Source organism: Nerophis lumbriciformis, linkage group LG23 (assembly GCF_033978685.3).
Source record: "Nerophis lumbriciformis linkage group LG23, RoL_Nlum_v2.1, whole genome shotgun sequence".
Classification (NCBI taxonomy): Eukaryota; Metazoa; Chordata; class Actinopteri; order Syngnathiformes; family Syngnathidae; genus Nerophis; species Nerophis lumbriciformis.
The window spans coordinates 31,800,052-31,944,160 of NC_084570.2; the positions used below are offsets into that span (position 1 = coordinate 31,800,052).

The 144,109-nt window shown below is 41.4% G+C and overlaps 3 protein-coding genes across 4 annotated transcripts; all 3 read right to left on the minus strand.

The window, feature by feature from the left end:
• Positions 1-29,812: 29,812 nt before the first annotated feature.
• On the minus strand, positions 29,813-91,328 carry mettl1 (methyltransferase 1, tRNA methylguanosine). 2 transcript variants are annotated; one of them, XM_061985407.2, is made up of 6 exons: positions 91,125-91,328; positions 90,539-90,663; positions 89,095-89,279; positions 56,468-56,581; positions 40,748-40,849; positions 29,816-30,141 (listed from the first exon to the last, which is right to left on the minus strand). In XM_061985407.2, exons 1-6 carry the CDS (start codon positions 91,214-91,216, stop codon positions 30,019-30,021), a joined length of 741 nt encoding a protein of 246 aa, XP_061841391.1. In that variant the 5' UTR covers positions 91,217-91,328; the 3' UTR covers positions 29,816-30,018. The 2 variants fall into 2 exon arrangements, with proteins under 2 accessions (XP_061841392.1, XP_061841391.1); XM_061985408.2 differs by lacking the exon at positions 56,468-56,581 and having other exon boundaries at positions 29,813-30,141.
• A 4,487-nt stretch (positions 91,329-95,815) lies between these two features.
• Positions 95,816-120,771, minus strand: LOC133622573 (keratin, type II cytoskeletal 8). Its single transcript, XM_061985406.1, has 10 exons — positions 120,475-120,771; positions 110,429-110,637; positions 109,294-109,354; positions 108,838-108,933; positions 108,549-108,713; positions 97,025-97,150; positions 96,820-96,963; positions 96,676-96,752; positions 96,563-96,609; positions 95,816-96,397 (listed from the first exon to the last, which is right to left on the minus strand). The coding sequence occupies exons 1-10, from the start codon at positions 120,769-120,771 to the stop codon at positions 96,294-96,296; spliced, it is 1,326 nt and encodes a 441-aa protein (XP_061841390.1). The 3' UTR covers positions 95,816-96,293.
• Positions 120,772-125,079: 4,308 nt separating this feature from the next.
• sec13 (SEC13 homolog, nuclear pore and COPII coat complex component) lies at positions 125,080-144,107 on the minus strand. The gene is made up of 9 exons (XM_061985405.1): positions 143,947-144,107; positions 141,880-141,924; positions 138,902-139,017; positions 132,214-132,365; positions 132,021-132,154; positions 131,811-131,944; positions 127,501-127,621; positions 125,448-125,594; positions 125,080-125,378 (listed from the first exon to the last, which is right to left on the minus strand). Exons 1-9 carry the CDS (start codon positions 143,947-143,949, stop codon positions 125,268-125,270), a joined length of 963 nt encoding a protein of 320 aa, XP_061841389.1. The 5' UTR covers positions 143,950-144,107; the 3' UTR covers positions 125,080-125,267.
• Positions 144,108-144,109: the final 2 nt, after the last annotated feature.

Genomic DNA, 144,109 nt, shown 5'->3' on the forward strand with positions numbered 1-144,109 from the left:
TCCTGTACACTAAAGTAATGTCCGATCATTACCTTATAAAATTTGAAGTTCTGACTCATTGTCAACAAGCTACTAATAATCACTGTTTTAGCAGCCGTAACATTAACTATGACTCTTGCTGACCTACTGCCTTCGGTAATGGCGCCATTCCCAAATTATGTGGGCTCTATTGATAACCTCACTAACAATAAAAATTTAACGATGCCCTGCGCGACATCATTGATAGTATAGCACTGCTAAAGCTAAAAATGGCCCCTAAAAGGCGTACCCCACTCGGCAGATAACTTTATGAATTTCTTTAATAATAAAATTGAACTCATTAGAAAGGAGATTAAAGACAACGCATCCCAGCTTCAACTGGGTTCTATTAACACAGATACGAATGTATGTACAGCGGATACTGCTCTCCAAAATACTCTCTCTCTTTTTGATGAAATAACATTAGAGGAACTCCTGCGACGTGTAAATGGGACAAAACAAACATGTTTACTTTATCAACTTCCTGGGAAACTTGTCAAGGAGCCATTTGTAATATTAGGCCCATCAGTGCTAAATATTATAAACTTATCACTTTCCTCTGGCACTGTTCCCCTAGCATTCAAAAAAGCGGTTATTCATCCTCTGCTCAAAAGACCTAACCTCGATCCTGACCTCATGGTAAACTACCGACCGGTGTCCCACCTTCCCTTTATCTCGAAAATCCTCGGAGAAATTGTTGCACAGCAGCTAAATGAACACTTAGCGTCTAACAATCTCTGTGACATGTCTTCATGCAAGAGGATCCCCTGCTGGCCCCACTATCCAATAGACTCCCCCATTATTAACCGTATCCACTCAGCATCCATTACTCTGGTCACCCGGGGAGCGGGTGGAGGGGCCCTTCCAAGGTTTCTCGTTGTGCCCATTGGGTTGAGTTTTTCTTGCCTTGATGTGGGATCTGAGCCGAGGATGTCGTTGTGGCTTGTGCAGCCCTTTGAGACGTTTGTGATTAAGCACTACATTAATAAACTTTGATTGGTTGATTGATAGAGAAGGGACCGAGGCCCCTCCTCCACCGTACATCAGAAAAAACAGCAGTGGAAGTGGTCTCCAACTTCAGGTACCTTGGTGTGCACATGAGCAAGGACCTCCCTGTCTGATCAGGAAGGCCCACCAGAGACTCTGCCTCCTCAGGAAGCTTACGGCGAGCTGGACTTGGGAGGGCAGTCCTGGTGGAGCTTCTTCAACCGTGTAGCACACCAGCTGTACGGTGGCGGAGAAGAAGGCTCTGCAGAGGCTGCACAGAAGACCGTGGGAAGCAGCCTTCCCAACACCTCAGAACTGTACAAGCAAAGATGCAGGGGGAGGGCCCCCAGCATCATGAAGGACTCCACTCAGCCTGCACACCAGCTCTTTCAAGGCCTCCCCTCAGGCAAGCAGCTGCAGAGCATAAGGAGTAAAACCACCAGGCTCAGAGACCGCTTCCTCCCTGAATCTGTTGGACTGCTCAACGCTAGCCGGGCTCCATAGTCCCCCTCTGCTCTTTAGTCCCCCTCCTTCCTTTATTTCTGACAAATGTGTTGACACACACCCGTAGGAGGGAGGATTCTCTGTCAACTGTCCGGAGTGACTAAAGTAGTGAAGCTGTGTTTTTATTTTATTGACATTTATATTAGTTATTAATAATTTAGTTAATTTTGCAGCTATTACAGCTTCAGCTCTTCTGGGAAGGCTGTCCACGAGGTTGCGGAGTGTGTTTATAGGAATTTTCCACCATTCTTCCAAAAGCGCATTGGTGAGGTCACACACTGATGTTGGTGAAGAAGGCCTGGCGCTCAGTCCCCATTCTAATTCATCCCAAAGGTGTTCTATTGGGTTCAGGTCAGGACTCTGTGCAGGCCAGTCAAGTTCATCCACACCAGACTCTGTCATCCATGTCTTTATGGACCTTGCTTTGTGCACTGGTGCACAGTCATGTTGGAAGAGGAAGGGGCCCGCTCCAAACTGTTCCCACAAGGTTGGGAGCATGGAATTGTCCAAAATGTTTTGGTATCCTGGAGCTTTCAAAGTTCCTTTCACTGGAACTAATGGGCCAAGCCCAACTCCTGAAAAACATGGATGGCCAAATACTTTTGGCAATATAGTGTATTTGCATTTTCTGCTCGCAGTATTGTGCGCATTTTGATGATCAACTCACTTAACAGACGCAATCCTCTGCTCACATGTTCAGTAGATCATCTTTGTTTGCACGTGCTTTAGTACATACAAACCTTCAGTAGATCGGACCCCAAGTCTTTCCTGCAACAATGTCGTAGGTGCTAATCGCTAACCAGGTTATTTTGCTCGTTAGGCCGCCAGGAGAAGCCAGCAGATAGAACTCTGAGGCCAAGATGATAAATATGTCATAAACGTAAATATTTCATGATCAAAGTCATCAATCACCACGTTGCTATTGATGAGAAGGGACATCATCAGGAGTGAAAAGGCTCTTTGTGTGCTGCTGTGGTGGGAACTGATGCGGTCCGGTTGTAGATCACGTCCTGAGGACAGCGTCAGAGGTTTTCCCTCATTGTGTTGGCCACCTGCCAGAGGAGACGGCTCGGGAGTCCGAACCCCCGCTCTGTAGTCCCAACCCCCGCTCGGGAGTCCCAGACGAGTGTGTTAAAGTTCACGTCTGCCATCTTGCCGAACACGTCCGTGTGCGAGTGAACTGGGTGTCTAGTCTGCCGTGTCGTGTTCGCCCCCACCCTGCACAGACAGGGATGACTTTGTATTTATTATGGGGGTTGGGAGGGTCCAGCGACCCCCACTCGTCCTTTCTTTACACTCTTCTCCTGTGGAACTAAATATGTCATCATTGCAAGGCAGTATCTGTTGCGTTTAAGGACTGTTGATGCTTCCTCTTCACAATCACAACTTTATTCTGGAACACAATTGTTCACATTTTGACTGATCCTGGGTCAGTTTTTGTTGGCTGACCCGCTTGTTCATGTAAAATGCGTGTTATTGATCTCATCATTTTTTGGGCAATTTCTAGTGAGTGTGGTGTCTTCAAAGGAACGACCCCCTAAGGCAGGGGTGCTCATTACGTCGATCGCGAGCTACCGGTTGATCTCGGAGGGTGTGTCAGTCGATCACCAGCCAGGCATTAAAAAAATAGTCCTAAAAATGAGCGATCATAAATCTTCACTATGACGTCACTTTCGTCACTTGATTGACATTCACGGCACCCGAGGGTCTTCTGAGATGACGCTGGCTGCTGCCAGCTCATTAAAATTACCGACTGGAAGGCGAGAAACACTTTATTTCAACAGACTCTGGCGCCGTACCTGTCGTCAAAACTCCAAAGACCAACTGCACAGTTGCACAGTTGCGCTAACAAAACGAGTCTCAGAAAGCTGGCGTGCACAAGCTAGCAAGCTACGGAGTTTGCCGACAATGTATTTCTTGTAAAGTGTATACAAAGGAGTACGGAAGCTGGACAAATAAGATGCCAAAAACCAACCACTTTCATGTGGTATTGGACAGAAAGGAGGACTTTTTTCTCCTCCATTCGAAAATGCGGACGTTTTTAGCACCACTGTCTGATTCCAATCAATGCAAGTCATCAGAATCAGGTAATACACCAACTTATATTCTTGTCTTCATGAAAGAAAGGAATCTATATGTGTTAAACATGCCTGCATTATCTTTAAACACCTTTAACTTATTAACAATATTAACTATATGTGTTAAACATGCTTGTATTATCATTAAACACCTTAACTTGTTAACAATATTAACTATATGTGTTAAACATGCTTGTATTATCTTTAAACACCTTTAACTTATTAATAATATTAACTATATGTATTAAACATGCTTGTATTATCATTAAACACCTTTAACTTGTTAACAATATCAATTATATGTATCAAACATGCTTGCATTATCTTTAAACACCTTTAACTTGTAAACAATATTAACTATATGTATTAAACATACTTGTATTATCATTAAACACCTTTAATTTATTAACAATATTAACTATATGTATTAAACATTCTTGTATTATCATTAAACACCTTTAATTTATTAACAATATTAACTATGTGTTAAACATGCTTGCATTATCATTAAACACCTTTAACTTATTAACAAAAACATATATTTCATAAATAAGTAAATATAAATTATATATATGAATGAGGTAGATCCCCACGACTTGATCAATTGAAAAGTAGCTCGCCTGCAGACAAAGTGTGAGCACCCCTGCCCTAAGGAAACGTACAGACAACCAGCGTTTGACATAATTTTCTCCTAACGACTCTTTACAGAATGGCCTTAAATCATTTTCCACCCTAAAGTTCAAGACCTCACTCGCCTGCAAATGATTTCTCACTTAAAGCTTGTTATTTGTCAAGGAAATCTATCAAAATCATAATTAAATACAATTTAATGAAATCATTTGAACAAGTCATGTCACCAAGTGATTGACTGGTGGTGTCCCAATGAGAACCTGGAGATCATTTTTATTGACCCTTGGCACCTTCCACAAGTTAAAGTTAAAGTACCACTGATAGTCACACGCACACACTAGGTGTGGTGAAATTACCCTCTGCATTTGACCCATCCCCTTGTTCCACCCCCTGGGAGGTGAGGGGAGTAGTGAGCAGCAGCGGTGGCCGCGCTCAGGAATCATTTTGGTGATTTAACCCCCAATTCCAACCCTTGATGCTGAGTGCCAAGCAGGGAGGTAATGGGTCCCATTTTTATAGTCTTTGGTATGACTCGGCCAGGGGGACCATTTAGTGTTGCCAATCAACCTATCCCCAGGTGCATGTCTTTGGAAGTGGGAGGAAGCCGGAGTACCCGGAGGGAACCCACGCAGTCACGGGGAGAACATGCAAACTCCACACAGAAAGATCCCGAGCCTGGGATTGAACCCAAGACTACTCAGGACCTTCGTATTGTGAGGCAGATGCACTAACCCCTCTGCCACCATGAAGCCCCGATGTTCAAACTGATAAACATTTTTTTTTTTGCGAATAATCATTAACTTTAGAATTTGATGCCAGCAACATGTGACAAAGAAGTTGGGAAAGGTGGCAATAAATACTGACAAAGTTGAGGAATGCTCATCAAACACTTATTTGGAACATCCCACAGGTGAACGAGCAAATTGGGAACAGGTGGGTGCCATGATTGGGTATAAAAGTAGATTCCATGAAATGCTCAGTCATTCACAAACAAGGATGGGGTGAGGGTCACCACTTTGTCAACAAATGTGTGAGCAAATTGTTGAACAGTTTAAGAAAAGCCTTTGTCAACCAGCTATTGCAAGGAATTTAGGGATTTCACCATCTACGGTCCGTAATATCATCAAAGGGTTCAGAGAATCTGGAGAAATCACTGCACGTAAGCAGCTAAGCCTGTGACCTTCGATCCCTCAGGCTGTACTGCATCAACAAGCGACATCAGTGTGTAAAGGATATCACCACATGGGCTCAGGAACACTTCAGAAACCCACTGTCAGTAACTACAGTTGGTCGCTACATCTGTAAGTGCAAGTTAAAACTCTCCTATGCAAGGCGAAAACCGTTTATCAACAACACCCAGAAACGGCGTTGGCTTCGCTGGGCCTGAAATCATCTAAGATGGACTGATACAAAGTGGAAAAGTGTTCTGTGGTCTGACGAGTCCACATTTCAAATTGTTTTTGGAAACTGTGGACGTCGTGTCCTCCGGACCAAAGAGGAAAAGAACCATCCGGATTGTTATAGGCGCAAAGTTGAAAAGCCAGCATCTGTGATGGTATGGGGGTGTATTAGTGCCCAAAACATGGGTAACTTACACATCTGTGAAGGCGCCACTAATGCTGAAAGGTACATACAGGTTTTGGAGCAACATATGTTGCCATCCAAGCAACGTTACCATGGACGCCCCTGCTTATTTCAGCAAGACAATGCCAAGCCACGTGTTACATCAACGTGGCTTCATAGTAAAAGAGTGCGGGTACTAGACTGGCCTGCCTGTAGTCCAGACCTGTCTCCCATTGAAAATGTGTGGCGCATTATGAAGCCTAAAATACCACAACGAAGACCCCCGGACTGTTGAACAACTTAAGCTGTACATCAAGCAAGAATGGGAAAGAATTCCACCTGAGAAGCTTAAAAAATGTGCCTCCTTGGTTCCCAAACGTTTACTGAGTGTTGTTAAAAGGAAAGGCCATGTAACACAGTGGTGAACATGCCCTTTCCCAACTACTTTGGCACGTGTTGCAGCCATGAAATTCTAAGTTAATTATTATTTGCAAAAAAATAAATAAAGTTTATGAGTTTGAACATCAAATATGTTGTCTTTGTAGTGCATTCAATTGAATATGGGTTGAAAAGGTTTTGCAAATCATTGTATTCTGTTTATATTTACATTTAACACAATTTCCCAACTCATATGGAAACGGGGTTTGTACTTGAGTGACAGACCGAAAAGGTCAAAGTTGGCAACGATTGATGAATTGTGTGTACCAAAAATGTTTCCAGTTTGTTCAGTCAAGAATAGACACGTCAAACAGCTTCTGTAATCAAACAATCCTCTATTTATAATTTTTATTCCATGTATTCTATTCCACTCCAAACAATCATCTATTTATTATTTTTATTCTATTCCACTCCAAACAATCATCTATTTATCATTTTTATTCCGTTTATTCTATTCCACTCCAATCATCTATTTATTATTTGTATTCCGTTTATTCGATTCCACTCCAAACAATCATGTATTTATTATTTTTATTCTGTTTATTATATTCCACTCAAAACAATAATCTATTGATTATTTGTATTCTGTTTATTCTATTCCACTCCAAACAACCATCTATTTATTATTTTTATTCCATTTATTCTATTCCACTTCAAACAATCATCTATTTATGATTTGTATTCCGTTTATTCTATTCCACTTCAAACGATAATCTATTTATTATTTTTATTCTATTCCACTGCAAACAATCATCTATTTATTATTTTTATTCTATTCCACTCCAATCATCTATTGATTATTTTTATTATATTCCACACCAATCATCTATACATTATTTTTATTCCATTTATTATATTCCACTCCAAACGATCATCTATTATTTTTTATTTTATTCCACTCCAAACACTCATCTATAATTTTTTATTGTATTCCACACCAAACAATCATCTATTTATTATTTTTATTCTAATCCACACCAAACAATCATCTATTTATTATTTTTATTCCATTTATTTTATTCCACTCCAATCATCTATTTATTATTTTTATTCTATTCCACTTCAAACAATCTATTTATTATTTTTATTCCGTTTACTCTATTCCATTCCAAACAATTATGTATTTGTTATTTTTATTCTATTCTACTCCAAACAAATATCTATTTATTATTCTTATTCTATTCCACTCCAAACAATCATCTATGTATTATTTTTATTCTATTCCACTCCAAACAATCATCTATTTATTATTTTTATTCTATTCCACTCCAAACAATCATCTTTTTATTATTTTTATTCTATTCCGCTCCAAACAATCATCTATTTATTATATGTATTCTATTCCACTCCAAACAATCATCTATTTAATACTTTTTTTCCGTTTATTCTATTCCACTCCAAACAATTATTTATTTATTATTTTATTCCGTTTATTCTATTCCACTCCAAACACTCATCTATGTATTTTTATTCTATTCCACTCCAAACAATCATCTATGTATTATTTTTATTCTATTCCACTCCAAACAATCATCTTTTTATTATTTTTATTCTATTCCGCTCCAAACAATCATCTATTTATTATTTGTATTCTATTCCACTCCAAACAATCATCTATTTAATACTTTTATTCCGTTTATTCTATTCCACTCCAAACAATTATTTATTTATTATTTTTTATTCTATTCCACTCCAAACAATCATCTATCTATTTTTATTCTATTCCACTCCAAACAATGATCTATGTATTATTTTTATTCTATTCTACTCCAAACAATCATCTATTTATCGCTCTCCAGCCGCATGCAGTCTCTTCAAAGTGTCCATCCATCCATCTTCTTCCGCTTATCCGAGGTCGGGTCGCGGGGGCAACAGCCTAAGCAGGGAAGCCCAGACTTCCCTCTCCCCAGCCACTTCGTCCAGCTCTTCCTGGGGGATCCCGAGGCGTTCCCAGGCCAGCCGGGAGACATGGTCTTCCCAACGTGTCCTGGGTCTTCCCTGTGGCCTCCTACCGGTCGGATATGTCCTAAACAACTCCCAAGGGAGGCGTTCGGGTGGCTTCCTGACCAGATGCCCGAACCACCTCATCTGGCTCCTCTCGATGTGGAGGAGCAGCGGCTTTACTTTGAGCTCCCTCCGGATGGCAGAGCTTCTCACCCTATCTCTAAGGGAGAGCCCCACCATCCGGCGGAGGAAACTCATTTCGGCCGCTTGTACCCGTGATCTTGTCCTTTCGGTCATAACCCAAAGCTCATGACCATAGGTGAGGATGGGAACGTAGATCGACCGGTAAATTGAGAACTTTGTCTTCCGGCTCAGCTCCTTCTTCACCAAAACGGATCGATACAGCGTCCGCATTACTGAAGACGCCGCACTGATCCGCCTGTCGATCTCACGATCCACTCTTCCCTCACTCGTGAACGAAACTCCCAGGTACTTGAACTCCTTCACTTGGGGCAAGATCTCCTCCCCAACCCGGAGATGGCACTCCACCCTTTTCCGGGCGAGAACCATGGACTCGGACTTGGAGGTGCTGATTCTCATCCCAGTCGCTTCACACTTGGCTGTGAACCAATCCAGTGAGAGCTGAAGATCCTGGCCAGATGAAGCCATCAGGACCACATCATCTGCAAAAAGCAGAGACCTAATCCTGCAGCCACCAAACCGGATCCCCTCAACGCCTTGACTGCGCCTAGAAATTCTGTCCATAAAAGTTATGAACAGAATTGGTGACAAAGGGCAGCCTTGGCGGAGTCCAACCCTCACTGGAAACGTGTCTGACTTACTGCTGGCAATGCGGACCAAGCTCTGACACTGATCATACAGGGAGCGGACTGCCACAATCAGACAGTCTGATACCCCATACTCTCTGAGCACTCCCCACAGGACTTCCCGAGGGACACGGTCAAATGCCTTCTCCAAGTCCACAAAGCACATGTAGACTGGTTGGGCAAACTCCCATGCACCCTCAAGGACCCTGCCGAGAGTATAGAGCTGGTCCACAGTTCCACGACCAGGACGAAAACCACACTTTTCCTCTTGAATCCGAGGTTCGACTATCTGGCGTAGCCTCCTCTCCAGTACACCTGAATAGACCTTACCGGGAAGGCTGAGGAATTCACAGTGTTGCAAATAAATAGATGGATTATTGATCAGAATGTGTCTGGGATTCCTTCTTTCACAAGTACTTTGACTAATGTCATTTGTGAAAAGGACAAACGGGGCAGGAGTGGAGTCCAGGTCCAAGACGTGGACAAAATGACGGACATAGAGCTTTCTGGGCTGGAAGGGAAAAGGACCACCCAGTTGGGGGCGTGGCCAATGTGTAGCCCAGAAAAGACAACATTACGACCATACCAGATGACTTATTCCTGCTTATTCCTACTCAAACACACATTGTGTCGTCTTCTTGTGCAAGAAAATAATGTGCAAATGATGACCTTCTAAATTTACTCTCACTGCACTCAACTCTTGGAACTCCTTTCTTGGAGGCAACCTTCTTTAGAGAGTGGCCACCAAACATATTTTTGCACCAACAGCCTGGGCAACATCCAAGTCTGGCCTCCTGGAGTGGGACTGATGAAGAAGGAGAAGAAGGAGAGAAGGAGAAGACGGAGAAGAAAAAGAAGAGTAAGAGAAGGAGAAGAAGAAGGAGAACAAAAAGAAGAGGAGAAGACGGACAAGAAAGAGAAGAAGAAGAAGACGAAGACGAAGAAGAAGAAGAGTAAGAGAAGAAGGAGAAGAAGGAGAAGGAGAAGAAGAAGAAGAAAAAGAAGAAGAAAAAGAGAAGAAGTATAAGAGAAGGAGAAGAATAGAAAAAGTAGAAGAAGGAGAAGGAGAAGAAAAAGAAGAAGAGAAAAGGGAGAAGGAGAATAGGAAAAAAGAAGAAAAGAAGGTGAAGAAGACAAATAAGAAGAAGAAGAAGGAAAACAAGAAGAAGAACAAAATGAGGAGGAAAAAGAAGAAGTAGAAGAAGTAGGAGAACAAGAAAGAGAACAATGACGAGAAAAAGAAGAAAGAGGAGAAGAAGAAGGAGAAGAAGACAAAAAAAGAGAAAAGAAGAAGAACAAGAAAGAGGAGAAAAAAAGAAGAAGAAAGAGGAAAATAACAAGAAGATGAAGAAGGAGTAAAGAAGAAGAAATAGGAGAAGAAGAAGAAGAAAGAGGGGAAGGAGAAGAATAAAGAGGAAAAGAAGAAGGAGGAGAAGAAGAAGAAGATGAAGAAGGAGAAGAAGAAAGAGGTGAAAAAGAAGCAGAAGGAGAAGAAGGAGTTTACACAATAAGCTTAACCTACATGTACCATAACAATGTAAAAGGTTTGTATGAACGTTCTTTTATAATGCAGGTCATCATCATCTCAGGGCACACAACTGGACTGTTTGGTTGGTCTGAGAAGACCGCTCCCCTTAGAAGAATACGGCTGAAAGGGACAGCAGCTCTTTCTAAAGGCAAGACCCGCCCCCAAACCTCTCCTTGGAGGAGAGGAAGGCAAGGATGAGAACATCAGGATCCTGCCAGCTGACAAAGGGAGATGCACAGTCATTCTCAACACAACTGACCACCAAAACTACTCCTCAAAGACTCCAACATGAAATACTTCAAAGGGACCCCACAAGTGGGTAAAAGAGAAGAATCACAGAGTTCGTACAAACTCTACAGATGTCAGAAGCCATCAACCAAACATTGTATTACCGCTTATACCCGCAAGAAACCATCCCTGATCACACCTTACAGGATAGATCCACACTAATCCAACAACGTCTACCAGGTGATCACACCTTACAGGACAGATCCATACTAAACTAACAACATCTACCAGGTGATCACACCTTACAGAATAGATCCACACTAAAACAACAACGTCTACCAGGTGATCACACCTTACAGGATAGATCCACACTAACCCAACAACGTCCACTTAGTGATCACACCTTACAGGATAGATCCACACTAAACAAACAACATCTACCAGGTAATCACACCTTACAGGATAGATCCACATTAAACACACAACAGATTAGCCTTTTGCTGGAACTTTGACTTAAGACTACATACTTTCAATTCATGGCAACCTTTTACCCACAAAACATGGTTGTGCCATGGGATCACCTGTATCCCCAATAGTAGCAAACCTTTACTTGGAGGACATGGAACAGAGAGCTCTGAGCTCTTTTAAGGGAACAGCACAAGTCCTTGGTATAGGTACAGATATGTGGATGACACATGGGTGAACATCAGAAAACAAGAAGTGCAAGCTTTCACCGAGCACATGACCTCAGTGAACAACAACATCAAGTTCACACGTAAGGATGTCAAAAACAGGAAGTTTCTTTTTTTTGGACTGTCATGTCCACATCGGAGAAAACAATGTCGGGGTTTACCGAAAACCCCCACGTACCGATCAATACCTACTTTTTGACTCACACCACCCACTGGAACACCAACCTGGCGTTATCAGAACCCTACAACACAGAGCTGATCATGTTCCTGCCAGCCCACAGGCCAAAGACAAAGAGCATAGGCATCGAAGTGAAGCCCTCAAAACCTGTGGTTACCCCAGCTGGTCCTTTGTGAAAAGTGCATCCAGTTCCAGAAATTACAAGAACGGCGCGGATGAGGAGGACAATATTGGCATTCCATATGCATCAGGTCTATGTGAGAAACTCTGAAGAATGTTGAACCAACACAACATCCTAGGACACTTCAAAGCAGGCAACACCCTGGGACAGAGACTGTGCATCCTAAAGACCAGACACCCCACACCCACAAAAACAATTTGGTGTATACTATCCAGTGGAATGATGAACACTGATTCATATATTGGGGAAACAAAACAACCACTAAGACGACACATGGCACAGCATTGACGGGCAAAATCTTCAGGTCTAGACTCAGCTGTCCACTTGCACCTTAGGGAGAAACAGCACTCCTTTGAGGACAAAGTCTTTAGGTCTAGACTCAGCTATCTACCTGCACCTCAGGGAGAAACAGCACTCATTTGAGGACAAACATGTACAGATTCTAGACAGGGAGGATGGATGGTACAAAATGAGGAGTGTCCTTTCAACCATTCCTAAAAGACTCTGCAATTTAGCTTCCAATGAATACCAGGAGTTAGAAACATTCTGCTCACAGAAGGTGACCAGAATGCCATTTGTGACATTTGTTTACAACCGAATGGAATGTTTACGCGGGGGATTCTGACTATTTTGGACTGGTAGTAGTGGATCCACAGTGATGGTTCTGCCACACAATACCTCAATGTGGGGATACTATACTTCAATGACTGTCCTTGGCTTTGACAGTTAGGATTGGTTGTTTGCATCTCAACAGTTGTTTTTCTCACTAACATAGGGCGAAACCATCCTTGCCCTATTTTTTTGGAGTATAAATATTTGGGGTTTTGGCACAAGCCGCTAGACCAGATGTGACCAATCTAAGTCTAAGACTAGATATGACCAATCTAAGTCTGACTACATGTGGCCAATCGAAGTCTAAGACTAGATGTGACCAATCTCAGTCTAAGACTAGATGTGACCAATCTAAGTCTAAGACTAGATGTGACCAATCTAAGTCTAAGACTAGATGTGACTAATCTAAGTCTAAGACTAGATGTGACCAATCTAAGTCTAAGACTAGTTGTGACCAATCTAAGTCTAAGACTACATGTGACCAATCTAACTCTAAGACTAGATGTGACCAATCTAAGTCTAAGACTAGATGTGACCAATCTAAGTCTAAGACTAGTTGTGACCAATCTAAGTCTAAGACTACATGTGACCAATCCAACTCTAAGACTATATGTGACCAATCTAAGGCTGAGACTAGTTGTGACCAATCTAAGTCCAAGACTAGTTGTGACCAATCTAAGTCCAAGACTAGTTGTGACCAATCTAAGTCTAAGACTTGATGTGACCAATCTCAGTCTAAGACTAGATGTGACCGATCTAAGTCTAAGACTAGATGTGACCAATCTCAGTCTAAGACTAGATGTGACCGATCTAAGTCTAAGACTAGATGTGACCGATCTAAGTCTAAGACTAGATGTGACCGATCTAAGTCTAAGACTAGATGTGACCGATCTAAGTCTAAGACTAGATGTGACCAATCTAAGTCTAAGACTAGATGTGACCAATCTAAGTCCAAGACTAGATGTGACTAGTCTAAGTCTAAGACTAGATGTGACCAATCTAAGTCTAAGACTAGATGTGACCAATCTAAATCTAAGACTACATGTGGCCAATCTAAGTCTAAGACTAGATATTACCAAGCTAAGTCTGACTACATGTGGCCAATCAAAGTCTAAGACTAGATGTGACCAATCTCAGTCTAAGACTAGATGTGACCAATCTAAGTCTAAGACTAGTTGTGACCAATCTAAGTCTAAGACTAGATGTGGCCAATCTAAGTCTAAGACTAGATGTGGCCAATCTAAGTCTATGACTACATGTGACCAATCTAAGTCTAAAGCTAGATGTGGCTAATCCAACTCTAAGACTAGATGTGACCAATCTCAGTCTAAGACTAGATGTGACCAATCTAAATCTAAGACTAGATATGACTAATCTAAGTCTAAGACTAGATGTGACTAAATTAAGTCTAATACTAGATGTGACCAATCTAAGTCTAAGACTAGTTGTGACCAATCTAAGTCTAAGACTAGAAGTGACAATCTAAGTCTAAGACTAGATGTGGCCAATCTAAGTCTAAGACTAGATGTGGCCAATCTAAGTCTATGACTAGTTGTGACCAATCTAAGTCTAAGACTAGATGTGACCGATCTAACTCTAAGACTAGATGTGACCAATCTCAGTCTAAGACTAGATGTGACCTATCTAAGTCTAAGACTAGATGTGACCGATCTCAGTCTAAGACTAGATGTGACCTATCTAAGTCTCAGACTAGATGTGACCGATCTAAGTGTAAGACTAGATGTGACCGATCTAAGTCAAAGGCTAGATGTGACCGATCTAAGTCTAAGACTAGATGTGACCAATCTAAGTCTATGACTACATGTGACCAATCTAAGTCTAAAACCAGATGTGGCTAATCCAACTCTAAGACTAGATGTGACCAATCTAAGGCTAAGACTAGTTGTGACCAATCTAATTCTAAGACTAGATGTGACCAATCTCAGTCTAAGACTAGATGTGACCTATCTAAGTCTGAGACTAGATGTGAACGATCTCAGTCTAAGACTAGATGTGACCTATCTAAGTCTAAGACTAGATGTGACCGATCTAAGTCTAAGGCTAGATGTGACCGATCAAAGTCTAAGACTAGATGTGACCTATCTAAGTCTGAGACTAGATGTGACTAATCTAAGTCTAAGACTAGATGTGACCAATCTAAGTATAAGACTAGATGTGACAAATCTAAGTCTAAGACTAGATGTGACCAGTCTAAGTCTAAGACTAGTTGTGACCAATCTAAGTCTAAGACTACATGTGACCAATCTAACTCTAAGACTAGATGTGACCAATTTAAGTCTAAGACTAGATGTGACCAATCTAAGTCTAAGACTAGTTGTGACCAATCTAAGTCTAAGACTACATGTGACCAATCCAACTCTAAGACTATATGTGACCAATCTAAGGCTGAGACTAGTTGTGACCAATCTAAGTCCAAGACTAGTTGTGACCAATCTAAGTCCAAGACTAGTTGTGACCAATCTAAGTCTAAGACTTGATGTGACCAATCTCAGTCTAAGACTAGATGTGACCGATCTAAGTCTAAGACTAGATGTGACCAATCTCAGTCTAAGACTAGATGTGACCGATCTAAGTCTAAGACTAGATGTGACCGATCTAAGTCTAAGACTAGATGTGACCGATCTAAGTCTAAGACTAGATGTGACCGATCTAAGTCTAAGACTAGATGTGACCAATCTAAGTCTAAGACTAGATGTGACCAATCTAAGTCCAAGACTAGATGTGACTAGTCTAAGTCTAAGACTAGATGTGACCGATCTAAGTCTAAGACTAGATGTGACCGATCTAAGTCTAAGACTAGATGTGACCGATCTAAGTCTAAGGCTAGATGTGACCGATCAAAGTCTAAGACTAGATGTGACCTATCTAAGTCTGAGACTAGATGTGAACGATCTCAGTCTAAGACTAGATGTGACCTATCTAAGTCTAAGACTAGATGTGACCGATCTAAGTCTAAGGCTGGATGTGACCGATCAAAGTCTAAGACTCGATGTGACCAATCTAAGTCTAAGACTAGATGTGACCAATCTAAGTCTAAGAATAGATTTGACTAGTCTAAGTCCAAGACTATATGTGACCAATCTAAGTGTAAGACTAGATGTGACCAATCTAAGTCTAAGACTAGATGTGACAAATGTAAGACCCTGTTTACACTGCACACCAGATCTGTGACACAGACCTGATTTTTGTTGCGAGTCTATATACTCTTAAGTGATCAAATCTGATCTTTTGCTATCAGATTCAGGAAGTAGTCCTGAATCTGATTAGATCAGATCTTTTCAAATGTGACTCAGGCTAAACGCAATGCGACCTGAATGTGACTTTATTGTCATGTTCGGGTGAGCTACGTCACTCATTCATGTGCATCTTAAAGACACAGTCACCACAGAAAGTGGATATTTCATCACAACATCCAGTTTCAGTTTTTATTTAAGACGAGCGAATGTTAGGTGCGTCACTTGTCAATAGTGCACACAAAATAGTCTATATGGAATATATTTTTACATTCTGAAGAAAAAGTGATCCACACTGATGTCCATGTCTCCTCAACTTAATAGTCATAAATACATTACAACCCTCCCAAATATATCACACTATATACATCCATTAATACTTTATATTACTTTACTTTCACCTACAAACACTCATTGTTAAGATGTTGTGACTATTACTGGGATTATGGTGGTACTTGATGAATACTTAGGTCTACTACAATACTGTACTTTAATCTTGTCATTAGGTGGTACTTGATGAATACTTAGGTCTACTAGACGAATGTACTTTAGTGTCATTATGGTGGTACTTGACGAATACTTAGGTCTACTACACTACTGTACTTTAATGTTGTCATTATGGTGGTACTTGATGAATACGTTATTATTGTTTAATCAATAAACATATGAATATTAATGTTTTCAATCGTTAATCATATACGAATATTACTGTTTAATCATTAAACATATATGAATATTAATGTTTAATAAACATATGAATATTAATATTAACCAATAAACATATATGAATATTAATGTTTAATCGGTCAACATATATGAATATTAATGTTTAATCATTAAACATATATGAATAATGTTTACTCATTAACATGTTTGATAAATAAACATGAATATTCTTGTTTAATCAATAACCATGAATATTAATGTTTAATCAATGACCATGTATAAATATTAATACTTATACAATTAACAATTCATGTTTAATAAACATAAGAATGTTAGTGGTTAAACAATTAACATATATGAATATTCATGTTTAAAATATAAATATTAATGCTTAATCAATAAACACATATATTAGTATTTAATCAGTAAAAATATATGAATATTTACATTTAATCAATAAAGGCATATGAATATTAATGTTTAATAATTAAACATATACATATTTATGTTTACTCAATAAACATATATGCATATTAATATTGAATCAGTAAACATATATTAATATTTATGTTTAATTGCCTGCACATTTAAAGGATTGAAAATAATGGTCAATTAATATTATAAGTCAGGGTGACAAACAGATGATTAAATATATTCATTGGAATAAATGAATATATAATAATAATGATAGCATCTTCACTTGGTCTGTTAGGTGCACGCCCAACACAATAAATAATAATAATAATAATAATAATAGTGTCTTCACATGGTCTGTTCAATGCACGCCCAACACAACGAATAATAATAATAATAGTAATAATAATAATGTCTTCACTTGGTCTGTTCAATGCACGCCCAACACAATAAATAATAATAATAATAATAATAATAATAATAATAATAATAATAATAGTGTCTTCACTTGGTCTGTTCAATGCACGCCCAACACAATAAATAATAATTACGTCTTTACTTGGTCACAGTGCTGAACTTACATTCTTTCAGGTCCATTAGTTCCCACATGCAGCGTAGAAACTTTATGAGGCTTTTTATTTCCTTTATTTGTCGTCCATGTGCAAGACTTTTAGGATGTAGAACATCTGGACGCCATGTGGACTTTTTTCATCTGCATGCTGTACATTGCCGACATGTGACGCTCACCTGTGCTCTCCTGGTCTTTGTCTGCGGGGAATTAGCCATTAGTGCACGGTTACAAAAGAAGTGAGCCAGGACGGCTGCTTTTTAGTCCACATTCACACTAAATGCACACCATCAGTAGTCCACCATGTGGATCTTTCCTTGGCACTTAACCATACTGTATTGGACAAAACAAAACATAACACTTGGAATTAAAGAGCTAACAGCTGAGATGTCACCAGAAAAAGTTGCAATATTGACACTAATAATATTACTTTAAAAGTGTCATTGCTGAAAAAAACAATACAAAACTTATAATCGGCAGATAGATAGAAGCCGATCTATACATTTAAAGTAGCGGTAAAGTCGAGAAACAAGTTGCCTCTATATTGGAGCTATTATCATATATATATATATATATATATATATATATATGATTTATGACATCTAAAGACTTACAAAGTTTGCAGATAAATAGATATGATCAAAATAGCATCAATCTCACGGAGATTCCTGAGACCAGAGGGGGAACCACAGATCCCTTCCCCATCGACAACAATGCTAATCAAGCAGACTTGATAAGAGACAACGATTACTTTGGGAAAAATGATGATCCAGGACCTAATATTTTTGAGCCTGAACACAAAGAGGATGAGCAATAAGTTTTAAAAGCCAAGTGCTAAACGGATGTAGCTTTATTGTGACACTATAGCATTAGCAGCAGTGCTAGATAAATAGATAGATAGATAGTACTTTGATTACTTCAGGAGAGTTCCCTCAGGAAAATTAAAAGGTGCTAAACATACAAACTAACCATAATAAAACAAAATAGTTCCTCTCTCGCTGGGATGATGACTGACGGGACGCTCGCATAATTCTGTTTCGACAAAGATTCAAAAAAAGTTCCTGCAACAATCGTCTTTTTGGCCATCTCGGGGATGTGAAAGTGGACCAGCCATGTCCATGTCCAAGGCCACATTTGTCTACTAGCAGGTGAGAGATGCATGAATAATAATCAACAATTTACTTTCAGCAAATTTGAGACCAAGCAGAAGCGGCCGTCGTCTTATTGTGTCAACAACAGCAGCGTAAGATAGCATTAGCTCACTGTGATCAATAGTCTGTCTGTGTTAGCACTTATAATAACAATATCACTCATATTATAGGCAGGGGCGCCGCTAGGGATTTTGGGCCCCATGAAAAGAATCTTTACAGGGCCCCCAACACAGTGTCATTATTTTTTCTGTATTATAATTTCATCATCATTCGGGGCCTCTCTGGGCCCCCCTCCATCATGGGCCCCTAGAATCCGTCTCCTTTACCCCCCCCCCCTTTTCGGCGCCCCTGATTATAGGTCACGACATGTAAATGGAGTATTGTTGGCGCTTTCTGGATGTTTTTACAGAGTATTGAGTGTTTTGGTGTTGCCTGCTTACGGGTACTTACCAGCGTCGTTTATTGAACAGGCCTCAACCTGCAGTCCACACTTATATATAATGTGTGACTGCCATCTACTGGTCTCACTTATCATCACACCATGTAAAAATGGTTGGAGGGCAGCGCAACAAGATTTTGAGCAATTGGAAAGGATTTGACGTGCGCCTTATGCTGGTAAAAATAAGGTAAGAGTTGACACGTGGTCCGTGGTGGAGCACAGGGAGGAGGATTTGGTGTCTCAAAAGTCAGGAGTATTGTTGGTGTTTTCTGGATGTTTTCACAGAGTATAACGAGAGGACCCTCCATCTTGTTACTCGATTGTTAGTTATTTTTTTACTATTTACAATGCATAAACAAAAACATATGTGTTATTGTCGTACATAAGGATTGTGAGTGATAAACAGCACATCTCTTTACAATGTTTACATGTTTCCAGTATGACTGACCTAATAATGTGGTCGGAGTGCAGAAGTGTTACTACTGTGACGCCACTCTCCGATAATAGTTGAAGGTATTCGGAGCAGACTATTCAAAATGGCCGACTGATTTTGTGGCATTTTGTGACGTTTGGATGGTATTTTCACATACTTAGCAGATTGTAAATATAATTGGATGTTTAATGGATACAATTAAAAGACAAATACGTTTGTAAAGTCAACTTGTTTTTTTCCACTCTACTGCTACTTTAAGTATTGAAAGTAAAACAATTTTTTGAGTGGGTTTTGTTTGGATCCACAAAACCTTGAGTCAGACTTTTCCCTCCTACAAAATAATGAATCAAAATCAATATTGTTATAAATTATTAACTTACAAATATTTTCCAGACTATAAGGCACACTTAAAATCATTTTTTCCCCTCAAAACTCAACAGTGCACCTTATAACCCGGTGCGCCTAATGTACGGAATCATTTTGGTTGTGCTTACCGACCTCGAAGCTATTTTATTTTGTACATGGGGAAATTATGAGTGTGACCAGATGATGGCAGTCACACATAAGAGACACGTGTAGACTGCAATATGACTCAAGTAAACAACACCAACATTTTTTATATTCCATTGAAAATATACAACATTACACACAGCGCTCAAAAATCTATCAAAATGTTTTAGTACGACTTTTGGTAAGCTATGAAACCGCACCGCTTGATGGATTGTACTATGCTTCAACGTAGGAGTATTATTATGGTGTGTGTATAAGGTAAGACATATTATCTGGTGTTTTGTTTCGTAAAATTATGCAAAAGCAACTTTTCTTACCTTCTGGTACCTGCTGATCTGTATTTGGGATCTGCATAAGCCCTGAAAAATTGCGCGAGTGCGCCTTTGTAGTCCGTGCCGACTCCGTAGTCGATAAGCTTCTTCTTTTTCTCTATCTTCTTGTTATGGGACATTCATCCTCCACTGTTGCCATTTCTAATATGAGGTAGCGTAAAGTTCTTAATTATATCTGGCAGTAAACTCGCCATGAAAGAAGTAAAACATACCGGTGTAGTGAGTTTACATTATTCACCCAAGGAAATTTAGTTATTAGAGAGTTAAAGTTAAAGTACCACTGATAGTCACACACACACACACACACATACACACACTAGGTGTGGTGAAATTACCCTCTGCATTTGACCCATCCCATTGTTCCACCTCCTGGGAAGTGAGGGGAGCAGTGAGCAGCAGCGGTGGCCGCGCTCGGGAATCATTTGGGTGTGTCTTACATTTAGAAAAAAATCATAATAATATGACTCCTTTAATGCGCCCTATAATCCGGTGCGCCTTATACTGTATATGAAAAAAAAGATCGAAAAATATACCGTTCATTCTATGGCCTGGAAAATACGGTACTTAAAGCTCCAATGACTTCACTTTAATAAATCCATTTGAAAAAGTGTTTTGGGGAAAATATTGCATAGTTTGTGTTTTTTGTCATAAAAACAGGATTTTCTTTGGGGGAAAAGGCATAAAAGAACACAAAACTACAACAGAGATAAATAGATCAACATCTGATCTAATATAAGACTTATTTTTACACTTTAATGACTGATTTTTTAAACTGTCATTCTTCAAAAAATAATAATGAATCAAAATCAATGTTATGAATTATTGACTTATTAAAAGCTTCAATTACTTCAAATATTATTCCATTATGAAAAATGTTTGAGGAAATATTGCAATTTTTTATTTTTTTTTTGCCATAGAAAGACAATTTTCTTTGGGGAAACAAACAACATAAAAGATCTGAAGGTAATCTATAAATATTCAATATTCATTTATTACTTATTTTTAACACTTTAATGACGGAGACCCTTTTGGACTTTTAACTCTCAGCTAGGGTTGTACGGTATACCGGTATTAGTATAGTACCATGGTACTAATGAATTATTTTCTGTACTATATCACCTCTGAAACATACTGGTCCCGCACCCCCCCGCGCCCGCGGCGTCACATTGCTCGTTTACGAGCAGAGGAGCATGTTGGGCGGCACACACACGGAGTACTTACAAGCAGACACAGTGTGTAGACAGAAAAGGGAGAATGGACGCATTTTGGTGTAAAAAGTAAATATAAAGGTGAAGTTATAACACTGAAACACCCTCAGGAAGAGGTGCTTAAAAGTCAGGAAATACGTCCCTGGACACATGAGGATTTTGAATATGACCAATGTATGATCCTGTAACTACTTGGTATCGGATCGATACCTAAATGTGTGGTATCATCCAAAACTAATGTAAAGTATCAAACAAGCGAAGAATAAGTGATTATTACATTTGAACAGAAGTGTAGATAGAACATGTTAAAACAGAAAATAAGCAGATATAAACAGTAAATGAACAAGTAGATTAATAATCCATTTTTACAGTTTGTCCCTCATAATGTTGACAAGATAATAGAATATAAATGACACAATATGTTACTGCATACGTCAGCAGACTAATTAGGAGTCTTTGTTTGTTTACTTACTACTAAAAGACAAGTTGTCTAGTATGTTCACTATTTTATCTAAGGACTAAATTACAATAAGAAAAATGTTTAATGTACCCTAACAAATTTTTTTCAATAATGAAATTTTTTGTTGTCCCCTTTATTTAGAAAAGTACCGAAATAATTTTAGTACCGGTACTGGTAAAAAAATATTGGTATCGTTACAACACTACTCTCAGCAATATTGAGGGGAAAATATCAAAATGTTTTGATTTTCCAGTGAAAAAATTGCTGTAAAATGTGACCTTGAACACACAACAGTTACAGTAGATCTGCTGGCACATGATGCCATCAGCCACACGTGCTTGTAGGGGCCCCATGCAACCCTGAGGGGCCATTTGTTGCACGATAAAAGCAGAGATGAAGGAGGCGACCATGATGCCAGGACCTGCAGTTGTCAGGACTTAAGAGGACTTCCTGGCGTCCATCAGAAGTATGAATAACTTTCATGTGTTTCATCTGGGACTCAAACCGCGGGTCAAGATTGGGTCAGCACTTCTGAGCTGACATGTGAGATTAAACTCAGCCAGGGTAAATCCTCTAAGCCCCGCCCACAAACGGTCATCTGAGGTGAAGGACTGGCCTGACGCTGGAGGTGATGAACACCAGCCATGGAGATGTATCAACAACAGGCTTCACTACACATCCTAAAATGAACACCAGCCATGGTGATGTACCGACAACAGGCTTCACTACACATCCTAAAATGAACATCAGCCATGGAGATGTATCGACAACAGGCTTCACTACACATCCTAAAATGAACACCAGCCATGGAGATGTACCGACAACAGGGTTCACTACACATCCTAAAATGAACACCAGCCATGGAGATGTACCGACAACATGCTTCACTACACATCCTAAAATGAACACTAGCCATGGAGATGTACCAACAACAGGGTTCACAACATATCCTAAAAATGAACACCAGCCATGGAGATGTTCCAAGAACAAGCTTCACTACGCATCCTAAATTGAACAACAGCCATGGAGATGTATCAACAACAGGCTTCACTACACATCCTAAAATGAACACCAGCCATGGAGATGTACCAACAAGAGGCTTCACTACACATCCTAAAATGCACACAAGCCATGGAGATGTAACAACAACAAGCTTCACTACACATCCTAAAATGAACACCAGCCATGGAGATGTACCGACAACAGGCTTCACTACACATCCTAAAATGAACACCAGCCATGGAGATGTATCGACAACAGGCTTCACTACACATCCTAAAATGAACACCAGCCATGGAGATGTACCGACAACAGACTTCACTACACATCCTAAAATGAACACCAGCCATGGAGATGTACCGACAACAGGCTTCACTACACATCCTAAAATGAACACCAGCCATGGAGATGTATCAACAACAGGCTTCACTACACATCCTAAAATGAACACCAGCCATGGAGATGTATCGACAACAGGCTTCACTACACATCCTAAAATTAACACCAGCCATGGAGATGTACCGACAACAGACTTCACTACACATCCTAAAATGAACACCAGCCATGGAGATGTACCGACAACAGGCTTCACTACACATACTAAAATGAACACCAGCCATGGAGATGTATCGACAACAGGCTTCACTACACATCCTAAAATGAACACCAGCCATGGAGATGTTCCAACAACAGGCTTCACTACACATCCTAAAATGCACACCAGCCATGGAGATGTACCAAAAACAAGCTTCACTACACATCCTAAAATGAACACCAGCCATGGAGATGTACCAACAACAGGCTTCACTACACATCCTAAAATGAACACCAGCCATGGAGATGTACCAACAACAGGCTTCACTACACATCCTAAAATGAACACCAGCCATGGAGATGTACCAACAACAGGGTTCACAACATATCCTAAAAATGAACACCAGCCATGGAGATGTTCCAACAACAGGCTTCACTACACATCCTAAATTGAACACCAGCCATGGAGATGTTCCAACAACAGGCTTCACTACACATCTTAAAATGAACACCAGCCCTGGAGATGTACCAACAACAGGGTTCACTACACATCCTAAAACGAACACTAGCCATGGAGATGTACCGACAACAGGCTTCACTACACATCCTAAAATGAACACCAGCCATGGAGATATACCAACAACAGGGTTCACAACATATCCTAAAAATGAACACCAGCCATGGAGATGTTCCAAGAACAAGCTTCACTACGCATCCTAAAATGAACAACAGCCATGGACATGTTCCAACAACAGGCTTCACTACACATCCTACAATGAACACCAGCCATGGAGATGTACTGACAACAGGCTTCACTACACATCCTAAAATTAACAACTACACCAAGTATTTTTGAACACGATTCCACAAGCATGGCACACCTATCTTTGGGCACTTTCTCTCATTCCTCTTTGCAGCACCTCTCCAGCTCCATGAGGTTGGATGGGAAGGTTTTCATCCAGAATGTCTCTGTACATTGCTGCATTCATCTTTCCCTCTATCCTGACGAGTCTCCCAGTTCCTGCCGCTGAAACGCACCCCCACACCATGATGCTGCACCAGCATGCTTCACAGTAGAGATGGTATTGGCCTGGTGATGAGCGGTGCCTGGTTTTCTCCAAACATTCACGCCAAAACTTCATTCTTCGTCTCGTCAGACCAGAGAATTTAGTTTCTCGTGGTCTGAGCGTCTTTCAGGTGCATTTTGGCAAACTTTTACTAATGAATGGCTTCCATCTGGCCACTCTACCATACAGGCATTCTGGAAGGTTCTCATCTCTCCACAGAAGAATGCTGTAGCTCTGACAGAGTGACCATGGTCTTGGGTCACCTCCCTGACGAGGGTCCTTATCCCCCGATCGCTCAGTTCTAGGAAGTGTCCTGGTGGTTTCAAACTTCTTCCATTTACGGATGATGGAGGCCATTGTGCTCATTGGCACCTTCAAGGCAGCAGATGTTTATCCCCAGATGTGTGCCTGGAGACAATCCTGTCTCGAAGGTCTATAGACAATTCCTTGGACTTCCTTCTTGGTTTGTGCTCTGCAAGCACGGTCAAGTGTGGACCTTGTATACAGACAGATGTGTGCCTTTCCTAATCATGCCCAACCAACTGAATTCACCACAGGTGGACTCCAACGAAGCTGTAGGAACATCTCAAGGATGATCAGGTAAAACAGGAAGCACCTGAGCTCACTTTTCAGCTCCATGACAAAGGTTGTCAATATTTATATTTGTCATTTTTTACTTCTAATAAATTAGCAAAAAATGTAAAATATTTTTTTTTATTGTCACTGTAGGGTATTGTGTGTAGAATTTTGAGGACAACAATAGTTTATTCCACTGTGGAATAAGGCGGTAACATAATGTGGGAAAGTGAAGCAATGTAGGACATCTGCTACGGTGCAGAGTTAAATGTAAAAGGTGATTTAAGTACATGACATGTTATTGATTACATCGATTATAAGTAGATAAGATGTTATTGATTACATATCCAATTAATTAATGGCTCATTAGCATTAAAGCTACAAACGGCACCACACTGTGGGACATCTTAAACAGAAAAGTCAAAGATTGGTACCTTCAAACTAACCCGGTGCTTCCTGTGCAGAAGATGAAGAACCTCTCAAAGAAGCTGGCTTCACAAACATCTCCTGAGATGAAGTGAGGACCACAGAAACAGTCTGAGGTCCAGATGTGACACATTCTCTGCAACATCTGCACTGAGTCACCGCTTTGGTCCTACACCTTGTAAACCTTCTTGAACTTCAGCTTGGTGCATCATTCCATTTCTATGATCAGCTGCTGGGGACATGAAGGTGGTACTCTAAACAGCTGTAGACCGTAGAACACATCATGGCTTCATAACACCAACATGAAGGTGGTGCTCCAAACAGCTGTAGACCATAGAACACATCATGACTTCATAACACTCAGCTTGCAAGGTTGAAACCAAACCCTCACGCTCTTTTCCTAGTTCTCATCACCAAATCATCTAGCACAGTGGTCCCCAACCACCGGGCCGCGGCCTGGTACCGGTCCGTGGATCGATTGGTACCGGGCCGCACAAGAAATAAAAAAAATAAAAAATAAATTATAAACAATTTTTTTTTTGTATTAAATCAACATAAAAAACACAAGATACACTTACAATTAGTGCACCAACCCAAAAAAAACTCCCTCCCCCATTTACACTCATTCACACTCATTCGCACAAAAGGGTTGTTTCTTTCTGTTATTAATATTTCTGGTTCCTACATTATAGATCAATACAGTCTGCAGGGATACAGTCCGTAAGCACGCATGATTGTATTTTTTAATGACAAAAAATAAATAAATAAATAAATAAAATAAAAAAACTTTTTTTTTTTTAAACACCCCCCTGGTCCGTGGGATAAATAAAAAACAAAAACAAAACAAAACAAAAACAAAACTATATATATATTTTTTGTCATTAAAAAATACAATCATGCGTGCTTACGGACTGTATCCCTGCAGACTGTATTGATATATATTGTAGGAACCAGAAATATTAATAACAGAAAGAAACAACCCTTTTGTGCGAATGAGTGTGAATGAGTGTAACTGGGAGAGGGAGGTTTTTTGGGTTGGTGCATTAATTGTAAGTGTATCTTGTGTTTTTTATGCTGATTTAATAAAAAAAATATATATATATACACACACAGGTAAAAGCCAGTAAATTAGAATATTTTGAAAAACTTGATTTATTTCAGTAATTGCATTCAAAAGGTGTAACTTGTACATTATATTTATTCATTGCACACAGACTGATGCATTCAAATGTTTATTTCATTTAATTTTGATGATTTGAAGTGGCAACAAATGAAAATCCAAAATTCCGTGTGTCACAAAATTAGAATATTACTTAAGGCTAATACAAAAAAGGGATTTTTAGAAATGTTGGCCAACTGAAAAGTATGAAAATGAAAAATATGAGCATGTCCAATACTCAATACTTGGTTGGAGCTCCTTTTGCCTCAATTACTGCGTTAATGCGGCGTGGCATGGAGTCGATGAGTTTCTGGCACTGCTCAGGTGTTATGAGAGCCCAGGTTGCTCTGATAGTGGCCTTCAACTCTTCTGCGTTTTTGGGTCTGGCATTCTGCATCTTCCTTTTCACAATACCCCACAGATTTTCTATGGGGCTAAGGTCAGGGGAGTTGGCGGGCCAATTTAGAACAGAAATACCATGGTCCGTAAACAAGGCACGGGTAGATTTTGCGCTGTGTGCAGGCGCCAAGTCCTGTTGGAACTTGAAATCTCCATCTCCATAGAGCAGGTCAGCAGCAGGAAGCATGAAGTGCTCTAAAACTTGCTGGTAGACGGCTGCGTTGACCCTGGATCTCAGGAAACAGAGTGGACCGACACCAGCAGATGACATGGCACCCCAAACCATCACCCAACCATGCAAATTTTGCATTTCCTTTGGAAATCGAGGTCCCAGAGTCTGGAGGAAGACAGGAGAGGCACAGGATCCACGTTGCCTGAAGTCTAGTGTAAAGTTTCCACCATCAGTGATGGTTTGGGGTGCCATGTCATCTGCTGGTGTCGGTCCACTCTGTTTCCTGAGATACAGGGTCAACGCAGCCGTCTACCAGCAAGTTTTAGAGCACTTCATGCTTCCTGCTGCTGACCTGCTCTATGGAGATGGAGATTTCAAGTTCCAACATGACTTGGCGCCTGCACACAGCGCAAAATCTACCCGTGCCTGGTTTACGGACCATGGTATTTCTGTTCTAAATTGGCCCGCCAACTCCCCTGACCTTAGCCCCATAGAAAATCTGTGGGGTGTTGTGAAAAGGAAGATGCAGAATGCCAGACCCAAAAACGCAGAGGAGTTGAAGGCCACTATCAGAGCAACCTGGGCTCTCATAACACCTGAGCAGTGCCAGAAACTCATCGACTCCATGCCACGCCGCATTAACGCAGTAATTGAGGCAAAAGGAGCTCCAACCAAGTATTGAGTATTATACATGCTCATATTTTTCATTTTCATACTTTTCAGTTGGCCAACATTTCTAAAAATCCCTTTTTTGTATTAGCCTTAAGTAATATTCTAATTTTGTGACACACGGAATTTTGGATTTTCATTTGTTGCCACTTCAAATCATCAAAATTAAATGAAATAAACATTTGAATGCATCAGTCTGTGTGCAATGAATAAATATAATGTACAAGTTACACCTTTTGAATGCAATTACTGAAATAAATCAAGTTTTTCAAAATATTCTAATTTACTGGCTTTTACCTGTATATATATTTTTTTATTTTAATTTTTTTATTTTTTATTTCTTGTGCGGCCCGGTACCAATCGATCCACAGACCGGTACCGGGCCGTGGCCCGGTGGTTGGGTACCACTGGTTTACATGACAAGAACATGTGACGTCTAATGTGAACGCAGTCTGAGCGTCACAGGTTTTCATTCTAGTAGGTCTCAGTTCTGGAGCATTTGTGGCAACTTCACACATTCAGAGTGATCAAAGCCAACATCTTCCACATCAATGATTGCATCGAGAAGATCAAGAAGGTAGAAGATCAAGAAGGTAGAAGATCGAGAATGTAGAAGATCAAGAATGTAGAAGATCAAGAATGTAGAAGATCAGGAATGTAGAAGATCAAGAAGGTAAAAGATCAAGAATGTAGAAGATCAAGAAGGTAAAAGATGAATAAGGTACAAGATCAAGAATGTAGAAGATCAAGAATGTAGAAGATCAGGAATGTAGAAGATCAAGAAGGTAAAATATCAAGAATGTAGAAGATCAAGAATGTAAAAGATCAAGAAGGACAACGATCAAGGAGGCAAAGGATCAATAATGTAGAAGATCAAGAATGTAAAAGATCAAGAAGGACAACGATCAAGAAGGTAAAGGATCAATAATGTAGAAGATCAAGAAGGTAGAAGATCAATTATGTAGAAGATCAAGAATGTAGAAGATCAAGCAGGTAGAAGATGAATAAGGTAAAAGATCAAGAAGGTAGAAGACCAAGAATGTAGAAGATCAAGAAGGTAAAAGATGAATAAGATAAAAGATCAAGAAGGTAGAAAATTAAGAATGTAGAAGATCAAGAATGTAGAAGACCAAGCAGGTAGAAGATCAAGAATGTAGAAGATCAAGGTAAAATATCAAGAATGTAGAAGATCAAGAATGTAAAAGATCAAGAAGGACAACGATCAAGGAGGCAAAGGATCAATAATGTAGAAGATCAAGAATGTAAAAGATCAAGAAGGACAACGATCAAGAAGGTAAAGGATCAATAATGTAGAAGATCAAGAAGGTAGAAGATCAATTATGTAGAAGATCAAGAATGTAGAAGATCAAGCAGGTAGAAGATGAATAAGGTAAAAGATCAAGAAGGTAGAAGACCAAGAATGTAGAAGATCAAGAAGGTAAAAGATGAATAAGATAAAAGATCAAGAAGGTAGAAAATTAAGAATGTAGAAGATCAAGAATGTAGAAGACCAAGCAGGTAGAAGATCAAGAATGTAGAAGATCAAGGACAACAATGGATGTTTAGGATGTACTGTGAATACTGAGTGAAAGTACTGTGAATACTTAGTGGATGTACTGTAAATACTTTAGGGTGTACTGTGAATACTTAGTGGATGTACTGTGAATACTTAGTGGATGTACTGTGAATACTTTAGGATGTACTGTGAATACTTAGTGTATGTACTGTGAATACTTTAGAATGTAGTGAAGTACTAAATGAGGTATTGTTCTTCATCACACTCCTGACATCACAATGACCACCAAGACATTGAAGGTGGACAGAGAGCAGGTCAAAGATCATCTATTCCCGAGGTGCTGTGTGCTCCACTAGATCATTACAGTCAGAATGACAAACCTGCCTGCAGCTTGGATCCAATAAAAAAATGCAAGGTACAAGAAAAGAGGAAGAATGGACAAGTTTTACTATAAAAAATTTTCCTTTTCCACATGCTTCTGACTCAAGAACACTTTTTGAATAAGCTGCTCTTTTTATTGTTCAATCAACTGAAGTATTTGAATCCAAAGTAAAAAAAATATATAAAAAAGGTGACAAAAAGCGGCCATGATGGATTAAGTGTGTGAAGATAGTCACCTTTCTGTGCAGTTTAACACTTCAAAGTATTTTCAATGTTTTCAGTCTGATATTGGATCTTCAATCCGCCGGAAAACTGCCAGAAAATTCTGTCCTCCGTTTCTCTGCACTTTTTTCCCTTCCTCTGTGCAGCTGCCCAGACGTGATGTGATGATATCATCAGCCTGCACAAACACAAAGACACATTTCAGTGCTTCTCATGCATTCATTCATCTATTTGTTGCCACCCACCACACATACATTTGGATCGCCACACAGACATTTGGACCGCCACACAGACATTTGGACTGCCACACATACATTTGGATCGCCACAAAGCCATTTGAACCGCCACACATACATTTGGACCGCTACAAAGACATTTGGACAGCCACACATACGTTTGGACCGCCACAGAGACATTTGGACCACCGCAACGACATTTGGACCACCGCAACGACATTTGGACCGCCACACATAAATTTGGACCGCCACAAAGACATTTGGACCGCCACACAGACGTTTGGACCGCCACACAGACGTTTGGACCGCCACACAGACGTTTGGACCGCCACACAGACGTTTGGACCGCCACACAGACGTTTGGACCGCCACACAGACATTAGGACCGCCACACAAACGTTTGGACCGCCACACAGACGTTTGGACCGCCACACAGACATTAGGACCGCCACACAGACGTTTGGACCGCCACACAGACGTTTGGACCGCCACACAGACATTTGGACCGCCACACAGACTTTTGGACCGCCACACAGACATTTGGACCGCAACACAGACATTTGGACCGCAACACAGACGTTTGGACCGCCACAGACGCTTGGACCGCCACACAGACGTTTGGACCGCCACACAGACGTTTGGACCGCCACAGACGCTTGGACCGCCACACAGACATTTGGACTGCCACACATACATTTGAACAGCCACACGTGCATTTGGATCGCCACAAAGACATTTGGACCGCCATACATACATTTGGACAGACACACACACATTTGGACCCGCCACAAAGACATTTGGACCGCCGCAAAGACATTTGGATCGCCACACAGACATTTGGACTGCAACAACGACATTTGGGCCGCCACACAAACATTTGGACCGCCACACATACATTTGGACCGCCACAAAGACATTTGGACCGCCGCAACGACATTTGGACCGCCACACATAAATTTGGACCGCCACAAAGACATTTGGACCGCCACACAGACGTTTGGACCGCCACACAGACGTTTGGACCGCCACACAGACGTTTGGACCGCCACACAGACGTTTGGACCGCCACACAGACGTTTGGACCGCCACAGACGCTTGGACCGCCACACAGACATTTGGACTGCCACACATACATTTGAACAGCCACACGTGCATTTGGATCGCCACAAAGACATTTGGACCGCCATACATACATTTGGACAGACACACACACATTTGGACCCGCCACAAAGACATTTGGACCGCCGCAAAGACATTTGGATCGCCACACAGACATTTGGACTGCAACAACGACATTTGGACCGCCACACAAACATTTGGACCGCCACACATACATTTGGACCGCTACAAAGACATTTGGACCGCCACAAAGACATTTGGATCGCCACCAAGACATTTGAAACGCCACGCATACATTTGAAATGCCACACATACATTTGGACCGCCACAACAACATTTAGACCGCCACAGCGTTGTGGGGACCGCCACAGCAACGTGGGGACTGCCACAACGACATTGGGACCGCCACAACGACATTCGGTCCGCCACAAAGACATTTGGACCACCCCATAGACATTTGGACCGCCACAAAGACATTTGGACTGCCACAAAGACATTTGCCTTTTATAAATGCAACAGTGTGTGAATGCAGCTTGTTGTTCCTACTTCCGACAGCAGATGGCATCCTAACTTTGCTTCTTAACACACCTTATACGCACCTGCTCTACCAGGTTCGCTTCTTCTTCTACGTAAGCAACCGCCAAGGTAAGCACCCGCCCCCATAGAACAGGAAGCGCTTCTTGTACTGTAAGCAACCACCCGCCCCCGGAAGAAGAAGAAGCGCGCGGTGCATGCTGGGATATGTGACGTTTCATTTCCATTTGTGTGTTTATGTAAAGACCCCAAAATGGCTCCTATTAAGTGTGTTGTCTGTCTAATTATAAATAATGCAGACGAGGCGTGTTAACTGAGTTCTCAACGTTTACTCACAGCGTGCTCATAACCACATTCTAACTCCCAGCATACAACAACGCTTCTCAGGGCTACCGCGCATGCTCGTAACTATCGTTGCATGCTGGGTAGTGTAGTTGTTATATTTGCTAGCTCATAACATCACATTAAGAGACACGCTTACGCGCTTAATTCAATACTCGCCGTCATTCCGGGTGGATTGACAAAAGACCTCCAGCCGCTAGATATTGGTGTCAACAGGGCATTCGAAGCTAGACTGCTAACTGCGTGGGAACAGTGGATGACGAAGAAGCGCGCGGTGCATGCTGGGATATGTGACGTTTCATTTCCATTTGTGTGTTTATGTAAAGACCCCAAAATGGCTCCTATTAAGTGTGTTGTCTGTCTAATTATAAATAATGCAGACGAGGCGTGTTAACTGAGTTCTCAACGTTTACTCACAGCGTGCTCATAACCACATTCTAACTGCCAGCATACAACGCTTCTCAGGGCTACCGCGCATGCTCGTAACTATCGTTGCATGCTGGGTAGTGTAGTTGTTATATTTGCTAGCTCATAACATCACATTAAGAGACACGCTTACGCGCTTAATTCAATACTCGCCGTCATTCCGGGTGGATTGACAAAAGACCTCCAGCCGCTAGATATTGGTGTCAACAGGGCATTCGAAGCTAGACTGCTAACTGCGTGGGAACAATGGATGACAGAAGGCGAACACACATTCACTAAGACAGGGAGGCAGCGCCAGACGACGCCAACATCTGCCAGTGGATCGTAAATGCCTGGGCAGATATTTCGGTCACAACTGTGGTCCGAGCTTTCCGGAAGGCAGGATTCACAGAACTGCTGGATAACAGTGACACTGACTCCGATGACTTCGACGAGACGGAACCGGCCATTTTGGATCTCACATTTGCCCAACTTTTCACTTCGGACACCGAAGACGAAGGATTTACGAATGAAGAATAACTTCAGAAAGTGAGCGCTATGTTTATTTTGTGTGTTGTGACATTAACGTTCGAGCAACATTATGTTGCTATTGCTCTGCACTATTTTGAATTTTACTATGTTTGTGATTGCACATTTGCGTACATTTTGGGAGTGAACAGAGTTGTTAGAACGCTGGTTTTTAATATATTATTAAAGTTTGACTGACCTATCTGACTGTTTTTTTGACATTCCCTTTAGTGCAGCGTAGGCGCGGCTTATAGTCCGGGGCGGCTTATAGGTGGACAAAGTTTTGAAATATGCCATTCATTGAAGGTGCGGCTAATAACCCGGGGCGGCTTATAGTGCGGAAAATACGGTATATCTTTTGGAGCATTTCTGTAATCTAGTAACATAACTTCATGATTGATATCCATAAATGAACATTCTTACTAAATGATTGCAGAGTGTGGGTGAACAGTACTTGTTTGTTTCACCACAAGCGTTACAAGTGGAACCTCCATTTACGGTTAACAAACCTTTGCATTAGGGCTGCACGATTAATCGACATCCAAACAGTATCGAGGTTTAATTAGTGTGATTAAAAGAAAACGGATGAAAATGCACCGGCATTAGAGTGATAGACATGTTGCCCAATCAGAATTGTTGAATTCACATCCTGTTTACATCCTGTTTACGCGGCCGCAGCCATTTCCAAGAGCCCCGACAGTCACTTCTGACTTGCTTATTTTCACAATTATTGGAGCAGATCTGTGTCGCTCAGAGATCACTTTGCGTGATCAGAAACACTTTAAATGTGTCCAAAGTCTCACAGTAACGCTGTGGCTTCATTTGCTAGGCCAGTGTTTTTCAGCGTTTCTGAGCTAAGGCACATTTTTTTAATTGAAAAAAATCCAGAGGCACACCACCAGCAGAAAACATAAAAGAATTAAACTCAGTAGCCGATATTGACAATAAAAAGTTGTTCTCGTAATTGTTGGATATAAATCAAACCATAACCAAACATGCATCACTACAGTTCTTGTCTCAAAGTAGGTGTACTGTCACCACCTGTCACATCACGCCCTGACTTATTTTGAGTTTGTTGCTGTTTTCCTGTGTGTAGTGTTTTAGTTCTTGTCTTGCGCTCCTATTTTGGTGGCTTTTCCTTATTTGTTGGTATTTTCCTGTAGCAGTTTAATGTCTCCCTTTGAGCGCTATTCCCCGCACCTGCTTTGTTTTCGCAGTCAAGACTATTTAAGTTGTGCGGACGCTATCCTTCTTAGTGGGGACATTGTTGATTGTCATGTCATGTACGGATGTACTTTGTGGACACTGTCTGCTCCACACGCTGTAAGTCTTTGCTGTCGTCCAGCATTCTGTTTTTGTTTACTTTGCAGCCAGTTCAGTTTTAGTTTTGTTCTGCGTAGCTTTCCTTAAGCTTCAATGCCTTTTCTTAGCGGCACTCACCTTTTGTTTAGTTTTGGTTTAAGTGTTCGATACCTTTTTACTTACACGCTGCCTCCCGCATATTGTGATCACGACAAACCACGTTCCCGACATCTACAAAGCAATTATCTACCTGCTGCCACCTACTGATATGGAAGGGTATTACACGGTTACTCTGCCAAGCTCTAGACAGCACCGACACAACAACGGCACATTTGCGGATTATAATTACTGGTTTGCAAAAATTATTTTTAACCCATCTATCCATCCATCCATCTTCTACCGCTTATTCCCTTTGGGGTTGCGGGGGGCGCTGGAGCCTATCTCAGCTACAATCGGGCCGAATAAAGTTAAATTACATAATCTCCCACGGCACACCAGACTGTATCTCACGGCACACTAGTGAGCCGCGGCACAGTGGTTGAAAAACACTGTGCTAGGCAACTGCTCTGACTTAGCGTTTAGGCCAGTTAGCTTCAACTTGGGGCACCTTCACTTCGCTTCAAGAAACACGTCCACAATTGCACCCATTATCCAAAAGGAAGTTTATATGGTTGCTGACTTTGTCTAAGGGGTTAAATATCTGCGCAAGGACAAAGAAAAAGTGCAAGAGCAGGTTGAAAAGCTGTAGCACATGTGGATAAGAAGCAGCAAGCGGGTCATGGCATTTTCAATCCTATCGTTTGCGAAAAAGCTCGCCATTTGTATGGCACGAAAGAACAATTTAAGGTGAGCCGTGGGTGGTTGGAAAACTTTACAAAGAGGACACAGCTTAGTCACAGCATGGAGCAGCGTGGCGAGGCTGCTAACTCCGACAAATCTAGCGCAGAGGAGTTATCAAGCACATATTTCATGAATGCTATCCACCAAGGGGGCTTTGTTCTGCAGCAAGTCTTTAGTTGTGATGAGACCGAGAAGATGTCACGGCAGACCTTCTTTTACAGCGAAGGTGAAGGCACTACCGGGACATAAGCCGGTGAAGGATGGCCTCACACTGCTCGTTTATGCTAACGCTAGTGGTGACTACATGACGCCACTGCTCATTTATCACTCAGAAACGCCTAGAGTATTCAACGATGCCAGGAATATTCATGGACACAAGGGAACATTATTTTCCATTTTTTGTTTTTTATTGAAGCAACATGGTGGTTAACATTTTAAAGTGCGCCAAAGAGACGTGTGTGTGTGTGTGTATGTTGACATTTAAGCTTGCTGTATTGTTTATAAAAACAATTAAAAAAGATTGTTGAGCCATTACTTCCTTATGTTTTATATGTATATAAATCCCATATATATATATATATATATATATATATATATATATATGGGCAAGTATATATATATATATATATATATATATATATATATATATATATATATATATATACACACACACATACATACATACATACACACACACACAGATATGGGATTGTGCTGAAAATTTTAATTTCCCCTCGGGGATTAATAAAGTATTTTTGATTCTGATATATACAGTCGTGGTCAAAAGTTTACATACACTTGTAAAGAACATAATGTCATGGCTGTCTTGAGTTTCCAATCATTTCTACAACTCTTATTTTTTTGTGATAGAGTGATTGGAGCACATACTTGTTGGTCAAAAAAACATTCATGAAGTTTGGTTCTTTTATGAATTTATTATGGGTCTACTGAAAATTTGACCAAATCTGCTGAATCAAAAGTATACATACAGCAATGTTAATATTTGCTTACGTACATGTCCCTTGGCAAGTTTCACTGCAATAAGGCACTTTTGGTAGCCATCCACAAGCTTCTGGCAAGATTCTGCTTGAATTTTTGACCACTCCTCTTGACAAAATTGGTGCAGTTCAGCTAAATTGGTTGGTTTTCTGACATAGACTTGTTTCTTCAGCATTGTCCACACATTTAAGTCAGGACTTTGGGAAGGCCATTGTAAAACCTTTATTTTAGCCTGATTTAGCCATTCCTTTACCACTTTTGACGTGTGTTTAGGGTCATTGTCCTGTTGGAACACCCAACTGCGCCCAAGACCCAACCTCTGGGCTGATAATTTTAGGTTGTCCTGAAGAATTTAGAGGTAATCCTCCTTTTTCATTGTCCCATTTGAAGCACCAGTTCCATTGGCAGCAAAACAGCCCCAGAGCAGAATACTACCACCACCATGATTGACGGTAGGCATGGTGTTCCTGGGATTAAAGGCCTCACCTTTTCTCCTCCAAACATATTGCTGGGTATTGTGGCCAAACAGCTCAATTTGTGTTCCATCTGACCACAGAATTTTCCTCCAGTAGGTCTTATCTTTGTCAATGTGATGTCATTAAACATATGTGTATTATTGCAAGTTTGTCCTTAAATAAAATAGTGAACATACTAGACAACATACCAGTACTTTTCAGAGGCGGTATAGTACCGAATATGATTCATTTGTATCGCGGTACTATACTAATACCGGTATACCTTACAACCCTAATACATACATATATATATATATATATATCTACAGTATATATATATATATATATATATATATATATATATATATATATATATATATATATATATATACATACACACATTATGGTGGTTTTTGTGAGCAGTTTTTGACTAAAATAGGGACTTTAGTCGAGGCTAGAACCAATTATTCAAGTTTCCATTGATTCTTACGGGAAACACTGCTTCACTATACGAGATTTTCGGTTTAGGAACCATGTTCAAGAAGCAATTAAGGTCATAAATAGAGTTTCCACTGTATATGTATTTACATATTTACTCTGCGGCACTGTTAGCGATAAGCTAACGAGCAAAACAGCGACATGCACACATGACACACGCTGTTGATGACATTTACAGTCCATGTGTGGCCGTCAACGCTTCCTTGGCTGAGTCTCACATCTGTTGGCGCCAGACAGAGAGAGACAGAGGCTGCTGTTGGTATGACAAATGTCAGAGAGCTGCTTTGTGTGGCAGAAAATGACAAGTTTTATTAGAAAATCGTTTTTTGCTAATGTTTTGTTTTTTTTGGTGTGGTTACGGCCGGCAGTAAGCAGTTTTGCTCAAAACAAGCGATCGATGGACCTCGTTACAATATTTGACCAAGATTGTTATATCTGTGGTGGCCACTTATTGTCCCCTGTCACTCACACAGTTGTATTTCAACATTGTACAACAGAAGGGATTATGTTTATTTTTATTTTACAGCAGTGGTTCTCAAACTTCTTTCACCAAGTACCAACATAATGACCAACATTAAAGTAGAGTAGTGTAGTAGACCTAAGTATTCATCAAGTAACATCATAATGACCAACATTAAAGTACAGTAGTGTAGTAGACCTAAGTATTCATCAAGTACCACCATAATAACATTAAAATAGAGTAGTGTAGTAGACCTAAGTATTCATCAAGTACCACCATAATGACATTAAAGTACAGTAGCGTAGTAGACCTAAGTATTCACCAAGTACCACCATAATGACCAACATTAAAGTACATTAGTGTAGTAGACCTAAGTGTTCATCAAGTACCACCATAATGACCAACGTTAAAGTACAGTAGTGTAGTAGACCTAAGTATTCATCAAGTACCACCATAATGACATTAAAGTACAGTAGCGTAGTAGACCTAAGTATTCATCAAGTACCACCATAATGACCAACATTAAAGTACATTAGTGTAGTAGACCTAAGTATTCATCAAGTACCATCATAATGATATTAAAGTACATTAGTGTAGTAGACCTAAGTATTCATCAAGTACCATCATAATGATATTAAAGTACAGTAGTGTAGTAGACCTAAGTATTCATCAAGTACCACCATAATGACCAACATTAAAGTACATTAGTGTAGTAGACCTAAGTATTCATCAAGTACCACCATAATGACCAACATTAAAGTACATTAGTGTAGTAGACCTAAGTATTCATCAAGTACCATCATAATGACATTAAAGTACAGTAGCGTAGTAGACCTAAGTATTCATCAAGTACAACCATAATGACATTAAAATACAGTAGTGTAGTAGACCTAAGTATTCATCAAGTACCGCCATAATGACCAACATTAAAGTAACGTAGTGTAGTAGACCTAAGTATTCATCAAGTACCACCATAATCCATCCATCCATCCATTTTCTACCGCGTGTCCCTTTCATAATGACAACATTAAAGTACATTAGTGTAGTAGGCCTAAGTATTCATCAAGTACCACCATAATGACAACATTAAAATACAGTAGTGTAGTAGACCTAAGTATTCATCAAGTACCACCATAATGACCAACATTAAAGTGCATTAGTGTAGTAGACCTAAGTATTCATCAAGTACCACCATAATGACATTAAAATACAGTAGTGTAGTAGACCTAAGTATTCATCAAGTACCACCATAATAACATTAAAATAGAGTAGTGTAGTAGACCTAAGTATTCATCAAGTACCCCCATAATGACATTAAAGTACAGTAGCGTAGTAGACCTAAGTATTCACCAAGTACCACCATAATGACCAACATTAAAGTACATTAGTGTAGTACACCTAAGTATTCATCAAGTACCATCATAATGATATTAAAGTACATTAGTGTAGTAGACCTAAGTATTCATCAAGTACCATCATAATGATATTAAAGTACAGTAGTGTAGTAGACCTAAGTATTCATCAAGTACCACCATAATGACCAACATTAAAGTACATTAGTGTAGTAGACCTAAGTATTCATCAAGTACCACCATAATGACCAACATTAAAGTACATTAGTGTAGTAGACCTAAGTATTCATCAAGTACCATCATAATGACATTAAAGTACAGTAGCGTAGTAGACCTAAGTATTCATCAAGTACAACCATAATGACCAACATTAAAGTACATTAGTGTAGTAGACCTAAGTATTCATCAAGTACCACCATAATGACATTAAAATACAGTAGTGTAGTAGACCTAAGTATTCATCAAGTACCGCCATAATGACCAACATTAAAGTAACGTAGTGTAGTAGACCTAAGTATTCATCAAGTACCACCATAATCCATCCATCCATCCATTTGCTACCGCGTGTCCCTTTCATAATGACAACATGAAAGTACATTAGTGTAGTAGGCCTAAGAATTCATCAAGTACCACCATAATGACAACATTAAAATACAGTAGTGTAGTAGACCTAAGTATTCATCAAGTACCACCATAATGACCAACATTAAAGTACATTAGTGTAGTAGACCTAAGTATTCATCAAGTACCACCATAATGACATTAAAATACAGTAGTGTAGTAGACCTAAGTATTCATCAAGTACCGCCATAATGACCAACATTAAAGTAACGTAGTGTAGTAGACCTAAGTATTCATCAAGTACCACCATAATCCATCCATTTTCTACCGCGTGTCCCTTTCATAATGACAACATTAAAGTACATTAGTGTAGTAGGCCTAAGTATTCATCAAGTACCACCATAATAACATTAAAATACAGTAGTGTAGTAGACCTAAGTATTCATCAAGTACCACCATAATGACAACATTAAAGTACAGTAGTGTAGTAGACCTAAGTATTCATCAAGTACCACCATAATGACATTAAAATACAGTAGTGTAGTCGACCTAAGTATTCATCAAGTACCACCATAATGACAACATTAAAGTACAGTAGTGTAGTAGACCTAAGTATTCATCAAGTACCACCATAATGACATTAAAATACAGTAGTGTGGTAGACCTAAGTATTCATTAAGTACCACCATAATGACCAACATTAAAGTACAGTAGTGTAGTAGACCTAAGTATTCATCAAGTACCACCATAATGACATCAAAGTACAGTAGTGTAGTAGACCTAAGTATTCACCAAGTACCACCATAATGACAACATTAAAGTACCGTAGTGTAGTAGACCTAAGTATTCATCAAGTACCACCATAATGACAACATTAAAGTGCAGTAGGCCTAAGTATTCATCAAGTACCACTATAATGACAAGATTAAAGTACAGTAGCGTAGTAGACCTAAGTATTCATTAAAAACGAGAATATTTACGGCCAGTGTAACATCACCACTGTGTTGAAATATATGAGTGATTCTTTGGTATACCACTAGATGAAGCCTGCGTACCACAGTTTGAGAATCCCCGCTTTAGAGTTTTTGTTGGATGTTGTTTCTAATTGTATGTTACACACCCAATGGTTCAAGAGAGAGGATTAAGAAGTTACCAGCTCTTCGTGGGGGACCCGCGCAAATAATGGATGTTCACTGAAGTGCTTCACCATCCAGAGGTGGACCTCCTCCACATCTGTGATGGTGTAGACCAGACCCTGTGCAAGACAAACACACAAAAGTCAAAGTGGGAACCAATTGATCCAAAAACCTAGACCGAAAGGACAACTTCACTTCTTCCCCATCAGTCGCAACTCTTATGTAAGAGTCCGTCACTTTTCTGTGCATTCTAAATCGTGAAAAAAAGCTAGTACGTGGCGGCTCACAATGTAGGAAATGGGGGTATGATCCATTTTGCATATTCAGTGCTGTAAAAAAAACATAATACCGCCAACAACACTGTGACCTTCTTTCTTTCTTTAGTTTATTTCGAACATGAACACACTTACATCATAATACATCACACAATTTCATATCATTTCATTTTACATCATGCCCGAAAAGGAGTAGGAAGAAGCAAAGCTTATTTAATCCTACCCCTTTCCCACTTCAAGCGTTTACAAATATATAGAATCATTTACTGACCTTTTTATATAATAAAATAACATCTATGAATTAGTATACAACAGTTTTGTAATATGTAATTAATTAATTAATACAGTCATTATTAACATACTGAGATGAAGAATATCTTATTTTCAATAAGGTTGAAAGTATTTCTCATAATTCTTCTTTTTTGTACTCTGTAAGCACTATTATTTTGAACAACCTCTTAAACTGGATCATATCAGTACAATTTTTAACTTCTTTACTTAATCCATTCCATAATTTAATTCCACATACTGATATGCTAAAAGTTCTAAGTGTTGTACGTGCATATAAATGTTTTAAATTATTTTTTCCTCTAAGGTTATATTTCTCCTCTTTAGTTGAGAAGAATTGTTGTACATTCTTTGGTAGCAGGTTATAATTTGCTTTGTACATCATTTTAGCTGTTTGCAATTTTACCAAATCACCAAACTTTAATATTTCTGACTTAATAAATAAAGGGTTTGTGTGTTCTCTATATCCAACATTATGTATTATTCTAACTGATCTTTTTTGTAACACGGTTAGTGAATGTAGCGCACATTTGTAGTTATTTCCCCATATTTCTGCACAATAACTCAGATATGGTAACACTAGCGAGGGGTAGTGATTTTTGGCCCAGGACATATTTTGCTTTATTCATTATTGAAATGTTTTTTGCCACCTTATGTTGTATGTTTTGTATATGAGATTTCCAGTTCATTTGATCATCTATTAATACTCCCAAAAATCTAGTTTCTTTTACCCTTTCTATGTCTACTTCGTCTATTTGTATTTGTGTATGATGCTCTTTTCTACTATTACCAAATAGCATTATTTTAATTTTACTGAGATTCAAAGATAGTCTGTTTTTGTCAAACCATCTTTTTAATTTGTTCATTTCTTCTGTTATTATTTGTATTATCTTCTGTGTGCTCTCTCCTGAACAGAAAGCAGTTGTGTCGTCTGCAAATAAAACCAACTTTAAGTCCTTCGTAACCTTACAAATGTCGTTTATATAAAGATTGAACAATCTTGGTCCCAGTATTGACCCCTGGGGTACACCACAGGATATATCTAGCCGTGTTGACATATTTTCACCCATCTTTACATATTGCTTCCTGTTGGTTAAATAACTTCTTACCCAATTCAATACCAAACCTCTGATGCCATATCGTTCTAATTTTCGTATTAAAATATCATGATTAATTGTGTCAAATGCTTTTGTTAAGTCCATGAATACTGCGGCCGCACATTCTTTACCATCTATTGCATTGGTAATTTCCTCTGTTATTTTTGTTAGTGCTATTGATGTTGAGATATTTGCTCGGAATCCATATTGGTTCTCCACAAGCGTCCCACTTTTGTTAATAAATAAATCTAATCGACTATTGAATAATTTTTCCAAGATTTTGGAGAATTGTGGAAGTAATGAAACTGGTCTGTAGTTAGTAAACTGGTGTACGTCTCCATTCTTATAAATTGGTACGACTTTTGCAATTTTCATTATATCAGGGAATTTACCGGTTAAAAATGATACATTGGTGATATATGTCAGAGGTTCTGAAATGTCTTGTATAACCTTTTTTATCGTTACCATATCTATTCCATGACAGTCGGTTGAGGTCTTGGATTTACAATTGTTTACAATTTTGATTATTTCTTCTTTTGTTACACTTTTAAGAAACATGGAATTGGGATTTCTGTCTATGAGCTCACTCAAGGCCTCAACTGACCCATCATCTGTATTTGGAATTCTTTACCAAGATGCCCATATAGCTTAACCAAGCTATATGGACAGAGTTAACACCAAGGAACTACTTTTCTGCCGTCGCGACACGAGTAGGCAGCTACTAGCTAGCTCGAGCTGCCAATAGCGGTGGTTGCGACCCGCCATAAGATAAAGAAGGAGGAGTTTGAGCTGCGTACATTGATTGTATGTTTTACTCTGTTGCACACGTAACATTAGACTGTTAGCACTAGCCAAACCAACAATAAATAGTGTTTTGGAAAAAACGTGTGTGTTTTCTTTTAGTCATTGGTAAGCACAACAATGAATTAATATTATTTTTGGAGCAGTTATTTTTTGGTGAAAGCTGCTGGTGAAAGGAGGTGGGGCACCCCCACTCCAAATGAAAGTGGTGGACTACACACAGTTTGAGCGCAGGACAAAGAGCCTTAACAGATTTTGCATTCTGACATTCTTCACTGGCACAACAAGTGACTTTGTTGATGAGATGTACAAACCCACAAACCAGTGAAGTTGTCACGTTGTGTAAATGGTAAATAAAAAACAAAATACAATGACTTGCAAATCTTTTTCAACTTACACTACATTGCCAAAAGCATTTGGCCACCCATCCAAATTATGAGAATCAGGTGCCCTAATCACTTGGTCAGGTGTATAAAATCAATCACTTAGGCATGGAGACTGTTTCTACCAACATTTGTGAAAGACTGGGCCGCTTTCAGTCATAGGATGCTACCTGTACAAAAAATCCAGTCGGGAAATGTCCTCGCTCCTAAATATTCCAAAATCAACTTTATTATAAGAAAAGTGAAAAGTTTGAGATCAACAGCAAGTCAGCCAGGAAGTGGTAGGCCACGTAAACTGCCAGAGAGGGTTGAGCAGATGCTGAAGCGCATAGTGCAAAGACTTTCTGCACAGTCGGTTGCTACAGAGCTCCAAACTTCATGTGACCTTCCTATTAGCCCACGTACAGTACGCAGAGAGCTTCATGGAATGGGTTTCCATGGCTTAGCTGCTGCATCTAGCCATACATCACCAAGTCCAATGCAAAGCGTGGGATGCAGTGGTGTAAAGCACCACTGCATCCCACCTAACACTTCTCAGGACTGATGAATCACGCGCTTCCATCTGGCAATCTGATAGACCAGTCTGGGTTTGGAGGTTGCCAGGAGAACGCTACATTTCGGACTGCATTGTGCCGAGTGTGAAATTTGGTGGAGGAGGAATTATGGTGTGGGGTTGTTTTTCAGAAGTTGGGCTTGGCCCCTTAGTTCCAGTGAAATGAACTGTGAATGCTCCAGGATACCAAAACATGTTGGACAATTCCATGGGATGGCACTTCTAGTTCATATGTGAGTAAAGGCAGGTGGCAAAATACTTTTGGTAATATAGTGTATATTCAATTGAATAGACTGCAAAGACAAGATATTTAACGTTAAAACTGGTAGACTGTGTTATTTTTTGCAAATATTAGCTCATTTGGAATTTGATGCCTGCAACATGTTTCAAAAAAGCTGGCACAAGTGGCAAAAAAGACTGAGAAAGTTGAGGAATGATCATCGAACACTTATTTGAAACATCCCACAGGTGAACAGGCTAATTGGGAACAGGTGGGTGCCATGATTGGGTAAAAAGCAGCTTCCATGAAATGCACAGTCATTCACAAACAAGGATGGGGCGAGGGTCACCACTTTGTCAACAAATGTGTGAGGAAATTCTTGAAGAACAACATTTATCAACCTAACTATTGCATTACATTTTGGGATTTGACCATCTACAGTCCGTATTCAGAGAATCTGGAGAAATCACTGCACGTAAGGGGCAAGGCAGAAAACCAACATTGAATGCCTGTGACCCTCGATCCCTCAGGCGATATACTGCATCAAAAAGCGACATCAGTGTGTACACTTCAGAAAACCGCTGTCAGTAACTACAGTTGGTCGCTACATCTGTAAGTGCAAGTTAAAACTCAACTATGCAAAGCCAAACCCATTTATCAACAAAACCCAGAAACGCATTGCTGGGCCCGAGTTCATCTAAGATGAACTGATGCAAAGTGGAAAAGTCTTGTGTGGTCTGACGAGTCCACGTTTCACATTGTTTTTGGGAACTGTGGACGTTGTGTTCTCCGGACCAAAGAGGAAAAGAACCATCCGGTTTGTTAAAGGCGAAAAGTTGAAAAGCCAGTATCTGTAATGGTATGGGGGTGTATTAGTACCCAAGGCATGGGTAACTTACACATCTGTGAAGGCACCATTAATGCTGAAAGGTACATACAGGTTTTGGAGCAACATATGTTGCCATCCAAGCCCCGTCTTTTTCATGGACGCCCCTGCTTATTTCAGCGAGACAATGCCAAGCCACGTGTCACAACAGCGTGGCTTCATAGTAAAAGAGTGCGGGTACTAGACTGGCCTGCCTGTAGTCCAGACCTGTCTCCCATTGAAAATGTGAGACCCCCGGACTGTTGAACAACTTAAGCTGTACATCAAGTAAGAATGGGAAATAATTCCACTTCAAAAATGTGTCTCCTCAGCTCCCAAACCTTTACTGAGTGTTGTTAAAAGGAAAAGCCATGTAACACAGTGGTAAAAATGCCCCTGTGACAACTTTTTTGCAATGTGTTGCTGCAATTAAATTCTAAGTTCATGATTATTTGCAAAAAAAAAATACGTTTCTCAGTGTGAACATGAAATATCTTGTCTTTGCAGTCTACTCAATTGAATATAAGTTGAAAAGGGTTTGCAAATCATTGTATTCTGTTTTTATTTACAATTTACACAAAATGCCAACTTCACTGGTTTTGGGTTTTGTATGTTACAAAAGGGAATACATCAACTTTTGTCCTCAAAATTCTGCACACAACAAAAAATAAATAAATTTTGGAACTGTATTCTAAATTAAAAAAACAAAAAATGACATAAGTATAGCGAGTAAGGAGGACTGAAAGCCAGGGTGTAGCAGAGCATTTGCGATGAATTAAAGTGACCTTTTTAATCACGGCTTCTAGTAAAACTGCTTGTGATCCAAATGATGCAACCTTGGCATAGGTCTGTGGTCTTATTCCACTTATTAGGGTTTCATGTTGGTTTGGTCACATGCGCAGAGCAATGATTGTTGACAGAAGGATGGAACTAACCCAGAGGTTAATCCTCCATGTCACTGGCGTTTACTTTGGAGGCTGCACAGATAGCTTCAGCAGAACCAGCACGTCTTAGCACACTCTGCCATGGCACACATTTACACAACTTTTACACTTTTGTCCAGAGGTGGAAAAAAAGACTTTTGCACACATGTTATCTGCTAAGTTGTGTAATCACTTATTACGTATAATGCACCTTCATTTTAGGGATAAACGGTTGTTGGAGCCTATCTATATTATTTATTTATTAATTGTTTTGACAATAAAATCAAATAATGCCAATAATGATGTTGATGAATTATTGGATGTTTTAGATGAATTGTGATTGACTGATTGTTTTCAGCTGCTCACGCTTTTCCTGGTGAGCCACTTCCTACTCCTATAATTAAGAAGACAGAACAGCTGGGTGCCCTTTGTCTGTCTATCATGTTGAAGGAGTGAGGAGTGAAACAGTTTGCTTACTGCTAAATAAGTGTTATTTTGATTATGTTGAAGTCAACCAAGGAGAATATGTTTTGCTTGTGAAAATAAATTATGATCATTTGGAATCTCGACATATCTCCGCGAGTGCTTATTAAGGAATTTAGTGAGTCAAATACCTCCTCTGCATTACTTTATTTTTTCGAACTTTTTGAACGCAAGAGTAGCCGTAACAAGTAAACAAACTTCACTGAAGACCCGAAGGATCAACCACAATCGCTCTGCACCGAGGACAGAAAGCAGCCGGCGGGCCGGGAATAAAATCAGCTGATGACGTCATGAATGAATGCATGAACGCGCCGCTGCGCTGAATGGAATCATTCGAACGCTATGGAAAGAAAGTTGCAGATTGTGGATGTGAAATGCAATAAAACAGGATGTTGGAAGGACATTTAAGAATTAAATAAGTGGAGATTAAATTGAGCTGTGTGATTATCTGGAATGATGTCTGGCACACCTGAGACGACAGCTGAGGCCGACGACATGCTGAGAACGCGCATTGCTTCGCGCAGAGGCAGACTGAGCGCGTGCACGAGGAGGCTAAATGAAATAAAGACTTTGATGACTGATGTTAGAAATGCTGATAAAGTCAATGATGCATTTGAAGTATTTAAAGGAGCTGTGGATGAATTTAAAAATGCTCACAATTCTGTGCAGGAATTCTTATTAGAAGAGGAAAAGGAAAAGGATTATTATGACTGGTATGAACCCAGAATAATACATTTGAATTATTTCATGAAAGATGTTGAAACATGAAATAGAGAAATTGCACAATCAAAAGTTGGACCACTGGACAGCATATCAAATGTATCTCACGAATCAAAGTCTGCCACTGGATCAAAAGCCTCTAGATCTTCCTCAGTATCCTCAGAATTAAAAAGGGCCAAAGCGGAAAAGGCTGCTACAATGGCTCGAGCTGCTGCACTGAAGGAAAAACACACCTTGCAACTGGAGGAAACAAAGCTTAAAGCAAATATGGAGCAAATGGAGTTGGAAGCAGACCTCGCAGCATCAACTGCTAAAATACAAATCCTTCAAAGTGATTTAATTCATGAAAGTAATGAGGTGGCTCAGGAAACCATGACTGAGTATTATGATTCTCACCATGAAAGAGAAACTATGGAGAGCAATGTGGACTTTATAGAGTTCGGTGCAATACCCAAAACCCCACTTCACCAAACCATCTTAAGTCTCCACAGACCTCCACTTAAAAGGAACACCAACACATCAGAAGATCTAAATAAACCTCAAAACAAAAACACAACTGAAAAACACAAGACCCAGAGTGTAAATCAGACTCAAATAATAAATCACTCTGCACAAGATAATGTGATTATTAATGCTGCTCATGATAACTTGGATATGGTTATTCAAAGACAAAGTGATATCGCAAAACTCATTGTCTCACAGCAAAAACTGTCTCTACTACCAGCAAGAGAGATGTATGTGTTTGATGGTAATCCACTGGCATATTAGTCTTTTATCCATGCATTTGAACACTTGATTGAAGACAAGACTGAGAATAATCAAAACCAACTCTACTACCTTGAGCAGTTTACCTCTGGTTTGCCAAGAGACTTGGTTCGCAGCTATTTGGACATGGAAGCCAGTAGGGCTATAATGAAGCAAGGCGCCTCTTAAAAGAACACTTTGGAAATGAGATGAAGATTTCGGGAGCTTACTTGGAAAAAGCCTTGGACAGCGATTAAAGCTGAGGATGGGAAAATGCTGCATGCATATGCACTGTATTTGAGAGGATGCTGTAATGTAATGCAAGATTTACAGTATTTGGAGGAACTTGATATCCCATCGAACCTAAGGCTAATTACATCCAAACTACCCTACAAACTCAGAGAAAGGTGGCAAAGCACAGCTTATGAGACAACAGAGAACTGGCAGGAGAATCAGATTTAACAACTTTGTGGATTTTGTGGAAAAGCATGCCTCGATGCTTTTGGATCCGTTGTTTGGAGACATTCAGGACCAAATAACAACAATGAAAAGGCCTCTTCCAAAAGCACAAGTGGACTAAAACCAATCAGAGGCAGAAACAGCAGCTTTGCTACTTCAGTAGCTGTGAATACAGAGCCAGCAGGATGCACTGTAAAACAATCCTCTGTTCAACAACTACCTGCTCCAACCACACCCAGTGTCATCTGTTTATGTGGATATTGCCATGGCAAACATGCTCTGATTGACTGCTCACAATTCAAAACACAGTCACATGACAAAAAGGTTGAATTTTTAAGAAGGCAAGAATATAGTTTTGGTTGCCTACTAAAAGGTAATTTAAGCAAAAATTGTAAAAGAAGATTAATGTGTCATGTTTGCAAAATGAAACATCCTACTGTACTTCATATTTCAAGTGAAAAAGGCCCAAGGCAGGAAAATCAAGCAAAGCCTACTGCTGAGACAGAAGAAAACCCTATAAGCATTGCTCTTGTTTCAGCCAGTGATGCAACTGGGGCGGGGAAAGACTGTGCACTTGCAATCATGCCAGTCAGAGTTAAGGCGGGAAAGGGGAACAGATATGTTCAGACCTATGCCTTCCTCGATCCAGGCAGCACGGCAACATTTTGTACGGAAAATCTAATGGACCAACTGAATGTGAAAGGACGCAAATCAGAAATTATTTTGCGAACAATGGGACAGGAAAAGCCTGTGAAGACCTATGAGGTAAGAGGACTGGAGGTTGGAGACTTGGAAGGGTTCACATATCTGGACCTGCCGAAAGTGTATACACAGAGCAAGATACCTGTCTCAAAGGAAAACATCATCACAAAGGCTGACTTGAAGAGGTGACCATATCTAGGTGGCATTGACTTAAAGGAAATTGAGGCCAACATTGAACTTCTTATTGGGACTGATGTTCCTCGGGCAATGGAGCCATGGAATATAATAAACAGTCAAAAAAATGGACCATATGCAGTCCAAACCATACTGGGATGGGTGGTAACTGGACCACTCAGTTGCAGTGCTACAGAACATGCTGGGCCCATTGCAGTTTCAACTAACAGAATCTCAGTAATTGAGCTGAAGGACCTCCTCATCAGACAATATAACCAGGATTTCTCTGAAAACATATATGAGGAGAAAAATGAGATGTCAGTTGAGGATAAATGTTCTATGGAGATCGCCTCAAGTTCAGTCTTTCTTAAATATGGTCACGATCCTCTGCCACTGCCTTTCCGGGATAAAGACAAAGTCACACCTCAGGATAAGTTCAGAGAGAAAGAAAGACATCGGCATTCCTCCTCTTCTTCTTCCAAAAAAAGCCATGACAAAGATAAAGAAAAGGTCAAGAAGGACAAAGGAGACAAACGTGACAAAACGGAGGAAATCAGAGACCTGCACGGTCGGAGGGGAAGCTTACCTTTTGACAAAGAGCCAACGCCCTTAGAGGCTGATCCTTACACATTCCCATACGGCGGCAAAGACGTGCACAGAACAGTCGAAAAGGAGAAAAATAAGAAAATCAAGGACTCCACCAAGGACAAGACCATGGACCATGGAACAAGGAAACATATAACACGACCATGGACCTAAGACCATGGAACAAGTAAAGACATTTCCAGATGCCAAAGGCTTTGTGAGAAGTGTTTTGGTTAAAACCAAGACCAACACGATTCAACGACCAATAGATGAACTCTGCCTGCTAATGGAAGGAGCTTGATGGACTGAGGGGGGCTTCGGTTCTCCAGCCTCGATGACTCGATGACCGCTTCAGATATGACTATGGACTTTGATGAGACTTAACTAGTAACTCAAGTAACTCAATTAATTTTGAATTTGAAGAACATAATTGTTTGGATTGTATTGTTCTATTATGGCTCCTTTAAATATTATTATTTATGTAATTGTTTTGCTAAAGCACACAATTAGGGGCTGGGATGTTGGAGCCTATCTATATTATTTATTTATTAATTGTTTTGACAATGAAATAAAATAATGCCAATAATGATGTTGATGAATTATTGGATGTTTTAGATGAATTGTGATTGACTGACTGTTTTCAGCTGCTCACACTTCTCCTGGTGAGCCACTTCCTCCTCCTATAATTAAGAAGACAGAACAGCTGGGTGCCCTTTGCCTGTCTATCATGTTGAAGGAGTGAGGAGTGAAACAGTTTGTTTACCGCTAAATAAGTGTTATTTTGATTATGTTAAAGTCAACCAAGGAGAATATGTTTTGCTTGTGAAAATAAGAGTCGGGACCAGGGGTGGACCGCTCGCCTGTGCATCGGTTGGGAACATCTCTGCGCTGCTGACCCGTCTCCGCTCGGGATGGTTTCTTGCTGGCCCCACTATGGACTGGACTCTTACTATTATGTTGGATCCACTATGGACTGGACTCTCACAATATTATGTCAGAACCACTCGACGTCCATTGCATTCGGTCTCCCCTAGAGGGGGGGGTTACCCACAAAAGCGGTCCTCTCCAAGGTTTCTCATAGTCATTCACATCGACGTCCCACTGGGGTGAGTTTTTCCTTGCCCTTATGTGGGCTCTGTACCGAGGATGTCGTTGTGGCTTGTGCAGCCCTTTGAGACACTTGTGATTTAGGGCTATATAAATAAACATTGATTGATTGATTGATTGAAAATAAATTATGATCATTTGGAATCTCGACATATCTCCGCGAGTGCTTATTAAGGAATTTAGTGAGTCAAATACCTCCTCCTCAGGACTACTCTGCATTACTTTATTTTTTTGAACTTTTTGAACGCAAGAGTAGCCGTAACAACGATATTTGTAGTACCTTTTGACGTTCCCCCCACTGACGCAGTTATGGCTGGGGGCCAGCAGGGAAGGCCCCTATGGGCCTGGTGCGAGTGCACACACGCCAAAAGAAACACAATAAAACCCGGAGGGAACCCACGCACTCACAGGGAGGACATGCAAACTCCACACAGAAAGATCCCGAGCGCAAGATCGAACCCAGGACCTTCGTATTGTGAGGCAGATGCACTAACCCCTCTTCCACCGTGCTGCCCCGGTTGCAACATGTTCTGTTAAAATGTAATAATCACTTATTCCTCTGTTGTTTGATACTTTACATTAGTTTTGGATGATACCACAAATTTGGGTATCGATCTGATACCAAGTAGTTACAGGATCATACATTGGTCATATTCAAAGTCTTCATGTGTCCAGGGACATATTTCCTGAGTTTATAAACATAAAAAACGAAAGAAGATGTTGTGATGCCAAAAAATATCAACGTAATCATAGTAGTATCGACTAGATATGTGCCTGTACTTGATATCATTACAGTGGATGTTAGGTGTAGATCCACCCATGACGTTTGTTTACATTGTGACGCTGGTGAGCTACGGCGTGTCGTGAAGCATGTTTAGCTATTCCTCGTCCTCCAGTGATAACGTCACTTGTAAGAAACTCACTTTATTTGTCACCATGGAGGCCAGGATTAGTGATTTAGAAGTAGCTAAAACACTGCCGACTGCGGATGGACGTTAGCTGCTAGCCATGTCTTAAAGCACATCTTCCTGAGGGCGTTTCAGTGTTAACTTCACATTTATAGTCAGTTTTTAGGCCGTTCTCCCTATTCTGTCTGCACACTGTGTCTGCTCGTAAGTACTCTGTGTGTGCGCTGCTGAACATGCTCCTTTGCCCGTAAAACCGGCAAAGTCACGACGTAACGACACGCCTTCATGCCCGTTAAAAAAAGAAGGGCGGGGGTGGCCCGGTACTTTTTAGAGGCGGGAGAATACCGAATATGATTCATTAGTATCGCGGTACTATACTAGTACCGGTGTATCATACAACCCTAGCGCGCCTTGTCACGCAATCTGTGATCGTGATGAAACGCAACCAATTTTGCTTCAAAATGAAACTTTCAACTTTTAACATTAAAACTGAGGTAACTTGTGGTTATTGCAGCGACAAACATTTTTATCATGGGCGCACATCAACAAGCAGAGGAGAACGCTACACTGGCGGTTTACTGATTCAATGTTGTCAACAAAAGTTGGAATTGGGGGTTAAAAAATCACCAAAAAATGATTCCCGGGCGCGGCCACCGCTGCTGCCCACTGTTCCTCTTACATTCCAGGGGGTGAACAAGGGGATGGGTAAAATGCAGTGGACACATTTCACCACACCTTGTGTGTGTGTGACAATCATTGATACTTTAACTTTTTTTTAACAAAAGTAGCACAGTTAAATTCAACTAAACAGAGACCCAAAGTATGTAGGACATCTAAGACCTGTAAAGACCAAGTCCTCCAAGAAGATGTCGTTCATATCACCACAGATGATCGGTCCTACGACACCTCGGAGAGGCACAAATACACCGTTCAAGCATAGGGCATACTTGCTTTGTTGGCAACTCAAATTACAACATTGCCCAGAATCAGTTTGACTGAGTCCGCTTTGACTGTCTTTGAGTGATTGTTTCCCCGCCAAGTGTTTGAGCCGGTGTTTAGTCTGTACATTCTAGCATAGTTCACAGGAACACATTTGAAAAAGATCCGTGCATTTCACTCATGTTGAGCTCAGCCTGAACCCACTCATCGCAGCACGCTCCATCATGGGTGGCACCCCAAAAAGAGCTTGTGAAATTGCAATAAAGAAGAAGAAGAATGGAGTGTCCTGGAATAGCAACATGCGGCTGACACAACAATGCGTCCAACCAGGAGGTTTGTTCAAGAAAACAATCATTTGTTGTTGACTGAACTTTGTGGTGGAGGAGGTCATGGAACAAAGTGAAACCATTAAATGTTGCTGCGGGGCCACAATTATCTTCCTTGATGATTAAGGCCTTCAACCAGGAGCTAAAAAAAAGTGCTGCAGCTGGTCTGGAAATACCATTTCAGCTTAAAGGGGAACTGCCCTTTTTTGGGGGAATGTTGCCTATCGTTCACAATCATGATGAGAGGACAAAAGGGTTTGAGTTTTTTTGCATTCCATCTAATGTTAGCAATCAATTCTACCCCTAAATCACTTTAAAAATACATTCAAAAAAACATCAACAATACTTCATGTACAAAACTCAAAACCAGTGAAGTTGTCACGTTGTGTAAATGGTAAATAAAAACAGAATACAATGATTTGCAAATCCTTTTCAACTTGTATTCAATTGAATGGACTGCAAAGACAAGATATTTAATGTTCACACTGAGAAATCTTTTAGATTTTAATGGCAGCAACACATTGCAAAAAAGTTGTCACAGGGGCATTTTTACCATCGTGTTACATGGCCTTTCTTTTTAACAACACTCAGTACAGGTTTGGGAACTGAGGAGACACATTTTTGAAGTGGAATTCTTTCCCATTCTTGCTTGATGTACAGCTTAAGTTGTTCAACAGCCCGGGGTCTCTGTTGTGGTATTTTAGGCTTCATAATGCACCACACATGTTCAATGGAAGACAGGTCTGGACTACAGGCAGGCCAGTCTAGTACCGCACTCTTTTACTATGAAGCCACGCTGTTGTAACACGTAACATTTTCTTGCTTAAATAAGCAGGGGCGTCCATGATAACATTGCTTGGATGGCAACATATGTTGCTTGAAAACCTTTATGTACCTTTCAGTATTAATGGTGCCTTCACAGATGTGTAAGTCACCCATGCCTTGGGCACTCACACACCCTCATAGCATCACAGATGCTGGCTTTTGAACTTTGCACCTAGAACAATCCGGATGGTTCTTTTCCTCTTTGGTCCGAAGGACACCACGTCCACAGTTTCCAAAAACAATTTGAAATGTGGACTCGTCAGACCACAGAACACTTTTCCACTTTGCATCAGTTCATCTTGATAAGCTCGGGCCCAGCGAAGCGTTTCTGGGTGTTGTTGATAAATGGCTTTGGCTTTGCATAGTAGAGTTTTAACTTGCACTTACAGATGTAGCAACCAACTGTAGTTACTGACAGTGGTTTTCTGAAGTGTTCCTGAGTCCATGTGGTGATATCATTTACAAACTGATGTCGGTTTTTGATGCCTAAGGAATCGAAGGTCACGGGCATTCAATGTTGGTTTTCGGCCTTGCCACATACGTGCAGTGATTTCTCCAGATTCTATGAACCTTTTGATTATATTACAGACCGTAGATGGTGAAATCCCTAAATTCCTTGCAATAGCTGGTTGAGAAATATTGTTCTTAAACAATTTGTTCACGCATTTGTTGACAAAGTGGTGACTCTCGCCCCATCCTTGTTTGTGAATGACTGAGCATTTCATGGAAGCTGCTTTTATACCCAATCATGGCACCCACCTGTTCCCAATTAGCCTGTTCACCTGTGGGACGTTCCAAATAAGTGTTTGATGAGCTTTCCTCAACTTTCTCAGTCTTTTTTGCCACTTGTGCCAGCTTTTTTGAAACATGTTGCAGGCATCAATTTCCAAATGAGCTAATATTTGCAAAAAATAAAATTTCCAGTTTGAACATTAAATATCTTGTCTTTGCAGTCTATTCAATTGAATATACTGTAAGTTGAAAAGGATTTGCAAATCATTGTATTCTGTTTTTATTTACCATTTACAAAATGTGACAACTTCACTGCTTTTGGGTTTTGTACGTTCTGTAACCTGTATGATAACCAAGCTGTAGCAACATTGTAATTGTAAGAGTTATTGTAGCGTACTAACACATCGACATGCTATGGTATTAGCCGTAAGGGCTAACTACGGCAAGAAATAAGCTAGCTTCTACATCAACACGTTTGAGCTTGTAATGCACAACACAATGTGATAGGACACCAATCTGTACTGAGTGACAAACATGAACAATCATATTACAGTATCTGTAAAGTAGTATTTCATGTTTTGTTTGTACACAGCTAGCCAGACAGTGTATGTACTGTAGTTGTAATAACACGCATGACGTGCTGCGTGCATCATCATCAATATTAAAGTGACTCACTTGATGAACAGTTGTCTGTTTGGTGCAGCTGGGCAGGGACGTTTTTTTACCAGTTTATTTAGGTAAGCGTTCTGTTTATGTCAAAATAGCTTGTCATCAAATTCTACATTTAACGGCTTTGTGTCACTTTCACATGACTCTATCGGCTTCCATCTGATCCAACTCTTCCTTTGTGTTCGCTTCTAGAAGCATTAGTTAATCCTCTGTATATTCAACTTCAAAAAGTATAAGGTTGTAAATCCTCATTTTGTGCAAAAATGGCGGTCTTTGTTGTTTGTTACCAAGTCTGTCATGATTAGAACACACACCAGTGTTTTGTATCCGGAAGTAGGAACACACATTTGTTGCCAGAAGTTGCACATGCACTGCTATTGAAACGTAAACCAATGCTCAAAAGAAGTCAGTTCCAGCAATGATTACAATTATCAAAACTCGGTAAATATTGAACATATTACATATTGTTATGAAGGTGTCTGTTACTACATTATACATATACTTGCAGTGTGTATATTGTACATATTACATATTGTTATGAAGGTGTCTGTTACTACATTATATATATATATATACACACACACATACATACATACATACATACATACATACATATATATATATATATACTTGCAGTGTGTATATTGTACATATTACATATTGTTATGAAGGTGTCTGTTACCACATTATATATATACTTGCAGTGTGTATATTGTACATATTACATATTGTTATGAAGGTGTCTGTTACTACATTATATATATACTTGCAGTGTGTATATTGTACATATTACATATTGTTATGAAGGTGTCTGTTACTACATTATATATACTTGCAGTGTGTACATTGCACATATTACATATTGTTATGAAGGTGTCTGTTACTACATTATATATATAATTGCAGTGTGTATATTGTATACATTAAAGATGCATCCATGTATCAGATGCTGTACATACCCCGACTCTCAGTGTGTAGGCATACTCTGCCAACAATGTGGGACTAATGATCCTCCACTTGTGCTTGGTCTTCTTAAAATGGGGGTCCGGGAACAAGAAGAACATCTTACTGAGCTGAAAGGGAAAATAAATGGCTCAGAAAAGCTTTGGCCAGCCCTGAGACAGAACACATTTGAATTGCATATAATTTCTACTTTTACAATTTCTACTTTGATACTGTATAATGTCAGTTTTTAAGCGTAGCGGCAGTAACAATTTGTGGTTTGTTGTAAAGTTCTGTGGCTTGAAAAACTGTAATTCCCCCCATTTTCTCCCATAAAGGTTCCCTCGAGTTGCTCACGTCAAGTGCAGGAGCACAGGCTGTATTGTTATTAGATGCATTTCATGAGCCAACATGATTATGGACACACAAGTCAGGGTCTCTGTGCTGCAGCAACAAAGTCCTATTTGCAAAGTTAGCAGACAAAGCAAGAAGAATAAGTGAAGAGTTGGAGGTCTGCATGAGGGAGAAGTCTCACCACCTTATGTGTGAGGAGGGGTTTGATTTCACTCAAAGTAGAACTTCTTGGCTCAAACTCGTGAAGTGGCACCTCCAAAGTCGTGAAATTTGGAGTTCAACTAAAACAATAAAGATGCACACTATGAAATATGATGCACAAATCTTGCAAGACTTCAGCTCAGTGAGTATCAACTCCAACTTTTGCCGTTTTTTTCCCCCCAACGTTTACAGATGGGCACTAACAAACAGGAAGTTGAACGCCTAATGATACTCAATAAGTTTAATTTTTATTTATTTAACAATATGTTTAATTGTTTTGTTCATTTAACAATATGTTTAATTTGTATTCATTTAAAGGAGCCATATGTAATAATTCCATTTAAAGCCCCGAAATCTTGTTATTGTTTTCATTTCGATGTCCCACCCGCCATCGTTTGACCAATTAGAAAATCCGTGAGTGTCATGAAGTGGTGGTGACGAACCCCAAGATGCAGAGATGACAGGCTTGGTACAAGAAAACATGGTTTTAATGTTAAAAAAAGCAAGGAAAACACAAACCAGAAACCAGGAAACAGCAAACAGGGACAGGAGTCAGGATCCAAGGAATAGCTCACAGCATTCAAGAAACAGGCAGTCCACAGCATACAGCAAACAATACTCCAGCACTGACTGGAGGGCAAGGCAGGTATAAATAGCAGCCGACTGATTGACACCAGGTGTGGCCAGGTGCCAATCAGTCGCAGCTGAGGGGAACAGCGCTAAGGGGGGCAAGCAGGAAACTGAACAAAAATAAGAGCGCTGACAAGAAATAAAACACAAACAGAGGGAAAACTAAAACATAACCAAAACTGTCAGTGACAAGCCTGACAGTAAGTGTGTCACATCCAGATTGCCAGTAAGTTGGTAAAGTTACTAAACAGGTCAGACCTTCGTAAATCTAAAAGGCCTTGTTACCATTATCAACTTATTCATGACAAAGCCGGGAACAAAACCAGGATTTGTATCGGGGATGCCTTTGAAAGATGGAGGAGATTGAAGGCGGGGGAGACGCCAAACTTGCTAATTTCCTCCTTGATAGGTACCGGTAAGTCAGACATTTACGTTTTCTTATTACTTGTAATAAATGGAAATGGACATTTGGTATGTAAAAGTGGCCTAGTGGTTAGAGTGTCTGCCCTGAGATTGGTAGGTTTTGAGTTCAAACCCCAGCCGAGTCATACCAAAGACTATAAAAATGGGACCCATTACCTCCCCGATTGGCACTCAGCATCAAGGGTTGGAATTGGGGGTTAAATCACCAAAAATGATTCCGGCCGCGGTACCGCTGCTGCACACTGCTCCCCTCAACTCCCAGGGGGTGATCAAGGGTGATGGGTCAAATGCAGAGAATAATTTTGCCACATCTAGTGTGTGTGTGACAATCATTGGTACTTTAACTTTAACTTTAAACTATATTGTCCAATACAGTCTATGATCTTGTCTAACAAAGCTAGTATATTCCTGCAACCAATGCTTAGTGTGATGGTGTGTAACTCCGAGTGTAATGCATTGCATGCTAGCCCGGTCAATGACACATGGACATACAGGCTAACAGGGGATATACTGTATATGCCAGTTAGCCTGTATGTCCATGTGTCATCCAACTGATAGGCATATATTTTGGACAAATAAAAGCTATGTGGATATGGGTAGTGTCACTGCCTATTTCCTTCTCAATATGCTGATACGCTGAGGAAATGGGTTCCAACATTAGCACGGCTGTCATCATGGCAATGTGAAAGGTATGGAGACAGCCAAATCACATGATGAAATAATTCCTCATTGGTGTTTGCATATTGTGGACTACATGTACCAAGTTATATGGCGATCTAAAAGGTTTGAAACAGTAGTCTATAGGCATACCTTGGTAAAATGTCTCTTTAGTTATGGGGGTACATTAAGCTGCTCAGCAATGTTCTCTACTTATTTTCACCAGTATAACCATAGCTAGCGTTGGTTGTAGTTGGTTTTAGTCTTTGTTTTCTGATAGTACTGACAATAACCATATGATTGCCATTTGTTGTGAAAACATACACAGGCATGACCTACTTCTTCCTGAAAAAAGCCTAATTTTTGTGTCAAATGCATTGGTTAGAGATTTGTTATTGACAAAACGCTTGTCTATTCAGCTATTATGGTCCCAGCACCTCAACCCCTAGTAAGAGGCAGTGGAAGTTTGAAGTTTCTTGGAGTAGCCCAGTCCATCCAGCGGGATTCGGCTGCGTATCTGGCAACCTCAGTCAGGGAGAGGGGGCTACAGAATTTAGACCATGATTGCAGTACCATTTCTGGCTACATTATTACATATGGCTTCTTTAACAATGTGTTTAATTTGTATTCATTTAACAATATGTTTAATTGTGGGGTTGTAATTTGAAAATGTATACAAACTTTTTGTTTAGGGTGACTGAAGCCATTTGAGGTGAAGATTTAATCCGAGTGAGGAATATGAGCATGACACAATAAATCCACTGTGTCATCTATGGTCTCCAACAAGTCATGGATTACTGCCACTAATGAGGGATAAAAAGTGCTCCATACTCAGCTGATGCCCCCCCCCCCCCCCCCCCACTCCTCAATCCCTCCATTGTTGTGAAATCCTGGATTTCCCCCCCTCCCTCTGCAATCCCTAATTCAGTCCATATGCTAAACATAAGGATGGTTCTGTTCAAAGGTTGTACTCCTATTACCTTGGCAGTGCCAGCACAGACTGTCAGCATTCATTTAAGCTTATTAGAGAAATTGCAGGCTTTGGAAAAGAAACTCTTACTTAGGGCGAAGGGCTGGGGGGGCTAAGTAGTTGTTATAGACCGCCTGCTCCAGAAGTGACACTAAATAATACTTCATGAACACATGTTGGATCACATGTGGCCTCACTAGTCAACATTGTTTATGGGCCATACATACATGTGTCTACTGGCCCCTAGAGTGTCTACTTGCCCCTAGAGTGTTTACTGTCCCCCTAGAGTGTCTACTGGCCCCCAGAGTGTCTACTGTTCCCCTAGAGTGTCTACTGGTCCCCAGAGTGTCTACTGTGTCCCTAGAGCATGGGTGTCAAACTCTGGCCCGCGGGCCAGATTTGGCCCGCCGTGTAATCTCATTTGGCCCTTGAGGCCATATCAAATTAACATTAGAGCTGGCCCGCCGGGATTATACGGCGGCTGTAACACCGCATTCACCGCTAATACTCATACTTGCCAACCCTCCCGATTTCCCGGGAGACTCCTGAATTTCAGTGAAATCCGGACATCTATAGTGGCGGCGTGCCTTAAAGGCATTGCCCTTAGCGTCTCCTTTACAACCTGTCGTCTCGTCCACTTATCCCCCATTCAAACAATGTGCCGGCCCAGTCACATAATATATGCGGCTTTTACACACACACACACACACACACACACACACACACACACACACACACACACACACAAGTGGATGCAAGACATACTTGGTCGACAGCCATACAGATGACACTGACGGTGGTCGTATAAAAAACTTTAACACTGTTCCAAATATACGCCACACTGTGAACCCACACCAAACAAGAAAGACAAACACATTTCGGGAGAACATCCGCACCGTAACACAACATAAACAATCTACTGTCTCCGCTCGGGATGGTTTCCTGCTGACCCCACTATGGACTGGACTCTTACTATTATGTTGGATCCACTATGGACTGGACTCTCACAATATTATGTCAGACCCACTCGACATCCATTGCATTCGGTCTCCCCTAGAGGGAGGGGGGGGGGGGGGGGGGTTACCCACATATGCGGTCCTCTCCAAGGTTTCTCATAGTCATTCACATCGACGTCCCACTGGGGTGAGTTTTTCCTTGCCCTTATGTGGGCTCTGTACCGAGGATGTCGTTGTGGCTTGTGCAGCCCTTTGAGACACTTGTGATTTAGGGCTATATAAATAAACATTGATTGATTGATTGATTGAAACACAACACAACAAATACCCAGAACGCTTTGCAGCACTAACTCTTCCGGGACGCTACAAATACACCCCCCGCTACCACCGTTTGTTTTTTGAAAGTTGATTTTATGTTATATAAGCGTTGCTTGTTCCATATTCAGCATTAAAGCAAATCAGTGTGGAGGTATAGAATAGGCAAATATAAGCTTTGGCTTCAGCCTTTTCCTTTTTCGGTCATTCTTTTTCTTTTCTTTTATTTTTGTGTGTAAATGTGTATGATTGTTAAATATGTCTAATCTGTACTGTTAAACTGGTCACACAAAATGTGTCATGAGATATAAATGGAATTAAGAGGACTTAAAGGAAATTAAATGACATCAAATATAGCTACAAATGAGGCATAATGATGCAATATGTACAGTACATATAGCTAGCCTAAATAGCATGTTAGCATCAAATAGCTTGCAGTCATACAGTGACCAAATATGTCTGATTAACACTCCACACAAGTCAATAACATCAACAAAACTCACTTCTGTGCATTCATGCACAACATTAAAATTCCAATCCGGCTTCAGAACTAACCACTCAACTGACACATGCCTTCTCTATCTGACCGACCACATCAAACATGAGGTGGACGCGGGCGAATACTGCGGCATGGTCATGTTGGACCTTCAGAAGGCCTTTGACACCGTTAACCACGCTATACTGTTGGATAAGCTCAGAGCAATCGGATTTAACAAAACCTCATCGAGCTGGATGCAATCTTACTTGGAGGGGAGGGAGCATTGATTGATTGATTGATTGATTGAGACTTTTATTAGTAGGTTGCACAGTTAAGTACATATTCCGTACACTTGACCACTAAATGGTATCACCCGAATAAGTTTTTCAACTTGTTTAAGTCGGGGTCCAGGTGGTAGAGGTGAACGGCACCGTGCCCCCCCCCCCCCCTGTCTACTGTTCCCCTAGAGCATGGGTGTCAAACTCTGGCCCGCGGGCCAAATTTGGCCCGCCGAGTAATTTCATTTGGACCTTGAGGCAATATCAAATTAACATTAGAGCTGGCCCGCCGGTATTATACAGCGGCAGTGCCGCTGTAACACCGCATTCACCACTAACATACTTGCCAACCCTCCCAATTTCCCTGGAGACTTATCTATATTGAAGATGTGCCTTATAGGCATTGCCTTTAGTGTCCTCTACAACCTGTCGTCTCGTTTGCTTTTCCCCCATACAAATAGCGTGCCGGCCCAGTCACATAATATATGCGGCTTTTACACACACACACACACACACACATACGGATGCAAGACATACTTAGTCAACAGCCATACAGATCATACTGACGGTGGCCATACAAAAATGTTTGATACTGTTACAAATATGCGCCACACTGTGAACCCACACCAAACAAGAATGACAAACACATTTCAGGAGAACATCCGCACCTTAACACAACATAAACACAACAGAACAAATACCCAGAACCCTTTGCAGTACTAACTCTTCCGGGACGCTACAATATACACCCCCGCTACCACCAAGCCCCCCCCTCAACCCCACCCACCTCAACCCCGCCGCGTGCGCCCCCCCATCTCCCGAATTCGGAGGTCTCAAGGTTGGCAAGTGTGCTAATACTACATATCCCATAATGCTGTGCAGTTGTTTTGGCGCGCCAGCCATGCTCTCTCCTCTGGGTCAGTAGCGATCCGCGTTCTTGCGCCACGCTTCGGCTGAAAGCTAGCCGGCTCACCCCGCCTCCCCGTGCCTCTCTCCCAGACGTGCTGCGGCCTCATTCTACAACTGTCAGTGTCACTGTGTTACCCCTACCAAAAATGGCGAAAAGGAAGAGCGAAAACAGAACTTTTCTGGACAGGTGGGAGACAGAATATCTGTTTATATATGTAAAAGACAGACCTGTTTGTCTCGTTTGTGGAGCCAACGTGTCGGTAACTAAGGAGTACAACATTAGGCGACACTATGAAACGAAACACCAGGACAAGTACAAGGACCTGGACACGACTCAAAGGAGCCAGAAAATAGAGGAGATGAAAAGAGGTTTGCTTTCACAACAGTATATGTTCAAAAAAGCCACAGCACAAAATGAGGCTGCTGTAAAGGCAAGTTATATCGTGGCAGAAGAAATCGCCAAATCAAAAAGTGCATGCTGAAAGTTTGTGACCAAGTGTGCCCAGAGAAAAAGCAGGCATTTTCAAACGTAAGCCTGAGCAGGAACACAATAGCTGAGCGCACATGTGATCTTGCCACCAATCTGCATGACCAGCTGATGGAAAAGGGAAAAGATTTTGTTTCTTTTTCCCTTGCTGTTGACGAGAGCACTGACGCGTCTGGTACTGCGCAGCTGTCAGTCTTCATCCGCGGTGTCGACTCAAATATGTGTGTTATGGAGGAGCTTTTGGGATTTAAATCTATGCATAGCACAACCACAGGGAAGGAAATATTTGAGAAGGTTTGCAAATGTGTAACTGAAATAAACCTGCCGTGGGATAAACTCGTGGGATTAACCACTGATGGTGCGCCAGCGATGAGTGGTAAAAAGAATGGACTGGTGGGCAGGATTTGTGAAAAGATGCGGGAAGAGAACTGTGCAGGTGAGCTATGTGTTTATCACTGCATCATACATCAAGAGTCACTGTGTGCTAAAGCCCTAAAGATGGAACATGTTATGACCACAGTAACAAAAGTTGTTAACTTTATAAGAGCCAAAGGTCTGAATCACCGCCAGTTTAAGTCTTTTCTGGACGAGTTTGGTTCGGAACAGACAGAAGTGAGATGGTTAAGCCGCGGAAAAGTACTAAAAAGATTTTTCGAGCTGCGTGAAGAAATATGTCAGTTTCTGCAAAGCAAAGGGAAGGACACAGCAGACCTCCGGGAGCAAAAGTTTCTGTGTGAGCTGGCCTTTCTGTGTGACATCTCAAGCCATCTTGATGCACTGAACCTGCAGCTACAGGGGCGGGGCCGCATCATCACAGATATGTACTCGTCAGTGAGAGCTTTTAAAACTAAACTCTGCCTGTGGGAGAATCAGCTGCTGCAAGGAAACCATGGCCATTTCCCCTGCTGCCAAACCATAAAAACGCAGATCTCTACCGCTGTGTGCGCACATTTTGGTGAAAAACTCCGTGTACTCGGCGCTGAGTTTAGCCGGCGATTGTAATGTAAATTTGAACTGCTTAGTAATCCCTTTGCAGTTGACGTGGAAAAAGCACCAATTAACCTCCAAATGGAGCTGATTGAACTCCAGTGTGATGACACGCTGAAGACAAAGTATGATGCTGTTGGCGCTGCACACTTTCCACAATTCATCCCTGACACAATGCCTCAGCTCCGCACCCAAGCTGCTCAATTGCTCTCCATGTTCGGCAGCACGTATCTATGTGAGCAACTTTTCTCCTCAATGAAGATGACGAAAACGTCTCACAGGATACGTCTGACTGATGAACACCTTCTGTCAATAATGAAGGTGGCCTCAGCTCAAAGCCTGAGCCCCGACATTAATAAACTAGCATCGAAGAAAAGATGGCAGGTATCTGGCTTGGGCACATCAGATTAGATCAGTGTGTTGCAAACTGAGCAGTAAAAAGGTCTGAATGGTTGATTTATTCATTATTTTATTTTCAAATTTATTATTCAGAAGGCTGCAAATCAAAAAGAGGCATTACATGTTTTATTTAAATTGTATTTAATATGCCATTGATGTTTTTTTGTTTGTTTTTTGAAAGTTGATTTTGCACTATTAAGTTATATAAGCGTTGCTTGTTCCATATTCAGTGTTAAAGCAAATCAGTGTGGAGGTTTAGGATAGGCAAATATAAACTTTGGCCTATTCCTTTTTTGGTCATTCTTTTTTTTTTTTTGTGTGTGTGTGTAAATGTGTATCTGTACTGTTAAACTGGTCACACAAAATGGTTAATGGTTGATGGTTGATTATATGACCGAAATAAACTTATTTCATTCATTTATTCATTCATTGCTTGTACCATATTCAGTGTTAAAGCAAATCAGTGTAGCAAACAGAGCAATAATTAACGTTTTATTCATGCACTTTCTCTTGCTACTTCAAGGCTTGAATGTTTGATTCAATCATTATTTTATTTTCAAATGTATTATTAGCCTGTGGAAAAAGTTTATTTTGATATTTACCTCAGAAGGCCGCACATGGAAAAGAGGCATTCCATTTTTATTTAAATTTTATTTGATATGCCATTGATATTTTTTTAATTATTATAATTATTATTTGAAACTCGATTTTGCTTGTCACTATAAAGTTATATAAGCCTTGCTTGTTCAATATTCAATGCAAAACTTGTTTGGGTCCCTATTAAAAGGTTATTTTTTTCAACCTTGGCCCGCGGCTTTGTTCAGTTTTAAATTTTGGCCCACTCTGTATTTGAGTTGGACACCCCTGCCCTAGAGTGTCTACTGCTCCCCTAGAGTGTCTACTGGCCCCTAGAATGTCTACTGTTCCCCTAGAGTGTCTATTGCTCCCCTAGAGTGTCTGCTGGCCCTCGGAATGTCTACTGGCCCCCAGAGAGTCTACTGGCCACCAGAGTGTCTATTGGCCACCAGAGTGTCTACTGGGCCCCAGAGTGTCTACTGGCCCCCAGGGTGTCTAATGGCCCCTAGAGTGTCTACTTTCCCCCAGAGTGTCTACTGGCCCCCACTGTGTCTACTGGAATAGAAACTAATGATGTGATTACATCTGGGGGCATGGTTATAATAAAAACATATTCAGGGTTTCCCATAAACGGGCGTGGTCATGGGCGTGGTCACAATTACATCAGAGTAATTTGCATAATTTGCGATGATGATACGATTTTTTTTTAAAAGGCTCAAAAATTATTTTTATTAAAAAGGAGCCATATGTAATAAGTTCATGTCAAGTCATTAAATGGCCCTGATATGTCAAAAGGCATTAATAAATCATGTTCTTTTCCAATACCTCTATAACTGATAACAGTAGTTCAGGATAATTCCTAATTGGTGTTGGCATATTGTGGACTACATGTACCAAGTTCTATGCCAATCTGAAAGGTTTGAAACAGTAACCTATAAGCATACCTTGGTAAAATGTCTCCTCTTTAGGTTTGGGCGTACATTCCGTTTGCTAAAATGCTCTACTTATTTTTACGTTTGCCATATTTTTAATTGTTGCTGCTTTTTGTACAAGGTACTTTGTTGAGATTTTTTCAAGTGTTTAATGACTTTTTAAAATTAAAAACAACCAGCAACAAATTAAGCATCTTCTTCTCGTGTTATCATAGAATGTAGTCGTTTTTAGAGACTACTTATGTCCCTCCATGTCCCTGACTAAAGAGGCTGCAGCGAGCATGACGTCACATTCTGGTTTCACTTTCTCTTTTTAAACGCCACCACTGTCCTCTTAATATTTGCACATTTTGTATATGGCTGTCCGTGGGTATATCTGCAAGATATATAAAAAATCATGCCCACATCACAGACATGCTGACAACGCTCCAGACAATAGCGTGCATTCTGCAGCACTGTTTTCGGTGATCAAGTTTTCGGTACATTACTTGTCAATAGTGCGCAAATAATAGGCTATATATATATATCAATTCATACTGTTACAACCTGCTAATGTTAATGTTTTATGTTCGTGTAGTTTGGATGTGATGTCAGGTTTTCCCATGTTTGTAAACACACCATCCGTGCCTGAAAGGTGATTGGCGGAGAATGAAGAAGTGTTGTGTGTGACTCACGAGACGAAAGTGTTTGCACGGAAGGTAAAACCTGTTGGAATTGTGCCTTTTATTATCATAAGATTGGTAATCAAAGTTAAAAATAACATTGGATTTTGTGTGATTTCTTCTGGGGGTTACAATATAATTCCTTTTCAAGTAAAAAAAAAAGCCCTTATTTTCAAGGTGTGGCGGTAATAAAAATGCGGTGGCGGCGCGCCACATTCAATGACTGGGAAAGTCTGACATTATGAAAAGACTGTTCAGTGTTTCCCACAGATTGCCACTTTATTCATGGCGGTGGGGACGTGGCCAGGGCGGTGTCAATATGACGTCATCCTATAATTTGCTGAAATGTTATTGTACAAACCCTGTTTCCATATGAGTTGGGAAATTGTGTTAGATGTAAATATAAACGGAATACAATGATTTGCAAATAATTTTCAACCCATATTCAGTTGAATATGCTACAAAGACAACATATTTGATGTTCAAACTGATAAACTTTTTTTTTGTTGCAAATAATCACTAACTTTAGAATTTGATGCCAGCAACACGTGACAAAGAAGTTGGGAAAGGTGGCAATAAATACTGATAAAGTTGAGGAATGCTCATCAAACACTTATTTGGAACATCCCACAGGTGAACAGGCAAATTGGGAATAGGTGGGTGCCATGATTGGGTATAAAAACAGCTTCCCAAAAAATGCTCAGTCTTTCACAAGAAAGGATGGGGCGAGGTACACTCCTTTGTCCACAACTGCGTGAGCAAATAGTCAAACAGTTTAAGAACAACGTTTCTCAAAGTTCAATTTCAAGAAATTTAGGGATTTCAACATCTACGGTCCATAATGACATCAAAAGGTTCAAAGAATTTGGAGAAATCACTCCACGTAAGCGGCATGGCCGGAAATCAACATTGGATGACCGTGTCCTTCGATTCCTCATACGGCACTGTATCAAAAAACGACATCAATCTCTAAAGGATATCACCACGTGGGCTCTGGAACACTTCAGAAAACCACTGTCACTAAATACAGTTTGTCGCTACATCTGTAAGTGCAAGTTAAAGCTCTACTTTGCAAAGCGAAAGCCATTTATCAACAACATCCAGAAACGCCGCCGGCTTCTCTGGGCCCGCGATCATCTAAGATGGACTCATGCAAAGGGGAAAAGTGTTCTGTGGTCTGACGAGTCCACATTTCCAAATTGTTTTTGGAAATATTCGACATCGTGTCATCCGGACCAAAGGGGAAGCGAACCATCCAGACTGTAATCAGCGCTAAGTTCAAAAGCCAGCATCTGTGATGGTATGGGGGTGCATTAGTGCCCAAGGCATGGGTAACTTATACATCTGTGAAGGCGCCATTAATGCTGAAAGGTACATGCAGGTTTTGGAACAACATATGCTGCCATCTAAGCGCCGTCTTTTTCATGGACGCCCCTGCTTATTTCAGCAAGACAATGCCAAGCCACGTGTTACAACAGCGTGGCTTTGTAAAAAAAAAGTGCGGGTACTTTCTTGGCCCACCTGCAGTCCAGACCTGTCTCCCATCAAAAATGTGTGGCGCATTATGAAGCGTAAAATACGACAGCGGAGACCCCGGACCGTTGAACGACTGAAGCTCTACATAAAACAAGAATGGGAAAGAATTCCACTTTCAACGCTTCAACAATTAGTTTCCTCAGTTCACAATCGTTTATTGAGTGTTGTTAAAAGAAAAGGTGATGTAACACAGTGGTGAACATGCCCTTTCCCAACTACTTTGGCACATGTTGCAGCCATGAAATTCTAAGTTAATTATTATTTGCAAAAAAAATAAAATAAAGTTTATGAGTTTGAACATCAAATATCTTGTCTTTGTAGTGCATTCAATTGAATACGGGTTGAAAAGGATTTGCAAATCATTGTATTCCGTTTATATTTACATCTAACACAATTTCACAACTCATATGGAAACTGGGTTTGTACATCAATTCAAAGGCAAACTTGTGTTATTAGCAGGGCTGGGCGATATGGCTGTATCACCATGTAAGTGTCAAGTCAGTCAATGTCGATTTTTTTATAACCTCTCAAAAGTAAGGACCAGGAGGAAAATAAAGTAAAAGTTAACATTTTTATTTCAAATGTAGTCTTCCTCGATTATAATCCCTCAGCTGTCAAGGCAGAAAGGAAAGGAAATGTCAACACAATTATGGACTGTAGAGGTGACTTTTCCTGTTTGGCTTCTCTCTGCAGCACTCATTTTTAATTTCTCTTTTCACTCCATGCAGAGAATCAACAGCGAGACAACAACATGGCGCAACCAAACTTGATAGTTGATACTGTTACTTGATTGGCTGTTAGCGTGTCACTCCCACTGATCGCTTCCTGCATTGCTCGGTTACCAGAGAGCGAGTGACTTTGTTCATGCAACCAACCTTGCCTCACAACTTCCTGCTTCTTCCGACGGACAAAAGATATATATTGAACTTTGTATCGAACACATTTTTCATTGATATCGATTACGTGTCAGTCCCGATATATATTGATATCGTTTTATCACCAAGTCCTATTTATTATTATCAACATACAAAACCCAAAAGCAGTGAAGTTGTCATGTTGTGTAAATGGTAAATAAAAGCAGAATACAATGATTTGCAAATCCTTTTCAACTTATATTTAATTGAATAGACTGCAAAGACAAGATATTTAATGCTCACACTGAGAAACACTTTTTTTTTGTGTGCAAAAAATCATAAACTTAGAATTTAATATCAACACATTTGTTGTCACAGGGGCATTTTTACCACTGTGTTACATGACCTTTCCTTTTAACAACACTCAGTAAACGATTGGAAACTGAGGAGACACATTTTTTAAGCTTTTCAGGTGGAATTCTTTCCCATTCTTGCTGATGTACAGCTTAAGTTGTTCAACAGTCCGGGGTCTCCGTTGTGGTATTTTAGGCTTCATATTGCGCCACACATTTTCAATGGGAGACAGGCCTGGACTACAGGCAGGCCAGTCTAGTACCCGCACTCTTTTACTACAAAGCCACACTGTTGTAACACATTGCTTGGCATTGTCTTGCTGAAATAATCAACCATGATAACATTGCTTGGATGGCAACATATGTTGCTCCAAAACCTGTATGTACCTTTCAGCATTAATGGTGCCTTCACAGATGTGTAAGTTACCCATGCCTTGGGCACTAATACACCCCCATACCATCACGGATGCTAGCTTTTCAACTTTGCGCCTATAACAATCCGGATGGTTCATTTCCTCTTTGGTCCGTAGGACACGACGTTCACAGTTTCCAAAAACAATTTGAAATTTTGACTCTTCAGACCGCAGAACACTTTTCCACTTTGCATCAGTCCATCTTAGATGAGCTCGGGCCCAGCGAAGCCGGCGGCGTTTCTGGGTGTTGTTGATAAATGGCTTTGGCTTTGCATAGTAGAGTTTTAACTTGCACTTACAGATGTAGTGACCAACTGTAGTTACTGACAGTGGTTTTCTGAAGTCTTCCTGAGCCCATGTGGTGATATCCTTTACACACTGATATCACTTTTTGATGCAGTACCGCCTGAGGTAACCAAGGTCACGGGCATTGCTGCTTACGTGCAGTGATTTCTCCAGATTCTCTGAACCTTTTGATGATATTACAGACCGTAGATAGTGAGAATAGCTGGTTGAGAAATGTTGTTCTTAAACTGTTGGACAATTTGCTCATGCATTTGTTCAAAGTGGTGACCCTCGCCCCATCCTTGTTTGTGAATGACTGAGCATTTCACGGAAGCTGCTTTTATACCCAATCATGGCACCCACCTGTTCCCAATCAGCCTGTTCACCTGTGGGATGTTCCAAATAAGTGTTTGATGAGAATTCCTCTACTTTCTCAGTCTTTTTTGCCAAGTGTGCCAGCTTTTATGAAAACATGTTGCAGGCATCAAATTCCAAATTAGCTAATATTTGCAAAAAATAAAGTTTACCAGTTCGAACGTTATATATCTTGTCTTTGCAGTCTATTCAATTGATAAGTTCAATTCATAAGTTGAAAAGGATTTGCAAATCATTGTATTCTGTTTTTATTTACCATTTACACAACGTGCCAACTTCACTGCTTTTGGGTTTTGTATATTTTTCTTGTTACATTATATCACATTTGCTGTACTTTTCAATTTTTGCTGCTTGTGAAGTTACTGTAAAACTAAGCACACAAAGGAAAGTACATCTATATATGCATGAAGTGCACATATGGGAACGCCTCGGGATCTCGGATAAGCGGAAGAAGATGGATGGATGGATGCACATACATGTATGGATCATGTCAAATCAACAATACAACTGAAAAAAGCAATATAACCATAAGGTAAAGAAGTGCTCTTATGCAGCTAGCTTAATGCTAACATACAATGGACAAACTTTTGCAGGCTAACGAAAATTAGCATTGAGATAGTTTTAAACTTATTCAAACGTGTAACAAATACCTTTTTAACGCAGCAAAACATACATAAATATCACCAAACTCTGTAGAAACGGAAATTTACGGCTAACTTTGTACTACCAGGCCAGTCTGCAGTTCTCAACACTGTGTGTGTGTGTGTGTGTGTGTGTGTGTGTGTGTGTGTGTGTGTGTGTGTGTGTGTGTGTGTGCGCGTGCGTGCGTGCGTGCGTGCGTGCGTGCGTGCGTGTTCTGGCAATGCTTACTTATCACTTTAGGGGACTTTTGATGTTATGGGGACAAAAAAACAGGTCCCCTAAAAGGGAAACCTTTTGAAATAATAGTCAGATCCATTCTGAAGATGCCTAAGTGATTTTTAAGCTTTTTCTTTTCTTTCATAAAACATGTTTACTGGTTAGTTTGAGTGTAATACATGTGCACAGCAGCCCCTTAATCAGGCTGCAGCTGGTACTGCACTGGCTGGTCCATCGATTACTTTAACAATTAACACCTGGCGCGCCACACAGAGGCAGCGTGAGCGCAGTACAGGAAGGAGTTCTACATTTCGGACGTTGAGACAAGTCGTTTAAACTAAAAGGTAAGAACATATTTCTTATAAATGGAGGTTATTGACAATCATTTGTAGAAGATGAATGTGTGTATGACCAAGTTAAGCCAAAAAATTAGCAGCGAAGCGAACCTTTTCCAACGGGTGCATTTAATTAAGAACATGAGCCTTGCTCAAAAAAAAGCTTGTGAATCACTTTGTGTTTTTGTTTTTTTGGCATTTGGACTGGTTTATAGTCAAAGTAGCTCTAATTTAATGCTAATTTGTTGTCTATAAGGACTTTTAAGAAGTTATATGTATAGTTATGATGGACATTGGAGATTAAGGACATTTTAGAAACATCACATTGATTTTGTTTCACACATTTTAGATGAAAGACATATGTACAGTAGACCACAAGGACTTCGACATAAACAGCATAACACCTGATGTCACTGGAACAGGGGAATACTGCTCAAGTCAGGAAACGATTGACAATGTAGTTGTTCGCCCTCCCATTACAAAACATGGAAAAAGAGTTTTCAACAAAAGACATTAATGCTTGTATTGCAGTAAGCCTTATGCCAAGCTGGCCCGACATCTAAAAAGTGCACACAAAAACAAATTGGAAGTAGCCACAGCTCTTAGCTTTCCAACTAGTTCCATGGAGAGAAGGACACAGCTAGAGAACATTCGTAATAAAGGGAACTATGCTCACAATGCTGCTATTATGGAGTCAGGGAAGGGTGAACTAGTGCCATTCAAACGACCACCTAAAGAAGCTAAAGGAAATGATTTCATGCACTGTGCACATTGCCAAGGACTGTTTACCAGAAAGTTACTGTGGAGACACATGCGAAGTTGCAACCTCAAACCTTCATCAGTCACCCGAAAACCAGGAAAGAACCGTGTCCAGTCTCTCTGCCTATATACTGGGCCTGTGCCTTCAAGTGTATCCAAACAACTGTGGGGAGTAATAAGTGTCATGATTCCTGATCCAATCACAGAAATAATAAAAAATGACCAGGTCATCACAGATGTTGGGCAGCACCTGTTGAACAAAAGTGGTATGTCAGCAAAAAATCAACAATGTGTTAGAAATCTGTCCAGCAAAAACTCACGGGAGGTGTGGCGGGGCATTCATGACATCACGAACTTCAGAGGCTGCAATATGACAACTGCGGATCAGAGTGCGACACTGGCAGAGGAGCTTAACTGTTTCTTTGCCCGTTTCGAAACCCCCCAGCGACACTCATCTGCTCCAGCCCTGCCCCCGCCCCCACCGGGCCCCGGCGCCACTCCACTCACTGTACAGGAGCACAGTGTCAGACGAGTGCTCCTGGCTGTGAACCCCAGGAAGGCTACCGGACCAGACGGAGTACCTGGAAAGGTGCTCAGGACGTGCGCCCACCAGCTCGCTCCCCCCCTCACCAGGATCTTCAACCTCTCCCTGGCTCAGGCAGTCATCCCATCCTGCCTGAAGTCATCTACAATAATCCCGGTGCCGAAGAAGTCTCCCATCACCAGCCTGAATGATTACCGACCAGTGGCCCTCACTCCGGTAATCATGAAGTGCTTCGAGCGACTTGTTCTCCAGCACATCAAGGACCATATCCCTCCAGACTTCGACCCCCACCAGTTCGCATACCGGGCGAACAGGTCCACAGAGGACGCCATCGCTGTTGCTCTCCACTCTGCTCTGAACCACCTGTAGCAGCAGCAGAGCTACGTCCGGATGCTCTCTGTGGACTATAGCTCTGCCTTCAATACAATAATCCCGGACAGACTCTGCAATAAACTGGACACTCTTGGCCTCCCCCCTCTCACAAACGCCTGGATAAGGGACTTCCTAACGGACCGACCCCAGAATGTGAGACTTGGCCCGCACCTCTCATCCTCCCGCACGGTGAGCATCGGCTCCCCACAGGGCTGTGTGCTGAGCCCCCTCCTCTACTGCCTTTACACCCATGACTGCAGTCCGGCCCACAGTGACAACCTTACCGTCAAGTTCGCCGACGATACCACAGTGGTCGGGCTCATCTCCAGGGGTGACGAGGCTGCCTACAGAGAGGAGGTCCTGAAGCTGACGGCCTGGTCTTCGGAGAACAACCTCGCTCTCAACACCAGCAAGACCAGAGAGATCATCGTCGACTTCAGGAGGAGCAGCACCGACCCTGCCCCCCTCTACATCAACGGCGAGCGTGTAGAGAGGGTCCACACCTTCAGGTACCTTGGAGTCCACATCTCTAATGACTTCTCCTGGACAGTCAACACCACATCAATCATCAAGAAGGCTCAGCAGCGGCTACACTTCCTTAGAGTCCTCGGGAAGTACAACCTGAAGCCTGACCTGCTGCTGACCTTCTACCGCTCGTCCATCGAGAGCCTGCTGACCTACTGTATTACGGTATGGTACGGCAGCTGCACTGCAGCAGACAGGGATAGGCTGCAAAGAGTGGTCAAGACGGCTCAGAAGATCATCCGCCGCCCTCTCCCCTCTCTGACGGACATCTACACCTCCCGCTGCCTCAACAGAGCCAGTGCCATCATCAAGGACAGCACCCACCCTGGCTCTGACCTGTTCCACCTGCTGCCCTCTGGGAAGCGCTACAGGTACATTAAAACCAAAACAAACAGGCTAAAGAACAGCTTCTTCCCCAGGGCCATAACCATCCTGAACGGACTGCCCCATTGTCCCTCATAACTGCCTTCTCTTCGGTGCAATAACCCATTCCACCAACCACCCTGTTTTTGTTTTTGTTTTTTTCATGTATATATTCATTTCACACCATATTCATTGCACTTCTACATTTTTTATATTTTTATATATTTGCACATTGTTTTTCTAGCATGCACACATCGCACTGTATGGAATGGCCTCAATCTCGTTACCTTGCGTAATGACAATAAAGCTGATTCTGAAAGAAGATTTAGGAAGACTGATTCATAATGCCAGGAGAGTAACTAACTTGAAAAAAATTGAGGATTTTGTGAATCCTAAGAACATACACTGCTCAAAAAAATTAAATGAACACTTTGAAAACACATCAGATTTTAATGGTGAAAAAAAAATGTGGGATATCTATACTGATATGGACAGTTTAATGTCTCAGGAACAAAATGATGCCACATCTTTTGATGGAAATAAAAGTTTTCAGCCTACAGAGGGCTCAGTATATAGACACCCCAAAAATCAAAGTGAAAAAATGATGTGGCAGGCTCGTCCATTTTGCCTAAATTCAATTTCTGCAACTCACAATTATTTTCAGAGACGACGGATGGTGTCTTGTGGGATGTCCTCCCAGATCTGTCTAAGGGCATCAGTGAGCTCCTGTAAAGTCTGAGGAGCAACCTGGCGGCGTCTGATGGACCGAAACATTATGTCCCAGAGGTGTTCTATCGGGTTTAGATCAGGTGATCGTGAGGGCCATTCAATTGTGTCAATTCCTTCATCCTCCAGATACTGTCTGCATACTCTTGCCACATGAGGCCGGGCATTGTCGTGGACCAGGAGGAACCCTGGACCTACTGCACCAGCGTAGGGTCTGACCATGGATGCAAGGATTTCATCTGGATACCTAATGGCAGTCAGACTGCCGTTCTCTAGCCTGTAGAGGTCTGTCCGTCCCTCCATGGAAATGCCTCCCCAGACCATCACTGACTCACCACCGAACGGGTCATGCTGAATGATGTTGCAGGCAGCATAGCGCTCTCCTTGGCTTCTCCAGACCCTTTCACGTCTATCACAGGTGCTCAGGGTAAACCTGCTCTCATCTGTGAAAAGCACAGGGCGCCAGTGGCGGACTTGCCAATTCTGGTGTTCTATGGCAAATGCCAATCGAGCTCCACGGTTCTGAGCAGTGAGCACAGGGCACACTACAGGACGTCGTGCGCTGAGGCCACCCTCGTGAAGTCTGTTTCTGACTGTTTGAGCAGAGACATTCACACCAGTAGCCTGCTGGAGGTCATTCTGTAGGGCTCGGGCAGTGCTGAACTTGTTCCTCCTTGCACAAAGCAGCAGATATCGATCCTGCTGATGGGATGAGGACCGTCTACGACCCTGTCCAGCTCTCCTAGGGTAACTGCCTGTCTCTTGGAATCTCCTCCATGCTCTGGAGATTGTACTGGGAGAAACATCAAATCTTCTTGCAACAGCACACATGGATGTGCCATCCTGGAGGAGTAGGACAATCTGCGCAACTTCAGGAGGGTTAAGAAATCGCCTCATGCTCCCAGTCGTGATAATGACTCTAGCTAAAGTCAACACTTGTGGAAAAACAGTTAAAAAGATCAAGAGGGAGGAACTTGAAATGGCCTCTACCTGCAAAACCAGTCCTGTTTTGGGGGCCATCTCGTTGTTGCCCCTCTAGTGCACCTGTTGTTAATTCCACCAACACCAATGAAGCTGAAACTGATTAACAACCCCCTCTGCCACGTACCTGACCAAAACCTTATCAGAAAAGTGCAATTGAATTCATGCCATACCCTGTAAAAGAAACTGTTCCTTTAATTTTTTGAGCAGTGTATATTCCTTTGGTGCACCTGAAAGAGTGGCAGCACATCACAGTAGCTCCTTTGAATTCCTTTCATTTTACTTTATTTTTGGTATTATTCTCAACTTTTCTTGCTTTTTTAATCTCTTACCTTTTCCATAAAACACTAATTATGGTTCTTGGGCGCTTTTGTGTGTTTTCGTTACTTTTCTTCTTCTTTTGGGCCAATTTGTGTTTGGCTTTGATCAACGGAGCAGCAGGCCTTTTGTTTGCACACGCGAGGAGCTGTTTGCGCTCTCCTTACCAGCGCTACGGGGAACGCGGACGTACCTTCCTGTGGAACTACGGAAAAAGCGCAGTGGACGTCGTGCCGGCATAAAGATGAGGGAGCGGAGAAGGAAATTTAAGGCTGCAATTCCCTCTGTCCTCATGGGGAACGTGCGGTCTTTGGCGAATAAAATGGACGAATTGTTCGGGCTCGTCCAAACTCAAAAGGAGTACGCCGTGTGCAGCATCATGTGCTATACGGAGACTTAGCTGCACATGGAATTCCCGGACCACAGCGCGTCTCTACCCGACTTCACAACCTCACGGGCGGATAGAAACACACTCCTGAGCGGTAAGAAGGAAGGCGGCGAGATTGCCATCTTGGTGAACGAGAGTTGGTGTAATCCTGGACATATTACTGTTAAGGAGTGTGTTTGTATGCCGGACATTGAACTTCTGGCTGTTGGAATTCGACCATATTATTTGCCAAGGGAGTTTACTTCTGTTGTCTTCATCAGAGTGTATGTCCCTCCTTCTGCTGACGAAGCTGTTGCTTGTGACACCATTCATGCCGTTGTTGCTAAGCAACAGACCAAACATCCCGATGCCCTCATTCTCATTTCGGGTGACTTTAATCATGTTTCTTTGGACTCTATTTTACCCACTTTCCATCAATATGTGCACTGTGCAACACGGGGAAATACAACTCTGGACCTACTGTATGCTAATTCAAAAGATGCATACAAAGCCACTGCCCTGCCCCCCTTGGACGGTCTGATCACAATCTGGGGCTTTTAACACCTCAATATGTTCCTGCTGTGAGGAGGCAGCCCGTCTCAACAAAATCAGTGCAGAGGAGAAACCAGGAGGCATGCATTACCTTGCAGGACTGCTTTGCGACTACAGACTGGGAAATACTCTGTAAGCCTCACGGGACAGATATTGACAGCATCACAGACTGCATCACAGACTACATCAATTTCTGTGAGGACTCCATCATCCCTACAAAAACTGTCCATTGTTACCCAAATAACAAGCCCTAGATCACCAGCCAGCTAAAGGTGCTGCTGAATAAAAAGAAGCTAGCCTTCAGATCTGGTGATCGGGACGAGTTGAGGAGGATTCAGTGGCAGCTTAAAGTTCAGCTGCAAGAAGGGAAAGGTGCCTAAAGGAGGAAGCTAGAGGCTAAACTCCAAAAGAACAACACTCGTGATGTGTGGAAAGGCATGAAAGCCATCACAGGCTTCAACAACAAAGCCAAACTGCTGGATGGGGGTGTAGATAGAGCCAACGAGCTGAATTTGTTTTTCAACAGATTTAGCAATGCACCCCTTACTGGCCCTCCCCCCACTACTCCTGTCCTCACACCTCCCCTGAACTTCAATACACAAACTCCTTCTCTTTTACCTGCCACCGCTGTTTCTTTTCCCCCCACTGAGAAAGCCAGCCCGGTGTGTCTGACACCTGGACATGTAAAACGACAGCTGGAGAGAGTCAATCCAGCCTAGTCAGCAGGCCCTGACCGAGTCAACCCCTGGGTCCTGAAGACTTGCGTTGCTCAGCTAACTGAGATCCTGCACTTCATCTTCAACCTGAATCTGAAGCTAGAACGGATACCAGTACTATGGAAAACATCCTGCATAGTGCCGGTGCCCAAGAAGCCCATCCCATCGGGCTTGAACGACTTCAGACCTGTTGCCCTGACGTCCCAGGTCATAAAGGTCCTCGAGAGACTTGTGCTGGATCAGCTGAGACCCCTGGTGGCTCCTTCCCTGGATCCTCTACAGTTTGCATATCAGCCCCATGTAGGAGTGGATGATACTGTTATCTATCTGCTGCATCATGCTCACTCTCACCTGGATGGTGGGAAGGGCACTGTGAGGATCATGTTCTTTGATTTCTCCAGTGCCTTAACACCATTCAGCCAATTCTGATGAGTGACAAGTTGCTCAGGAAGGGTGTCGGTTCATCCATTGTCTCCTGGATCACTGATTACTTGTCTGACAGGCCCCAGTTTGTGCGACTGGGGAGCTTCCTGTCGGATACTGTGGTCAGTGGTGTAGGTGCCACACAGGGGATCGTCCTGTCTCTTTTCCTGTTCACCCTGTACACCTCAGACTTCCAGTACAGTTCAAGGTCCTGCCACCTGCAGAAATACTCTAACGACTCTGCTGTGGTCGGGTGCATCAGAGAGGGACAGGAATTGGAGTACAGGACACTGATCGCTGACTTTGTGGAGTTGTCTCAGGCGAACCATCTGGTCCTTAATGTGGACAAGACCAAGGAGCTGGTCATCGACTTCAGGAAGAGAATGACCCCGGTGGAGCCCATCAAGATTCAAGGCCGGGAGGTGGCAGTAGTGGGGCAGTATAAGGGGACGGCGTGGCGCAGTGGGAGAATGGCTGTGCGCGACCCGAGGGTCCCTGGTTCAATCCCCACCTAGTACCAACCTCGTCATGTCCGTTGTGTCCTGAGCAAGACACTTCACCCTTGCTCCTGATGGGTGCTGGTTAGCGCCTTGCATGGCAGCTCCCTCCATCAGTGTGTGAATGTGTGTGTGAATGGGTAAATGTGGAAGTAGTGTCAAAACGCTTTGAGTACCTTGAAGGTAGAAAAGCGCTATACAAGTACAACCCATTTATCATTTATTTATAAGTACCTTGGAAAGACAACTGCAAAGATGTTTACGAGAAGGGCATAAGCAGACTCTTTTTCCTGAGGAAGCTTAGGTCCTTTAATGTGTGCAGCAAGCTGTTGGAGATATTTTATCAGTCTGTTGTGGCCAGTGCCCTGTACTTTGCAGTGGTTTATTGGGGGAGCAGCACCAGCAAACGGGACTCAAACCGGATTGATAAACTTATCCTGAAAGCCGGCCAAACTATTGGCACGCAGTTGGAGGCGTTTGTGTCAGTGAGGGACAGGAGGACACTGGACAAACTGCTGGCCATCATGGACAATCCTGCCCACCCACTCTACCAGACAATTGAGGGACAGCGGAGTTCATACTCCAACAGGCTCCTTCAGCTTCCTTCCCGCACTGTGCGATTCAAGAACTCCTTCATTCCGCACTCCATCCAGCTGTATAATCACTCGCCATACAACAATAGTTGATATCTGCCTATTACCTGACACCTTCTATGTTAGCTACTTCTCTTTGTTTTTAATGTCTATTTTCTATTTTCTGCTGGATATACTCTCTATTTTATGCTGCTGCTGTTACATATACTGTAATATTGTACATGGTAATTGTTATATAATGTATATATGATATAGACATAACATATCAGTATATATAATATACTGTACATATATTGTGTAAATATTACATATATATGTTATATTTTATATCGCTATATTTAGTTTATTTATACCTGCATTGTCCTTTCCATCCTTACACTTTCCATCATTGTAACTGAGCTACTTTGTGGAACAATTTCCCTTGTGGATCATTAAAGTTTGTCCAAGTCTAACTACTTGGAGATGGTAAAAGCTGTCAAATGTACTTGTGGATATGATAGTGACACTAACAAATTCTGCATTCCATTACTGGCAACTAAAGTTGGGAATTCCCTGGTTAAAGTCAGCAAACTTTTGAAAGCACAAGGTTTGATAAACAACAATAAAGATTTGGTCAGGAATGCCACTCAGTTCCAAGATGTCCATCGTGAGAAGTGGAACGAGTTGATCTCTGCAACAGCCCTGAGGAATATAGCCGAAGAAAAGTGGAATGTACCACAACTTATGCCCTTCACTGAGGATGTTCAAAAACTGCATCAGTTTCTCAGTCAAATGAATGATGAGTGCAACAGTGCGCTATCTGAAAATTCTTCCACAAAGGCCTGGTCAGACCTGACAAAAGTATGTTTGACACAGATCATCCTTTTTAACAGACGAAGAGAAGGAGAGGTAGCAACCATGCCCGTTGGCTTTTTTTGTCAAGAGACACAACTGATCCTCCTAAGGATGTTGATTGGGCTCTCTCTGAAGTGGAAAAAAAACTCTGCAGACATTTTTCAAGGATTGTCATCAGGGGGAAACTAGGCAGACCTGTTCCTATTCTCTTGACTCCAAAAATGGTGTGTGCATTAGAACTTTTCATTAAGTACAAGGAAACTTGTGGGGTTCTCAAAGACAACACTTACCTGTTTGCAAGACCCACAGCGATGACACATTTCCGTGGTTCTGACTGCATACGAGACTATGCAAAAGCATGTCATGCAAAGTGTCCTGTTTTCCTTACATCAAGGAAACTACGAAAACATGCTGCCACCCTTTCAACTGTGCTAAACATGACAGACACAGAGATGGACCAGCTGGCCAACTTTTTAGGCCATGATATTAGAATCCATCGTGAGTTCTATAGACTTCCGGAAAAGACATTGCAGCTGGCAAAAATCAGCAAAGTTTTGATGGCATTCGAGCAAGGTCGATTATCTGAGTTCCATGGAAAGAACTTGGGTGAAATCACAATTGGTCCAAATGGTAAGTTGTCATCTTTGTTGTTTGTTTGGTTTGAACTCAATTATAAGCTTAACATGTTATGTGTACCACAGAATGTTGTGCAAACTGAAGAGGAAGATATCACCAGAGAGGAAGGACACTATCCATGTCCTGACAATGGTAAGTTAATACTCATTTTTCTGGTTTATTAAAGGTGTCCTATGGTAAACATGACACTGAATGTTTATTATATTTAAGATTAGATTAGATAGATTTATTGGTCCCCGTGGGGAAATTCATTTTCACTGCCGTACATTTAAACAATAGACATTACACATCACAAAACAAAAATAACAAAAATACATCATACATGACAAACACATTTGTCATGTATCATGTACCAGTAACATCATGAGAGGTGGCCTTACCAACCCCTGATGATGAACACCTCCCACCACCCAAGAGACTGACACCACCTTTAAAAGATATGGATGCATCATCACGACATCGTGCAGTGAGACATTCTTCCAATGGTATGTTGTCATCTTTGTTGTTTCCTTTGTCTATAATTTTTTTCCATCATTGTGTTTGGTTTGAACTCAATTATAAGCTTAAGAAATTGAAAGAGTAAATGAAACCAAATTTCTAGGTATAATGATTGATGATAAATTGAACTGGAAATATTTTGTATGGTCACTTGCAGGTAAAGCTGCCCAGAAAAGGCGACCCTGGACACAGAAAGAGGTGAAGGCTGTCGAGAAGCACATGAAGCGATTCATCCCTTCTGGTATTGTGCGAGGAAAGAGTGAGTGTTTAAAATGTTTGAGGGACGAACCGGAAGCTCTCCAAACCGGGAATGGCAAGCATTGAAGTTCTATGTATACAACCGCATTACGGCCTACAAAAGGAAATTGCAGCTAAAATAGTAGATTACGAGATAATCAGCAAGACTGGTGAAGTAGAACTTTTTTTTTTTAAATGTTATTTATGTTCAATGTTGTTCAAAATAAAAAGTAAAAATAAAAGTTTAAATGAGTTTTCTTGAAAAGTGAAACATGTGTTATTAATAGTACTATAATTAATAATAATAATAATATAATAATAATAATAATATAACATGGTCCCTACACACCGGAGCTCTTGTAAAAAGAGCTCAGCAGAGCATTCACATTTTGCGTCGGATGAAAAGAGCACAGCTCCCTCCCCCTATTCTCACCACATTCTACAGAGGCACTATAGAGAGCCTACTGACCAACAGCATCTCTGTCTGGACTGGAGCCTGCAGTGCCTCAGACTGAAAGTCTCTGCAGAGAGTGGTGAGGACGGCGGAAAAGATCATCAGGACTCCTCTTCCTCCTATCCAGGAGATCGCAAAAAGCCGCTGCCTGACCAGGGCTCAGAAAATCTGCAAAGACTCCTCCCACCCCCACCAAGGACTGTTTTCCCTGCTGGACTCTAGAAAGAGGTTCCGCAGCCTTCGAAGCAGAACCTCCAGGTTCTGTAACAGCTTCTTCCCTCAGGCCGTAAGACTCTTGAACGCATCATAATTAAATTATCTCCTCAACTCCCCCCAAAATGGATTAACTCGCTGGAATAAAAAAGACAATATAACATACATCCATAAACGTGGACACATGTGAAAAAGTGCAATATATTTATCTGTACAGGAATCTATTTATTTATTTATATATATTTATTTATTTTATATATATATTCATATATTATTTATATCCATCCATCCATCCATCCATTTTCTACCGCTTATTCACTTCGGGGTCGCGGGGGGCGCTGGAGCCTATCTCAGCTACAATCGGGCGGAAGGCCGATTATTTATATATATATATTTATTTATTTATATATGCACCTTACTGCTTTTTTATCCTGCACTACCATGAGCTTATGTAACGAAATTTCGTTCTTATCTGTGCTGTAAAGTTCAAATTTGAATGACAATAAAAAGAAAGTCTAAGTCTAAGTCTAAGTCTAATTCTGTATGGTATCCATCCTTAGTTAAAACTAATATATATTTTCCCTTGTCTCCACAAGTGATGATGAAAAACTTGGTCCCCATTCCAAATGATAACCAATGTGTGTGTGTGTGTGTGTGTGTGTGTGTGTGTGTGTGTGTGTGTGTGTGTGTGTGTGCATGTGTGCGCCAACTACAGCAGCCTGTAGCTCAAACCTCAGTCTAATTTTAGAACAAATAACATAGTCACTGTGTTGTAGAATGTGATTGTCAGAGATGGCAGCACAGAAATCATCTGCAAGATGAAATAGTATCTTTTATATCGCAAAATATTGGAGACAAACGTGTAACTCTTTTTCCCCACTTGCTGCTACAGGTAAATTAATTTACGAGAAGAAGTATTAAGACCCCTCTTTTCACCCCCCCAAAAAAGTGACGAGTGACTTTTTAGCCTTACTTTGACCACTTTTGGAGACAAACACAGGTGTATCAAACAGGAAACTACCAGTAACTCACCACCTGATTTGGAAGAGCTCACCAAAGGGTAGAGAATATTTGCTTCAACTTAGGGCTGGGCGATATATCGATATACGCGATATATCACGGGTTTGTCTCTGTGCGATATAGAAAATGACTGTATCGTGATATCGAGTATACGTTCTCACGCAGTTGCTTATAGCTGCGGGCATTACACTACAGGCTCTCTTCCTCTTTCCAGTCTCTCCTTCTCACAGACACAAGCGCACCTTCTTACACACGTCACATACTGTCACGACATACGTCACATACGTATACGCCCTCCCCGAGCAGAGAGGTAGCAGCATGGCTAACGTTAGCTGTGATGCTAGCGGAGTGGTGCGAGCACGAATACAAGAAAAAGAAGGTGCGAATCTGGTGACAAATGGAGTAATAATTAATTCCCCCAAAAAACAGCAGCATCGTCTGGCGGTGGTTTGGCTTCAAGTGGGAAGATGTCAAACAGACAACCGTAATTTGTCAAGTGTGGGGCAAAAGCGTTGCTATAAAAAGTAGCATTACTGCTGTAACAAACAGTTCAGGGTGTCCCAAGTTACCGGAGTGTGTTAGGTAAGGAGGAGGAGTTTTGTCCCTCCAGAGTTGTTGCCGTAGGGCTGTGACGTAGGGTGTGTGTGGTTGTGGAAGGAGGTGTGTGATGTTGACATTAAAGAAGCGGTGGCTACCAAACCTGCTCTAATGTCTCCCGTTTATTATTTTATTAGATAAGTACACTGTATAGGCGAACCCAGGACACTCGGCTACACTGCTAATATGTAGCATCATTTGAAAAGTCACCCGCTAGACAAGGAAGAGGGCTTACTCCGCACGTCAATATCTCCGTTCGGTGCCACACGTCCACACCATCAAAATGCTGAGGCAAACATTTCCAGATCAACACCGTATGAAAAAAATAGTGATTTTTTTAGTTGTGATTTCCTTCTCTGCATGAAAGTTTAAAAGTAGCATATATTAATGCAGTATGAAGAATAATGTTTTAATGTAGACACATAGAATCATCATACTGCTGTGATTATATGCATCAAGTGTTCATTCAAGGCTAAGACAAAATATCGAGATATATATCGTGTATCGCGATATGGCCTTAAAATATCGCGACATTAAAAAAAGGCAATATCGCCCAGCCCTACTTCAACTCCTTATATTTGCATAGTTTCTAACGTCACAGTATTTATTAAGTGAAGTACAACTTAAAGCTGGCCAGTGATATCAATGAAAGACAAATACAGTGGGGCAAAAAAGTATTTAGTCAGCCACCGATTGTGCAAGTTCTCCCACTTAAAATGATGACAGAGGTCTGTAATTTTCATCATAGGTACACTTCAACTGTGAGAGACAGAATGTGAAAAAACAATTCAAGAATTCACATTGTAGGATTTTTAAAGAATTTAATTGTAAATTATGGTGGAAAATAAGTATTTGGTCAATAACAAAAATTCAACTCAATACTTTGTAATATAACCTTTGTTGGCAATAACAGAGGTCAAATGATTACTATAGGTCTTTACCAGGTTTGCACACACAGTAGCTGGTATTTTGGCCCATTCCTCCATGCAGATCTTCTCGAGAGCAGTGATGTTTTGGGGCTGTCGCCGAGCAACACGGACTTTCAACTCCCTCCACAGATTTTCTATGGGGTTGAGGTCTGGAGACTGGCTAGGCCACTCCAGGACTTTCAAATGCTTCGTACGAAGCCACTCCTTCGTTGCCCGGGCGGTGTGTTTGGGATCATTGTCATGCTGGAAGACCCAGCCACGTTTCATCTTCAAAGCTCTCACTGATGGAAGGAGGTTTTGGCTCAAAATCTCACGATACATGGCCCCATTCATTCTTTCCTTAACACGGATCAGTCGGCCTGTCCCCTTAGCAGAAAAACAGCCCCAAAGCATGATGTTTCCACCCCCATGCTTCACAGTAGGTATGGTGTTCTTGGGATGCAACTCAGTATTCTTCTTCCTCCAAACACGACAAGTTGAGTTTATACCAAAAAGTTCTATTTTGGTTTCATCTGACCACATGACAATCTCCCAATCCTCTGCTGTATCATCCATGTGCTCTCTGGCAAACTTCAGACGGGCCTGGACATGCACTGGCTTAAGCAGGGGGACACATCTGGCCCTGCAGGATTTGATTCCCTGCCGGCGTAGTGTGTTACTGATGGTAACCTTTGTTACTTTGGTCCCAGCTCTCTGCAGGTCATTCACCAGGTCCCCCCGTGTGGTTCTGGGATTTTTGCTCACCGTTCTCATGATCATTTTGACCCCACGGGATGAGATCTTGCGTGGAGCCCCAGATCGAGGGAGATTATCAGTGGTCTTGTATGTCTTCCATTTTCTGATAATTGCTCCCACAGTTGATTTTTTCACACCAAGCTGCTTGCCTATTGTAGATTCACTCTTCACAGTCTGGTGCAGGTCTACAATTCTTTTCCTGGTGTCCTTCGACAGCTCTTTGGTCTTGGCCATAGTGGAGTTTGGAGTCTGACTGTTTGAGGCTGTGGACAGGTGTCTTTTATACAGATAATGAGTTCAAACAGGTCCCTTTAATACAGATAACGAGTGGAGAACAGAAGAGCTTCTTAAAGAAGAAGTTACAGGTCTGTGAGAGCCAGAGATCTTCCTTGTTTGAAGTGACCAAATACTTATTTTCCACCATAATTTACAAATAAATTATTTAAAATTCCTACAATGTGAATTCCTGGATTTTTTTTTCACATTCTGTCTCTCACAGTTGAAGTTTACCTATGATGAAAATTACAGACCTCTGTCATCATTTTAAGTGGGAGTACTTGCACAATCGGTGGCTGACTAAATACTTTTTTGCCCCACTGTAGTTCACTATGAAAGACAAATAGTTCACTATCAATCTAGAGCCACTTAATCACATTAAAAACACAAAACAAAGCGATTGAAGACAGTTCATTTGTAGTTTTCTAAACATTTACTCTGCATGTTTTTGCTCACTGTTCGTCTCCCACAGCGTGAATAAAAATGATTAGCCAATTGTGTAAAGTAGATGATGACGTCATCTAGGCAAGTTTGCAATTTTGCAAAATAAAATGGCTTTGGATCATGATTTTTGCAAAATGTAGACTTTAAATGCTGCAATTGTGTGCATTTCTACACAATATATGTCAGATGTATTCTCATCTACCAACCTCTTTAACACTTACACGTCCATCTAATGCTCCACACAATCTTTACTAGATCATTTACTGACATTAGTAGCATTGAAAATGTAAAATTCTATAACAGACATGCAAAGAAATCAGAAAAGGTTTCCCATTGCGCAACTCTCTCCTGTAGCCACGCCCCCTCTGGTAATATACTTCCTGTGTTTACATCAAAAATATAACTTCTGGCTGGATACTAATACTCTTCATCAGGGGTGTTGAACTTGTTTTCATGGAGGGCCACGTCGCAGTCATGGCTGCCCTCAGAGGGCCGCTTGTAACAGTGAACGTAAGAAAATAAAAAGTATAATCACCTCATTATATTATTACACAATTGCCTATGCATTTGGTAATTTGATTTGTGTAAGTACAAATTGATGGATAACTTGCTTTGAAATCGTAAGTCCAGGTGACAAGCAGATATTTAAGTATGTATCGTTATTTTTACTAACTATAATACGGTATATGATAATTAGGGGTGCTTTATCACATCTGAATCGTGATTCTTATTTATCTCGATTGATTAATAATTTTAAAAAATCAAATGTACCGTATTTATTTTATTTGACAAATTATTTTTTTTTAAATCAAATTTTTTTAGGCCATCTCTATGCTTACTTGGTGCATGTATGTGCCATACGTCAGCAACCAAAAGGAGGTTTTGTAACCTGTAAGCTGTTTTGTTAAGTTGTTGTTATACCAAATAATACATTGCAAAAATCAGTTTGAATCGAGAATCAATTATGAATGAAATCCTCACCCCAGGAATCTGAATAGAATGGCGAGGTGCCCAAAGATTCACACAAATAATTGAATATTTGTATATACCGTATTTTCCGGACAACAAGGCACACTTAAATCCTTTTTTTTTCTCTCAAAACTCAACAGTGCGCCTTATAACCTGCTGCACCTAATGTCAGAATAATTCTGGTTTTGCTTACCGAGCTCAAAGCTATTTTATTTGGTACATGGTGAAATGATAAGTGTGACCAGTAGATGGCAGTCAAACATTAGAGATACGTGTAGGCTGCACTATGATGGCAATATGAGTCAAGTAAACACCCACCAACATGTTATATGTTCCATTGAAAATATGGAACATTACACACGGCGCTCAAAAAACCTATCAAAATGTTTCAGTACGACTTTGGTAAGCTATGAAGTCGCACCGCTTGATGGATTGTACTGTGCTTCAACATAGGAGTGTTATTATGGTGTGTGTAAAAGGTAAGACATTATCTGGCGTTTTGTTTCGCAATATTATACAAAAGCAACTTTTCTTACCTTCTGGTACCTGCTGATCTGTATTTGAAATCTACATGAATCCTAAAAAATTGCGCTTGTCCGCCTTTGTAGTTAGTGCCGACTCCGTAGTCGATAAGCTTCTTCTTTTTCTCTATCTTCTTGTTATGGGACATTCATCCTCCACTGTTGCCATTTCTAATTTAAAGTAGTGTAAAGTTCTTACTTATATCTGTCAGTAAACTCACCATGAAAGCACTAAAACTTACCAGTCTAGTGAGTTTACATTATTCACCCAAGGAACTTTAGTTATTAGAGAGTTACGGTCGGACGGTATTTCACGGGACACATTTCCGACGTTGTAGATGTTTCCGGATGAGGAGACGCTGCTCCGTTATTGATTGAAGTAAAGTCTGAATGTCATTAAAACAGTTAGCTCCATCTTTTGACACTTCTTCCACTCCCGTCCTGCACGCTACACCGCTACAACGAAGATGACGGGGAGAAGACACTGTCGAAGGTGAGCCACGTAAATAAGACCACCCACAAAACGGCGCATCCTGAGGCGACTGTCAGAAAGCGACTTGAAGATGATCTGTAAAACATCATCTATGCAACATTTTGAGCAAAGAACCACCATTACATGTTATGTAGACCACAATGAAATCTTTTACATTTAGAAAAAAATTATAATAATATGATCCCTTTAATGCGCCCAATAACCTGGTGCGCCTTATATATGGAAACAGATTTTTGAAAAAATAGACTCCCTCATCGGCAGTGCACCTTATAATCCGGTGCCCCTTATGGTCCGGGAAATACGGTTTATCAAAGTTTAAAACATAGGGAATTTCCTGTTTTTCTGTCAAAATGGAAACAATGAAAACATTTAGTAAGAAAAATGAAGTATGCACATTATTTGTGACATTTTTTTTATATATATACCTGGTCAGTGGCCTTGTGGTTAGAGTGTCCGGCCTGAGATCGGTAGGTCGCAAGTTCAAACCCTGGCCGAGTCATACCAAAGACTATAAAAATGGGACACTTTACCTCCCTGCTTGGCACTCAGCATCAAGGTTTGGAATATGGGGGTTAAATCACCAGGATGATTCACGAGCACGGCCACCGCTGCTGCTCACTGCTCCCCTCACCTCCCAGGGGGTGGAACAAGGGGATGGGTCAAATGCAGAGTGTATTTTCACCACATTTAGTGTGTGTGACTATAGTGGTACTTTAATTATTAATTATTTCCAGGCTTTCGCGGGCCACATTAAATGACGTGTTGGGCCGTGACACCTGCGCTCTACAACTACAACTGGTGGGAACTAATAGTTGTAATAAAATCCTACCTGTCCTTTAAAGAAGAAGTTGGGAAGATACTTCATGGCGTTGCTGCGAATGCAAGCGATGTTCTGGTAGCTTCCTGGCGTGGACTGACGCAAGGCTGTGATTCGATCCCGGACATAATCGGAAACTTTCACCCGGATCTCCATGCCCAGCATGAGCTTGTCTGGGAATAGTGGAGATAACTCCACTGGGAGAAGACACATGAGACACAAATCTAAAGAGCAACAGGTCGACATAGGGCTGGGCAATATATGGAATAAACTCAATATATCACGGCTTTGTCTCTGTGCGATATAGAAAATGACTATATAGTGATATTGGAGTATACGTTCTCACGCAGTTGCTTTTAGATGTGGGCATTAGACTCCATGCGTTTCTCACTCTTTCTTGTCTCTCCTTCTCACACAGACATAAAACAAGCGCTCCTTCTTACATACGCCACATACTGTCGGGCGTGCAACATCATACGCCCTCACAGAGCAGAGAGGTAGCGGCATGGTAACGTTAGCTGTGATGCTAGCGGTGCGAGTGGTAATACGAGAGAAAGAAGATGCGAATCTGGTAACAAATGAAGGAAGAAGAATTAACTTCCAAAAAAAACAGCACGGGGTCCATTGTCTGGTGGTGGTTTGGCTTCAAGCGGGAAGATGTTGAACAGACAACCGTAATATGTCAAGTATGCGACAAAAGCGTTGCTACAAAAAGTAGCATTACTGCTAATTTGTAGCATCATTTGAAAAGTCACCCGCTAGAGAATGAAGAGTGCTTGAAACTCCGTATGTCAACATCTCGGCCGGTGCCACACCCACAAAATGCCGTATGAAACAAATTGTCAACAACAGAAGGAGATAGCGTCCGCAGGAACCTACCACATAGCGAAGGACATAAACTATTTGATTTCCTATTATGCAGCTCATTTTTATTTGACAGTTATTGAAATATCTTGTGTGACATCATGCACAAAAGTCCACTTTATTTGTTTTAAAATATTGTAGTGGCGTTCTGTACAAAAAGTGCACTTAAATTTAGTGTTGTTTTGATATGTCATCTTAGTGACATCATGCACAAAAGTGCACTAATAGCTGGTTTTAAAATGTCTCTGACAATCTTGCACTTTCTGTTTTGGAAATGACATGAATGTTTGTGTCACTGCTTAATAACTGTTTAATAAATACAGTTTTGGTAAATTGACTTAGTTGTGATTTCCCTCTCTGCATGAAATCTTAAAATGAGCATATATTAATGCAGTATGAAGAAGAATGTTTTAATGTAGACACATAGAATCATCATACTGCTGTGATTATATGTATCAAGTGTTCATTCAAGGCTAAGGCAAAATATGGAGATATTTATCGTGTATCGTGACATGGCCTAAGAATATCGAGATATTAATAAAAGGCCATATCGCCCAGCCCTAGGTCGACATGTTAATGATGACAAAAGTACCTAAAAGTCCACCATATCCACAGCCGATGTCCGCAAACTCGACGTGGGAGTATTTGCCCTCAGCAGGTCCGGGAAAGAAGCGAGGATACAGCGTGGCCCAGTCCATCTCCTCTGGACTCACGGGACTGGCAGCGGGACAGGGAATAAGTGTGAGGCATGTTCAATAAATAAAGATAATAAGTGTGAGGCATGTTCAATAAATAAAGATAATAAGTGTGAGGCATGTTCAATAAATAAAGATAATAAGTGTGAGGCATGTTCAATAAATAAAGATAATAAGTGTGAGGCATGTTCAATAAATAAAGATAATAAGTGTGAGGCATGTTCAATAAATAAAGATAATAAGTGTGAGGCATGTTCAATAAATAAAGATAATAAGTGTGAGGCATGTTCAATAAATAAAGATAATAAGTGTGAGGCATGTTCAATAAATAAAGATAATAAGTGTAAGGCATGTTCAATAAATAAAGATAATAAGTGTGAGGCATGTTCAATAAATAAAGATAATAAGTGTGAGGCATGTTCAATAAATAAAGATAATAATAAATAAAGATAATAAAAGACTAAACAAGTAGCCGTCACTCACTATTCAAAAGTGTGATGCGCCATCGGGTTGGAATGTGCTCGCTGTCGGTAGTAACGCTTCTGCGGCATTGACGAACTCATGTCGGCGTCCATCGCGATACTTAATCTCCTTTCTTTATCAAATTAATATCACTTTTGAAATAAACGCTGGCCAGCTTGTCACGTTCGCGCCAGCATGTTTACCACAACTTCCGGGTCGCGGGGCTGTGACGTAATCACTCAGTGCCAGCCGGCTTTTGAAAAATGAATTTTGCCTTTGCAACATCATTATACTATTGGCTAAGTTTTATTTTCATAAATATAAGTTTCTCAATACCCGACCTGTTTTTTGTGCCTTTAAAAAAGAATTAGAACTCTACCTCTAACAACCAAAAAGCTGTGAAAACGATGGTGCTGTGTTCCAAATTTAAATTATTTACTGAACTTGTGTGAGCCTATGGCTTTGCACTTTGTTTTATATATATATATATATATATATATATATATATATATATATATATATATATATATATATATATATATATATATATATATATATATATACACATACATACATACATACATACATACATACATACATACATACATAGATAGATAGATAGATAGATAGATAGATAGATAGATAGATAGATAGATAGATAGATAGATAGATAGATAGATAGATAGATAGATAGATAGATAGATAGATAGATAGATAGATAGATAGATAGATAGATAGGCGTGGCGAAGTTGGTTGAGTGGCCGTGCCAGCAATCGGAGTGTTGCTGGTTACTGGGGTTCAATCCCCACCTTCTACCATCCTAGTCACGTCCGTTGTGTCCTTGTGCAAGACACTTCACCCCTTGCTCCTGATGGCTGCTGGTTAGCGCCTTGCATGGCAGCTCCCGCCATCAGTGTGTGAATGTGGAAATACTGTCAAAGCGCTTTGAGTACCTTGAAGGTAGAAAAGCGCTATACAAGTATAACCCATTTATCATTTATTTATTTATATATATATTCTTTTTTTTTTTTATATATATATATATATATATATATATATATATATATATATATATATATATATATATATATATATTTTTTTTTTTTTTTTTTGCATTATTTTTTTAGTTACTTTTGTAACCGAGGGTTTATATATACTGTATAAAACTACAAAATAACAAACACGGAGGCTCCAGTTTTACACGAGGACCACTTTATTTCCGCTCCACCACAACGTGTCACCACTTCCGCTCTTACCGCCTTCAAAATAAGAGCTCAATGCATATACTGTATAACGAATTTAACGAATTTAACATTACAAAGAGGCAAGTCCAAAAAAATAGGTTACACTTTATTGAGTTTACAACCCCCTGGCGCTGATTTGTACTGTTTTTGTACTTATTATGATTATTATAATTTCTCGATTGTTTGTAAATGTAGTTTGTAAATATAGGTTTGTAAAATTCCACAAAAAAAAGAACTACGTTTTGTTTGGATATGATAAAGACATTGATTACAATTTGACATATGTACTAAACATATTTATTAACCGTGCTAAATACTATATCCACAAGTGTCAAAGAGAATAATATATAATCAATAATCTCAACGCTAAGAAAGCTGTTAGAATTTTAGAAATTGAAAAAACAAAAAAAACATTAAATATATCTGCCTTTTTTAATGTTATTTATGACTTATTTACTTCACCCCTCACTTTGTTGTGTCTTGGTTTTGCTTTTGTTAGTTATGTTTTTAACTCTGCTGGTCGGTTTTTGTCATGTATTGGTTTACTCAGGTCACAGGACAATACCGGAACCATTGTGAGGGGAACTTAAGGGCGGGGGGCACAGGATATGATGACATGTGTGTTGGACACCCAGAAGTGGAGGAAGTAAAGCGTAATATTAAGCTTAGAATGCGCTAACTAATAAGTGACAAGTTGGGCACACTTACTACTCTGGACTATTCATTTTCTATATTTTTTTACTTAAAAATGGTTTGAATTTTGAAGGCTAAGCCATCAAATGATTGTGTTATCTCTTAAAATAAATAATAAAGGTGTAGGCAGGAGAGAACACACAGAAGATACTACAAATAATAACAGAAGAAATTAACAAATTAAAAAGATGGTTTGACAATAACAGACTATCGTTGAATCTCAGTAAAACTAAAATAATGCTATTTGGTAACAGTAGAAGAGAAAGTCAAACACAAATACAAATAGACGGAATAGAAATTGAAAGAGTAAATGAAACCAAATTTCTTGGTATAATGATTGATGATGAATTGAACTGGAAATCTCACGTAAAAAATATACAACATAAAGTAGCAAGAAACACGTCAATAATGAATAAAGCAAAACATGTTCTAGACAAAAAATCACTTCATATTCTCTACTGCTCACTAGTGTTACCATATCTGGGTTATTGTGCAGAAATATGGGGAAATAATTACAAAAGTACACTTCATTCATTAACGGTGTTACAAAAAAGATCAGTTAGAATAATACATACGGTAATGTTGGATATAGAGAACACACAAATCCTTTATTTATTGAATTAAAGATACTGAAATTCTACGACATAGTGAATTTGCAAACAGCTAAAATTATACACAAAGCAAACTATAACCTGCTACCCAAGAATATACAACAATTCTTCTCAAAAAAAGAGGAGAAATATAATCTTAGGGAGAAATGTAATTTAAAACATTTGTATGCACGTACAACACTTAAGACCTTCAGTATATCAGTATGTGGAATTAAATTATGGAATGGATTAAGCAAAGCAATCAAACAATGTACTAATATGATCCACTTCAAGAAACTCTTCAAACTTAAAGTGTTTACAAAGTACAAAGAAGAAGAACCATGATAAACATTCTGAATTTATTTAACTCATCCATTCTTTCATTCTTTCACTCACAAAATAATCTTACTTATCTCAACATATGAAATGTAACTTACTTCACCAATTATCATTTATTTACTTATTTTATTGTGATTACTTATGGAGTATATTGTGAATAAATTGAGAACAGGAAGTGAACAAAAGTTTTAGCAACTGTTATGTAAAAGAAAAGGGGTAGGATTAAATAAGCTCTGCTTCTTCCTACTCCTTTTCGAACATGTTGAAAAGAGAAACTAGAGATTGTGATGTATCATGTTGTATACTTGCATGTTCGAAATAAACTCAAACTCAAACTCAAACTCAAACTCAAATTCTATGGTAAAAGAGACAAAAAAAGATTAGGCAACATTATTTCACAGAGTGAAACACACATGCAAATCATTTATTTGAAATTCATTTCAATTAATTATTTGGTAAAGAACAACAACCCATCAGCCTCGTGCCTTGTGGCAAGTCACATAAAATGACCTGGAAGGCCACTTAAATAATGTGGCAGGCAACAAAATAATGTGGCAAATAACATAAAATGACCTGGAAGGCCACTTAAAATAATGTGGCCAATCACATAAAATGACCTGGCAGGCCACATAAATAATGTGGCAGGCAAAAAATAATGTGGTGAATCACATACAATGACCTGGCAGGCCTTTGATTGATTGAAACTTTTATTAGTAGATTGCACAGTGAAGTACATATTCCGTACAATTGACCACTAAATGGTAACACCCCAATAAGTTTTTCAACTTGTTTAAGTTGGGGTCCACTTATAAATAATGTGACATGCAACAAAATAATGTGGCGAATCCCATACAATGACCTGATAGGCCACATAAATAACGTGACATGCAACAAAATAATGTGGCGAATCACATAAATAATGTGACACGCAACAAAATAATGTGGCAAATCACATAAAATGACTTGGTAGGCCACATAAATAATGTGACATGCAACAAAATAATGTGGCGAATCACAAAAAATGAGTTGGTAGGCCACATAAATAATGTGGCAGGCAACAAAATAATATGTCAGGCAACAAAATAATGTGGCGAATCACATAAAATGACCTGGTGGGCCACATAAATAATGTGGCCTATCACATAAAATGATTTGGCAGACCACATAAATATTGTGGCAGGCATCAAAATGGGGCAAATCACATAAAATGACTTGGTAGGCCACTTAAACAATGTGGCAGGCAACAAAATAATGTGGCGAATCACATAAAATGACCGGGCAGGTCACTTAAAAATAATGTGTCAGGCAACAAAATAATGTGGCGAATCACACAAGATGCCTTGGCAGGCCACATAAATAATGTGGCAGGCAACAAAATAATGTGGCGAATCACATAAAATGAGCTGGTAGGCGACGTAAATAATGTGGCAGGCAACAAAATAATGTGGCGAATCACATAAAATGACTTAGTAGGCCACATAAATAAGGTGGCAGGCAACAAAATGTGGCGAATCACATAAAATGACTTGGTAGGCCACTTAAATAATGTGGCAGGCATCAAAATAATGTGGCGGATCACATAAAAAGACTTGGTAGGCCACTTACAAACGTAAAATAGAACAACACATTAGCCTCCAATCAATAGTATTAAAAACACACACTTTGCTTAAGTAATTTTATTATGCTTCAAAGACAAGTAGGAACATCATTAAACACAGTGTGTCATTAGGACTAAACAATCACTGATGTGAGATGATTAAGTACGCTAACACAACAGAACAATAAATTATATGCAGGTTTGTTATACAAGTTAGTCACAATTTGATGCTAATAAAGACAGGTACAGTTGATCAATGGTAGATATATAGTGGATTTTAGGTTAAGGCGATTAAAATAAAAAAAATCTAACATCACAAATATATCATGCCAAAATATTGGTTACATTTGCACTTGTCTGTTTTTTTTTTTTTAATAACACTTTTTTTTGGTCTATTTTCCTCAATTTTTCTGTATTATTATCATTATATGATTTTTGTTTAAAATGTTCTTTGGCTAATCTCGACTGTTCCATTAAAATGATTAAATGATGAGTTTTTTTCTTCCTAATTGCGCAATAAAGGAAATTCATTAGAAAGAGTAAACACGAGGTGGGAAAAGTAAATAAAGGTTGTTCTTGTTTGACACCCAATTTACTATTCTATTAAACATCACAACACACACACACACACATACACACACACACAGGTGTTTGGTGCATGACAACACACACACACACACACACACACACACACACACACACACACACACACACACACACACACGGATTAGTGTGTGTTGTATCTGCTCTGGTCTCGGGTCTCGGTGGTCTTGATGAGCAGCTTGGGAGTGGGAGAGCTGACCTGGTGGTAGCTGTTGGAACTTCTGCTGCCTGGAGAGGAAGAAGAAGAAGAAGCGTCAGACATGTTTGCTCCAGAGGGTGTCGGTATTTCATTTTGGTGCAGATCTGGATAAAGGGTTCCTGTCACCTAGCAGGATGTCAACAACGAGGACACATATGCTGTGGTTACCGTGGCAACAGAGCCATGTGACTTACTGGAGCTGGAGACGGCCTGGATGTTGAGAATGGACTGCTGTCCTAGTCTGAGCGAGCATAAGCACACGTTAATAGGGTCAAAGGTCACGATGAGAGCCCCCCACTCCCCTCACCTGTCCTCCTCGCCTTCCAGCAGCTTCCTGTAGGTGGCGATCTCGATGTCCAGAGCCAGTTTGAGGTTCATCAGGTCCTACGGGTGAAGAGTTTGAATAGATGTGAAGACCCAAAGTGGACCTGGACTAAGTCTGGTCTGGTACCTGGTACTCCCTCAGCTGCCGGGCCATGTCCTGCTTGGCCCGCTGCAGGGCGTCCTCCAGGTCTCGGGTGCGGGCTTTGGCCTCCTTCACAGCCATTTCGCCACGCTCCTCCGCCTCGCTCAGCTGGTTCTCCAGGCCGCCGCGCTGGGCGGGACACAAGACCTGGTCAAGATGGAAGTCCTGACGGGAGACGCGGAGCTGGTACCTGAGCTTTGAGCGCCTCCATCTCGCTCTGCAGGCGAGCGATGAGTCGGTTGACCTCGCCCACTTCTCCCTTCACCGCACGTAGTTCGTCTCCGTACTGGCTGGCTTGCACTGACATCTGTGCAAACTGCAGAAACAGACTCCTCACACCGGGTGCACAGGCCACTACAACTGTCTCCTTACACCAGGTTCACAGGTCAATACAACTACCTCCTTACACCAAGTGCACAGGCCACTACAACTACCTCCTTACACCAGGTGCACAGGCCACTACAACTACCTCCTTACACCAGGTGCACAGGCCAATACAACTACCTCCTTACACCAGGTGCACAGGCCAATACAACTGTCTCCTTACACCAGGTGCACAGGCCACTACAACTGTCTCCTTACACCAGGTTCACAGGTCAATACAACTACCTCCTTACACCAGGTGCATAGGCCACTACAACTACCTCCTTACACCAGGTGCACAGGCCAATACAACTACCTCCTTACACCAGGTGCACAGGCCAATACAACTGTCTCCTTACACCAGGTGCACAGGCCACTACAACTGTCTCCTTACACCAGGTGCACAGTCCAATACAACTACATCCTTACACAAGGTGCACAGGCCACTACAACTACCTCCTTACACCAGGTGCACAGGCCAATACAACTGTCTCCTTACACCAGGTGCACAGGCCACTACAACTGTCTCCTTACACCAGGTGCACAGTCCAATACAACTACATCCTTACACAAGGTGCACAGGCCACTACAACTACCTCCTTACACCAGGTGCACAGGCCAATACAACTGTCTCCTTACACCAGGTGCACAGGCCACTACAACTGTCTCCTTACACCAGGTGCACAGTCCAATACAACTACATCCTTACACAAGGTGCACAGGCCACTACAACTACCTCCTTACACCAGGTGCACAGGCCACTACAACTACCTCCTTACACCAGGTGCACAGGCCAATACAACTACCTCCTTACACCAGGTGCACAGGCCAATACAACTGTCTCCTTACACCAGGTGCACAGGCCACTACAACTGTCTCCTTACACCAGGTTCACAGGTCAATACAACTACCTCCTTACACCAGGTGCACAGGCCACTACAACTACCTCCTTACACCAGGTGCACAGGCCAATACAACTACTTCCTTACACCAGGTGCACAGGCCAATACAACTGTCTCCTTACACCAGGTGCACAGGCCACTACAACTGTCTCCTTACACCAGGTGCACAGTCCAATACAACTACATCCTTACACAAGGTGCACAGGCCACTACAACTACCTCCTTACACCAAGTGCACAGGCCACTACAACTACCTCCTTACACCAGGTGCACAGGCCACTACAACTACCTCCTTACACCAGGTGCACAGGCCAATACAACTACCTCCTTACACCAGGTGCACAGGCCAATACAACTGTCTCCTTACACCAGGTGCACAGGCCACTACAACTGTCTCCTTACACCAGGTTCACAGGTCAATACAACTACCTCCTTACACCAGGTGCATAGGCCACTACAACTACCTCCTTACACCAGGTGCACAGGCCAATACAACTACCTCCTTACACCAGGTGCACAGGCCAATACAACTGTCTCCTTACACCAGGTGCACAGGCCACTACAACTGTCTCCTTACACCAGGTGCACAGTCCAATACAACTACATCCTTACACAAGGTGCACAGGCCACTACAACTACCTCCTTACACCAGGTGCACAGGCCAATACAACTGTCTCCTTACACCAGGTGCACAGGCCACTACAACTGTCTCCTTACACCAGGTGCACAGTCCAATACAACTACATCCTTACACAAGGTGCACAGGCCACTACAACTACCTCCTTACACCAGGTGCACAGGCCAATACAACTGTCTCCTTACACCAGGTGCACAGGCCACTACAACTGTCTCCTTACACCAGGTGCACAGTCCAATACAACTACATCCTTACACAAGGTGCACAGGCCACTACAACTACCTCCTTACACCAGGTGCACAGGCCACTACAACTACCTCCTTACACCAGGTGCACAGGCCAATACAACTACCTCCTTACACCAGGTGCACAGGCCAATACAACTGTCTCCTTACACCAGGTGCACAGGCCACTACAACTGTCTCCTTACACCAGGTTCACAGGTCAATACAACTACCTCCTTACACCAGGTGCACAGGCCACTACAACTACCTCCTTACACCAGGTGCACAGGCCAATACAACTACTTCCTTACACCAGGTGCACAGGCCAATACAACTGTCTCCTTACACCAGGTGCACAGGCCACTACAACTGTCTCCTTACACCAGGTGCACAGTCCAATACAACTACATCCTTACACAAGGTGCACAGGCCACTACAACTACCTCCTTACACCAGGTGCACAGGCCAATACAACTGTCTCCTTACACCAGGTGCACAGGCCACTACAACTGTCTCCTTACACCAGGTGCACAGTCCAATACAACTACATCCTTACACAAGGTGCACAGGCCACTACAACTACCTCCTTACACCAGGTGCACAGGCCACAACAACTACCTCCTTACACCAGGTGCACAGGCCATACAACTACCTCCTTACACCAGGTGCACAGGCCAGTACAACTGTCTCCTTACACCAGGTGCACAGGCCACTACAACTACCTCCTCACACCAGGTGCACAGGCCACTACAACTACTTCCTTACACCAGGTGCACAGGCCAGAACAACTACCTCCTTACACCAAGTGCACAGGCCAATGCAACTACCTCCTTACACCAGATGCACAGGCCACTACAACTACTTCCTTACACCAGGTGCACAGGCCACTACAACTGCCTCCTTACACCAGGTGCACAGGCCACTACAACTGCCTCCTTACACCAGGTGCACAGGCCACTACAACTGCCTCCTTAAACCAGGTGCACAGGCCACTACAACTGCCTCCTTACACCAGTTGCACAGGCCACCACAACTACCTCCTTACACCAGGTGCACAGGCCAATACAACTGTCTCCTTACACCAGGTGCACAGGCCACTACAACTGTCTCCTTACACCAGGTGCACAGTCCAATACAACTACATCCTTACACAAGGTGCACAGGCCACTACAACTACCTCCTTACACCAGGTGCAAAGGCCACAACAACTACCTCCTTACACCAGGTGCACAGGCCATACAACTACCTCCTTACACCAGGTGCACAGGCCATACAACTACCTCCTTACACCAGGTGCACAGGGCACTGCAACTACCTCCTTACACCAGGTGCACAGGCGACTACAACTGTCTCCTACACCAGGTGCACAGGCCACTACAACTACTTCCTTACACCAGGTGCACAGGCCAGTACAACTACCTCCTTACACCAAGTGCACAGGCCATTACAACTACCTCCTTACACCAGATGCACAAGCCACTACAACTACTTCCTTACACCAGGTGCACAGGCCACTACAACTGCCTCCTTACACCAGGTGCACAGGCCACTACAACTGCCTCCTTACACCAGGTGCACAGGCCACTACAACTGCCTCCTTACACCAGGTGCACAGGCCACTACAACTACCTCCTTACACCAGGTGCACAGGCCAATACAACTACATCCTTACACAAGGTGCACAGGCCACTACAACTACCTCCTTACACCAGGTGCACAGGCCACAACAACTACCTCCTTACACCAGGTGCACAGGCCATACAACTACCTCCTCACACCAGGTGCACAGGCCACTATAACTACCTCCTTACACCAGGTGCACAGGCCACTACAACTGTCTCCTTACACCAGGTGCACAAGCCACTACAACTACCTCCTTACATCAGGTGCACAGGCCAATACAAGTGTCTCCTTACTCCAGGTGCACAGGCCACTACAACTGCCTCCTTACACCAGGTGCACAGGCCACTACAACTACCTCCTCACACCAGGTGCACAGGCCACTATAACTACCTCCTTACACCAGGTGCACAGGCCACTACAACTGTCTCCTTACACCAGGTGCACAAGCCACTACAACTACCTCCTTACATCAGGTGCACAGGCCAATACAAGTGTCTCCTTACACCAGGTGCACAGGCCACTACAACTGTCTCCTTACACCAGGTGCACAGTCCAATACAACTACCTCCTTATACCAGATGCACAGGCCACTACAACTACCTCCTTACACCAGGTGCACAGGCCATTACAACTACCTCCTTACACCAGGTGCACAGGCCATACAACTACCTCCTTACACCAGGTGCACAGGGCACTGCAACTACCTCCTTACACCAGGTGCACAGGCGACTACAACTGTCTCCTACACCAGGTGCACAGGCCACTACAACTACTTCCTTACACCAGGTGCACAGGCCAGTACAACTACCTCCTTACACCAAGTGCACAGGCCAATACAACTACCTCCTTACACCAGATGCACAGGCCACTACAACTACTTCCTTACACCAGGTGCACAGGCCACTACAACTGCCTCCTTACACCAGGTGCACAGGCCACTACAACTACCTCCTTACACCAGGTGCACAGGCCATACAACTACCTCCTTACACCAGGTGCACAGGGCACTGCAACTACCTCCTTACACCAGGTGCACAGGCGACTACAACTGTCTCCTACACCAGGTGCACAGGCCACTACAACTACTTCCTTACACCAGGTGCACAGGCCAGAACAACTACCTCCTTACACCAAGTGCACAGGCCACTACAACTACCTCCTTACACCAGATGCACAGGCCACTACAACTGCCTCCTTACACCAGGTGCACAGGCCACTACAACTACCTCCTTACACCAGGTGCACAGGCCAATACAACTGTCTCCTTACACCAGGTGCACAGGCCACTACAACTGTCTCTTTACACCAGGTGCACAGGCCATTACATCTACCTCCTCACACCAGGTGCACAGGCCACTATAACTACCTCCTTACACCAGGTGCACAGGCCACTACAACTGTCTCCTTACACCAGGTGCACAGGCCACTAAAACTGTCTCCTTACACCAGGTGCACAGGCCAATACAACTACCTCCTTACACCAGGTGCACAGGTCACTACAACTACCTCCTTACATCAGGTGCACAGGCCAATACAAGTGTCTCCTTACACCAGGTGCACAGGCCACTACAACTGTCTCCTTACACCAGGTGCACAGTCCAATACAACTACCTCCTTATACCAGCTGCACAGGCCACTACAACTACCTCCTTACACCAGGTGCACAGGCCAATACAACTACCTCCTTACACCAGGTGCACAGGCCATACAACTACCTCCTTACACCAGGTGCACAGGGCACTGCAACTACCTCCTTACACCAGGTGCACAGTCCAATACAACTACATCCTTACACAAGGTGCACAGGCCACTACAACTACGTCCTTACACCAGGTGCAAAGGCCACAACAACTACCTCCTTACACCAGGTGCACAGGCCATACAACTACCTCCTTACACCAGGTGCACAGGCTACTACAACTACCTCCTTACACCAGGTGCACAGGCCATACAACTACCTCCTTACACCAGGTGCACAGGGCACTGCAACTACCTCCTTACACCAGGTGCACAGGCGACTACAACTGTCTCCTACACCAGGTGCACAGGCCACTACAACTACTTCCTTACACCAGGTGCACAGGCCAATACAACTACCTCCTTACACCAGATGCACAGGCCACTACAACTGTCTCCTTACACCAGGTGCACAGGCCATTACATCTACCTCCTAACACCAGGTGCACAGGCCACTATAACTACCTCCTTACACCAGGTGCACAGGGCACTACAACTGTCTCCTTACACCAGGTGCACAGGCCACTACAACTGTCTCCTTACACCAGGTGCACAGGCCAATACAACTACCTCCTTACACCAGGTGCACAGGTCACTACAACTACCTCCTTACATCAGGTGCACAGGCCAATACAAGTGTCTCCTTACACCAGGTGCACAGGCCACTACAACTGTCTCCTTACACCAGGTGCACAGTCCAATACAACTACCTCCTTATACCAGCTGCACAGGCCACTACAACTACCTCCTTACACCAGGTGCACAGGCCAATACAACTACCTCCTTACACCAGGTGCACAGGCCATACAACTACCTCCTTACACCAGGTGCACAGGGCACTGCAACTACCTCCTTACACCAGGTGCACAGGCCACTACAACTGTCTCCTACACCAGGTGCACAGGCCACTACAACTACTTCCTTACACCAGGTGCACAGGCCACTACAACTACCTCCTTACACCAAGTGCACAGGCCAATACAACTACCTCCTTACACCAGATGCACAGGCCACTACAACTACTTCCTTACACCAGGTGCACAGGCCACTACAACTACCTCCTTACACCAGGTGCACAGGCCACTACAACTGTCTCCTACACCAGGTGCACAGGCCACTACAACTACTTCCTTACACCAGGTGCACAGGCCAGTACAACTACCTCCTTACACCAAGTGCACAGGCCAATACAACTACCTCCTTACACCAGATGCACAGGCCACTACAACTACTTCCTTACACCAGGTGCACAGGCCACTACAACTGCCTCCTTACACCAGGTGCACAGGCCACTACAACTGCCTCCTTACACCAGGTGCACAGGCCACTATAACTACCTCCTTACACCAGGTGCACAGGCCACTACAACTGCCTCCTTACACCAGGTGCACAGGCCACTACAACTACCTCCTTATACCAGGTGCACAGGCCACTACAACTACCTCCTTACACCAGGTGCACAGGCCACTACAACTACCTCCTTACACCAGGTGCACAGGCCATACAACTACCTCCTTACACCAGGTGCACAGGGCACTGCAACTACCTCCTTACACCAGGTGCACAGTCCACTACAACTGTCTCCTACACCAGGTGCACAGGCTACTACAACTACTTCCTTACACCAGGTGCACAGGCCACTACAACTACCTCCTTACACCAAGTGCACAGGCCAATACAACTGTCTCCTTACTCCAGGTGCACAGGCCAATACAACTACCTCCTTACACCAGGTGCACAGGCCACTACAACTACTTCCTTACACCAGGTGCACAGGCCACTACAACTGCCTCCTTACACCAGGTGCACAGGCCACTACAACTACCTCCTTACACCAGGTGCACAGGCCAATACAACTGCCTCCTTACACCAGGTGCACAGGCCACTACAACTGCCTCCTTACACCAGGTGCACAGGCCATTACATCTACCTCCTCACACCAGGTGCACAGGCCACTATAACTACCTCCTTACACCAGGTGCACAGGCCACTACAACTGCCTCCTTACACCAGGTGCACAGGCCACTACAACTACCTCCTCACACCAGGTGCACAGGCCAATACAACTACCTCCTTACACCAGGTGGACAGGCCACGATAACTGTCTCCTTACTCCAGGTGCACAGGCCACTACAACTACCTCCTTACACCAGGTGCACAGGTCACTACAACTGTCTCCTTACACCAGGTGCACAGGTCACTACAACTGCCTCCTTACACCAGGTGTACAGGCCACTCTTTTTTATGAGGAGATCTCTACCAACACCTTAATGCAAACCCCGCTTTAAGTCCTCAAAGTGACGAGCAGATATTTAACCACTATCTTTCAAAAATATCTTCTTGCATGATCAGATCATATTTAAGTGGAAAACATGAGGAACTGCATGCACTACAAAATGGCGGACCACGTCACATGATCTGGAAGGCCACATAAATTACGTAAATAATGTGGCATGTAACAAAATAATGTGGCGAAGCACTTAAAATGATTTGGCAGGCCAAATTAAAAAAATGTGTCAGGCAACAAAATAATGTGGCGAATAACATAAAATTACATGGCAGGCCAATTAAAATATAGTGACAGGCCACATAAAATAATGTGGCAGGCAACAAAATAATGTGGCGAATCATTTAAAATGATTTGGCAGGCCAATTTAAAACAATGTGGAACAAAATAATGTGGCGAATCACATAAAATGATGTGGCACCCCACGTAAAATATAGTAGCAGGCCACGTAAACAATGTGACAGGCAACAAAATAATGTGGCGAATCACATAAAATGACTTGGTAGATCACATAAAAAATTATGTGGAAAATCAAATATAATGACCTGGTAGTCCACTTAAAAATAATGTGGCAGGCAACAAAATAATGTGGTGAATCACATAAAATGACCTGGCAGGCCACGTAAAATAAAGTGAAAGGCAACTAAATAACGTGGCCAATCACAAAAAATTACCTGGCAGGCCACATAAACAATGTGGAATCTAACAAAATAATGTGGTGAATCACATAAAATGACCTGATAGGCCACATAAAAAATAATGTGGCAGGCAACAAAATAACATGGCGAATCACTTAAAATGACCTGATAGGCCACATAAATAATGTGGCGAATTACATAAAATGACCTGGTGGGCCACATAAAAAATAAAGTGGCAGGCAACAAAATAATGTGGCAAATCACATAAAATGACCTGGTAGGCCACCTAAAAAATAATGTGGCAGGCGACAAAATAATGTGGCAAATCACATAAAATGACCTTGTAGGCCACATGAATAATGTGGCAAATCACATAAAATGACCTGGTAGGCCACATAAAAAATAATGTGGCAGGCTACAAAATGTGGCAAATCACATAAAATGATCTGGTAGGCCACATAAAAAATACTGTGGCAGGCGACAAAATAATGTGGCAAATCACATAAAATGATATGGTAGGCCACATAAAAATAAAGTGGTAGGCGACAAAATAATGTGGCAAATCACATAAAATTACCTGGTAGGCCAAGTAAAAAATAAGGTGGCAGGCGACAAAATAATGTGGCAAATCACATAAAATGACCTGGTAGGCCAAGTAAAAAATACGGTGGCAGGCAACAAAATAATGTGGCAAATCACATAAAATGACATGGTAGGCCACGTAAAAAAGTTATGTGGCAGGCAACAAGATGTGGCAAATCCCATACAATAACCTGGTAGGCCACAGAAATAACGTGACATGCAACAAAATAATGTGACGAATCACATAAATATGTGACATGCAACAAAATAATGTGGCAAATCACATAAAAAGACTTGGTAGGCCACATAAATAAAGTGACATGCAACAAAATAATATGTCAGGCAACAAAATAATGTGGTGAATCACATAAAATGACCTAGTTGGCCACTAAATAATGTGGCAAATCACATAAAGTGACTTGGCAGACCACATAAATAATGTGGCAGGCATTAAAATGTGGCAAATCACATAAAATGACTTGGTAGGCCACTTAAATAATGTGGCAGGCAACAAAATAATGTGGCGGGCCACAATAAAGTGTGGCCAATCACATTAAATGACCTGACAGGCCACATAAAATAATGTGGCAGGCAACAAAAAATGTGGCGAATCACATAAGATGCCTTGGCAGGCCACATAAATAATGTGGCAGGCAACAAAATAATGTGGCGAATCACATAAAATGAGCTGGTAGGCCACGTAAATAAAGTGACAGGCAACAAAATAATGTGGCGAATCACATAAAATGAGCTGGTAGGCCACGTAAATAATGTGGCGGGCTCTCAATTGACCTGTTGACCAATAAGCTCTCCATTTACTGGTCATCTCCGTTCCCATCCTCACCTAAGGTCATGACCTTAAGGACTAGATCAAGGGTACAAGTTTCCTCTGTCGGGGGGGCGGGTCTCTCCCTGAGAGAGGGTGAAAAGTTCTGTCATTCAGGAGGAGATCAGAGTAAAGCCGCTGATCCTCCACATGGAGAGGAGCCAGATGAGGGGATTCAGGCATCTGGTCTGGATGCCTCTTGGACGCCTCCCAGGGAAGGTGTTTAGGGCACGTCTGACCGGTGGGGGACCATGGGGAAGACCCAGGACACGGGGAGAAGATGGATGGATGGATGGATTGCATATTGTTACTCCACCATCCCTTGTTTTTGACGAATGATAATTATGATAAAAAATTAAGTCATTTAATGCTCACACAGTTGTGTTCAAAAGTGGACATACACTTGTAAAGAACATAATGTCATGGCTGTCTTGAGTTTCCAATCATTTCTACAACTCTTATTTTTTTGTGATAGAGTGATTGGAGCACATACTTGTTGGCCACAAAAAACATTCATGAAGTTTGGTTCTTTTATGAATTTATTATGGGTCTACTGAAAATGTGAGCAAATCTGCTGGGTCAAAAGTATACATACAGCAATGTTAATGTTTGCTTACATGTCCCTTGGCAAGTTTCACTGCAATAAGGCGCTTTTGGTAGACATCCACAAGCTTCTGGCAAGCTTCTGCTTGAATTTTTGACCACTCCTCTTGACAAAATTGGTGCAGTTCAGCTAAATGTGTTGGTTTTCCGACATGGACTTGTTTCTTCAGCATTGTCCACACGTTTAAGTCAGGACTTTGGGAAAGCCATTCTAAAACCTTAATTCTCGCCTGATTTAGCCATTCCTTTACCACTTTTGACGTGTGTTTGGGGTCATTGGCAGCAAAACAGGCCCAGAGAATAATACTACCACCACCATGCTTGACGGTAGGCCAAACAGCTCAATTTTTGTTTCATCTGACCACAGAACTTTCCTTCAGAAGGTCTTATCTTTGTCCATGTGATGTCAGATGAAACAAAAATTGAGCTGTTTGGTCACAATACCCAGCAATATGTTTGGAGGAGAAAAGGTGAGGCCTTTAATCCCAGGAACACCAAACCTACCGTCAAGCATGGTGGTGGTAGTATTATGCTCTGGGTCTGTTTTGCTGCCAATGGAATTGGTGCTTTACAGAGAGTAAATGGGACAATGAAAAAGGAGGATTACCTCCAAATTCAGGAAACCTAAAATCATCAGCCCGGAGGTTGGGTCTTGGGCGCAGTTGGGTGTTCCAACAGGACAATGACCCCAAACACACGTCACAAGTGGTAAAGGAATGGCTAAATCAGGCTAGGATTAAGGTTTTAGAACGGCCTTCCCAAAGTCCTGACTTAAACGTGTGGACAATGCTGAAGAAACAAGTCCATGTCAGAAAACCAACCAATTTAGCTGAACTGCACCAATTTTGTCAAGAGGAGTTGTCAAAAATTCAAGCAGAAGCTTGTGGATGGCTACCAAAAGCGCCTTATTGCAGTGAAACTTGCCAAGGGACATGTAAGCAAATATTAACATTGCTGTATGTATACTTTTGACCCAGCAGATTTGCTCACATTTTCAGTAGACCCATAATAAATTCATAAAAGAACCAAACTTCATGAATTATTTTTGTGACCAACAAGTATGTGCTCCAATCACTCTATCACAAAAAAATAAGAGTTGTAGAAATGATTGGAAACTCAAGACAGCCATGACTTTATGTTCTTTACAAGTGTATGTCAACTTTTAGCCAGGACTGTATATATGGAGATATAGATATTACCATGGAGATATAGTTGTTACCTATGTATATGGAGATGTAGATGTTACACCACATGGTCCATCCTTAGAGGGAAAGGAATAGAGGTCTACGCACCTTGTTCTTGTACCAGGCCTCAGCCTCCTCTCGACTGCGAGTGGCGATGTCCTCGTACTGAGCTTTGACCTCGGCCACGATGTGCTCCATGTTGAGGCTGCGGCTGTTGTCCATCTGCACCACCACCGAGGTGTCTCGGATGCTGGCTTGCAGCTCACGCAGCTCCTGAGGAAGACGGAACAGTTGTGGTGGTTGCACCAACATCATGGGCGTGAAAACATCACAGCTCATTTCAAAGACATGCAGGTCCTTTAGTCCAGGCAGGAAGTGGTTGCTCTTCTTCCTCTACCTCCTCGTAGATGTTACGCAGGAAGTTGATCTCATCAGTCAGAGCACCCACTTTGTCTTCCAGGTCAGCCTTCACCAGGTAGGCAGAGTCCACGTCCTGGGTGGAAACAAAATACTTCTGACATTCCTCTTATTCTTCTCACAGCTTCAAAGTCCACATGTTGAGGAAACATCTCAGGTGTCATTTTTACAAAGTTTGACTTATTATTTTCATGGATCCTGTTGGTGACAATACTTGACAGCTTTAGTTACATGTGGGAGGGAGTCAACTAAGTAGACATACAATAACTATAGGGGCCACACCTGTGTGTGTGTGTGTGTGTGTGTGTGTGTGTGTGTGCGTGCGTGCGTGCGTGCGTGCGTGCGTGCGTGCGTGCGTGCGTGCGTGCGTGCGTGCGTGCGTGCGTGCGTGCGTGCGTGCGTGCGTGCGTGTGTGCGTGTGTGTGTATAAAGTGACCTTCTTCAGGAGGACAAAGTCATTCTCCAGGTTGTTTCTCCTGTTGATCTCATCCTCGTATCTATGGACACATCAGACACACCACTAATAATGACCTCATTATCTTTACATTTGTATTATTAATACATTTTTTTTGTATTGTGAAAAATATAAAATTTAATAATGTCAAATATGAAAGATTATATGCATATAATCTATCATATTTTACATTTTCATTTAATATTTTTAATCACGCATACATACTGTAAATACAAACACACATATATATTCATCTAGCCATCTATCTATTTATCTATTGAGAGAGAGAGAGACATACAAAACCCAAAAGCAGTGAAGTTGTCACGTTGTGTAAATGGTAAATAAAAACAGAATACAATGATTTGAAAATCATTTTCAACTTATATTCAATTGAATAGACTGCAAAGACAAGATATTTAATGTTCACACTGAGAAACTTCTTTTTTTGTTGTTGCAAATAATCATAAACTTAGAATTTAATGGCAGCAACACATTGCAAAAAAGTTGTCACAGGGGCATTTTTACCACTGTGTTACATGGCCTTTCCTTTTAACACTCAGTAAACGTTTGGGAACTGAGGAGACACATTTTTGAAGTGGAATTATTTCCCATTCTTGCTTGATGTACAGCTTAAGTTGTTCAACAGTCCGTGGTCTCTGTTGTGGTATTTTAGGCTTCATAATGCACCACACATTTTCAATGGGAGACAGGTCTGGACTACAGGCAGGCCAGTCTCGTACCCGCACTCTTTTACTATGAAGCCACGCTGTTGTAACATGTGGCGTGGCATTGTCGTACTGAAATAAGCAGGGGCGTCCATGATAACGTTGCTTGGATGGCAACATATGTTGGCAACACATTAAATATCTTGTCTTTGCAGTCCATTCAATTGAATATAAGTTGAAAAGGATTTTTAAATCATTGTATTCTGTTTTTATTTTATTTACCATTTACACAACGTGACAACTTCACAGGTTTTGTGGTTTGTATATCACTTCTAATTAGCATTGATTACCTGTTCAGGTATTACTATTTGGATTTGTTACTTTATCACAAAAGCTGTTTACAGACTTGAAAAGACCTTTATGTAGGAGACAATGATGGAGGTCATACTGACTTGTGCTTGTAGTCCTCCACCAGACCCTGCATGTTCCTCAGCTCTCCGTCCAGTTTGGACTTGTCGTTGTTGACCAGGTCCATCTGGCGCCTCAGGCCGGCCATGTAGGCATCGAACAGGGGCTCCACGTTGGAGCGACCCACCCCCTGACCCTGAAGCAGCTCCAGCTTGGTCTCCAGCATTTTATTCTGCTGCTCTAGGAAGCGGACCTGGGGCAGGAACCATGAGGGCAACCATTATTGATGTATTAGATGTCAAATGATTGGTTTTAATCAGATTAATCACACTCAGCATTCATCGTGATTTGTCACAGGTATTACTCATTTGCATTATTTCAAATAATTAAAAAAAAGAGCCCCAAGTGATTAATTTTTAATTGGATTAATCACACTTTTGAATTTGGAACAATCACGATTAATCATACTTTTGGATTTTGATTAATCACAGGTTATTACACGCTTGCGTACTTTAAATAAACTTTAAAAAAGGGCCCGCAATTTGGACTAGTATTGTCACGGGGTTGTTTGAATCAGATTAATCACACTTTTCAATTTTGCATTGATCATGATTAATCACACTTTTGAATTTGCATTATCCATGATTAATCACACTTTTGAATTTGCATTAATCATGATTAATCACAGGTTATTACTAGCTTGCATAGTTTAGATTAATTTTTTGAAAGTTCAACAATTGGACGAGTGCTGTTAAAAGATTATTTTTTAATCAGATTAATCTCACTTTTTAATTTGTATTATAAATTGATAATAAATTATTAATAGCTTGCATAATTCAAATTAACTTAAAAAAGAGCCCAACATTTGGACTAATGCTGTCAATGATTGTGGTTTCAATCAGATTAATCACACTTTTGAATTTCGATTAATCAAGATTAATTACAGGTTATTTTGCATAATTGAAAACAACTTAAAAAAAAACTATATTTGGACTAATGCTGTCAATGATCAATGTTTTAATCAGATTAATCACACTTGAATTTTTAATAATCTTGATTAATACTTTTGGATTTTGATTAATCACAGGTTATTACACGCTGGCGTACCTTAAATCAACTTTAAAAAAGGGCCCGCAATTTGGACTAGTATTGTCACGGGATCGTTTAAATCAGATTAATCACACTTTTGAATTTTGCATCAATCATGATTAATCACACTTTTAAATTTGCATTAATCATGATTAATCACAGGTTATTACGAGCTTGCATAGTTTAGATTGATATTCAAAAAGATCAGTAATTGGACTAGTGCTGGTAAGAGATTATTTTTTAATCAGATTAATCTCAATTTTTAATTTGTATTATAAATTGGTTATAGATTATTAATAGCTTGCATGATTTAAATTAACTTAAAAAAGAGCCCGACATTTGGACTACCATATTTTTCGGACTATAAATCGCAGTTTTTTTCATAGTTTGCGATTTATACTCAGGAGCGATTTATGTGTGAAATTATTAACACATTACCGTAAAATATCAAATAATATTATTTAGCTCATTCACGTAAGAGACTAGACGTATAAAATTTCATGGGGTTTAGTGATCAGGAGTGACAGATTGTTTGGTAAACGTATAGCATGTTCTATATGTTATAGTTATTTGAATGACTCTTACCATAATATGTTACGTTAACATACCAGGCACGTTCTCAGTTGGTTATTTATGCATCATATAACGTACACTTTTGGCCCTGCGATGAGGTGGCGACTTGTCCAGGGTGTACCCCGCCTTCCGCCCGATTGTAGCTGAGATAGGCTCCAGCGCCCCCGCGACCCCGAAGGGAATAAGCGGTAGAAAATGGATGGATGGATGGATGGATGGATAACGTACACTTATTCAGCCTGTTGTTCACTATTCTTTATTTTTTTAATTTGCCTTTCAAATGTCTATTCTTGGTGTTGGATTTTATCAATTAAATTTCCCCCAAAAATGCGTTTCATACTCCAGTGGGACTTATATATGTTTTTTCCTTCTTTATCATGTATTTTCGGCCGGTGCGACTTATACTCCGGAGCGATTTATACTCCGAAAAATACGGTAATGCTGTCAACGATTGTTTTAATCAGATTATTCACACTTTTGAATTTTGAATAATCACGATTAATCATACTTTTGGATTTTGATTAATCACAGCTTATTACACGCTTGCGTACTTTAAATCAACTTTTAAAAAAGTGCCCAATATTTGGACTAGTATTGTCACGTGATCGTTTGAATCAGATTACCGGTAATCACACTTTTGAATTTGCATTAATCATGATTAATCACAGGTTATTATGAGCTTGCATAGTTTAGATTGATTTTTTAAAAACTCAGTAATTGGACTAGTGCTGGTAAGAGATGAATTTTTAATCAGATTAATCTCACTTTTTAATTTGTATTATAAATTGGTAATAGATTATTAATAGCTTGAATAATTTAAATTAAATTAAAAAAGAGCCTGACGTGTGCTGTCAAATGATTGTTTTATTCAGATTAATCATACTATGGAATTTGGATTAGTCATGATTAATTACAGATTGTTATTAGCTTGCATAATTAAAAAAATAAAAATTGGACTACTGCTGTTAATGATTGTTTTAATCAGATTAATCACACTTTTGAATTTGGAATAATCACGATTAATCCTACTTTTGGATTTTGATTAATCACAGGTTATTACATGCTTGCATACTTTAAAAAAGGGCCCAATACTTGGACTATTATTGTCACGTGATCGTATGAATGAGATTAATCACACTTTTGAATTTGGAATAATCACGATTAATCATACTTTTGGATTTTGATTAATCACAGATTATTACACGCTTGCGTACTTTAAAAACGGCCCAATATTTGGACAAGTATTGTCACATGACCGTTTAAATCAGTTTAATCACACTTTTGAATTTACAATAATCATGATTAATCCCACTTTTTAAATTTACATTAATCATGACTAATCACAGGTTTTTACTAACTTGCATAGTTTAGATTAATTTTTAAAAAGCCCAATAATTGGACTAGTGCGGTTAAGATATTATTTTTTAATCAGATTAATCTCACGTTTCAGTTAGTATTATAAATTGTTATTTGGTTAATAACTTGCATGATTTAAATTAACTTAAAAAAAGAGCCGGACATTTGGAAAAGTGCTGTCCAATGATTGTGGTTTTAATCAGATTAATCACACTTTTGAATTTGGATTAATCATGATTAATCCAATGGGCTCACCACCCATAGCAGGGGCCATAGAGGTCGGGTGCAGTGTGAGCTGGACGGCAGCCGAAGGCAGGGCACTTGGCGGTCAGATCCTCGGCTACAGAAGCTAGCTCTTGGGACGTGGAACGTCACCTCGCTGGTGGGGAAGAAGCCTGACCTAGTGCGCGAGGTCGAGAAGTTCCGGCTAGATATAGTCGGACTCACTTTGACGCACAGCAAGGGCTCTGGAACCAGTTCTCTCGAGAGGGGCTGGACTCTCTTCCACTCTGGCATTGCCGGCAGTGAGAGGCGACGGGCTGGGGTGGCAATTCTTGTTGCCCCCCGGCTCAGAGCCTGCACGTTGGAGTTCAACCCGGTGGACGAGAGGGTAGCTTCCCTTCGCCTTCGGGTGGGGGGACGGGTCCTGACTGTGGTTTGCGCTTACGCGCCAAGCGGCAGCTCAGAGTACCCACCCTTTTTGGATTCGCTCGAGGGAGTACTTCAGAGTGCTCCCCCGGGTGATTCCCTCGTTCTACTGGGGGACTTCAATGCTCATGTTGGCAGCGACGGTGAAACCTGGAGAGGCGTGATTGGGAAGAATGGCCGCCCGGATCTGAACCCGAGTGGTGTTTTGTTATTGGACTTTTGTGCCCGTCACAGATTGTCCATAATGAACACCATGTTCAAACATAAGGGTGTCCATATGTGCACTTGGCACCAGGACACCCTAGGCCGCAGTTCCATGATCGACTTTGTAGTTGTGTCATCAGATCTGCGGCCTCATGTTTTGGACACTCGGGTGAAGAGAGGGGCGGAGCTTTCTACTGATCACCACCTGGTGGTGAGTTGGCTGCGATGGTGGGGGCGGATGCCGGACAGACCTGGCAGGCCCAAACGCATTGTGAGGGTTTGCTGGGAACGTCTGACAGAGTCTCCTGTCAGAGAGAGTTTCAATTCCCACCTCCGGAAGAACTTTGAACATGTCACGAGGGAGGTGCTGGACATTGAGTCCGAGTGGACCATGTTCTGCGCCTCTATTGTCGATGCAGCTGATTGGAGCTGTGGCCGCAAAGTAATTGGTGCCTGTCGTGGCAGTAATCCTAGAACCCGTTGGTGGACACCAGCAGTGAGGGATGCCGTCAAGTTGAAGAAGGAGTCCTATCGGGTTCTTTTGGCTCATAGGGCTCCTGAGGCAGCGGACAGGTACCGACAGGCCAAGCGGTGTGCGGCTTCAGCGGTTGTGGAGGCAAAAAACTCGGACATGGGAGGAGTTCGGGGAAGCCATGTAAAACGACTTCCGGACGGCTTCGAAGCGATTCTGGACCACCATCCGCCGCCTCAGGAAGGGGAAGCAGTGCACTACCAACACCGTGTATGGTGAGGATGGTGTTCTGCTGACCTCGACTGCGGATGTTGTGGATCGGTGGAGGGAATACTTCGAAGACCTCCTCAATCCCACCAACACATCTTCCTATGAGGAAGCAGTGCCTGGGGAATCTGTGGTGGGCTCTTCTATTTCTGGCGCTGAGGTTGCTGAGGTAGTTAAAAAGCTCCTCGGTGGCAAGGCCCCGGGGGTGGATGACATCCGCCCGGAGTTCCTTAAGGCTCTGGATGCTGTGGGGCTGTCTTGGTTGACAAGACTCTGCAGCATCGCGTGGACATCGGGGGCGGTACCTCTGGATTGGCAGACCGGGGTGGTGGTTCCTCTCTTTAAGAAGGGGAACTGGAGGGTGTGTTCTAACTATCGTGGGATCACACTCCTCAGCCTTCTCAGTAAGGTCTATTTAGGTGTACTGGAGAGAAGGCTACGCCGGATAGTCGAACCTCGGATTCAGGAGGAACAGTGTGGTTTTCGTCCTGGTCGTGGAACTGTGGACCAGCTCTATACTCTCGGCAGGGTCCTTGAGGGTGCATGGGAGTTTGCCCAATCAGTCTACATGTGCTTTGTGGACTTGGAGAAGGCATTCGACCGTGTCCCTCGGGAAGTCCTGTGGGGAGTGCTCAGAGAGTATGGGGTATCGGACTGTCTGATTTTGGCGGTCCACTCCCTGTATGATCAGTGTCAGAGCTTGGTCCGCATTGCCGGCAGTAAGTCGGACACGTTTCCAGTGAGGGTTGGACTCTGCCAAGGCTGACCTTTGTCACCGATTCTGTTCATAACTTTTATGGACAGAATTTCTAGGCGCAGTCAAGGCGTTGAGGGGATCCGGTTTGGTGGCTGCAGGATTAGGTCTCTGCTGTTTGCAGATGATGTGGTCCTGATGGCTTCATCTGGCCAGGATCTTCATCTCTCGCTGGATCGGTTCGCAGCCGAGTGTGAAGCGACTGGGATGAGAATCAGCACCTCCAAGTCCGAGTCCATGGTTCTCGCGCGGAAAAGGGTGGAGTGCCATCTCCGGGTTGGGGAGGAGACCCAGCCCCAAGTGGAGGAGTTCAAGTACCTCAGAGTCTTGTTCACGAGTGAGGGAAGAGTGGATCGTGAGATTGACAGGCGGATCGATGCGGCGTCTTCAGTAATGCGGACGCTGTATCGATCCGTTGTGGTGAAGAAGGAGCTGAGCCGGAAGGCAAAGCTCTCAATTTACCGGTCAATCTACGTTCCCATCCTCACCTATGGTCATGAGCTTTGGGTCATGACCGAAAGGACAAGATCACGGGTACAAGCGGCCGAAATGAGTTTCCTCCGCCGGGTGGCGGGGCTCTCCCTTAGAGATAGGGTGAGAAGCTCTGTCATCCGGGGGGGGGGGGGCTCAAAGTAAAGCCGCTGCTCATCCACTCGAGAGGAGCCAGATGAGGTGGTTCGGGCATCTGGTCAGGATGCCACCCGATCGCCTCTCTCGGGAGGTGTTTAGGGCACGTCCGACCGGTAGGAGGCCACGGGGAAGACCCAGGACACGTTGGGAAGACTATCTCTCCCGGCTGGCCTGGGAACGCCTCGGGAGAGGGAAGTCTGGGCTTCCCTGCTTAGGCTGCTGCCCCCGTGACCCGACCTCGGATAAGCGGAAGAAGATGGATGGATGGATGGATGGATGATTAATTACAGGTTATTATTATCTTGCATAATTGAAATCAACTTAAAAAAAACAATATTTGGACCAATGCTGCCAATGATTATTGTTTTAATCAGATTAATCACTCTTTTGAATTTGGGATAATCATGATTAATCACACGGTATTATTTGCTTGCATAATTGAAATTAACTTAACAAAAGAGCCCACTATTTGGGACAGTGCTGTCAAATGATTGTTTTAATCCGATTATATACACTACCTAGGCCTACTACGCTACTGTACTTTCATGTTGGTTAAGATGGTGGTACTTGGTGAAGAAAGTTTAAATGATGGATCACATTGGAGCGTCACATCTGCACAGTTCAAGTTTCTCACGCACACACACACACACACGCATGCACACACACACGCAGGCAGGCACGCGCTCACTCTCACACACACACACACACACACACACACACACACACACACACACACACACACACACACACACAAAGGCTGCTCAGATGATGTCCCTGAGAGAGGTTCCTGTGCCGGGGGGTCAAGTTACAACCTGGACTCAGGACAGTGATGACAGCTTCAATAACCCGTGGAGATCACACTCTTGCTCTCACGCTGTGCAGCAAGCCAGACCACTTCCTGCAAGCCTGTCTGGGAATTTGGGGTCCATTGGAGGAGGTCAGAAGTCAGAGGTCAGTGACCCCTGCACACATGACCCTTGCCCTGTGCACTTTTCCCCCAACAGGAGTCAAAGACTTAGGAGCTGGTGATCATCACGTGGAGAATGTTTGCAGATAAAGATGGCAGCTCCATTTAGGCCTCCAAAGTATCCACACTGGTGGGAGGGGCCAAACAATGGCGCCATTGTGGCAGCATGTCACAGACTCCGTGAGAAAGACTCCCCAGGATATTGATGTCCGACATTATCAGATTCCTCTGTGGGAAGATCTCTGTAAGCCAGAACCTTCTCTCACATGACTGCTCCTTTCCACAACTGGCACATACACTTGTGACATCATGCATTGACCCCTTCTAATTAGGTACATCATGCATTGACCCCTTCTAATTAGGTATATCATGCATTGACCCCTTCTAATTAGGTACATCATGCATTGACCCCTTCTAATTAGGTACATCATGCATTGACCCCTTCTAATTAGGTACATCATCATCACTGGACCTTCTAATGAGGTACACCATCACAGGACCTTCTAATTAGGTACACCATAACAGGACCTTCTAATTAGGTAGACCATGCATTCACTCTTCGAATTAGGTACATCATCACAATAACTTATAATTAGGTACACCATGCATTAACCCTCCTAATTAGGTACACCATCACAGGACCTTCTAATTAGGTACACCATCACAGGACCTTCTAATTAGGTACAACATCACAGGAACTTCTAATTAGGTACACCATCACTGGACCTTCTAATTAGGTACACCTTCACTGGAACTTCTAATTAGGTACACCATCACAGGACCTTCTAATTAAGTACACCATCACACGACCCTCTAATTAGGTACATCATCACAGGACCTTCTAATTAGGTACATCATCAGAGGACCTTTTAATTAGGTACACCATCACAGGAACTTCTAATTAGGTACACCATCACAGGAACTTCTAATTAGGTACAACATCACAGGAACTTCTAATTAGGTACACCATCACAGGAACTTCTAATTAGGTACAACATCACAGGAACTTCTAATTAGGTACGACATCACAGGACCTTCTAATGAGGTACACCATCACAGGAACTTCTAATTAGGTACACCATCACTGGACCTTCTAATTAGGTACACCATCACAGGACCTTCTAATTAGGTACACCATCACTGGACCTTCTAATTAGGTACAACATCACAAGACCTTCTAATTAGGTACACCATCACAGAACCTTCTAATTAGGTACACCATCACTGGACCTTCTAATTAGGTACACCATCACAGGACCTTCTAATTGGTACATCATGCATTAACTCTTCTAATTAGGTACACCATCACAGGACCCTCTAGTTAGATACATCATCACAGGAACTTCTAATTAGGTACATCATCACAGGACCTTCTAATTAGGTCCATCATCACAGGAACGTCTAATTAGGTACATCATCACAGGACCTTCTAATTAGATACAACATCACAGGACTTTCTAATTAGGTACACCATCACTGGAACTTCTAATTAGGTACACCATCACTAGACCTTCTAATTACGTACACCATCACAAGACCTTCTAATTAGGTACACCATCACTGGACCTTCTAATTAGGTACAACATCACTGGACCTTCTAATTAGGTACACCATCACAGGACCTTCTAATTGGTACATCATGCATTAACTCTTCTAATTAGGTACACCATCACAGGACCCTTTAGTTAGGTACACCATCACAGGAACTTCTAATTAGGTACACCATCACAGGACCCTCTAGTCAGGTACATCATCACAGGAACTTCTAATTAGGTCCATCATCACAGGAACGTCTAATTAGGTACATCATCACAGGAACTTCTAATTAGGTACGACATCACAGGACCTTCTAATGAGGTCCATCATCACAGGAACGTCTAATTAGGTACATCATCACAGGACCTTCTAATTAGGTACAACATCACTGGACCTTCTAATTAGGTACACCATCACAGGACCTTCTAATTGGTACATCATGCATTAACTCTTCTAATTAGGTACACCATCACAGGACCCTTTAGTTAGGTACATCATCACAGGAACTTCTAATTAGGTACACCATCACAGGACCCTCTAGTCAGGTACATCATCACAGGAACTTCTAATTAGGTCCATCATCACAGGAACGTCTAATTAGGTACATCATCACAGGACCTTCTAATTAGGTACAACATCACAGGACCTTCTAATGAGGTACACCATCACAGGACCTTCTAATTAGGTACACCATCACAGGACCTTCTAATTAGGTACAACATCACAGGATCTCTAATGAGGTACACCATCACAGGACCTTCTAATTAGGTACAACATCACAGGATCTCTAATGAGGTACACCATCACAGGACCTTCTAATTAGGTACACCATCACAGGACCTTCTAATTAGGTACATCATGCATTAACTCTTTTAATGATATATTTTATTATCATACTTTACAAACATTTTCATTTTGTCAAAATTCAAACAAATACTTCAGTATCTGCTTGGTTTATGATTTCAAAGCAAGTTAGGTACACTGTAAAAATGACAATAGATTTTACAGTAAAACTTACGGTGTTTTTACAGAATATTACTGTAAATTGAAAGAACTCTAACAATGTTTTTTATGGTAAAATTCTGTTGACTGAGCTGCCAGTTTTTTTTACCGTAAAATCAATGGTTGTTTTTTTTATTGTTTTACTGTAAGTGGAAAAGTGCCCTTTTCTTACGTTCGGTTGCCAGAACAAAACCCCAAATAAACAGGGTACTGTTTTTGTATTATCAGTAATGTAAAAAAAAAAAAAACGCTGTCAATTTTACAGTATTCTGCCATTTTTCCCCACAAGAAAATAGTGGTACTGTTTTTCCATTTATTCTAGTATTTTGTAAAAAAATAAATAAATAAATAAAACGCTGTATTTTTTTTTTACAGTAAAATAAAATTTATTTTACAATGTAGATAAAAATGTATAATAAATTCATTTATTATTGGCCCTTGGGGGCCCTCAATGCAGAGCAGTTTGAAACCGCTGGTCTGCACCCTTTTTGACACATCAAGACAACCGTCAAAATAGAATAAAAAGTACAAATAGTAAAAAAAGTGGTAACATGGTAGATTGGCGACATGGTAGATGACACGGGAGTGTTACCTTGTCAATGAAGGATGCAAAGCGATTGTTGAGAGTCTTGATCTGCTCCTTCTCATGGGCCCGGCTCATGGACAGGCTGGGGTCGATCTCCAGGTTGAGGGGGGCCAGCAAGCTCTTGTTGACCGACAGTGAGGCCAGCGGGGACCCGGGGCCGTGCAGGTGGCCATTGGCGCCCGCGTACAGCGAGCTGCTGCTGAGGGAGACACTGCTCAAGCCGGCTGGCGGCGGCATCCCGAAGCCGCTCAGCCTGCGGACGCAGGTGCTGGAGCTGATCCTCTTGCTGCGACTCAGGCTCATGGCGCAGGTAGGAGTCGTGTGTGATGTCACTCAGGTGTTCTTATAGCTGCTGGGGGGAGGAGCCACTGTGGGGTCAAATATCCACTTTCATCACCAGGCATGTCATTTGAACTACATGAAAACGACTGAAAATCAGCCGGGGTCCAGCCATGTCCAGGGGACAAGGGTTGCATGAAATAACAAATATATTGTTGTTCATGTTTCAAAATGATTTAACTATTCAATGTCAAAATATAAATAGTAGAAATAATGAATACAATGTCAGCTACTGTCTTGTTGTAAAACACCAGTGAAAATGAAAGACAGGCTACAGTATACTGTAGCAAACATGTCTACCACAATCATGAATCTTCTTAATTCCATTCTTAAATTAATCATTTTTTAATGGAAAACCTTAGTTTTTACCCACTGGATTTTCAAAAACCGTACTCATTACGAGAAAACCGTAGTTGTTGGCAGGTATGGCAAAGAGACGGAACAAGATTTTAACACACATTGTAGGTCAGAAAAAACGAAGAAAAACAGAATACTTTTTTTTTTCCACAGAGATAAAAAAAGTCGAATTTCCAACAATAGACGAAAAATCACGTGCTCTCCCACTAAATCAAGGGTCCACAAACTACGGCCCGCGGGCTAGATACGGCCCACCAATGTCGGGTAAGGTAAAAAAAAAAAAAAAAAAATATATATATATATATATATATATATATACATATATAGTTATTTCTTAATTTTTTTGTTTCATCTGACCACAGAACTTTCCTCCAGAAGGTCTTGTCTTTGTCCATGTGATGTCAGATGAAACAAAAATTGAGCGGTTTGGCCACAATACCCAGCAATATGTTTGGAGGAGAAAAGGTGAGGCCTTTAATCCCAGGAGCACCATACCTACTGTCAAGCATGGTGGTGGTAGTATTATGCTCTGGGCCTGTTTTGCTGCCAATGGAATTGGTGCTTTACAGAGAGTAAATGGGACAATGAAAAAGGAGGATTACCTCCAAATTCATCAGGACAACCTAAAATCATCAGCCCGGAGGTTGGGTCTTGGGCGCAGTTGGGTGTTCCAACAGGACAACGACCACAAACACAAGTCAAAAGTGGTAAAAGAATGGCTAAATCAGGCTAGAATGAAGGTTTTAAAATGGCCTTCCCAAAGTCCTAACTTAAATGTGTAGACAATGCTGAAGAAACAAGTCCATGTCAGAAAACCAACACATTTAGCTGAACTGCACCAATTTTGTCAAGAGGAGTGGTCAAAAATTCAAGCAGAAGCTTGTGGATGGCTACCAAAAGCGCCTTATTGCAGTGAAACTTGCCAAGGGACATGTAAGCAAATATTAACATTGCTGTATGTATACTTTTGACCCCGCAGATTTGCTCACATTTTTAGTAGACCCATAATAAATTCATAAAAGAACCAAACTTCATGAATGTTTTTGTGACCAACAAGTATGTGCTCCAATCACTCTATCACAAACAAATAAGAGTTGTAGAAAGTATTGGAAACTCAAGACAGCCATGACATTATGTCCTTTACAAGTGTATGTCAACTTTTGACCACGACTGTACATACAGCCCGGCCCCAGGGCCCAATTTTTTTTACCCAATGCGAGTGACCTTTTGACTCGGGCCCCCCGAGTCAAAAAGTTTGGGGGCCCCTGCACTAAATGATCTACAGCAGGGATGTCAAACTTGTTTTCACTGGGGGACACATGGCAGTTATGGCTGCCCTCAGAGGGCCACTTGAAACAATGAATAATATATATACATTTTAAATTGCTTCATTACACAATTATTTATTGTTATATATTTTTAAGTACACTGTAAGAAAAATATTTAGATTTTAGAGTAAAGTTTAGCCATAAAATGTACCATGTTTTTACGGCGTATTACTGTAAATGGCAAAACAATATTACACATTTTTTTGTTTTGTGTTTTTACGGTAAAATTGTGGCAACTGAGCTACCAGTTTTTTTTCCCAATTTTTTTTTACAGTGTACAATTTGATGGATAAGTTGCTTCAAAATCATGAGTCAAGCAGATATTTAAGTACTTAATTTGATGTTTGGAATGTGTGATAGCGTGGCGCAGTGGAAGAGTGGCCGTGCGCGACCCGAGGGTCCCTGGTTCAATCCCCACCTAGTACCAACCCCGTCATGTCCGTTGTGTCCTGAGCAAGACACTTCACCCTTGCTCCTGATGGGTGCTGGTTAGCGCCTTGCATGGCAGCTCCCTCCATCAGTGTGTGAATGTGTGTGTGAATGGGTAAATGTGGAAGTAGTGTCAAAGCGCTTTGAGTACCTTGAAGGTAGAAAAGCGCTATACAAGTACAACCCATTTATTTATTACTGTATTTTCCGGACCATAGGGCGCACCGGATTATAAGGTGCACTGCCGATGAATGGGCTATTTTTTAAAATCTTTTTTCATACATTAGGCGAACCGGATTATAAGGCGCATTAAAGGGGTCATATTATTATCCATCCATCCATCCATCCATCCATCTTCTTCCGCTTATCCGAGGTCGGGTCGCGGGGGCAGCAGCCTAAGCAGGGAAGCCCAGACTTCCCTCTCCCCAGCCACTTCGTCCAGCTCTTCCTGTGGGACCCCGAGGCGTTCCCAGGCCAGCCGGGAGACATAGTCTTCCCAACGTGTCCTGGGTCTTCCCCGCGGCCTCCTACCGGTCGGACGTGCCCTAAACACCTCCCTAGGGAGGCGTTCGGGTGGCATCCTGACCAGATGCCCGAACCACCTCATCTGGCTCCTCTCGAGTGGAGGAGCAGCGGCTTTACTTTGAGCTCCTCCCGGATGGCAGAGCTTCTCACCCTATCTCTAAGGGAGAGCCCCGCCACCCGGCGGAGGAAACTCATTTCAGCCGTTTGTACCCGTGATCTTGTCCTTTCAGTCATAACCCAAAGCTCATGACCATAGGTGAGGATGGGAACGTAGATCGACCGGTAAATTGAGAGCTTTGCCTTCCGGCTCAGCTCCTTCTTCACCACAACGGATCGATACAGCGTCCGCATTACTGAAGATATATTATTATTTTTTTCTAAATTTAAAAGACTTCCTTGTGGTCTACATAACATGTAATGGTGGTTCTTCGGTCAAAATGTTGCATAGATGATGTTTTACAGATCATCTTCAAGTCGCTTTCTGACAGTCGCTTCCGGATGCGCCGTTTTGTGGGCGGTCTCATTTACGTGGCTCACCTTCGACAGCGTCTTCTCCTCGTCATCTTTGTTGTAGCGGTGTAGCGAGCAAGGACGGGAGTGGAAGAAGTGACAAAAGATGGAGCTAACTGTCTTAATGACATTCATACTTTACTTCAATCAATAACGGAGCAGCATCTTCTCATCTGGAAACAACGTCGGAAATGTGTCCCATGAAAAACCATCCAACCGGAACTCTCTAATAAACTAAAGTTCCTTGGGTGAATAATTTACACTAACTAGACCGGTATGTTTTAATGCTTTCATGGTGAGTTTACTGACAGATATAAGTAAGAACTTTACACTACTTTATATTAGAAATGGCAACAGCGGAGGATTAATGTCCCATAACAAGAAGATAGAGAAAAAGAAGAAGCTTATCAACTACGGACTACAAAGGCGGACGTGCGCAATTTTTCAGGATTTATGCAGAGCCCAAATACAGATCAGCAGGTACCAGAAGGTAAGAAAAGTTGCTTTTGCATAATATTGCGAAACAAAACACCAGATATTTCTTACCTTATCCACACACCAGAATAATACTCCTATGTTGAAGCACAGTACAATCCATCAAGCGGTGTGGCTTCACAGTCCTACTAAAACATTTTGATAGATTTTTGAGTGTTGTGTGTAATGTTCTATATTTTCAATAGAACATGTAAAATGTTGGTGTTGTTAACTTGAGTCATATTGCCATTATATTGCAGTCTACACATATCTCTTATGTTTGCCTGCCATCTACTGGTCACACTTATCATTTCACCATGTACCAAATAAAATTGCTTAGAGTTCGGTAAGCAAAACCAGAATTATTCCTTACATTAGGCACACCGGGTTATAAGGCGCACTGTCGAGTTTTGAGAAAAAAATATATTTTAAGTACGCCGTATAGTCCGGAAAAATTCGGTATATGAAATTGCATACCGTACATGTATTTTTTTTCTGTCAAAATAGAAAGTTTACAACATTTAGAATCAAATAGACGCATGGTAATTCCGGGCCACATAAAATGAGGCAGCGGGCCAGATATGGCCCCCGGGCCTTGAGTTTGACACATGTGATCTACAGGCAACAAAATGCACACACATTGTTCCACTATTATTCAGATGTTTTAATTACAAGTAGGAAACATTTATGGTTCTGCAATGATGACAGGTCACGTGATCCAAACATGACACTGCGGGGGGTGGAATGTTCAGCCACATGAGGGATAAAGGAACTTTAAAATAGTCGCTTTATGCAAAAAGCCAAAGCCAGATTTGTGTGTGCGTGTGTGTGTGTGTGTCACTGCTCAGCCTGCTGCGTGTCTGTGATGGAGGAGACAGCGCCCTGGCCTTTGCTGACATCACTGATGCACGCCCACTGGCCATCCATGGACTCCTTCCACAGGGTCACCTGAACAAGAGAGAGGTGAGGGGGGAAGGAGGAGGAGGAGGAGGAGGAGGAAGCGGCGCACGGTCCTACCTTGTTGTCTCCCCCGGACACGGCCAGGATGTTCCCCGTGATGGACCAGCTGACGTGCCAGACCACGTCGTTGAACTTGTGCAGCAGCTTGGCCGTCCACGTGTTGCCGGCAGGGTCGTCACACGTCCAAATAAACACGCGGCCGTCCTGTAACGGCGTCCAAAAGTTGAGAAGTGAGTGCAGGGCTTGGGCGCCCTCTAGTGGAGGCCATGTCAAAGCAGACATTTCTCAACCTGCCATGCGAGTAGGGATGGGAATTTCTTTATACACTTCCTACTCTGCTGACGACCTATTTGGATTAAAGGAGAACTAAAAGGTAAATTAGCATTCATTTCGTTGAGTCTAGAGGTACAGACCCTACAGAGAGGTCTTAAAAAGGCACATGGCAGAGCAAATAAATAAGAATTAAATGTTCTTCTGTAGAATTTAACAAAAAATAAAGCATGTGGAAATTGCACAAGAATGTAACATTTTCAAAACGTTTAAGAATCTCCCTAGAAAATACACTGGTGAAACTCCAAAAAAGAGAAAAGCCTCGCTGTTACAGATTTTTTTTGTGTGTGTAATTTTTTACAGGGTCGCATGTTTTTTTGGTTTTTTTACAGCATATGAATGCGCATTGTGTTCTGCATCCTGATTGGCTAAGGGACTGTAGACCGTTGTCAATCAGTCTTCTTCCATGTGTCCTGTACATTACAGAATGCATACTGTGGAGGGGGATATAATCCTGAACAAGTTTTTAATATGGATGAGACAGATTTATTTTGGAAACCAATACCCTCTCGCACCTTTATAATGCAGGACAAAGCCAAAAGAGTAGGATTTAAGGCCCAAAAAGATGGTGTGACTCTGGTTATGTGTGGAAATGCTGCGGGCTTTATGATAAAGCCCATGCTTATTTATAGGTCAAAAAATCCCAAAGCCCTAAAAAAAACAGGTTTTGATCTTTGGTTTCATTCTTTAATACAGTAGTGTACTGGACTTACTTTTTTAAATTCACAAAGGTGTTTAAATGAGAGAAATGTGAGAAAATGTTAATGCCTGTCTGAGAAAAGTTTATAAAGTGCGTGGTTAGGGGTTTTACAGACTTAAAACATATATAAGAAACTAAAAAACATTTACTGTACTGTACTGTAAATGAAAAAAACATAATAAAAAAATTGTGTAAACGAAAAAACATGCACAGTAAATTAAAGAAAACATCCTGTAAATGAAAAATAATTGTGTAAACGAAAAAAATATATAATGAACGAAAACAAAAAGCGAAATAAAAATAAATTCAACTTCTACTACACGGATTTTACATAAAGTGGGTATTTTTTGGAACGTAACCCCCGTGTTAAACGAGGCATCACTGTATTGTGGAAAGGTTTGTTTAGATTTAAAAGGTGAAACTAATATAAGACATAGGGTCATAACATGCAACTCAAGATATTTCAGACTTCTTTTGATATCATTTCGGTTTCTGAAAACCTTCAATTGAAAATGTCCAAAAATGTGACTTTCACCTTTATAATGGAAATAACTGAGTGAAAATGTTGTTGGGGGAAAACATGCAACTTTTCTCTGACGACAGTTGAACATTCCCCTATCAAAAATCAGGAGCACTGTGGAAAATGTCTGCAAACCTTTGACCACAAACTGAGTGTAATCTTCCATGTCACTTTAATTGAACAAATAATGTCACCAACATGATGGTCAGTGTTAATTAGTACCTGTTGTATTTACACCAGATGACTGCTGCTTGGATGAGATCAACGCGGTTCAAAAAGGCGACATTCATTCATAATTATTTCATGCTCTGTGTTGAAATGATTGAAAATATTGTTCCTATGTCGTCTTGATGAAATAGCAACCTTGCCGACATTACAAGTAGCGCTGTTGCAATCTTTTCTTGTCAAATGTAGCCAAACTTTGGCCGCCATGTTGCGTAATGACGTCAGGAATTGTTAAAGGACTCGTTTTAAAAAAATGCCAAGGAGTTGATAGCCTGGAAAAGGTTTTGGATTCCCATCCCTAGCTGCAAGTGCTACCTAACGTTAGAAGATCTGACCTGGGAGCAGCTGGCGATGGTGCTGGTGGGCAGGCCAATAGAAGGAGCCCAGCCCACGTCTCTCACCCAATCACTGTGGGCCTCCAGCTTCTGGTCCTCCTTCCACTGGCCCTCTTCTTCTCTGTGCAGGGAAACATGCGGCGTGAGTGAAAGGAAGGTGCCACACTTTGCATTTGAAGCGCATAAATGCCAGCCATGGTGGGACTCTTTGGCCACCATTCAGGAGCTACGAGTCCATTAAAAATGGATCATTGATGCATCTTTTATTTATTTATATATTGATGCACATTTACATTTCTTCTCACTAAATAAGCAGTTATCACTTGCAACTAGGGTTGTACAGCATACCGGTACGGTACTTGTAAAGTATCGCGGTACTAATGAATCAAAATTTGGTACTATACTCTGAATAGTACCGGTTACCATATATATATATGTACAGTGCCATTTTTGATTCATTAGTACCGCGATACTAACATATATACCGTGACCCGCCATATATATATATATATATATATATATATATATATATATATATATGTATGTACATACATATACAAACCCCGTTTCCATATGAGTTGGGAAATTGTGTTGGATGTAAATATAAATGGAATACAATGATTTGCAAATCATTTTCAACCCATATTCAGTTGAATATGCTACAAAGACAACATATTTGATGTTCAAACTGATAAACATTTTTTTTTTGTGCAAATAATCATTAACTTTAGAATTTGATGCCAGCAACACATGACAAAGAAGTTGGGAATGGTGGCAATAAATACTGATAAAGTTGAGGAATGCTCATCAAACACTTATTTGGAACATCCCACAGGTGAACAGGCAAATTGGGAACAGGTGGGTGACATGATTGGGTATAAAAGCAGCTTCCATGAAATGCTCAGTCATTCACAAACAAGGATGGGGCGAGGGTCACCACTTTGTCAACAAATGCTTGACCAAATTGTTGAACAGTTTAAGAAAAAACTTTCTCAAGCAGCTATTGCAAGGAATTAAGGGATTTCACCATCTACAGTACGTAATATCATCAAAGGGTTCAGAGAATCTGGAGAAATCACTGCATGTAAGCAGCTAAGCCCGTGACCTTCGATCCCTCAGGCTGTACTGCATCAACAAGAGACATCAGTGTGTAAAGGATATCACCACAATGGCTCAGGAACACTTCAGAAACCCACTGTCAGTAACTACAGTTGGTCGCTACATCTGTAAGTGCAAGTAAAAACTCTCCTATGCAAGGCGAAAACCGTTTATCAACAACACCCAGAAACGCCGTCGGCTTCGCTGGGCCTGAGCTCATCTAAGATGGACTGATACAAAGTGGAAAAGTGTTCTGTGGTCTGACGAGTCCACATTTCAAATTGTTTTTGGAAACTGTGGACGTCGTGTCCTCCGGACCAAAGAGGAAAAGAACCATCCGGATTGTTATGGGCGCAAAGTTGAAAAGCCAGCATCTGTGATGGTATGGGGGTGTATTAGTGCCCAAGACATGGGTAACTTACACATTTGTGAAGGCGCCATTAATGCTGAAAGGTACATACAGGTTTTGGAGCAAAATATGTTGCCATTCAAGCAACGTTACCATGGACCTTATTTCAGCAAGACAATGCCAAGCCACGTGTTGCATTAACGTGGCTTCATAGTAAAAGAGTGCGGGTACTAGAATGGCCTGCCTGTAGTCCAGACCTGTCTCCCATTGAAAATGTGTGGCGCATTATGAAGCCTAAAATACCAAAACGGAGACCCCCGGACTGTTGAACAACTTAAGCTGTACATCAAGCAAGAATGGGAAAGAATTCCACCTGAGAAGCTTAAAAAAATGTGTCTCCTCAGTTCCCAAATGTTGAGTGTTGTTAAAAGGAAAGGCCATGTAACACAGTGGTGAACATGCCCTTTCCCAATTACTTTGGCACGTGTTGCAGCCATGAAATTCTAAGTTAATTATTATTTGCAAAATAAAGTTTATGAGTTTGAACATCAAATATCTTGTCTTTGTAGTGCATTCAATTGAATATGGGTTGAAAAGGATTTGCAAATCATTGTATTCCGTTTATATTTACATCTAACACAATTTCCCAACTCATATGGAAACGGGGTTTGTATATATGTATATGTATGTATATGTATATATATATATATATATATATATATATATATATATATATATATATATATATATATGGCGCGTCATCACGTCGTGACATTGCTGGTTTTACGAGCAGAGGAGCTCAGGAAGAGGTGCTTTAAGACATGGCTAGCTAGCTAGCAGCTAACATCCATCCGCAGTCAGCAGGGTTTTAGTTACTTCTAAATCACTAATCCTCGCCTGCATGGCGACAAATGAAATAAGTTTCTTACAAGTATTATTATCACTGGAGGATGAGGAATAGCTAAACATGCTTCACTACACACCGTAGGAGGATACAATAGCTCACCGCTAACAGCAGGCTAGCACCCCTAAATGTAAACAAATACCATGGGCGGATCTACACCTGACATCCACTGTAATGATACCAAGTGTATCTCGTCCAGTGTTTTTCAACCTTTTTTGAGCCAAGGCACATTTTTCGCGTTGAAAAAATCCGGAGGCACACCACCAGCAGAACTCATTAAAAAATTAAACTCAGTAAAAAGTCATTGTCGCAATTGTTGGATATGAATTTAAACCATAACCAAGCATGCATCACTATAGCTCTTGTCTCAAAGTAGGTGTACTGTCACCACCTGTCACATCACGGCGTGTCTTTTTTTGAGTTTTTTGCTGTTTTCTTGTGTGTAGTGCTTTAGTTCTTGTCTTGCGCTCCTATTTTTGTGTCTTTTTGCTGTTTTGTTGGTATTTTCCTGTAGCAGTTTCATGTCTTCCTTTGAGCGATATTTCCCGCATCTGCTTTGTTTTAGCAATCAAGAATATTTCAGTTGTTTTCATCTTTCTTTGTGGGGACATTGTTGATTGTCATGTCGTATTCGGATGTACATTGTGGACGCCATCTTTGCTCCACAGTACCGGTAAGTCTTTGCTGTCGTCCAGCATTCTGTTTTTGTTTACTTTGTAGCCAGTTCAATTTTAGTTTCGTTCTGCATAGCCTTCCCTAAGCTTCAATGCCTTTTCTTAGGGGCACTCACCTTTTGTTTATTTTTGGTTTAAGCATTAGATACCTTTTTACCTGCACGCTGCCTCCCGCTGTTTCCGACATCTACAAAGCAATTAGCTACCGGCTGCCACCTACTGATATGGAAGAGTATTACACGATTACTCTGCCGAGCTCTAGACAGCACCGACACTCAACAACAACAACACATAATTTGCAGACTATACTTACTGGTATATAAATATTTTTAACCCAAATAGGTGGAATTAGATCATCTCCCACGGCACACCAGACTATCTCACGGCACACTAGTGTGCTGCGGCACAGTGGTTGAAAAACACTGATCTAGTCGATACCACTATGATTACATCAATATTTTTTATCGTCACAAAATATTTGTTCCTTTTTTTTAAATGTATATTATGTTTATAAACTCAGGAAATATGTCCCTGGACACATGAGGACTTTGAATATGACCAATCTATGACCCTGTAACTACTTGGTATTGGATCGATACCTAAATGTGTGGTATCATCCAAAACTAATGTAAAGTGTCAAACAACAGAAGAATAAGTGATTATTACATTTTAACAGAAGTGTAGATAGAACATGTTAAAACAGAAAATAAGCAGATATTAACAGCAAATGAACAAGTAGATTAATAATCATTTTTTACAGTTTGTCCCTTATAATGTACAAAATAATAGAATATAAATGACACAATATGTTACTGCATACGTCAACAGACTAATTAGGAGTCTTTGTTTGTTTACTTACTACTAAAAGACAAGTTGTCTATGTAAATAGTATGTTCACTATTTTATTTAAGGACTAAATTGCAATAATAAACATATGTTTAATGTACCATAAGATTTTTTGTTAAAATAAAGACAATAATGACATTTTGTGTGGTCCCTTTTATTTAGAAAAGTATTGAAATACATTTTGGTACCGATGTCGGTACAAAAATATTGGTATCGAGACAACCCTAGCTGCTATATGTTTGTGTTTTGAACTCACTTTAACATATTGTATCTTGAAAGTATTCACAGTGCTTCACTTTTTACACATGTTTCTTCTATAGCCTTATTCTTAAATTGAATTTTTGTCCTCATAATTCTACACACAGGACCCCGGAATGACAAAGTTTGCTTCAAGAAAAAAGCAGTGTGTGAGTGGACATAGTTGGTAGGACTAACTTACTTCCAGAGTTTGACCAGGTTGTCACAGCCACCGGACACAAAACGTTTGACGTAGTTTGGTTTCTGTCCTGACGGCTGCTCGATCAGGCTGCCTGGGACCACGGCGTGAGCCCAGCTAACTGCGTTGCAGCCGATCTGAGGGGATGTTACACACACATCAGTCAACACTGGAAGGGGTTACCGTGTCCTGGCTGGTCTTCACTGGACTCACTGTGTGTGCATTGTTGATTTTCTTCACGTCCCACTGCTGGTCTCCTGTGAGCGTCAGGAGAGAAATGGCGCCGTCGGAGCTGCCGCATGCCAGAATCAGCCCAAATTCATAGGGACCCCAGCAGACGGAGTTGACTGCGAGGAGACGGAGCGTAAGGTCTCGACGAGGAGACGCGGTCGGAGCGCTGGCTCACCTGACGACTCGTGTCCCGTGTATTCGTACATCTTGTCCCAGGCGCCGTTCTCCTCCTTCCAGACGATGACTTTGCGGTCGTAGGAGCAAGAAGCCAGGATGTTGCCAAACATGGGGTGGGCCCACGCCACCTGCCAGACGGGACCCTCGTGCCTGCGAGAGGAACACCATGGTGAGATCACTAGAGCTGCACCGTTCATCCACATCCAAGTTTGAATGAGGCGAGAGTTTTTTATTGCTCCACCCTCTCCAGCATTTGAGACACAGACGTGTTGGCCAATCAGAATGGTTTAAGGAAGTGGGTGCGCTAAATACGCTAACAGCAAACACTATGGTGGTGACTTTATGTCACAGTAGAGTTAACTGAACACAGTGAGCCCTTTTTTCACTCATTCACAATCTCTGTCTGGGTGGGCTGCCAGTAGTGTTGTCCCGATACCAATATTTTGGTGCTGCTACCAAAATTATTTTGATACTTTTCTGAATAAAGGGGACCACAAAACATGGGATTATTGGCTTTATTTTAACAAAAAAACTTAGGGTACATTAAACATATGTTTATTATTGCAATTTTGTCCTTGAATAAAATAGTGAACATACTAGACAACTTGTCTTTTAGTAGTAAGTAAACAAACAAAGACTCCTAATTAGTCTGCTGACGTATGCAGTAACATATTGTGTCATTTATATTCTATTATTTTGTCAACATTCTGAGGGACAAACTGTAAAAATTGATTATTAATCTACTTTTTCATTTACTGTTAATATCTGCTTTTTTCTGTTTTAACATGTTTTATCTACACTTCTGTTAAAATGTAATAATCACTTATTCTTTTCTTCTTTGATACTTTACATTAGTTTTGGATGATACCACAAATTTGGGTATCAATCCGATACCAAGTCGTTACAGGTATAATGTATTGTAGCGATGTATGATCATACATTGGTCATATTCAAAGTCCTCATGTGTCATGGGACTTATTTCCTGAGTTTATAAACATAATATACATTTTAAAAAACCCGAAAGAAGATATCGAAAATATTGACGTAATCGACTAAATACAGACCTGTAATTGGTATCATTACAGTGGACGTTAGGTATAGATCCACCAATGGCGTTTTTTTACATTTTGACGCCGGTGAGCTACGGTGTGTAGTGAAGCATGTTTAGCTATTCCTCGTCCTGCAGTGATAATGATACTTGTAAGAAACATACTTTATTTGTCGCCATGGAGGCGAGGATTAGTGATTTAGAAGTAGCTAAAACACTGACGATTGCGGCGGGTCTTTAGCCGCTAACTAGCTAGCCATGTCTTAAAGCACCTCTTCCTGAGGGTGATTCAGTGATAACTTCACCTTTATCATCAGTTTTTAGACCAAAATACGTCCATTCTCCCTTTTCTGTCTACACACTGTGTCTGCTTGTAAGTACTCTGTGATGGTAAATGGGTTGTACTTGTAGCGCTTTTCTACCTTTTTTAAGGAACTCAAAGCGCTTTGACACTATTTCCACATTCACCCATTCACACACACATTCACACACTGATGGCGGGAGCTGCCATGCACAGCGCTAACCAGGCCCATCAGGAGCAAGGGTGAAGTGTCTTGCTCAAGGACACAACGGACGTGACTAGGATGGTAGAAGGTAGAGATTGAACCAGTCACCCTCAGATTGCTGGCACGGCCACTCTCCCAACTTCGCCACGCCATCCCGTGATTGTGCGCTGCCGAACATGCTCCTCTGCTCGTAAACCAGAAATAACTCGACGTGACGACAACAAGGACGCGGGGAGGTGGAGGACCGGTACTTTTCAGAGGCGGTATAGTACCGAATATGATTCATTAGTATCGCGGCACTATACTAATACCGGTATACCGTACAGCCCTAGCTGCCAGTTTACACACACAGGAAGTACGGACAGACAGCCTCGCCACTCAAAACTTCTGCAAAGTAACAAAAACTTTGAGGAAACATTTCAAAGTTGTAGGAATATTTCAGCTTTAAATCGGATCGAACAAGTGAGAACGCCGTGGCGGAAAAATGAAAACGCGACTTAGATTTTCCAACAGGGGAAAAAATTATTAATACTTACGTATTTTTTTTCCATTTTATATTTTTATCTATTTAGATAACTAGTTATTTGCCTTCCAATTACACAACAAAGGTAAACAATTGTACAGTAATGAAAAATAAAAGTTGATATCTAGAGATGTTCGATAATATCGGCAGGCCGATATTATCGACCGATAAATGCTTTAAAATGTAATATCGGAAATTATCGGTATCGGTTTCAAAAAGTAAAATTTATGACTTTTTAAAACGCCGCTGTACGGAGCGGTACACGGACGTATGGAGAAGTAAAGAGCAGTCGTGTCTCCCAGTCAGCAGCTCCTCCCCTCTCCCCTCTCCCACACACAACACAGGAGTTGATGACTGCAGCATGAGAGGTTTACTGGCGACGCTTGATGACCTCATCAAACAGCCGCGAGCGGAGCATAACAATAACAAGAGTGTGTTGTTGCCGGTGCTGTAGCCGTGGCTAACAAACGAGCAAACTCGGTGACTGACTAACGACACCATGTCTATGGTTTGGGATTATTTTAAAGTGTCTCTGACGGATAAAAAACTGGCAATTTGCAATGACTGCAACAAGTTGGTTATGCAAGGAGGAACCAAGACGTCTTCCTTTAATACGAGCAATTTGATCTCCCACCTCTTCAAGAATCAGAAGGAGATACACGATGAATACAAGCGGAAGATGGATGAAAAGCAAACACCGAAAAAAAGTAGTACCACACAGTTGTCGCTTAAAGACTCCGCCGAGAAAAAACAAAAATACAACAAAAACCACCCCAGGGCGAAAACCCACGTTGTGGTTAGGGACAACGCACGCAGTATGGCAAAGGCTACGGTGGAGTTTGGATTGCACACACTTTGCAGCTTGCAGTGAGCGGAGCTGCCCTGTCTCAACGCAGCATTTCAGAAGCTCTGGCTGACTGGTAGGCCACTTCAAGCACTCACCGCTAGCTTGCAGCACATTTGTGTTACTCATACAAATATGTTAGAGCAGGGCAGATTGAGCCCAGTTTATAATTTCCTGTTATACAGTATGCCAGGCAGTCTTGCACTAAATGAGGACTATGTTATTGTGTACTTTATTACTCTAGTATACTCTGGACTGAAGTTGTGTGCCTTCATTGTTTTTGTAGCTGTTGTTTTGAGGCATGTTTAAAAAAAAAATGCACTTTGTGAAAGTCAAAGTATAGTATTTCCCATAGTTGTAGTGGGTATCAGGATTATCTCAGGGAGAGCATGTACCAAATTCCAAGATGCTGTTTTGAGGCATGTTAAAAAAAATAATGCACTTTGTTACTTCAATAATAAATTTGGCACTTTTTTCCATAACTTGAGTTGATTTATTTTGGAAAACCTTGTTACATTGTTTAATGCATCCAGCGGTGCATCACAACAGAATTAGGCATAATAATGTGTTACGGTAATTCCACAACTGTATATATCGGTATCGGTTGATATCGGAAACGGTAATTAATAGTTGGACAATATCGGAATATCGGATATCAACAAAAAAGCCATTATCTGACATTTCCATTGATATCCTTTTAAACGGTTATTTTGATTACATTATAAACACTTTATAGTTTTTTTATGGACTATTTCTTCAGTTGAAGAGTATGACGTAGCTACGAGTCTGTCTGCATTAGGGTTGTACGCTATACCAGTACTAGTATAGTATTGCGATACTAATGAATCAAAAACGGTACTATACTCTGTTTGAAAAGTACCGGTTCCCCATTTTTAAAAACATTATTTTTTAACGGGCATATATGCGCGTCGTCACGTCGTGACATTGCTGGTTTTACGAGCAGAGGAACATGTTTGGGAGCGCACACACACGGAGTACTTACAAGTAGACACAGTGTGTAGACAGAAAAGGGAGAATGGACGCATTTTGGTGTAAAAAGTAAAAATAAAGGTGAAGTTATAACACTGAAACACCCTCAGGAAGAGGTGCTTTAAGACATGGCTACCTAACTAGCAGCTAACATCCATCCACAGTCTGCAGTGTTTTAGCTACTTCTAAATCACTAATCCTGGCCTCCATGGCGACAAATAAAGTATGTTTCTTACAAGTAGAATTATCACTGGAGGACGAAGAATAGCTAAACATGCTTCACTACACACGGTAGGAGGATGCAATAGCTCACTGCTAGCAAAAGCTTGCACCCCTGAATGTAAACAAATGGTGGATCTACACCTGACATCCACTGTACCGTATTTTCCGCACCATTAGCCGCACCTAAAAACCACAAATTTACTCAAAAGCTGACAGTGCGGCTTTTAACCCGGTGCGCTTTATATATGGATAAATATTAAGATTCATTTTCATAAAGTTTCGGTCTCGTAACTACGGTAAACAGCCGCCATCTTTTTTCCCGGTAGAACAGGAAGCGCTTCTTCTTCTACGCAAGCAACCGCCAAGGTAAGCACCCGCCCCCATAGAACAGGAAGCGCTTCTTCTTCTACTGTAAGCAACCACCCGCCCGCGTAGAAGAAGAAAAAGCGCGCGGATATTACCGTACGTTTCATTTCCTGTTTACATCTGTAAAGACCACAAAATGGCTCCTACTAAGCGACAAGGATCCGGTTCATGAAAAGACGCAATCTCTCCATCCTCACACGGATTACTATTTCACAGCAACTGATATTCCTGTGAACCGCACTGTGGATACTGTGGATACAACGGGAGCACGTACGGTGAATATTCGCACCACAGGGAATGAGAAGTCATCCTTCACTGTGGTTCTAGCTTGCCATGCTAATGGCCTGAAACTTCCACCCATGGTGATATTCAAAAGGAAGACCTTGCCAAAAGAGACATTTCCAGCCGGCGTGATCATAAAAGCTAACTCGAAGGGATGGATGGATGAAGAAAAGATGAGCGAGTGGTTAAGGGAAGTTTACGCGAAGAGGCCGGGTGGCTTTTTTCACACAGCTCCGTCCATGTTGATATACGACTCTATGCGCGCCCACATCACAGATGGTGTCAAAGAACAAGTGAAGCACACAAATACAACACTCGCCGTCATTCCGGGTGGGTTAACCAAAGAACTCCAACCGCTGGATATTGGTGTCAACAGGGCATTCAAATCACGACTGCGAACGGCGTGGGAACAATGGATGACCGAAGGCGAACACACCTTCACTAAGACAGGCAGACAGCGCCGGACGACATACGCCAACATTTGCCAGTGGATCGTAAATGCCTGGGCAGATATTTCGGTCACAACTGTGGTCCGAGCTTTCCGGAAGGCAGGATTCACAGAACTGCTGGACAACAGTGACACTGACTCCGATGACTTCGACGAGACGGAACCGGCCATTTTGGATCCCACATTTGCCCAACTTTTCAATTCGGACACCAAAGACGAAGAATTCGAAGGATTTACGAATGAAGAATAACTTCAGAAGGTGAGCGCTATGTTTATTTTGTGTGTTGTGACATTAACGTTCGAGCAACATTATGTTGCTATTGCTCTGCACTATTTTGAATTTTACTATGTTTGTGATTGCACATTTGCGTACATTTTGGGACAGAGTTGTTAGAACGCTGGTTTTTAATATATTATTAAAGTTTGACTGACCTATCTGACTGTTTTTTTGACATTCCCTTTAGCGCAGCGTAGGCGCGGCTTATAGTCCGGGGCGGCTTATAGGTGGACAAAGTTTTGAAATATGCCATTCATTGAAGGTGCGGCTAATAATCCGGTGCGCCTTATAGTGCGGAAAATACGGTAATTATACCAGGTACAAGAGCATATCTAGTCGATACTACGATTTCATTGATATTTTTTATCGTCACAAAATCTTTCTTTCTTTTTTAAAAATTCATATTATGTTTATACACTCAGGAAATATGTTCCTGGACACATGAGGACTTTGAATATGACCAATGTATGATCCTGTAACTACTTGGTATCGGATCGATACCTAAATGTGTGGTATCATCCAAAACTAATGTAAAGTATCAAACAACAGAAGAATAAGTGATTATTACATTTTAACAGGAGTGTAGATAGAACATGTTAAAACAGAAAATAAGCAGATATTAACAGTAAATGAACAAGTGGATTAATAATACATTTTTACAGTTTGTCCCTCATAATGTTGACAAAATAACAGGTAGATAAATGACAATATGTTACTGCATACGTCAGCAGACTAATTAGGAGCATTTGTTTGTTTACTTACTACTAAAAGACAAGTTGTCTAGTATGTTCACTATTTTTTTAAGGACTAAATTGCAATAATAAACATATGTTTAATGTACCCTAATATGTTTTGTTAAAATAAAGCCAATAATGTCATTTTTTGTGGTCACCTTTATTTAGAAAGGTATCGAAATACATTTTGGTACCGGTACCAAAATATTGGTATCACGACATCCCTAGACTGCATAAAGACAACTATTTGTAAAAGTAGATGTATTGCATATAGTTCTCATGTGTGGCACCTTGAGACGAGAACACGTTGATTGAGTCTTCCTTCACTCCTTATTTATGCATGTATGAAATGTAAACATTGCCAATCGAATCGCGATCCTGGTGATAAAACTTGCAATTGTTTTTTTTCTTTCTCAAAATCCTGCAGCCCTATCCTGGACTCTCACCCCCTGAGGTCCGCCACCAGTATCTGGCCCCCGTTCCTCACGTCGAAGATCTTGAGGGTTCGGTCGGAGGAGCAGGTTGCCAGGCGAGTACCGTAGTAGTCCATTTGAGCGTCATGCTGCAACACACAGTACTTCATGAAGTGATGTCATCATTATTTGTTCATGCACAAATATTTTGGATGAGGTTGAAGACTTAAATGACTCTATGGACTAAATCTATTTCGCCATGGTAACGCTCGAGACGAAAGTGTCGCGCTTTGTAGACTGCAGACTTTCCTACCTCCGCCAAAGAGGTTTAAGTTTTCACCAAAGTCTGTTTGTAAAAGCAACAAAACTCAAAAGTTATGGACTAATTTTTATGAAATATCGAAAAAAAAAATCCTCTCATCGACTACAAGCACACTTCACTTCCTGCTTACGGCCTTCCACACCACCACCTTGTGGGTCCCACGCTGTGCAAAGCATCCTGGGAGATGTCATTTATTTTCAGAGCAACTGCACACCAACGTTTTGTTTGATGCCGTCACACGTCACAGTATTATTGTGAAGACTTTAAAACCGAAATACTGCGGTATCTACAAAACCGCTACAGCCCTACTGATTAGCTGAGACTCAGGAAGCAATACGAACATTAGCATGCTAACTGTTTTACCCATTTTTGCACCCAAACGCCATAAAACTCAGTACTCAGTACAGTAGTATGCGGACGACACAACAGTAGTGGGACTCAACCGTGACAACAACGACATGGACTACAGGGATGAGGTGAAACACCTGGTTGACTGGTGCAGAACCAACAACCTGGTCCTGAACGTCGACTAGACCAAGGAGATCATCATCGACTTCAGGAGGCACCAGTCCAGCCACACTCCACTCTACTCTACATCAACGGCACAGCAGTGGAGATGGTAAGCAGCACCAAGTTCCTGGGGGTGCAGATAACTGACAATATGACCTGGTCCCTACACACTTGTAAAAAGAGCTCTGCAGCGCATGCAGTTTTTGCTTGAGATGAAAAGAGCACAGCTCTCTCCCCCCGTTCTCACCACATTCTACAGAGGCACTATAGAGAGCCTCCTGACCAACTGCATCTCTGTCTGGACTGGAGCCTGCAGTGCCTCAGACTGCAAGTCTGCAGAGAGTGGTGAGGACGGCGGAAAAGATAATCAGGACTCCTCTTCCTCCTATCCAGGAGATCTCAAAAAGCCGCTGCCTGACCAGGGCTCAGAAAATCTGCAGAGACTCCTCCCACCCCCACCAAGGACTGTTTTCACTGCTGGACTCTAGAAAGGGGTTCCACAGCCTCTGTAGCAGAACTTCCAGGTTCTGTAACAGCTTCTTCCCTCAGGCCATCAGACTCTTGAACGCATCATAATAATCCCCTCAATTCCCCCCCCAAAACGGATTAACTGGCTGGAATATAAAGACAATATAACTTACATCCATAAACGTGGATGCATATGCAAAAGTGCAATGTATTTATCTATATATCTGCACATTATTGCTCTTTTATCCTGCACTACAACCAGCTACTCCAACAAAATTTCGTTATTTTCTGTACTATAAAGTTCAAATTTGAATGACAATAAAAGGAAGTCTAAGTCTTAAGTCTAATTGACACATGCTAACCGTTAGCATGCTAACCTTTTAAAGCTAATTTTACGATGTGTACGCTTCATAGTCAAATCAGGTGGTACTTGAAGCATTCTGACTGTTAACATGCTAACTTTTTTAAGCTACCGTATTTTCCACACTATAAGGTGCACCTTCAATGAATGGCATATTTTAAAACTTTGTTCATATATAAGGCGCACCGCATTATAAGGCGCATAGAATAGACACCACAGTAAAGGCTGGGGTTACGTTATGCATCCATTAGATGGAGCTGCGCTAAAGGGAATGTCAACAAAACAGTCAGATAGGTCAGTCAAACTTTATTAATATATTACAAACCAGCGTTCTAAAAACTCTGTTCACTCCCAAAATGAATAAACAGCTGTTTTATTATTATCCCCGAGGTAAAGTCAGTGACGTGGTGTTTCGTTTATCTTTTAACAACAGCAAGGTATCACATGTGGTGCAACATTTATATCACATAGTGGAGGGGAACTTTTCCCTGATACAATAAACACGTAAAAAACAGTGATACTGTTACGCTAAATCAAACGTTAGTGCAATCACAATATAATAACACTCGAAATAGTGCAGCGCAATTAACAATATATCAATAACTCAACGTTGCTCAAACGTTAATGTCACACAACACAACACACAAAATAAACATGTAAAGCTCACTTTATGAAGTTATTCCACATCCACGAATCCCTCGAATTCTTCTTCTTCAGTGTCCGAATTAAACAGATGGGCGAATACGGCATCCAACATGCCTGGCTCCGTCTCGTCGAAGTCGTCATTAATTGTGACAGTGTTCAATTCTCTCACTGCTGCTCTATTCCCGTGTTCTACTGCGTGACTGATCGTCTTAAGTTTAAACTCTGCGTCGTAAGCGTGTCTCTTAATAGGAGCCATTTTGGGGTCTTTACATAAACAAACAAATGGAAATGAAACGGCACGGCACGGCACGCCTCGCGCAGTCATATATCCCAGCATGCACCGCGTGCTTCTTCTTCTTCTACGGGGAAAAATTAAGTCGGCGGCCGCTTACCGTAGTTGCAATTGATTGATTGAACCTTTTACCTGTTGGAGGCTCAATATTGGTTCATATATAAGGCTCACCGGATTATAAGGCGCACTGTCAGCTTTTGACAAAATTTAGTTTTTTAGGTGCGCCTTATAGTGCAGAAAATACGGTAATTTTACAATGTGTACGCTTCATAGTCAAATCAGATGGTACTTGAAGCATTCTAACTGTTAGCATGCTAACGTTAGCATTAAAGTTTGGTTTGCACATTTCTGCTATGGACTAAAAGCGCCGCCCAATGCTGTGTTTGATGTTCAACAACAAAAGCATGACTTACGATCATGTCCTCGTGGGAGGTGTCCACGGTGTTGATGACGGAAACCTGTGAGTGACATTTAAACACATTTTCATTGCCATGTTGTAGAAATCACAATTTAACGCTATGTAAAACTACTTAGCTACTAGTGATGGGTCCGGCAACACCGATGCATCGGCGCATGCGTCGAGCTCATAGCGCAAAACCCTGTGTCGGTGCGCGTACCGCTTTTAGAAAGTCACGTGACCGATCATGAGCTGTTTTGGTCACGTGACCGATATGCGAACTGTGTCGCACTGACGCCTCCTCTGTGCCCTGTGAGCGGGTCTTTTCTACAGCCGGAGAAATAATAACTAAGAAGAGAAATCGTCTAAAATGTAATACGTCGGAAAAACTTTTTTCTTTTTTTTTTTTTATAAAAATGTGTAAAAAAATAATATTAAAGAAATTCCCAGTCCACAATCATCCACAACACGTTCTCTTAGATTTCCATGTTATGATACATGTTCACATTATTTATTGACTGTATCTAAAAAAGATACAAATATATTTTTATTTAAATGAAGATATGAAATAATCCTAAATGAAATACAATGACTTGGTTTATATTAGCCCGTAAGGACCAGATCAGTCGCCCGCTGGCCTGTTCTAAAAATAGCTCAAAGAGCAGCACTTACCAGTGAGCTGCCTCTATTTTTTTAATTTTATTTATTTACTAGCAAGCTGATCTCGCTTTGCTCGACATTTTTAATTCTAAAAGAGACAAAATTCAAATAGAATTTGAAAATCCAAGAAAATATTTTAAAGACTTGGTCTTCACTTGGAATAAGCGGTAGAAAATGGATGGATGGGTCTTCACTTGTTTAAATAAATTCATTTATTTTTTACTTTGCTTCTTATTACTTTTAGAAATACAATTTTAGAGAAAAAATACAACCTTAAAAATGATTTTAGGATTTTTAAACAAATATACCTTTTTACCTTTTAAATTTCTTCCTCTTCTTTCCTGACAATTTAAATCAATGTTCAAGTAAATTTATTTATTTTTTATTGTAAAGAATAATAAATATTTTAGCTTCTGTTTTTTCGACGAAGAATATTTGTGAAATATTTCTTCAAACTTACTATGATTAAAATTCAAAAAAATTATTCTGCCAAATCTAGAAAATCTGTAGAATCAAATTTAAATCTTATTTCAAAGTATTTTGAATTTCTTTTAAAATTTTTGTTCTGGAAAATCTAGAAGAAATACTGATTTGTCTTTGTTAGAAATATAGCTTGGTCCAATTTGTTAAATATTCTAACAAAGTACAGATTGGATTTTAACCAATTTAAAACATGTCATCAAAATTCTAAAATGTATCTTAATCAGGAAAAATTACTAATGATGTTCCATAAATTCTTTTTTTTATTTTTTCAAAAAGATTCAAATAAGCTAGTTTCTCTCTTCTTTTTGTCGGTTGAATTTTGAATTATAAAGAGTCGAAATTGAAGATAAACTATGTTTCAAAATTTTATTTTAAATTTTTTCTTGTTTTCTCCTCTTTTAAACCGTTCAATTAAGTGTTTTTTCATCATTTATTCTCTACAAAAAACCTTCGGTAAAAGGAAAAAAAAATGTACGACGGAATGACAGACAGAAATACCCATTTTTTTTTATATATATAAATTAATTTATTTAGCTATTCTTGTTTAAATCACACTTACGTGTAACTTACAAATGACAATATATTTATTTATTTAAGTGTGTATCAAACTGGTAGCCCTTCGCATTAATCAGTACCCAAGAAGTAGTTTTTGGTTTCAAAAAGGTTGGTGACCCCTGTACTAGGGCATAAAATCAGTGTCAGTTGAGTCGGTCCATAGGTTGCCTGTAGGGATTTTTAATGTCCAGCAGATGTCAGTATTTAGTGACACAGTATCGACACAGTATCAATACAGTTTTGCAATGTGTCGAAACGCTTCATGAGGCCTCATCAACCCATCACTATTAGCTACTATGCTAACGTGTTAGCTACGTCAGCGTGAAGACTGACAGGAGACACAAATAATGAATGTGCGACTTTAAACACACGCTACCGTACTCACCATGACTGTAAACTGTCCACACGCTCTTCGAATCCAAAGTTTTTTCCAACTATAAAGACAGAAATGAGAGGATTCGCCAAGGATTCCGACGTGGCAGCAACCGAGGAAGCCGCTTCCGCTTGGAGTCTCGAGGAGAGTCCTCCGCCGGAAACAACGAACGAAA

Excerpts from the sequence above, each read along its gene's own strand:
- sec13 (XM_061985405.1), bottom strand. Across the intron at positions 125,595-127,500 it reads CCATCGCCAGCTGCTCCCAG|GACGGCCGCGTGTTTATTTG; the intron begins GTCAGATCTTCT and ends ACGCCGTTACAG. Across the intron at positions 125,379-125,447 it reads TGTCCGGGGGAGACAACAAG|GTGACCCTGTGGAAGGAGTC; the intron begins GTAGGACCGTGC and ends TCTCTTGTTCAG.
- LOC133622573 (XM_061985406.1), bottom strand. The coding sequence starts at position 120,771 with ATGAGCCTGAGTCGCAGCAAGAGGATCAGCTCCAGCACCTGCGTCCGC. Across the intron at positions 97,151-108,548 it reads AGGCCTGGTACAAGAACAAG|TTTGCACAGATGTCAGTGCA; the intron begins GTGCGTAGACCT and ends CTGTTTCTGCAG. Across the intron at positions 96,610-96,675 it reads CTGGAAGGCGAGGAGGACAG|ACTAGGACAGCAGTCCATTC; the intron begins GTGAGGGGAGTG and ends ATGCTCGCTCAG.
- mettl1 (XM_061985407.2), bottom strand. The coding sequence starts at position 91,216 with ATGGACGCCGACATGAGTTCGTCAATGCCGCAGAAGCGTTACTACCGA. Across the intron at positions 40,850-56,467 it reads CCTACACACTGAGAGTCGGG|GGTCTGGTCTACACCATCAC; the intron begins GTATGTACAGCA and ends TGTCTTGCACAG. Across the intron at positions 30,142-40,747 it reads GGGTCCCCCACGAAGAGCTG|GCTGATGATATCATCACATC; the intron begins GTAACTTCTTAA and ends GTGTTTGTGCAG.